This window comes from Anopheles coustani, chromosome 2 (assembly GCF_943734705.1).
Source record: "Anopheles coustani chromosome 2, idAnoCousDA_361_x.2, whole genome shotgun sequence".
Classification (NCBI taxonomy): domain Eukaryota; kingdom Metazoa; phylum Arthropoda; class Insecta; order Diptera; family Culicidae; genus Anopheles; species Anopheles coustani.
This window is the reverse complement of record NC_071289.1, coordinates 58,374,921-58,484,392: the sequence shown is the minus strand read 5'-3', so window position 1 is coordinate 58,484,392 and position 109,472 is coordinate 58,374,921. Positions and strand designations below refer to the sequence as shown.

General features: G+C 45.1%; 12 protein-coding genes across 15 annotated transcripts; 6 read left to right on the top strand and 6 right to left on the bottom strand.

Annotated features, from left to right (window-relative positions):
* Positions 1 to 5,413: 5,413 nt before the first annotated feature.
* LOC131264713 (nascent polypeptide-associated complex subunit alpha, muscle-specific form-like) lies at positions 5,414 to 10,278 on the top strand. Its single transcript, XM_058266983.1, has 5 exons — positions 5,414 to 5,434; positions 5,541 to 6,757; positions 7,389 to 8,524; positions 8,737 to 9,651; positions 9,722 to 10,278. The coding sequence occupies exons 1-5, from the start codon at positions 5,414 to 5,416 to the stop codon at positions 10,276 to 10,278; spliced, it is 3,846 nt and encodes a 1,281-aa protein (XP_058122966.1).
* A 946-nt stretch (positions 10,279 to 11,224) lies between these two features.
* Positions 11,225 to 17,304, top strand: LOC131263272 (calcium homeostasis endoplasmic reticulum protein). Of its 3 annotated transcripts, XM_058265446.1 has the most exons (11): positions 11,225 to 11,342; positions 11,464 to 11,634; positions 11,710 to 12,131; positions 12,203 to 12,365; positions 13,085 to 13,157; positions 13,717 to 13,791; positions 14,428 to 14,504; positions 14,596 to 14,797; positions 14,876 to 15,225; positions 15,307 to 15,976; positions 16,063 to 17,304. In XM_058265446.1, exons 1-11 carry the CDS (start codon positions 11,315 to 11,317, stop codon positions 16,976 to 16,978), a joined length of 3,147 nt encoding a protein of 1,048 aa, XP_058121429.1. In that variant the 5' UTR covers positions 11,225 to 11,314; the 3' UTR covers positions 16,979 to 17,304. The 3 variants fall into 3 exon arrangements, with proteins under 3 accessions (XP_058121429.1, XP_058121428.1, XP_058121427.1); XM_058265445.1 differs by having other exon boundaries at positions 14,599 to 14,797; positions 14,876 to 15,976; XM_058265444.1 differs by having other exon boundaries at positions 14,876 to 15,976.
* On the bottom strand, positions 17,238 to 19,772 carry LOC131263281 (ubiquitin-conjugating enzyme E2 J2). Its single transcript, XM_058265456.1, has 2 exons — positions 19,063 to 19,772; positions 17,238 to 19,001 (listed from the first exon to the last, which is right to left on the bottom strand). The coding sequence occupies exons 1-2, from the start codon at positions 19,130 to 19,132 to the stop codon at positions 18,337 to 18,339; spliced, it is 735 nt and encodes a 244-aa protein (XP_058121439.1). The 5' UTR covers positions 19,133 to 19,772; the 3' UTR covers positions 17,238 to 18,336.
* A 355-nt stretch (positions 19,773 to 20,127) lies between these two features.
* LOC131263279 (mitochondrial E3 ubiquitin protein ligase 1) lies at positions 20,128 to 21,491 on the top strand. The gene is made up of 3 exons (XM_058265453.1): positions 20,128 to 20,263; positions 20,350 to 20,519; positions 20,591 to 21,491. The coding sequence occupies exons 1-3, from the start codon at positions 20,159 to 20,161 to the stop codon at positions 21,333 to 21,335; spliced, it is 1,020 nt and encodes a 339-aa protein (XP_058121436.1). The 5' UTR covers positions 20,128 to 20,158; the 3' UTR covers positions 21,336 to 21,491.
* On the bottom strand, positions 21,256 to 23,601 carry LOC131263277 (FGGY carbohydrate kinase domain-containing protein). The gene is made up of 4 exons (XM_058265450.1): positions 23,413 to 23,601; positions 21,976 to 23,070; positions 21,685 to 21,903; positions 21,256 to 21,627 (listed from the first exon to the last, which is right to left on the bottom strand). The coding sequence occupies exons 1-4, from the start codon at positions 23,599 to 23,601 to the stop codon at positions 21,481 to 21,483; spliced, it is 1,650 nt and encodes a 549-aa protein (XP_058121433.1). The 3' UTR covers positions 21,256 to 21,480.
* A 581-nt stretch (positions 23,602 to 24,182) lies between these two features.
* LOC131263282 (ribonuclease P/MRP protein subunit POP5) lies at positions 24,183 to 24,985 on the top strand. The gene is made up of 3 exons (XM_058265457.1): positions 24,183 to 24,294; positions 24,360 to 24,600; positions 24,671 to 24,985. Exons 1-3 carry the CDS (start codon positions 24,275 to 24,277, stop codon positions 24,845 to 24,847), a joined length of 438 nt encoding a protein of 145 aa, XP_058121440.1. The 5' UTR covers positions 24,183 to 24,274; the 3' UTR covers positions 24,848 to 24,985.
* A 111-nt stretch (positions 24,986 to 25,096) lies between these two features.
* LOC131263278 (protein yellow-like) lies at positions 25,097 to 26,400 on the bottom strand. Its single transcript, XM_058265452.1, has 3 exons — positions 26,008 to 26,400; positions 25,735 to 25,931; positions 25,097 to 25,649 (listed from the first exon to the last, which is right to left on the bottom strand). Exons 1-3 carry the CDS (start codon positions 26,398 to 26,400, stop codon positions 25,097 to 25,099), a joined length of 1,143 nt encoding a protein of 380 aa, XP_058121435.1.
* Positions 26,401 to 28,330: 1,930 nt separating this feature from the next.
* Positions 28,331 to 29,894, top strand: LOC131264712 (protein yellow-like). Its single transcript, XM_058266982.1, has 2 exons — positions 28,331 to 29,186; positions 29,292 to 29,894. Exons 1-2 carry the CDS (start codon positions 28,331 to 28,333, stop codon positions 29,606 to 29,608), a joined length of 1,173 nt encoding a protein of 390 aa, XP_058122965.1. The 3' UTR covers positions 29,609 to 29,894.
* Positions 29,895 to 30,128: 234 nt separating this feature from the next.
* On the bottom strand, positions 30,129 to 107,648 carry LOC131263280 (large ribosomal subunit protein eL8). 2 transcript variants are annotated; one of them, XM_058265455.1, is made up of 2 exons: positions 107,643 to 107,648; positions 30,129 to 31,045 (listed from the first exon to the last, which is right to left on the bottom strand). In XM_058265455.1, the coding sequence occupies exon 2, from the start codon at positions 31,031 to 31,033 to the stop codon at positions 30,212 to 30,214; it is 822 nt and encodes a 273-aa protein (XP_058121438.1). In that variant the 5' UTR covers positions 31,034 to 31,045; positions 107,643 to 107,648; the 3' UTR covers positions 30,129 to 30,211. The 2 variants fall into 2 exon arrangements, with proteins under 2 accessions (XP_058121438.1, XP_058121437.1); XM_058265454.1 differs by lacking the exon at positions 107,643 to 107,648 and adding an exon at positions 31,112 to 31,148.
* On the top strand, positions 34,332 to 51,875 carry LOC131263276 (protein zer-1 homolog). Its single transcript, XM_058265449.1, has 11 exons — positions 34,332 to 34,461; positions 36,491 to 37,053; positions 45,699 to 46,299; positions 46,374 to 46,595; positions 46,681 to 46,883; positions 46,959 to 47,130; positions 48,811 to 48,972; positions 49,081 to 49,242; positions 49,368 to 49,517; positions 49,595 to 49,840; positions 49,915 to 51,875. The coding sequence occupies exons 2-11, from the start codon at positions 36,875 to 36,877 to the stop codon at positions 50,149 to 50,151; spliced, it is 2,334 nt and encodes a 777-aa protein (XP_058121432.1). The 5' UTR covers positions 34,332 to 34,461; positions 36,491 to 36,874; the 3' UTR covers positions 50,152 to 51,875.
* LOC131263275 (protein slit) lies at positions 52,146 to 66,689 on the bottom strand. Its single transcript, XM_058265448.1, has 4 exons — positions 66,388 to 66,689; positions 56,327 to 57,353; positions 56,055 to 56,253; positions 52,146 to 55,047 (listed from the first exon to the last, which is right to left on the bottom strand). The coding sequence occupies exons 1-4, from the start codon at positions 66,687 to 66,689 to the stop codon at positions 54,074 to 54,076; spliced, it is 2,502 nt and encodes an 833-aa protein (XP_058121431.1). The 3' UTR covers positions 52,146 to 54,073.
* Positions 73,911 to 85,623, bottom strand: LOC131264711 (serine-rich adhesin for platelets). Its single transcript, XM_058266981.1, has 11 exons — positions 85,156 to 85,623; positions 84,876 to 85,020; positions 84,420 to 84,803; positions 83,408 to 84,340; positions 81,999 to 82,344; positions 79,735 to 80,314; positions 78,868 to 79,190; positions 78,620 to 78,801; positions 77,977 to 78,549; positions 75,719 to 76,195; positions 73,911 to 75,644 (listed from the first exon to the last, which is right to left on the bottom strand). Exons 2-11 carry the CDS (start codon positions 84,936 to 84,938, stop codon positions 75,150 to 75,152), a joined length of 4,356 nt encoding a protein of 1,451 aa, XP_058122964.1. The 5' UTR covers positions 84,939 to 85,020; positions 85,156 to 85,623; the 3' UTR covers positions 73,911 to 75,149.
* Positions 107,649 to 109,472: the final 1,824 nt, after the last annotated feature.

Sequence of the window (109,472 nt, the reverse complement as noted above, 5' to 3'; positions counted from 1 at the left end):
CGCCTTCTCTCATGCATAATACTCGTGCAAGAAATAGTGTTCGCTAGTGAAGAATCTGGGGAAGCCTCCGGCAGAGCGCCGCGCCTGAATGTGTGAAACATTTGTCAAATAGGTTTTGGGTGTTGTTTTTCTTGTGCTCTGCCAAAACGCATCCCTCCCGCTATACGTATGGACATTATCCAACCCAAGTGTCGTCTCCCGCACGACCGTCACAAGCCACCAAAAGGTCGACCCACCCGGCGGGTGATGCTCGGATGCGAACAAGATGAAGATAAACCACCAGGGAGAGCACTGCGGTTCCGCAAGGATGGATGATTTAATGGCCGCCTGAGCGGTGTCTGTTTGCCCGATTATGACACCACACGGATATGTAGAACCATGATGCCATAATGACAAACATGCCAAAGCAGGCAAAGCGCGGGATGAGGGGGAGGGGGAGCACACAACACCGATGGCGAGGTGATTGATGCTGCTTGTCTTTATCGTGTTCATGATATTTGATTAACCAATTTTTTACCTTTTTCCAATATTTTTTTCCGTTGATTCGGTTGGTGGAGTTGTAAAGAGGCTATTTTTAGCATCAGCATGAAAAAAAATAATTTTAGAAGGGTTTCTTTAAGCAAACGGTTAATTAAAATCAGTAGACCCAATGTTGTTGTTCGAGAAACTAAGTTGATTTTCATTCTTAAAGCCCCTTTTCGATCTTATTTCTGTATTGAAGAAATCGGGACTGGCATTGAGACATTTGGAAATAAAAGATTCATGCTAATCGAATTTGGATCTGATTGCTAATAAATTGTTCTCTTCGCGAGCATTTGCAAAATCACTACACAACAAACAAATCCACAACAAAGCTTAACGAAAGAAATTGAAGGAATCAAGAAATGTATCTATTATTTGCATTCGTTAGACAATAAAAGCATTGTAGGAAAAAAAATCGTTCATACTCCACATTTCGATTGGTTTTGATTTATTCTCTTAACCCTACGACCTTCCTAGGGTTTGTTCAGCGTCTACCACTTGACTGACATAGAACAAACTCCTAATGCTACTTAGCTTCATCACTTTAAATCACTTAGCACATTTCAAGCATCTGAACATTTGTTCCTTCCCTTGGTCTTCTGCGCGTGAAGCCGTGGGTTTGGTGCCAAATCAACTCCACACCTCCGGTCGCAACCATAAAAAAGTAACTGGCACTCAACCTAACACACCTCACGTGGGCGTACGGAATACACCTTTCCTGCTGCTGCAGCGATGCTATTGCATCCGTCCGTCTGCAGCTCCCAACCGTTAAGTCTCGGACGGGTCCGCCGTTTAATGTTGAACGGCCAGCTTCTAATGCTCGTTCACCTCTCTCACCGGCGTCTAAAGACCACAGAGCAGAACGGTTAACCAGCGTCCAAACACTCCGAACCACCGCCAATAACCATAAACGGCCCCGAGTGATTAATGATGAGCTGAAAAGTTCACCCCGATTCCAACGTTTCGTTGAACCAAAACGGCGGTTCCATTGACGTTTGTTCTGGTTCTCGGCTCAAAGTAACGAATTCGCGCCAGCGAACAGTTTCGCTAAAGTTCATCGTGCCAATTCTATTTTTTATCGACCCACTTTGGGGCACTTTTGTTATCGGCAACAAATTGAATTTGATGTTTTTATGTCCCGTCCTGGTGACCGAGGGAACAAATATCAACACTCCCGAGCCGGCCGATCGCCAATTTCAGTTCAATGTGATCTCCACCCTCTTGCAGACCGCGCGACAAGCACCGTACTGCGAGCGAACACCGTACCGAACTTGAGCACCGAACAAACTTGTCCTTCGCGATGCCCGACGATGGGCTTTTAACATTGCAAAAGCCCCCTTTTTTCCAATTGCCACTCGATAATTGAATGTGCTAACCTATTTGTGAAAGGGAACCGTAACGGAGTAAGGTAAACACCGGGGGACAGGCGAGCCGGGGGGGGGGTAGAAAAAGATGTTTCCAAACTCCTGAAACTCCCTTTTCTTGCTCTCGAGCACGGCTGCTGGGACGTTAGGTTGGCCGCGACGAAGGAGAATTCGTCCGGGAGTCTCTGGGAGGAAGATGCACTTTCGATTTCAATTTCGCCGTGAGTCGTACGTCATTTTCCCGGTGAGGCAATGGATATAGGTCGTAAAAAGGGAGGCGTTTTCACGTCGAACGCTTGCAAGACGAGGAACCTGTCATGTCTCTTAGCGTTTCAAATAATGGACGCTACTAATAGTATTGAGAATGCCCTCAATTATGAGAAGTAAAAGATAAATTCAAAAACAACTACATTCGAAATAAATCAAAACAAAACAATCGGCTAGTTCAAAATCGTATTTTTGGTATTCACGGAAATCTTGACGACCTTTTTCCAAGGTTAATGATAGTCGTAACAGGAGCTAAACTTAACCAGAGGGCCATCTCCTTCGATCGATTACCTAACGGTCAGTAGTATGAAGATGTTCGTCGAGTGAACACACCTTGTCCCCATAAAACATGAAAAAATGAAACAAAGTTTGCCCACCAAAGGTCCATGCCCTCGGGCGAGTCGACAGAGATGAAGCAGTGACGGCGACCATTTCTTCTCCCTTTTCGATCGCGTGCGTGCGAAGATGATGATCTTCGACATTTAATTTCGCTTTTGAACGAAAACAAAACCAGCCAGCACACACCCAATTATTTCGTGGAACCAAAGAGGAAAGCAAAAGCTCCCGGGAACCACGAGAAAAATTAAAATCCAAAAATCAACAACACACATTTTAAAATAATCAAATTGGACCCATCGTAGGGCTGCCAAAAATAACCGGTCGTTGCTCATGGTTTCTGCTCTGGGCAACCGAAATTTCCGTACGTGGAGTGATAAATGGCTGCTGGCTGATCGTGGTTCAGCATATTTACCATAAGCTCCACCGGACGCCTGGAATGTCCGCGCATTCCCATGCGACCGTTGAGCAAGATCTGCTGATTTCAAGGTGAATTCATAAATGCTAATGTGAATGAATTATGAAATCCTTACCCAACCGGAGACGGGATCTGAAACGATACGGGGCTTCCGAAATCGCAGTCTTGCCCGAGGAAGGGAAGAAAAAATTGTATTCGTCCACTGTCAATGCTAATTTATGTTCGGCGAGAGGCAGCAAAACCTATTCCATGTGGAGTATGCAAATACCGCCACAATGTCAACGAAAGTTGCTGAATGGCAGATAAGATGAACGTCACAGCATTTCATCACGCGTTGCATCGGTGGACGTGCTTTTGGGTGCATAGATTTGTTTCGGCTTTCGATCATTTCGGATGCTGTTGTTTTTTGATAATATTGTTTAAAAAAACCAGTTAGGTTAGATGACTCGGAAGATTTACTATTTTTGTCGCTTACAAAACTGTCTCCTTTTATTACTCTGGCCCGTGCTGGGCGAAAGAGGTGTTTATTATTTAAACATTAAACATACTTCGCAACCACGCAACCGCCGTCCGGCCTGTGATGCTGACCCGCCGGGCAGTTCACGAACCCATGAAGTGTGTGGTGAACTATGAGGCCAGAGCGGCCCGCTGCAGCATCTTCGCTTTGCGTACCCTTTAGCATTTAACCGATAAAGTTATGTCATGCAGTTGCGATAAACCGCAACAATACAAAGCACCCGTGTATGCACTGCCGCTGCTCGTTGCAAACCGTCTCCACAATTCCCGCGCGGAACGGTACGGGAGGCGTATGTCGTCGATGGGCGCCACATGTCACCGCTTCGATGCTTTTCTCAAACATTGACAATTGCACACACACACACACACACTCACACACAAAAGCACAGATACAAATCGATGAGCTTATATGCAGCATCGATGCGATTTAACGAGATGAAAAAATGCCACAGCTAATAAGTCACCCGGTGGCATAAAGCGCTTCCATCCAGGTGCGAACCGTACGAAAGACTTCAACGGGCAGTGACGTGACGAACCCGGATGCAAGATGTTTAGAATAAAAAAAACCGACGAAAGCGATCAGGCCTCAATGATGCTTGGTAAAGAGTAGGATTTTTGCGCGACATTCAAAACGTCAAATAGCCAGGAAGGGGTGTAGGGGGCGGGGGGGTGGATTGCATGATTAAATAGCAATCAGATGAGAAAATGAGCTTTTCAGAAAGAACAGGTACCTACATCCACGCCTCGTAGTGCTATATAATTTTTATTTGCCTTCCGTTTCGCATATTCATAACACATGTGTGTGGCAGTATAGCGACCTCACTTCGTAAGCCAAATTTCGCAAAAATTGGCAGTACCGAAACCGAATCGCCGTAATGGAACACTTGACATTCAACGACAAATTAGTGGTGTCTCCCACCTCATCCACGCTCGATGTCATCTTTACTGCCGCACAACATCTTCATGAAGCGCCGTACAAAACTCGCCGAAAGTCGAAAAGAGGCCCTCCCAAAATCGCACAGCCTTCAGCTGTCAGCTGTGACGTAATTTCCCATACGAAAAAATGAGCATAATTTTGGACTGTACCTTCCCTAGAACGTGCAAGCCGTATAGCGGGTTGGATGAAATCGATCGTCAATTCCCGTAAAAGAAACAAAAAGTAACGCGCTGAAAGTAAAAGTTCCAAAAACCGTATACCCACGCATGGCATCAGCTGTTCTTTTTTCGCATTCGAAGTATTTGATTCGACCCGCGCGGGAAGTAGGTCGCGCAGTTTCAATAGGTTAGGGAGGCTAGAGCTTACAGCGACTCCTGCAAGTTCATTAACTGACCGGCAACGTACCCAGCCTTACCCGACTTTCCCATGGGGTTGCTCGTCACATCGGCCACGAAGGTCACCATAATCAATCTCTTTCCAATTACTGATCGAATCGGATTCGGGCCGCGGAGTCGTTGACGCGACGCGAGATATAAAGGCGCTCGTAATTGCGCCGGCAAGCACGTGGGGGAAACCCGGCCCATTCCATCGCCAACGCGCCAACAAAGGTTGTCCCTTGGTAGGTCGGGTGGATCTCATGGTGATCGTGTTAGACTGAACGATGTGCTGCCTTCAAAGCCGAGCGAAGGATTCTCCGGACCGTGTCATCCATCATGACACCTCATGGAGGTACCGGTTTCGAACGCCATTTCCTAACCCTACCTGCGTTCCGGGCTGGGTCAGTGAGTCAGTGAGACGCTGGCCGGAGGGACCACCTTAGTAGAACGCGTCTCGTAATGGGAAGATGAGTTATTTTAGCTGATCCAACGCGATCGGATATGGCACATTGTTCAAGGGATGCAATAACTCCTGTACGTGTATTGCAGTGGCCGGCAGACACCCGGCTTTCGACGTGTTGTGTACGCAATCCAAGGCGTTGCTGACACGTTAACACGTTTGATTTGTGGTCGAAGGCGCTGATGCATATAGCTGCATATACTGATCGCTCAAAAGATGGGTAGGGAGAACGATCAGGTGATCTTCATCACAGCTGCCAGCACAACAATGTTGCTGTGTTGGGTCGAGAAATGTCTTAAAGTTCTGTCCTAATGGCTGTCGGTGCTACTTTCATCTTTTGCAGCGATTCCTACTGCTGATCGGTTGCCTACTAGCGGCGTCCAGTAGCAATGCCGAGATCACGACCGTCCTGGGCCAGAACGGGTACGACTACACTCCACCGAAGGTTCCCTTTCCGCCACCACCCAGTTGTCCGGCCGGAGGCGTTCCTCCGTACTGTTGTACTAATGGCGGCCAAGGACCAAACTGTGTAGTTCCGACACCGCCACCACCACCAAGTTGCCCTTCTGGAGGTGTTCCACCGTACTGTTGCACCAACGGAGGAACCGGACCTAACTGCTACGTCCCTCCACCACCGACTCCTCCTCCAACGAGACCACCACCGCCGCCACCACCAAGCTGCCCAGCTGGAGGAGTCCCGCCGTACTGCTGTACCAACGGAGGATCTGGACCAAATTGTTATGTCCCTCCTCCGCCAACTCCTCCGCCAACTCGTCCTCCTCCACCACCACCACCAAGTTGTCCAGCAGGAGGAGTCCCACCGTACTGCTGTACTAATGGAGGATCTGGACCCAATTGTTATGTACCTCCGCCGCCAACTCCTCCTCCAACCCGACCACCACCGCCGAGTTGTCCTGCTGGAGGAGTCCCACCATACTGCTGTACCAACGGAGGATCTGGACCGAACTGCTATGTGCCACCACCGCCAACTCCTCCTCCGACAAGACCACCACCACCAAGCTGCCCAGCTGGAGGAGTCCCACCGTACTGCTGTACCAACGGAGGATCTGGACCGAACTGTTACGTACCTCCTCCACCAACTCCTCCTCCGACTCGACCTCCACCACCACCGACTCGTCCACCGAGCTGTCCGGCCGGAGGCGTCCCACCGTATTGCTGCACGAACGGAGGATCGGGACCGAACTGCTACGTTCCGCCTCCGCCAACTCCTCCACCGACACGACCACCACCTCCGAGTTGCCCTGCCGGAGGAGTTCCGCCGTATTGCTGCACCAACGGAGGATCCGGACCGAACTGCTACGTTCCTCCACCCCCAACTCCTCCACCAACACGTCCTCCTCCACCACCTCCAACCCGTCCACCTAGCTGCCCAGCTGGCGGTGTTCCACCGTACTGCTGTACGAATGGCGGCCAAGGACCGAACTGCGTCGTTCCCACACGCCCCCCGAAAGGTGACGAGTACCTACCGCCATGTCCGAACGGTGGCCAAGGGCCGAACTGTGTAGAACCTACGCGCCCGCCTGTAACTCCAGCTCCAAGGTAGGTTCACTAGTAAAGTGTGCTAAACGGTAGGGAAAACGAAACGTAATCGCTAGTACAGTCATGTAATTCCGCTACTCAGTCTGTCAAAAAGAATATCCTTTCATATCCTTTGAAAACCTACAAACCAGTACAAAACAAACAAACAAATGAGTCCTCGAATTGAATTATCGAATTTCTGTGGATATTTAGCGTTGTTTTTGTATTTTAGGAGCAACAAAATAATAGCCGTAGCTTCCAAAAAAAGTCTTTTTTCCAATTTTACTTCAACACACCGACCGCATCTTAAGCTTGGCTCGAACGACGATGATACAAGAGAGACCAGTATAATTCACGATTACACTGGCGACTAAGGATTAATCGTCTCCTTTTATTCAGTAGCGAAATGTGTGTGGAGTTTGGGCACAGTAAAAGTCAATAACTATCACCGTCCCATCGTCTAATTACTCATGTACGTTGCTCCTGCAATTCTGAAGTTCTAGGTCGTTGGCTTATTTTCAGAAAATTTCTAGTATTAAAAATGCGAGTCACCGTATACGACTTTGCTGGAACTTCGCATGATTAACCCTTTTAACATATGCTATTGTAGGAAAACGGTCTCTTAGCCTTGACTTCTAAATTACTTTTTCAGGCCACCATTTGGATGTCCTAATGGAGGAGTTCCACCAAACTGCTGCACCAACGGCGGACAAGGACCGAACTGTATGATTCCACGACCACCTCCGCCACCACCGAGCTGTCCTTCGGGCGGTGTTCCCCCGTACTGCTGTACTAACGGAGGTACTGGTCCCAACTGTTATGTCCCACCTCCTCCTACGCGTCCACCAACCCGTCCACCACCTCCGCCAACTCGTCCACCGAGCTGCCCAGCTGGAGGTGTCCCTCCGTACTGTTGTACCAACGGAGGATCTGGACCGAACTGTTATGTCCCTCCTCCACCAACTCCTCCGCCAACTCGTCCCCCACCTCCACCGACTCGTCCACCGAGCTGCCCGGCCGGAGGAGTTACGCCGTATTGCTGCACTAACGGAGGATCAGGCCCGAACTGCTATGTTCCGCCTCCCCCAACTCCTCCTCCAACTCGCCCACCCCCAACACGACCACCAAGCTGCCCGGCTGGAGGAGTTCCTCCATACTGCTGCACTAATGGCGGTTCTGGTCCCAACTGCTATGTGCCACCACCGCCAACTCCTCCACCAACTCGCCCACCACCACCGCCGACGCGCCCACCGAGCTGCCCAGCTGGCGGAGTCCCACCTTACTGCTGCACTAACGGAGGATCCGGTCCTAACTGTTACGTACCTCCGCCGCCAACACCTCCGCCAACACGGCCACCGCCACCACCGCCAACACGACCACCGAGCTGCCCTGCGGGAGGTGTCCCGCCGTATTGTTGTACGAATGGAGGATCTGGACCAAATTGTTATGTCCCTCCACCCCCAACTCCGCCACCTACCCGACCACCTCCGCCGCCGACGCGCCCGCCGACGCGCCCGCCGAGCTGCCCTGCAGGAGGCGTCCCACCGTATTGCTGTACCAACGGAGGATCCGGACCGAACTGTTACGTACCACCACCACCGACACCACCACCAACGAGACCACCACCACCTCCAACTCGTCCTCCAGCTTGCCCATCCGGTGGTGTTCCACCTTACTGCTGCACCAATGGAGGTTCTGGACCGAATTGCGTCGTGCCGACGAGGCCTCCTCCACCTCCACCGACGCAAGGCAATGAGTATCTTCCTCCGTGCCCTAACGGTGGTGTTGGTAAGTGGAACCTGGAAACAATAGGAATTTCCCAAATGTTGGACTCAAGATATTGTTTGCTCTACTACTTGCCGCATGCTCATAATGTGTGGCTCTAAAACTGTTGAGTTACAGCTAGTAGTTCTGCTAAATTTTTTTTTGTCATTCGACTTCATCTTAGACAAGGACAACTGCATACGGTATGGATAAAACATTATGTTTTCTTTCCTCAGGACCAAGCTGCCAAGTTCCGCCAACGCGTCCACCATCTTGTCCGTCCGGTGGAGTACCGCCTTACTGCTGTACTAATGGTGGAACAGGACCTAACTGCTACGTACCACCACCTCCTACTCGCCCGCCAACACGACCACCACCACCACCAACGCGCCCACCTAGCTGTCCATCAGGTGGAGTACCGCCGTATTGCTGCACTAATGGAGGATCTGGTCCTAACTGTTACGTACCCCCGCCGCCAACACCTCCTCCAACGCGACCACCACCGCCACCGCCACCAAGTTGTCCGGCAGGAGGAGTCCCACCGTACTGCTGTACTAATGGAGGATCTGGACCCAACTGTTACGTACCTCCGCCGCCAACTCCACCTCCTACTCGTCCTCCACCACCACCGACTCGTCCTCCAAGCTGCCCGGCCGGAGGCGTCCCACCGTATTGCTGCACCAACGGAGGATCCGGACCGAACTGCTACGTTCCTCCTCCGCCAACTCCTCCACCGACACGACCACCACCTCCGAGCTGCCCAGCGGGAGGTGTTCCACCATATTGTTGTACCAACGGAGGATCTGGACCGAACTGCTACGTCCCTCCGCCACCAACACCACCTCCTACTCGTCCTCCTCCACCCCCGACCCGTCCTCCATCTTGCCCAGCCGGTGGTGTTCCACCGTATTGTTGTACCAACGGAGGATCTGGACCGAACTGCTACGTCCCTCCGCCACCAACACCGCCTCCTACCCGTCCTCCTCCACCCCCGACCCGTCCACCATCTTGCCCAGCCGGAGGTGTCCCACCATACTGTTGCACAAATGGAGGAAGTGGCCCCAACTGCTATGTGCCTACTCGACCGCCGCCACCACCGCCAACTCCTGGAAAGGATGAATACCTGCCACCATGCACCAATGGGGGAGTCGGTAAGTAGACCAGCAGCCAACTGCAAACAAAAGACAAATCTACATTTTTTTATGTGCTACTCTTCCACAGGACCGAATTGTGTTATTCCTCCAATTCCTCGACCAACACCGCCTCCACCAAGCTGTCCATCAGGTGGAGTACCACCGTATTGCTGCACTAACGGAGGATCTGGTCCTAACTGTTACGTACCCCCGCCGCCAACTCCTCCTCCTACTCGTCCTCCACCACCAAGTTGTCCTGCAGGAGGAGTCCCACCATACTGTTGTACGAATGGTGGATCTGGACCGAACTGCTATGTGCCACCACCACCAACTCCTCCACCAACGCGTCCTCCACCACCACCTCCAACCCGTCCCCCAAGCTGCCCAGCTGGAGGAGTCCCGCCGTACTGCTGTACCAACGGAGGATCTGGACCGAACTGTTATGTCCCTCCTCCGCCAACTCCTCCCCCGACTCGACCTCCACCACCACCACCACCTACTCCAGCACCTGGTTGCACTAATGGTGGTGTGCTGCCTTTCTGCTGTACCAACGGTGGTCAGGGGCCGAAATGTGAAGTACCGTCGCACACGTTGGAAGAAGACGGATATCATTACAAACGACCTAATAAACCGTTCACATTCTAGTTTTAAATTTTGCCCAAGGGATCACCTTGGTATCTGTATTGTATGTCCATTGAAATTTTCTTAACTAATTGTTTAAGATCCGTTCATCTGTGAATAGCAATAAATACACACTAAACTCATGTAAATTTTAAACCTTGGTTTCGAGTTTTTTTTTACTGTTTGATTTAACTTTACGTAAATGGCATCGTATCACACTCTTTACGAACGCACATGGTGTTGGATACGGACAGAATCCGATCTGGTCCTGTAAATCAACAGCAACGATGTCAAACGAATCAACAGATCATTTTGAACCTATACTGGCAACACTGCTAGTTTTTCGTTGTGGAGGAGTGGTGGAGAAATCAAATCATTGCAGGGATTCGAATCTTTCGATTCAAATCGATTTTTAGATCCGGATCTTCAAATCCAATTCCCAGTCCGTCACATCGTGCGTGCACATCGAACTTGCCGATTTTGTCATATCGTTTGTAAAATTTTTGCAATTATTTACATAAATTTAACTCCAACACTTTAGCCCTTAGTGAGAAATATGCAAAGATTAATTGATTTACTCGATGTTATACAATAACGGCATTTATTTTGGTCCAAGAACAAATATGAGAGGATTACCATTAAAATTTTATCCATCGTGCAAAAACATTGAGCTTTATCCCAGAGCGAGCATGTATAATATTATGAGACATTTTACCGAAATCTGAATCAAATCAAGTCAGGATCGAGTTAAATCAAAACTGATTGGTATTTAACCATGTGAATCAAATCTGCTCCGAATCCGAAAAAATGGTATCCAATCCTGTAGATCTAGATCTACCAACACTATTGCGGAGCTGCCAAAGTTGTAAATGGCGTCTCTTTTCACGGTCTGCGATATTCGTCGTTCGAGGCAAATAAGCTAAAATTTTCCTGCTCCAAAGTGAGAGCTTCTTTAAAATTCATATCGGAAAAAGTCCGGCTCAATGAAAAGTGGCTGGTGCGGTAGTTAGGTTTTAGTTTTTTCTTTTGTTATCTTTTTTTGCCGGTTTTTTTTTAGACGATGGAAATACCACCTCTTGCACCAAATGGTAAGTGCGTAAAGTGATTTTGAGAGTTCACTTTGTTTTGCTGAAGAATGGTAGTAGTTTTACGTTCATATGTGTTTTTTTCAAATCATGTGTTTCCTTCGATTGGAAATCAATTTCACAGATATCGAACAGCGGAATATTATCGATAAGCTTGCCGACTTTGTGGCTCGCAATGGACCCGAGTTTGAATCGATGACCAAGTCCAAACAGCGAGGCAATCCAAAGTTTGAATTTCTCTACGGTGGCGAATTTTACAACTATTATCAGTACAAAGTGATTACAAAACAAGCCAGTAAGTGATCCACAAACCTTCGACACAAGTCGTACGAATCTAGAGCCTACATATATACTTTCGCTGGTTTTGTAGTGATGAAACAGCAGCAGCAGCAGCAACAACAACCGCAACCAAACATGTCCCTCCCTCCTTTAATGGGACAACACGGGATTCCATCATTACTTGCTGGATTTCCACAGCAACCACCGCCACAGACACAACTACCGCCCGGTGCTTTACAGCAGCAGCAACAGCAGCACCAATCGCAAGTGCAGCATCCATCACAACTAGCGCCACCATCCAACCCAAATGGAAGCGGATCCACCAACACAATGGCCCAAATCTGGTCCAATCCACCCCCGGTCAATTCTGGTCCGCCAAATCCGGCCTTGCCCCTTGGACCGAATAACCTGAACAGTCAGCTTACGGCACAACTTGAAGCACTCACAAAACAGCAACAAACGCTCAGCGAGCAAATACGCCAGTCGGAAATGAATCTCACAGCACAACATGGGGTATTTGTTATAATATAAGCCGCATCATAGCTTTCAATTCTACTGTTCCCATTTTACTTTCGCTCCCGTAGGTTCTGCTACAGCAGCAGCAAGTACAGATTGATGAATCCCTCACGAGGGCTCAGGAAGAAATGTTGCTCGCACAGGCGAAAGAAAACAATATTTCATTGCACGAATTTGACACTAAACTGCAGCCGATCATCGATTCCTGCACGAAAGACAGTATCTCCAATGGTAAGTTGGTCGTTCCCTATCCCGTTCTCGTTTTCCTTTCGGTTTACATTCGCAGAAAATGAAACAAACAACGAAAATTCCCTTTTGCCTTCATGCCTCTCTACTACGAGCTTGAACACTATCCGTATTGTCGTTGCGTAGATCCTTCGTCGCGCAAACCCTTCTTTGGTCATTAAACTTTTTCGATCCCTTTTCTGATTGCACATGTTATATTTGTTTCCATTTCTTCTGTTGATCTGCTACCTCGCGCTGGTTTCTATGAACACATTACAATTTTGATGTACTATCAAATCAGTTTAAGAACATTGATATCGAAGGTTATGATTATTGGTTGTTTCTTTGTTCATAGAATTTATCAAACAAGTTTTGTAAAGAGAAAAACTATCTGAGAATACCTTGCAAGTAATATATTTTTCTACTATTAAATAAAACGTTACAAATTTATAAAAAACATTTATGTCCAAACCGGCGCCTTTATCGAACCGAAACTTTAAACAGCACGTATCTGTTCCCTTCGCTCTGCTGAAAATGATATTGCGCGAATAGTTTATGTTTCCACTTCCCACTGCATTCCCACACATTTAAAAAATCCCTACCATTTTTACTAGATTATAAAACGTCCCAAAACAAAACACAATATTCATTACCAAAACTAACATCCCATGTTTCTAATGACAAATTTCAATCTACATATATTTTTTTGTTAATTACAATTTTAGGAAAAGGCTGGATTTTACAGCATTGTACCGATTCGGGAAAATGTCAAATTATTTCGCAGTATCTTTTGAGAAAGTAATCATCATATACCGTTTATTGCCCTTTATTAAATGTCCTTCGTTTTATTTCTATCTATATGTTTGTGTGATTTTGGAATTGTGCTCAAAATCTGTTCATCCGTTTCACACGCGGACTGAATTGGGTGTGCTTGTGTGTTCGAAAGGGGAATGACACAGACCGATCGACGTATGCTTGGGAACGAAGTATGCAATCAGATAAACAATACGACTAAAGCCTAAGGCATTCCAATGAGACTTCAATTTTCCAAGTAACACCGGTAGGACTAATGTGATCAAATGTTTGTATTTTTAACAGACAAACCTAAACGAAACGAAAAAAAAAAACAAAATTAGACGAATCAGGAACAAAATTGGACCAACAAAATATACACATATCGTGTACACAATCACCAACAATCGAACTTGATCCGTCAGGTTGCTTCTAAAGTTTCGGACCCAGTTCAACCCTTTCGAACCACGGCCCCAATATCGACGAAGAATTTTTGATAAAAGCAGGACAGCAAAAAGACTTTTGCGAACTTTCGTTTTTCCGATCTTTATCTATCTACTTATAGGGCGTTAATAGCTGGAGTTTTATTTACACAAAAATTGCACCTGATATATTTAGTAAATGATGTTATACATCATTGGTAAGTGCTCTTGCTTCCATTTTCTTTTAATTCCTTTTGCTCCCGTACGTATTACCACCCAGTGTTGTGTAATTGTTTTTTTTTTTTTTTTTGAGTGGTTTATGCATTAAAAACATATAGTAACCAATCGTTAGCCTTGCAGCCAAAAACTAATCGCATTGTTAACGCTTTTGATTTGCATCATATTTCCCCACGCTTTTTTCCAAGACCGATTAATAGAAACAAAATTAATTTTGTTTTTAAACATAAGATTCAAAACGGCAATTATTATTCAACTTTGGTGTTGTTTTTCAACTCTTTAAAAATCATTTTCGGTTGTCTTTGTTTTGTTGTTTTATCTACAACCTTTTTTGTTAATTTACGACATCCATTATCAGAAAATACTTAAAAATAGCATAGTTTTTGAAAAATAGTCAATTGGAATAATACAGATTTGAAACGGTCCAGACATAGCATCAGATGAATTAGAAGAATAAAAGTAAACATCGTAGAACGTAGTCGCGCGCACATTAACCCTTTTAACGCGTTATCCTCGGACCTAATGTTTACTCCTTCCACGTGATAATTGGCTTGCGATGCTTTTTTAGTGCAGTTTTTTTTAAACAAAGAACACATACTTAGTAACCACTCTTACAGCATCCGGAAAAACGCCGACGAGCTGAAAAAGTGTCTGGAGAGTGCGGTAATACCGATGTTCTGCAATGCAAAAATTAGTAAGTGCTTGCTTCCGTAGATTAGGGCAATAGCTTCTTATTTCTTATGCCAACTGTTTTGTTTTACTTATTTATTTGGTCCCTGTCCCAGCAGCCGCCAACGAGGAGCAAAGAGGAAAACTGTCCAAACTCCTTTCGCTTTGGGAATCGAAAGGCAATTTTTTCGACGCCTGTGTCATTTCCAAGCTGAAGTCTCCTCCGTCCTCGCTGCAGGAATATCAAACCAGTCTAATGACGCAGCACGCGAACGTTGTGGCAGCGATTCACCAAGCCACAAAAACCACCTTCGAAAAGTGGGTACAAATTTAGTCAACCCGCCAAATATTGTGGAAGAATAACGAATGTGTGTTCCTCTCTTTCACCGTTTCTAGTTATCAACAGCAGCATCAAGCATTCGTTCAGCATGCGACGCAACAGATCGCTCTACTGGAGAAACAAAAGCAGCAGCAGCTCGAGCAGCATGCCCGTAAGGCAGGCCTTTCACAAATACCGCCACCCCTCATGCCCGAACTCATGGCAGCCGTAGTCGGAGCCAACAATGGCAGCACAGCCAACGGACCACCCGGTGGTGCAATCGGAGGTCCACCGGTAGGAGTGTTGGTATCTTCTGCTTCGTCGGTACCCCAGCAACTGCCGGTCGGAGATCGAGGTGGAGTAGGAGTTGCTGCACCCGGCGGAGGACCGGGAGCTGGTGGTGGTGGTGTTGGTGGAGGAACAGGAGGTCAGATACCATCTCTTCTCGATCAAAACATAAACTTTGATCTGCTATCCGCGGCATTGCAAAAACTCAAAAATATTACAGACAACGGCCCTGTTTCTGGGGGCAATGGTGGTCCGGGGGGAATGGTACAGAGTGGTGCGAATAACATTTCACCTCTCCAACCTCCGCCATCGGGACGCGATGCTGATGGTGGTGGCGGCTCCGACTACACGCAGCCTCCGCCCAACTTCCCAATTCCGGATCTTTCGCGTCCACCGCCCAACTTTCAATACGGGCCTGCATCGAATCATCAAGCCGATGGGATGCACAACAGCAACAGCAATAGTAGTGGGGATCAGCACCATCAGCAGCATCATCACCCCGGGCTGGACGGAGATCACGACGAGCGACACGATCGACCGATGGGATCGTCAGGCTTGTTGATGCACGACGATCGCGACAGAGACGAGTTTGACCAGCATCATCACCATTCGGAACACCAGCCAGATCAGCAAAACGATCATCAGAAGCAAGCACTCGGTGAAGGTTCCGATGGAGACACGCCGGTCGCGGCCCCACAACCGGTGAAAATTCCTTACTTTGAACTACCGGCCGGATTGATGGTTCCACTGATTCGGCTGGAGGACTTCAACTACCATCCACTAGATCCGGACGAGATTCGTCTCCCACCGCCAACGCCCACGAACGATCGGCTGATGGGTGCCGTCGAAGCGTTCTACGCACCGCCGAGCCACGAGAGGCCACGTGATGGGTATGTGTGTGTTTCATTGTAAAACTTATTGTATATCATAATCAAATTAACACGTTCGTTCTCTCCACCGCAACACATTATTGTAGGGAAGGATGGGAGAAGCTTGCACTGTACGAATATTTCAAGGTAAAAAATGCTTCCCGCAAGCAGAAGGAGGATGAACTTGAGCGGGGTGTACGCGAACGATCACGCTCGCCCTCGCCAATCGATCCAGACTTGCTGAAGGCCACCAAGAAGCAGAAAAAGCGTACCTACCGCTCCAAGAGCCGCTCGCGATCGCGCTCCCGATCGCGTTCACCGTCCGACAGTGTGCCGGGAGGAGCTCTCCAGCACCATCAGCAGCAACTGCAGCAGCCAGCGATGCACGGTACCATCAGCGGAACCGTTCGCAATAACCAACGCCACCATCATCGTAACCGTCGCTCGGGTAGCCGATCTCGGTCCCGTTCGCGATCCCGTTCGCCCTCGCGACGTTCTCCATCGTCCGGTGCTTCAATTACGGGACGTAGAGGCCGCAGTCGGTCTCCAGTACGCCGCGGAGGATCCGGTACTGCTGGGGGTTCCGCAGGTGTGGATCGTGACCATCGTGATCGTGGTGGTCGGGAAGTAAGGCGATCGCCCACTCCGCCCAGCTTTGGTGGAGGCGGGTACATGAAGCCCAGTAATTTCCTTGAGGAAACCAGTAAACCCGGTGGTAGCGGTCACCCGGTGCATCATGTAATGAAGGGAGGAGGCATTGGTGGCGGTAATGGTGGTAGCGGTGGTGGCGGTGGTGTTGGTGGTGGTGTTGTTGGTGGTGGTGGAGGCGGCGGCGGCATGGGCTCAGTTGGGGCAGGTGGCTCGGGAGGCAGCATGGGTGGCGACCGGATAGGGCTCGGGGCAACGATTGAACCGTTCCGGCACGAGGCGCACAATCCAGCTGATCCGTACGAAAGTTTTCGTAAAAACAAGGGTGCAGCTTTCATCACGCGTATGAAGGCACGCGCTGACGAACGTAACTAAAACTTCGGGATGACGATTAGAAATGCGTGTTCCTGTTGCTCGGGATGTTCATCGTGTCGTGAAAGTCAAAATAGAAAAGAATAATTAGAAGTAGTACTATTTTAAGACCAGTGGCACCCAGCAAATAAAATCAATGAAATCCTCTGCAAATTGCCAACGGGTTTTGCTTTGTCCTCATCCAATGTTCATTGGAGTTCATGCAGTTCCATGCGAAAATCTTTCGTTAAGTTCTGATAAAAAGGACCAACCAATAGCGCCGTAATCGATCCGTATCGTCACTGGTAGTGTACCGGTTTATTTTCAATTTTCAAATAAATACTGTATAGCGACAAAATTTGTTGTTTCTTCTTACTTATTTACTACCGTTGTTTACTGTGCAACGGTAAAATTGTTTATGTTTGACTAATTTTATCTTCCACCTTAATTGCCTCCCGCGTCCACGTAAGCGATCAAACCATGCCCCGGAATTTTAGTCACGGAAGTTGTTTTCCGTCTTTCCTGTCATAAACATGATGATTATTTGCGCATCTAGTTTACCCCCACATATGAAGTACATGAGAATTTCTTCTCGTCAGTATCGACAAACTGATCGATAAACATGCTTTATTAGAACTTTCTTGTTAAAGAGCACAGCCACACCACGGAACAAAGAGTCGATCACTATGGCTTCACACTCCTGTCGTAATTAACACTTTTACCATCAGCTAGTTTGGATTTGGTTTTTTGGATTCTCTTAGCTCTTGTTTACCCCGGGTCGGTTTAATCCCGTGAATAGTTGGCGGATGGCTTCGTTCCGCTGAAGGTGCAAAATAACAGGTTAAAATATAATTATCTTACAACAGGTTTCCTCTCGGAACGATACAGTGACCATATAGGTATTTATATTTACTGCTTTCATTACCCCTTGCTCCAAACTCTTCTGACGAGTTGGTTCTTTCATATTAATCCACTTTACAGCGAAAGTTATGCAGACCCGCTACCATTGTTTTTCGTATTACACTCTGTCGGTTCTAGCAGTTCCGTGATTCTATTGCTAGCATTTTTGTTTGGTATTTGTAACGGATGAAAACGGTTGCCACGTGGAGTCCTAAACGATTTAGAAAGCCTGATAAACTAACATATAATTTATACCGCTTACCAAACGTTAAGAATTGTATCTGTATGTTCTACCTCTTGGAGGTCTGTTTGGTCAGAAGAATAAAAAGCTTTCACTAGTTTAAGGGTAGGCAACGGTCACGCTCTACGCGACACAGCAAGCACCGTGAGCGTGCTGAACCGGCAAAACCCCTGGCAAGGCGTAACCTCTTTTAGTCGACCAAACATATCCTACACCGCACCGCTTTTGTAAGGGCCCATTATTAAATGTTCATAGTTTTGATAACGTAATGTACTATAAACGCAAACACAACGAAGCCAACCAAAAGGATCAAATTCGTGTAGAGTGAATGCCAGATGTTGCTGTCGTCCGCACTGGACCGTCCGGGAACAAACAAGCCCCCATCGGCAGCCTCTCCACCTCCGGTGGCAGCCTCGGTACTACTGGACGCGCTTTCCCCCGCCGTGGCAGCCAGTTTTCTCTGTTCTTCGATCTTCTGCAACCGCTCGGTGATCTCTTCGCAAATCTCGGGGAACAGTTCCTGAAAGACTTCGTTCTTCATGTTGAACTCGAGCGACTGTTGCGCATAACGGCGCTTCTCGTAGGTCGTCGACTCGCATGAACCCATCGTCGGGGTCGTCTCGAGCATGAAGCTCAGCAGGCCCGTCAGAATGGTAGCGACGGACCAGGCCGGATTCCAAGTGTCCGGATGGAAGTCCGATATGCTCAAGCAAAGCCGTTTGTTAGTTTTGAATCGTCCGTTCGGTGTCGTCATGTAGATCGACGGTGGCTTGAAGGGGAATTCTTTCGTGAACAGCAGCGTCCCGTGGTAGTAGCCTCCGTGGTACGGTGAATCTTCTGGCCCTTTGATCACATAATGCCATTCCAGGATGTTAGAAGGCAGCGGTTCGGCTGTGATGTACGGCACTGTGGACGAGGATAGGTTAAATTATGCCAGGTTCATAATGGATTACCAGCAGAGCCTTACCTGGATCTCGCTTCAAGCGCATGTAGTCCTGTTTTAGCCGGCAAGTAGCAGTCGGTTTCTGGTTCGTCATTGTGGAGCACCGATATCCTGCGTCCTATCGCAGCGTGGTAGAGCAAACGGATCTGCTTCGAACCGAAAGAAAATAGAAAACTTCCGCTTCGATACTTTACTCAAGAGTGGTTCTAGACTGTTTAGTTCGCGAAAGCACAGTTGTTGTATTTGAGCGGCGTACAAAGTGTAGTTGCAAGCTTACGTTAGCAGTATATTACACTATTTCCAATATTGATGGCACAGAAAACGATAATAGAAGAATGTGTATTCTTCTCATGAGTACACTAGTTCCTTGATAAACAATATACACTGCCGTATTCTTTCAAGGATAGTGTTACGCTCAAAACCATAATACAGATGGACTGGGAAAGATTACAGGAGTCTCTATTTTGAGTTGTTTCCGATGGTTCTGACGCAAAAAAATAATCACTAGACACTGCTTTTGGCTACACGTCAGCGCTAACTAACCGTAAGCTCGCTTACGGAGTCGTGTGCACCTTCTTTCGTACGATATTTTTACAGGCTTCCAGAAGCGATAAAGTAAACAAAAAAGGTACGTATTACCACACACAACCAACAGACAGCACGGGAATACACAACCCACAAGTGCGCCCGACGAAAACGGCCAAGGTTTTTCCTAAATCACACGAAACGCTGGCTCGTTCGTCGATCGGTCACAAAAAATAACATCCAAACTACGACAGAAAAACATTCCACTTGACATTTCTGCCACACACAGCGACACAGGGCTACTGTTTTCTTTATCCAGGTAGTATTCCCGACAAATCATGACCTACCAGGGTAGTCCACCAATTGCTTTTTTATTCGAATAAAACAAGATTTATTCCAGCGTCCGGCATAGGCAAAGGGAACGCGAAGTAATTTTATTTTATGAGAAGCCAGTGTCATCCAAGCGACAACAATGTTGATGATTACTAATTTATTGTTGAATGCCCGAAAGTACAACCCTGCCGCCATGATGAAATGAAGTGTTTTGTTTTCGTCAGGCAAAATGAGCAATCCGTTCGAACGGCATCGGCGATAAATGGAATATATTCAGGAGGCGGTGCTGCTTGGCGTCGACCTTTTAGTGTTGGGGATATGCAGCAGTCAGTACTTTAAATTAAAGAAAAATTTACTTCTTCTCAAGGTAAGGCAATGTTCCAGTGGAACCTGTAAGTATTACAAACCTCAAAGTGACTGCATTATGTCATAACTTTCTGCTACCCCCTTCAGGATGCACCGCAATTACAAATCGATGGCCAGCTGACCGAGCGGTTAAAGAAGGAACCGGAGCGGAAGCTTGGTTATGTCGTTATCCGGGGGAGTGTTACGCCCATCGGGACGGCACTGCGAAGTGCTATGTCCCCGTCGGTTACCGGTGTGCTGCAAACGATGACACTTACGTGAGTAAACGACGAACGACGATTGACCATCGTTGACAGTATGCTAATAAATATTCTCTGGTATGTTTTAGCGAACACCGTGTGGCCCGTGCGATGTTCGGGTTTTGGCAACAGGAAAAGCAAATCATTCACGTGTCTGCCAATGAAATTCCGTTCAAGCTAGTCAACGGTAAGTACGGGGTCGAGATTGTGAATGGCCTATCTGCCGAGCTGCTCGATATGGACACGGTGTACGAGAATTACGAACCATCGTCGCTGAGCGTGTTCGATCATTTGTTCGGGTTATTTTCCGGAGTTCGACAGAAGGGCTTGCAAACGACGGAAGAGATGTTACGCGATGGAAGCTTCATTACGGCGGTTGGTGAGCTCGAATTCGACGACACCGGCATCCGGCTGCACCCGCCCTCCGACGGCTCGCCAATGTTTCTCACCACAGCTACTAAAAGTACGCTGCTGAAGCGTTTACAGGAAGCAAAATCATCCACACTGCTGAAGGTAATCTTGAGCGGCACCATATCGGTCGTATTAATTGGGTTAATTGCCAGGAAATTCTACAAACGAAAGAAACAAGAATGGGAAGAACAGAAGCTGCGCAAACAATTAGAAGCATCCCGTGCGGAGCGTCGTGCCCGTACGCGTCCGCCAGAGCTCAGCGAAGATCAGCTGTGCGTCGTATGTGTCGTAAACCCTAAAGAGGTGATTTGCTTACCCTGCGGCCACGTATGCTTATGTGAAAACTGTGCACAAAGAATCAACGACAATTGTCCGGTTTGCAGAGCAGTCATTGAAACGAAAGCGGCTGCATTTATTACTTAGGCTATCGCCTGATACACACCATCTCACATATAACAGTAGCGGAGCGAAATCCCTAACCGGTAATGGTAAGAATATTTTTAGAGAGGGTAGGAATGAATTCGCAAATAAAGTGTGCGCATCGAATTTGCATCCACATATGCTGTATTTAACCTTTCATTATGCGCTCGTAACCTCGCTGATCGAGGTACATCCGCTGGAATACACGATATTTCCGTTCGTGGTAATCACGATTGCTCTCACTTAAGTCCGGTTTCACGATCGTTGCACTACCGCCCATATTCGCTGAAGCCAACTGAAAAAGACGAGCAATAGGTATTAGAAACCATCTTAATGTTAATACTTTACTTACCTCTAAACTTGCGTATAATCCTGCGGCGTGCGCTCCCATTATAGCGGATCCTAACAGAACCGCTTCTGATTCCGTAGGAAGCAACACCGGGACCGAACAGATATCGGCATGAGCTTGTACAAATAGCGAGTTTTTGCTCAATCCACCACAAAGCAGTATACAGGTGATTGGTTTGCGGCCAGATGTTTCCAATACCTGCAGTATATGTCGCGTGCCATACTGTTAAGAGAAAAACGTCACAATTTCATGTTGACAGAAATGGAAATTTCAATTAAAATGAACTGTTCTTACCGCAAGTGCTTGAATTAGTGCGAGATAAAGCAGAGCCAAATTTTGAACGTCCTTAGTCATCGTTAGGCCGCATAACATGCCCTTAAGATTGGGATCCGCCAACGGAGATCGATTGCCGTGGAAGTCGGGCCAAATGTGTAAATCTAGCGTCAGGCGATGGACAGACGATTCACTACGATTTTTCGCCAGCTCGAGCAGGAATTCGTTGAGATAGGCATATATTTTACCGTTAGAACCATGCTCTGTCAGCAGCTCGCCATAGCAAGGATGGGTCTTGAGAATGTGATCAATTAATATTCCTGTGGCGCTCTGCCCTGCTTCGTTGAGATAAAGCCCCGGAATAATGGCATGCTTGTACGGTCCCCAAATTCCCGGGGCCAGTACTGGATCTTCCGTGAGGCTCATATGGCACGACGATGTTCCACAGATAATGGCCATTTTAGTCGTAAGTTTGCTTTCGTCTCCGGGACCGTGGCATCCTAGCAGCGCTAGTGCTCCAGCATGCGCATCAATCATCGAGCTGGCAACGGCCGTTCCTACACGCAACCCCAGCTCACGAGCAGCCACTTCCGAAAGGCCGCCCTCAATCGGCGTTCCTGGATTTAACACACGAGACCCGATTAACTTCCAACTGTTACCGCTCAGCTCTTCGGCTAGACCGATCGATTGCAGAAAATCCTCACACCAGGAACGACTCTCGGCGTCGTAGTTCCACTTGCAGACAGCGGAACAAATCGACCGTCCATCGGAACCAGTCGCCCGAAACGTAAGGTAATCTGGTAAGTCATAAAATGCACCCGCCTTAATCCACGCGTCATTGTACATGTGACGCTTCAGCCAGAGCAGCTTCGGTATCTCCATCTCGAGCGATATGGTGCCCCCGACGTAGTTAAGCATCTTGTGTCGCGTTGCGTTGATGAAACGTGCTTCCTCTTCCGCACGGTGGTCCATCCAGAGGATAATGTTCCGTTGATTATCCTTGGACGAAGGACTCACCGTTAACGGCTGCATATCTTTGTCCAAAACCACCAGCGAACAGGTGGCGTCGAAGCCAATGCCCTTAATCTTCTCTTTAGGAATTCTGGCGGTGACATTCTAAAATTCAATAAACGTTGTTAATACAAAAGAAATGTATATCCTATTTTTCAATAACTTAACTAGGGATGACCTATATTGTCAACTGTTCCTATTTTTACAACTTGCCTTCCTTTTTCGCATTCAAACACTCTTTTTATAATCCACTTGAGATATTTTCCCTTGTCTAGAGGTCAACCAATGTGAGCTTATCTCCTTAGCGTCCTTCCTATCTACACTCTCTGGTAATAAACTAATCTGACGCTTTTATGCCCTTCCTCAATATGACCGGAGAATAATGAACCAAGCGCGGCAATGAGTGGAATAGTGACTTTCATAGTTGCTACTAGCAGTTTGTTGTACCTTGACGCACTCGCAAACAGCCGTCCAAATATCCTCCGACGATTGCTCGTAGTAATTCGGCTGGCTGTTCCAGGTCTGGATGGATTTTACGCATGTTTCTAGCACTTGACCATTGGCGCTAACTAAAGCGGCTCGTGCACTGCCGGTGCCTACGTCAACGCCTACAAGGAACGCTCGATTATGCGCCATATCTGCTCTGCGTACAAACTTTCACCTTTCCTTTTATTTGCGTACACCCGTAGGGTAGTTGTGCACAACGCGCTCTCCGACAGAGAAAGGAACGCGATCTTTCCTTTACGAAAGTCTGAAGGAAAATGAAGCGTGTGCTAGCCTCAATTGACTTCAGGGTGCTCGTACGCGCGGGGCGTCCGTAAGTCCCAGCAGATTGTTATTATATTTGATAATAATCATTTCAATTCCTCAACAGGGTGATTCAAGCTCGTCAAAGATTATTTTCAAATTTATTACACTAGAATTTATTTTTAGCGAACAAAAAACATACAATTTGATGAAAATGTACGCGGTGTGGAAAACTAACATTTAAAAATTTAACTTTCCCGCCCAACTTTTTAACCCTCCAATCGAATGACGTGGTGCAAAGAATTACTGGATGCAGCTAGCTTTGCATTAAGAACCTTAGCAACTTCGTCATGTAGCCAATTGGTTCGTGTATCAGATAGGTAGCAAACTTGCTCGAACCTCGAACCACGTTCTTTTTTGAGCATTCGAGTTCTTTTGACAAAGCAAACACGTTTTGTTTTTTGTTGTGATTTGCTATCTGTGGCATAAACAAAACGTATTTTTGTAAAGCCTACAGCGAACTGAGCGAATATTCTGCTGTTAGAAGAAACAGTGCTCAAATATGGTGCGCGTTAAGCATAGGTAATTTCAAGAATTCATTAGGTAACTGTATTGCTGTTCGCACTTACCCTTTTTACTTTAACCAGGTACATTTTGGTGCAAATAAAATACGACAATCGACCGAAAGATGATGCTCCAAAAGTTACTTCAAAATCGCTTTCAGTATATCTGAGAAAACAAGTATCCAAATACTATGGAAATTATGGGGCCGCCACCGTGCAAAGGTTGCTTGTGATGTATTTTAATGCCAAAACTCACCTATGCATCATACGAACTCGTCACGGACCGCATCGTTTTGTGACCAGCGTACTTCCGTTGCTCACGCAGGTAAGTTTTAACCGGCCAGACCGTGGTGGGCAGCTGTTAACCCTACCATTTTTCTGTTCATGCTGTCCAGATGGATGAACATGTTTTCCGCTTCCGAACGCTCTACGTTGGTGCAACGGTTCAACAGTGCCAAAAATTTGTGGTTAAATATCAGCAACGATACATCAACCGAACGATCGGATACTATCAGGGAATGGAACAGAAGCAAAAAATGATAGAAAACGTAACCGCAATGGTCCGGCAGTAATGTATGTATTTAAAATCTGTTTTATTAGGCAAAAAAGGATTCTGGGCCCTATTCTCAAGTTGGCTAATAAATAATTGCAAATGGTTTGTTCCGGAGAGGTGGGGCGCGCACGTAAGGAAAAGAGCAGTCCTTCAGTCAGTTGATAGTCCAGTCGTCATATCACAGTGTTCGTTTGGTCGGGGTCTGGTGGTCGAAATTTAATCTTATCCTTCGCTTCGTCAGCTCAGCGGAATACAATTGCATTACGCATCAATAGCAATCGTCGTCACACTCTTTACAAACGTACTTCAGTCGCGATGAAGCTCCGCCAACTCCGCAGGTATTGTTCAAGAAATCTCCCAAATTCGACGACAAACTGAACAGATGTTCATTCTTGCCCACACAAACGTGCGTCGACAGTCGACACTCGTCCCCGTTCTGAATCAGCGCAAAGTTGCACTCCCGGTACGGTTGGTCCGTATCCCAAAGGAACAGCTCTGCCTCGCTGCGGTAGCGCAGCACCACACCGTTTCCGCCGTCGGTTCCGAGGAGCACGGAGTGCTTCCGCTTCGTGCCCATTTCGACGATCGCATTCGCACCCTTGCCGCTGCGTAGATGCTCCGATTTTATAGAGTACACTTTCTGCCCGCAAAGGTAGCTGAAGATCACCAAACTTTGGCCCTTCGGTTTACTGATCAGCAACAGATAAAGCACATCCGAGTCACCACATCCGGCCGAGATTGCACGTGGCAGCACCACCCGGAAGATTTTGTTGTTCTGCACATCGATCGAAATGAGGGCACCATCTGCGTCGGACACAAAGCTGCAAGTAAAAAGTGATAATAACAGATTAACCAATGTTCTTTTTTTTTTTAAAGAGATGCCACTGCAACTGACGAACTACTTACACGAACGGACGACCATTTTCATCATAGTCCGTTACCAAATATTGCAGACGCGTAGTGGATTTTACGACCTCCGACAGATCGATCGTTTTCAGCGTCTTGCCATTGTTTAAATTGAAAGCGTATACTTTCGGTGGGCAACGTTTGATGGGTTGCTGCAGGAAGTTTGTTATACCGGAATCCAAAACCCACAGAATTCCCTGAAAAGGATGAAACAAGTGTTGATATGTCGGCTTATATAATGGAAAGTTGCATTAAAAAAACAACATGACATACCTTTACATCCTTGAACAAATCAATGACCGATTGGAGTGAATTGCAGTTTCCCTCCTCCTGGTAGGCCCAGCACGGGAACGGCTTGATATGCGCATAGCAGTTCGGTTTGTTTAGGTCAATCTGACCGAGCGTGACCGGGACACCGGTCTTCAGCCGGGGCAGTGCCAGTATAACCCGTTCATGGTCATACTGGCAACGCACCGGTATCACATTCCTAGGAATGTAGCGCTGCGTCGAGCAGTAGATGTTCTTCGTCGATTCGCACGGAAAATCAATCGAATTGCCATTGACGCGGTACACTTTGTCACAGTACTCGTGCACCTCGTTGCTGGCAAAAGCCGACAGTAGAAAGCAGAGCACGGCCAGCGATAGCCCTATCGTACGATGGCCCATTCTGTGTCGATTTTGAAATTTCTCTAGCGACTAGGAACTGAGACTACGACTACGATCCTGGAAAATCCGCGACCCACTCGTAGCCAACACCAGTTCTCCGTTTGTCTGTACAAATGTAACTAATTGCTTGCATGGGACATGGGTGCCCATATATACACCTAGCCAGCGTAACACAACTAGCTTTTTCCAAGGCCAACACAACATACCCGGCTTCTACGTGCACGGATGGGCTGATGACATGGTCATGCCCTGCTGTGGACGTTGGACGTTGGAATGTGTGTTGTCTTCATCTACCGACGATCAACAGACATGTTAAACACATTTAATAGTTATGAAGTTTTGGATAACCACCAAGCACCGACCACTAATACAACCGTCGAATCCATCTGCGAAATTTTCAGTTTATCACTTACCAAAATACTCGTGCTTTCGAAGGCGCTCATTCCAAAAATGTGATTTCTTACCATCACGTTCCCTTAAAAGATTGTAAAAAAAAATGAAAAATAACGGTATTTTGTTTACACATTAAAACATACTCTATTAATTTTTTGCATTGTTTGTACGTGAAACGTTGAATGAATTTTAAAATTAAACAAAACTAACTTAATTTTTGAGATAGGTGTAATTTTGCGGGCATTTCTTATATCTGTGTAATGTTATCTGTCTTCAAGACAGGTAAAGAAATCATAGAACCAAGAAGTAAAGTACACTGGTTAAAACTGTGTTCTTTTCACTGATCTGAGATATTCTCAAGGCCTCTTTGGGGTGAGATGATGAATGAAGTTAAAGATTATACAAAAGAATCTTAAATATTAAAATAGGCGTATTATGAACTTTTTCTGCTATCTGTCTAATACAACTAAAAATAAACAAAATTTGTTTTAATCACTTTTCGATAATCTGAAAAAATCTCTGTTCAAATTAAACTAGATTTCACGTGCTCACTTTTTGCCACACTGAGTGTATCAATTTTAAATTTCATAATACGGTACTACATTCTTTATCAAGCATTTCGAACAGTGCCGTGAAAACCATTATTTTGTTATAATGAACATAAGATAAACAAAAAAAGGAGCATGGTTTTTATACGCATGCTGTAAAGAAAATATAGCCGGAAACGTTGGTTTGTTCTCCATTGCATTCCCATGCAAGAAACGTGCCTCGATCGCAAATCGAGGCTCGTCCTTGAACAAGTTCTTCCCGTGGAAGGCTGGGAAGCCACCGCGACGGTTATGCATGATCGTTATAGATTTCCTCACTTTCCGTATATACATAAATTTGGAATTTCTGTTCTGGAAATATTGAAGTTGAGTTTACATACACCACGTCGGTTGCTCGCGCAGTACGTGATAACCCGGCGATGGTTCGGTCCGCCAAAATTCTCAATTTTACCTAAGTGTACTTATTTCACACGTATTCTTTGGTGGAAGATAAACACTTAAACTGTACTCACTTGGCCACACTGCTCTCTTCGTGCCTTCCAGGAACACACCTCCGTGTCCATTTCTTCCGTTCCGTCCGTGCTCGGTCGCGGCACTTTCGTCAACAGGTGCGAATTTCTAAACATGAAAAAATAAACATCGCGCCACGGCAGAGCCACCGTGTACGCGACGACCCCAACTGTGCTTGGCTCTTGACATTGAGTGCGGACCAACGACCGTTGGTCGTATCGTCTGCCCTCGGCCCCTCTCTTCTGCCCGCGCAGATTTTCCGGCTGCTCCGGAGTTATGTGGCAGGGTTGAAGACAGTAGCCAAAATTGTGTCCAACGGCTAGCGGAAGCTATAAAACCATTCGTGTACGATCGTCGAGGGAACAGTCAGGTGGATAGTGTTGAAGACGGGTACACGCATAGGACGACAGACAGTAACAGACAGTTTAAGGTGGCTTTAGTTTCTTATAGACACAATTTAAGGATTGTCGATATCCGGTATGATGCGATCGATAGCAACGAGGTGCCGGTTTTTACCACTGGCTGTGGCTCTGTTTGGCTACGCCTTGACAGTAGTTAGCGCCGAGCGAGGATCGTGTACGGCGGAGAATTGTACACGCGCAATTTACACCTGGGAAGGTGGACGCATCGTTTGGCCCTGTCCGACCACGAAGCGGCTCATCACGAGTACAGGCAAGTACACGCCACGTGATCTGATTGCGATGCGATGTCAGCGCGCCGGTACAAACACTCTGTGCGCTTTCCCGCGATACAAGAGCAGCAACCCGATTACGCTGAGCAAGGTGTACGCCACCAAGAAGGGCTGCGACGTCAAGTTCGAGCCGTTCCCGTGCTGGTCCGAGCAGGAGGAAGGCAACTGCAATGCGCTCCAGTCCGTGACCGACCTGTACAGCGATGGCGATTACTTGTGGGTGTTGGACGTCGGAGTCACGCAGTCACTTCGAACGCCCGTCCAGCGCTGCCCACCGAAGGTCGTCGTGTACGACGTGAAGACGGGCAAGAAGTTAAAGACGATCAATCTGGCACGATTCGTGACGGAAAAATCGCGCTTGCAGTACCTTCAGGTCGAGTGTCTGAAGGGTGGCCGCTGCTACGTTTACGTGAGCGACGCGGGTAACAATGCGATCATCGTGTACGATGTGTACGGTGGCCGCGGATACCGGGTGGTACTGCCGAAAGCGGTCCATCTAGGTTGCCGTTACCGCGACGTGCTGTATGTGTTCCTCTCCAAGCACAAGGAAGGCACAAGGCTTTACTTTACCTACCTTGGTGGATCTCGGTTGTTCGCCATCAAAACGGAACACTTGCGGAAGGGTCACGGCGGTAACATTATAGGTAAGCATACATACTATACAAGCTGGTCATTAGAAGAAAACCAAGAGTATGAACGCATGTGGCTGTGGTGAAACTAACTAATTTAAATTCCCGAAATCCATACAGACATTGGCGAGAAAACGAACGTACCCGTTTTCCTTGGCACCGACGGGGGTCACGGTGTGTTCTTCCGGGAGGAAGGTGACTCGGACATCTACTACTGGGACACGAACACGTGTTGCAAAAAATCCAACTTCAAGCTGGTCTACAAGAGCGTACTTGGATTGTACGCTACCCACGCTTTTCCCGACCACAGACTGAACCGTATGCTGGTGCTGGAAAACGACTTCCCTAGCTACGTCAAGGATCATGCCGGCTGTGGCACGTTGCATCAGATTTCGATCTTGGACGGAAGTTGCAAGTGCGGTTCGGCATCCCTGTAATTACAGTAGGCTGGACGGTTTGAGCATAGCGCAATCTAGCAGCCTGGTGGTTTGGTGGTTTTTGGATGTCGATCGTTCCAATATATTTATGTAAACATGTGATAAGCAGTGGAGAGCTAGGAGGGATAGTCTTAACAATAAAGCCATGACTGATGAAATTCATTCGGGTCGATTGTTGAACACAGTTGATGTACGCATATTCGACTGAACCCTTCAAAAAAGTGAAGATGAACAGAAGCGAAATAGCAAATAAACTTTTTCTATCGAATGATTTTAATCTTTTAAACTGAAATTGACTGATTTTATCAACTGTAAGCAACAAAGTAACTCACATAGAAAAGTACATGGTTTATCGGCTCCATTAGTAAGTACAATCCTTTCACGAATAAGAGAGGTGGAACATAAAAGGGGAGGAAAACATTTCATTATTATTATCGCAACCCCTGTAGAATCAGCTAATAATACCTTACTATCAGTTGCTTCACGCCTATCCAGATGGAAAAAGGTAAACATTAGAGGATTTTCTCCGTTTTCAGAAACTTAATTTATTATCCATTCCAATGCAGACCATCACCTGCATCCACTCGATATAAATCGGACTGCTTAGACAGCCTTCTGCGTAACGGCTTCGCGGGCCTTTGCACGCTCAATCTTGGCAATGCGTGCCATACTCTTGGGTCCGAGCAGACCACCTCCCCAGTGACGGCGGATTTCATCGTAGCGATCGTTGAAGTTGGTCTTGATCGTCTCGACCAGCTTGGCCAGGTTGGCGCGGTCCGAGTTCTCCACCTGAGTCAGGGCAACGCAGGTGCACGTCTTGCGGTATACCAATGTTCCCAGACGAGACTTGCCCTTGATGACGCAGTACGGGACACCCATCTTGCGGCAGAGCGCGGGCAGGTAGACGACCAGCTCGATCGGGTCGACGTCGTGCGAAATCACCACCAGCTGGGCCTTCTTCTGCTCAACCAACTTCACCACGGTGTTGACGCCCTGGCGGAGGGTGTTTTGCTTCTTCGGCAGAGCAACATCCTCCTTGCCGGCAGCCTTCGCCTCAGCCTTTGCCTTCAGACGCTGTACCTTAGCGATCGGGTTCTCCGGGCGGTACTTCTCGAGCAGCTTCAGCAGCTGCTGAGCAGTGGGTTTATCCAGGGCCTGGGAGAACTGGTTAATCGGCGGTGGAATCTTCAGACGCTTCTGCAGGATAGCACGCTGGCGCTGAATGCGAATGTACTTCGGCCAGCGAACGAATCGGGACAGGTCACGCTTCGGCTGCACATTCTGACCGATGCCGAAGTTCTTAACACGTTTCTCGAACAACGGGTTGACCACCTTCTTAACCTCAACTTTTTTCGGGGCCAGCGGGGCGGCAGCAATCTTCTTGCCGGTCACAACCTTCTTCTTCGTGGGCTTCTTAGTAACCATGGTGGATGGATCCTGTTGTAAAATTGCACTAAATTAGTACTATTGCTGCAAAATCAACGGAGATTATTTTGATCGTACCTCAACTTCCACTAGCAGATATAGAAAGGAAGACTGTCATGTGGAGTGGTTGGCAGAATCGGGATGCGGAAGATTCGAAGATTCGATCCCTAGACGGATTCCAAAGATTCGAATCCATTGTGAAGTGAACTACATTCGGGTTCATACCAAGTCATGTTACTGCAAAAATAGGGATTTGCATCACATTTCGATGGATTCCTGTAACATAATAAGCAATAAGCATGCATGCTCTATCACACCGGAAAGTTTCGGGACAAAATATTCGAAATAAAAATGTGTTTTGTTCTCGGAACTAGTCGTTTTTGACAACCTTGTTAAAACTTATCGTTTTGAACAAATACACATTTCCGCATGGGTTCGTGGAACAGCAAAACGTCAAACTGATGTGGGAACTGTTTTTTGGAACTGATTGATCCAGTGATGTTTTTTCTGATAAAACATCCAATTTTATTTTAATTTCCGGTTTGCAAAAATGTGTAAACCGAATATGTATTTTTCTGCGCTTAGGTGCTGAGTATATTAATAAAAACATTTTTTTACTGAGCACATTTCAGTTCCGATTATGACAACCATTGATAGAATTATTAGGCCGTGTTCACACAACAGCGAACTATCGGTTGTAGTTTGTTCCGTTCAGGTGTCAAAATATTCCGTTACCCCGCGTCCACACGGCATAGTAGCGTAGCGATTTTGACACTCCGTCGTAGTGTAAATGTTCGTCGAGAGGCCTTAAGCAAGCCGTAGACGTTGCGAACTTGTACGCGCGAACAATTTGACAACCAGGCATTGCCTATGTTAAGGAAAGGAAAGGAAGATAGCCTCTTATATCTTCCTTTCTTTTCCTTAATATAGGCAATGCCTGGTTGTCAAATTGTTCGCGCGTACAAGTTCGCAACGTCTACGGCTTGCTTAAGGCCTCTCGACGAACATTTACACTACGACGGAGTGTCAAAATCGCCCGAGGGCCCCCCTTATTTCTCAAAATAATAACAAACTCTCTTTTTCGGTAGACCTAGCGTAGTCCGCTCGCTGCGCTCGCTGCGGGCGCGCCGCCGTTTCCGCGCGTTCTCACGGTCAGCACTGCAACCACCGTTTGAGGTTTGACCATCTAGGCGTAAAACGACTTCTGAAAAGAAGTGTAAAACAATTCTCTTTACACTTGCGGTACACCTCAAAAGAGAACGCTTTTGACGTGACTGTGCGTTTATAATACCTATTTCTGACTATACGCGCAAAAAACGTATACCCATTCGTAGTAGATTATATGAGTTGAGTTCAGGATATCTTTTCTTTCCCATAATAATTATTTTCATGCAGGAAAATATTTTTGTTTGTTTTATTATTATGGTTTACCGATATTAATAATAGATACATGTCGTCCGGTTCGGAAGGCGATCAGGCGAAACATCCAGAAAACGTCCGACCCTTCCTCTGGTTCGTGCTGGCAAACAGCGACCAAGGATCGTAGCAGGCTCCTTCGATGTACGATGTGCAGCACCACTCCGTGGCCAGTGAAAACACGTAGAACACGTTGATGTTCATTTTAAGTCGCTTCTTCCTCCTTGTCGAGACACTGAAATGTGTGAAAAGCGCGGAAAAATCATCATCAGTAAGAACTCTCCTGTGGGTTCTTACTCACGTACTTACTGTCTGGTGCGAGTTAACCCGGCCCCGGTTAACCACCCCGAGTCGATCGATCCAAGCGCTGCTATCGAACACTGGCCACCGATACTATGTTACACCCGGTAACAACGGCTATAAGAAAAATCTAACAACTAATGAAACAACGAATACGCTGGTAAAAACACGGTCGAATGCTTGCTAGTGGGCCATACTTGCACAGTAAACAGTAAACAGTAAACAAACAAAGGTTTGACAGCCAGTACCTCTTTCCACTGCGGTGCCTTCCAAAAAAAATATTGGTAGGTTATGATGAGTGCCATGCCTACCAAAAATACACTTGGCAAGGTTCTTTTTGGTAGGTGTAGTGGTTGGGGCGAAATAGGAAGAGATGCACCGAGTCAGAGAAAGAGATAGGAAGAGAAACGCGGGTGTTAGCCAAAAAACGGGCGAAATTGAGAGAGAAGGACCGAATAAGAGGAAGACAGGGGGACCGGCGTCGGCGAGCTGGTAAAGCGCGAGCTCGATTGCGGGTGGCAGTCTTGTGGTTGACTTTGAAGAGGACTTTGGAGAGTACAGTGGTGCGAAAATAAAAAAAGAAAAGAAAGTAATAAAAAAGATAAAAAAATAGAAGAAATAATGTCTGGCGATCACGACAGTAGGCATGTATACCGTTGGTAGGAAAGTGCAGCAAGGTTCTCCTTGGGTAGTTGTTAACATTCTATGCTGTTTATCAGCATGCTGTCAAAAGCCACGGTCGCCATTTTCTAAAAAAATACTTCTTAAAAAGTCACCTATTCAGTCTTGAATCATCTTGGTTTGCACACAGGAGGGGGTCCGCGACAGCCAAGCGGTAGCGCCGGTTAGAAAATCGGCCCATGAGCGCCGGAGCTCACCACCTCGACGGCGTGGGTTCGAATCCCAACCGAGAACGGACCCTCCCCTGTGTAGGGTATAGAAATGTTATTAAGGTAGAATAAAGTCGATTGATAGCTGTCATGCGAACGAGAGGATTGACTATTCACGTACAACAGGGAAACAAGTCTCGTAAGCCCTTAACGGGCAGGCATGACCAAGTGGTCGTTACGCCAAGAAGAAGAAGAAGAAGAAGAAGTTTGCACACAAAACCTCTCAGTCTCATTCGATTCAATTGAGTTAATCCGTTTGAAACGACCCGGTTGACAGAAATTTAAATTTTTGCTGCTATCATGTAGTTCCAGCAAGAGTCCCAGCAATCTGCCATGGAAAAACTTGCTGTAACTACATGACAGCTGGAAAACAAAATGAATTTTTGTTAACCGGGGAGCTATCAAATGTTCATACATATCATATCAAAGGAACCGAACCAAACAAATACTGTTGTTGAGGCTAATTTCTTATCCATTCTTTTCATTCAAGAAAAGTGTTTTTCTTTCAAACCAACCTTGTTTATTCCTGCTATTGATGTGTCCAGTTGTGCAAAGTCAATTCATTGAACATTACACTACCTGCGCATCTAATCGTATGGAATCGGCCAACGGATCGAGTTTTTGAATCTTTTGAATCCCGATTGTGCCAACACTACCTCTACACCATTCGAAAGTCGTCATCTGGTCGGACGGTCTTGTCGAGTCGTGTGAAGTTCTGCAAAAGTAAAAGATGTTGGCATTCGTCAACAATTGATCGGTTTTGCATGTGTTGCTAGCATAATTTAAACTGTTTCTACGAGGAGTCATCGGGAAAGGCAAAAAGTGCGTAGCGCACAGTAGCGAAAGACCCAGCTAGCTGCACCACGAATCTTCTCGATGCGGAAGTGGTGTAGAACCTTTTTTGCGTTGTGAAATCTTCAACATCTGACGTTCGGGGTGAAATGTGTGTTTGTGATATTTATTGTAGCACCTGCGAGGGGCAGGATTTTTTCCGTACATGTGTCGCCCCGTTCCGAAGACCACTACAAAAGGATGCATCCCTCCGACGTGCTACAGTGGCTATTTGCGTAGTACAGCAGCAAAACAACATGTGTTCTTATTGTTGACGTTCACAGCCACGGGCTGGTCCACTGTGTGCGGCCGAAGATGATAGGGAAAATGAAGAATTAGCTAAGACCAGCCTCTGTTTATCGCATTCGCGTGCAATCGAGATACCCCAAGGTCGTCCTCGGGCGGCAGAACGAGCCGCAACATTTCGTTCAGGCTAAGCGATAGTGTGCCCGAGCATGTGAGGTTGACATTTCCTGCTCGCATGCATAACCGAAACAGCTGGCGGTTACTGGTTCTAGATTAAAAAATACCACCGTCGTGGCACATGACGCACTCGGTGAAGTTCGAGGATGGAATTATTGTAGTGGCATTGAGATTATGTGAACCACCATCTGTGTATTTGTACATGCAGCCAGGCAATTTTCATTCTGTTTGAGCGTTGGTAAAAAGAAGAAGAAGAGTAGAAAGAATTGATTTATTTTTAGCTTTTGTAAATTCAAGTCGCTGTCTTCTTAGGCACCCTGTATCACCCGTTCCTTTCCGGGCCTTAGTCTGTTTTTTTCATCGCCCCATTTAATACCGCCTTGAAAAGTAGTTCGCATTCGTCTACCAAGGACGTACTTCTCCATGTGCGGTGACAAAGGCAACACACAGAACATCAACATGCTTCCCATTCATTCAACAATTTCTCGACTCGGGTGTGCGTTTCTGAAAATGGATTAAACTTTTCCATTGTGCCACTTTCAGGTGAGCCCGATCAGGTGATGCAAAGTTTAGGTTGATGTTTTGTTTTGAATGGCGCCAGCGTTCGCCCTCACTGTGTGTGTGATGCGCACTATCGAATATTGTTGCTAGCAATCGATTGCGTTGTTCATTGTAACAATAGTGGATTTGCATGTTGAATCAATTCCGGGCGATTCGAGAAATTTGAAGGTTACTTATAGTACGCTGATCGGCCGAATATGTAAACGTCACGAAAAGTGGATTCCACCCGTGCCGTCAGGCACCAGATGGGCTGACGGAACTAGCATTTGTCTAGGCATGACAGCCTGTGCGATGAGAGCGAGATCACTACACCAGCTGGGTCGTAACGGGACCAGCAGGTCTACCAGATGGAACCAGTCTATAGGCACTCGTGCGCGTTAGAAGGAGTGCAGGATAGCTTAGAGGAACGTGTTTGGAACGAATGCCCGCAAGCCCACGCGCTATCTCGCTTGCCCGTTCTTTGTGTTTTTGGTTTCACGGAACGACGAGAGCGGGTTTGTTTATGTTACGACGTCATATCACACACACATAGTTGGTGCAGCAGGGAAGGGAGGCACGGGTGGCACGGCGTTATGTCGGTCCTTTTCCCAGTGCTGAACTGCTAGTAGAGATGGTGTCGTAGTTGAAGTAGTTTGTGCAAAGTGCTGTGTCCCGATCGATGTGTCCTAAATACGTAGTTCTTTACCGTTTGCAGCGTCCTTTTTTGCATGCTTTGCGGTACAGCGAGCGGAAGGGGCATGCACACTTTTGGGTTCATCCTGCCCTGAGCAGCTACTAATGGTAAAAACGGCGGTCTAGGGGCAATTTGAACGTCCCCATCGTCTTTGTCGCGTCACGAGCAATCATTATCGTCCATTAGTGTGTCCGCAGTGCTTCTTTTCATACATCGTTATCGGAATGCTGCGGGTTTAGGAAAAAGCAGTATGAGTTTAGACTGCCCTAGGAAAACAACAGAACGTGCGTTAAGCTGTAATATGCCATCGGAAAACATATAATAATCAGTTGTCTGTTTGTTTCGTTAACCATGCACTGATAGAGCCGTGGAGTGGAGAGATAGCAGTGTCCAGTGAATTGTGCGTCGCAGTTGGCTTTGCTGGCTGTGTGGAAAAACAAAGGGTGCATTGCTGTTAAAATCGCGCATAGGAAAAGTGTGTGCATTGTGTGTGTGTGTCTGTGGTTACCCCTTCTGGCAAGGGCTGTCCCTGTGTGAAAAGATCGGTGCCGTGTTGGGAGTTAGTGTCCAGTTGTTGGTATACGCTGCCACAATCTGATCATATCGATTCTAGCTATCAACACTTGTTAGAGAGAACGGCTTTGCAGGCGATAAAGTCTTCAAAAGAAATTCGGTTGGTTTTTCTTCCTGTGTGCGCGGTGTGCAACGCAGTGAAAACGTCCGTGTTCGAGCAGCAGTAACAATACAATGCTGGGTCGTGTGAGACTCAAAGAAAACGGCATCATGGACGAGGAACTTCCAACGCTGCTGGAGACGACCATCCGCTTCTTGGCGAAAAATCTCGACGTCATGTGCAACACCGACCCGGTCACGCATCAGCTGGAACTGAAGGACGACGTTATCATACCGAACGAAATCTGCGATCGGTGAGTCACGCGGTGTGCTGTGTTAATGCGTGTGCTACCTTTGTCCCTCTGGCCTATTTTCTTTTCAACCCAACGCTCACCTGATGATTATAGACACTGGTTTTTATCGAACGGTCTTTGTTGACCGTCGTCCGGTGAAAGCTGCATTAGGCGTAAGGCGAACATTGCCCGAAGGGAGAATGACATTTGAAAGCATTGATTCTACTCCCTCTCCTTCTCTCTGTGTCTCTCTATCTTGCTTCAACGCATCTCATCAGATTCCTTCGTCCATCTCGGCTAAACACGTCGCTCTATAAAGCCTCAGCAACTCTCGCTCTTGACAAATGACGTGTGTTATCAGGCTAAAAGTGTACGTCGGAGTGCTTCTGGTCCCCGTTAATAACCTCTAGCGCAGGGCGGTAGGCCTATTGCGACGCACGACTAGGCGTGTTCCCCGCGTTCTTCACCTCTACCAGGCTTCCTCGGTAGCCAAAGGGCAATCTCGGAGTTGTATCCCGAACAAAGAGCGCCGAGGAAAAGCGTCGACGCCAACTTTCTTATGACGGCACGCCAACATATGTATGTGTATGCAAGGGTAGTGGAAGAGAGGAAGGGAGGGATGGGAATATACATTCTGTCCTCAACGATAGCCACACGATGGGGCACTTCCTCTCGAAACAACATTCGTTATATAATGCTATCTTGTTCTACCGCTTCGTTCTATGCAGTGCAACGCGAGTGGGTGTTTTTCGACAAAAAATCTACAATTGCAACCGCCTGCCTGCTCGACGCGTTGGACACAGCGATTGGATGCTAAAATCAGCTGTTTTTACAGCGGCGTTGTTTGCATGCATTTGTTTTACGCTCCGTACGCCCGCCGCCTGACCGACCGCTCGACCTTTCATTCTGACATCGTACTGCAACATTCTTGCGTGATAGATAGATGCGTTTTTGATAGCGCAGTCCGGCCGTATTTGTTGGTTGCTAGCCGTCGCGTTATCATTGTTTGTGCTACCGTTGTTGCGGCAAAGTACAATCGCGAGCACAACTCTCGGAAGTCGAACGGGCGATCTACGCAAAGACGCGGTCATTCAAGTGCCCACCACTGTACCAGTGCTTCCCACCCGAAGCCACCAAAACCAGGGCTGGGTGGTGAACAGGTTTTCTTTATCATATGATGCCCATGCCCTTCCCTCATCACCGAGAACACCCTTGCCCACCCCCCCTCGGGAGCCTACGGTCGACGCGAACGAGGGCATTCAATGTTGGGCACGTTCACTCGCTGATGCAAGGTTTTATTTTCCACATCACCGTGGATTACTCAGTAGAGTAAGGTGGGTTAATAGTGCGCATTGAGTATGCTTCAAGCACATTCATCAGTTTAGAATACAAAATCCTACAGCTGACATTGTCAGTTTCCGCGTAAGGCAATTGGAAAAACTGTGTGGAAAAACACATCCATTTCTTTGGATGTGAAATGATAAACGGTAAGATCTTGTAAAAATCTCTAACCTAAACACAATTGGTGGACATGGCTGTACGAAAAGAACTAGTAGTATCTACACATCTCGCTGTAGTTGGGTCCCTTTCTGTTCTTGATAGTGGCACCACATTATCAACCAATGGTAATTGGCGGTGTGAACTACAAACAGAGCAGAAATACCCTTTTACACTCCGGAAGGTGGTGCCTCGTTACCTTGGGGGACTCGGCGATTTGCCTTTCGAGGTGATTGCTCGGGACCGTTGTATGCAAGGAACAAGATCAGGTCCCTTAAGTAGTACTGGTGGGTTTCACCACACTATCAACCATTGATAGCTGGCGGTGTTAACCAAAACTGTGCGAAAAAACCTGCCCTACTCCGGAAAGTGGTCCCCTTTTGCTAGTTGGGAAATCTAAGATGTACCTCTTTGTGCAATTGATGGCGACCGTTGTATGAATGGAGCAGAGATGGATGCGATTGTTCTGGAGAGTAATGCCCCAATGCCCCCTCTCGTTTGATGATTTATATTCAATATCGCAAGATACTTTCGTCCCTCTCAAACCTATGTAGGGGTAAGCGGTGGGACTCATCATCATTAAAAAAAAAAAAAAAAAAAAAAAAAAAAAAAAAAAAAAAAAAAACTCCCTAAGATCCGTGCGATTTTTACCTTAGAGAATTTTACATGTTTTTGTTGAGAAAAGATTTGAACCAGCAACAACTATATCGATGAGAACCAGGAGTTGGCCGCAAAGGAATTATATTACAGTCGATGTTTACACTAAAATTCCCATTACTTGTCTGGTATTCTTTTTCTTGTATTCTTAGTACTCTAAGAAAATTTTTTTTAGGTTTTTTTAAGAAGATTATTGATTCCGTTTGGAAGGAGACATGACTAGCCCAGCGAGGCCTGGAAAATTTGATTCGCTGCAGGATAGTAAAATCACGCACAATCTTGTTTGTTGGCTTGTTATAAACATTGACGTATATTCAATGAGGTTACAAAGGATTTTGTGATTGTGAGCTATGATAGAAATGATTTTTTTTTATTAATGGAGGGTGAAAATAAGTTAAACAAAATGTTGCTTGCACTACAAACATTTTACGATAACAACAAAAATAGGAAATGTTGTCACATTTCTCCTATGACATATAGAAATGAGCGGCGTCTGTATGCAACATAAATATTTTGTTTTATCCTTACACTACAAACATTTTGTAGTGAAAACAACAGAAATAGGAAATTTTATTACACATTACATGTGATAAAGCAATGAGCGGCGCTTATATGCACCACTTTACACTACAAGTATACAACGTTAGCAACGCACACCTACGATTTCAGCTCAGCTGACATCCAAGAAGCTAGTTTAGCAGCTAGAGGTGGTGAAACTTGAAACTCGAAACGGCCTGCAAATTTTCTAGTTCTAACTTTATGGTTCTTTGTTATGGTAGGCCGATTTTTCAGGTGGCAGCGTAGTAGCTACATCGATTTCATCGGGAAAAACATTGTTGAACCGGTTTTAGTGGGGGATAATGCTTTCTGGAACGATCTTCTAGTATGTCTGCGGGTTTTCTCTTTGCCGTAACTAAGTTGTTACCATACCTTCTTGTATTTTAGGTAAAACATAACTGGATCAAAAATGTTCATGCAATCAAAGAAGGTTGTAATCAGGTTTTTCTGCAATTTACTTTTTGTTTCATTCTTATTCGAGTGCCCATTCAGATTATGCCAGGTCAGGGCAAACCACGCTTCTTACTGCCGATGTGTGCAATTCTGGTAAAAACTGCATTTGCATTCATGCGCTTCACGTGTACACACATACAGCGGTGGCCTACGGTTGCTACCAGCCTGAAGCAATTGCTTGAACCACGCAAAACCGAGGTGGAAGTTGTAGAGTTAATGTTGAATGCAATTTCAAATTGCTTCTGGTGGTTTCTATTGTGGCACGACGATATCGGGTTTCTTGGCGGTTAGCTTTTGTTGAGCATCACTCTTTTTACTCGCTGGCCTTTTTTGCAAATTTGTTATAATAACACTAGAAACACCGGACCAATCATTTTGACTGGTAAGGTACTTTTTCAATCACATTTATTTCTTAAGGCTGAACAATTCTACCAAATGTCAATGCATGAATTTCACACATCCAATGGAATCTTTATTTTTAAGTATTCGAAAGTAAAATTTTCTTTGTAATATTGAACAAAAATCGCGGTAAAGTTTCAAGCGTCAAAACCGCGGTAGTTCTAGTGTTAAATCGCTTTGATAACAAACAATGAGAGAATTTCTTGTAGCTTCATGCAATCTGCAATTTTTCCTGTTTTTTACTTTCCGTTTTTTTGTACTATATTTTTCGCCTAGACTTTGCACTTCATTAGCAAACTTCAGAGGAAAGTGAAAGCCGAAAAAAAAGTTTGATTATGAAACTTCTTTATTTGATTCAAATATTTAATTTGAGGATTGGAGGAAAAAATTACGCGAAATCTTTACCCTCACAGGCAAATCAGCGAAATCTTTACTGTTTCAATAAACAAATAACATATAAAAACTGTCATTCATCCCATACACATTGCAGAGTGCCAACTTTGGATCTAATTAGTTAAAGTAATTTTTGCGTGGAAAACATATCAGAAATATGCTACAGAGGCTTAAAGATTTGTTTTGATCATAAAAATTGATAGTTGGTTCCATTTCGGTGATTTATTCTACATTTCCCACCGTGTTCAAATCTGCTTCCAAAAGAAAAGGGTGTCATAAAGTGACATTGGAAGTATCATTTTATTTTCCTCAAATGATGTATGTTTAGATTACTATTATTCCATCGCTTTTCTCGCCCACCCCATGATAGTTACTTGTTCCATTCTTCTTCTTCTTCTTCTTCTTGGCGTAACGACCTCTTGGTCATGCCTGCCCGTTAAGGGCTTACGAGACTTGTTTCCCTGTTGTACGTGGATAGTCAGTCCTCTCGTATAGGGGAGGTGGTGAGCTCCGGCGCTCATGGGCCGATCTTCTAACCGGCGCTACAACTCGGCTGTCGCGGCCCCTTGTTTCATTACAAACCATTTATTCAGTTTGTTACTACACTATTGTATATTACTATAATATTTACTGATGGTTGACACAGTCAGTGAGTTTTTTAGAGAATTTTCTTCCTCCGCAACATAGGATTTGAAAATTACTAGAAACAGAAGCAGCAAACATCAAAGTCACAAGACATTCTTATCTTTGTTTATATTGTTGTATGTTTAAACCACTCTTTAGACAGCACCGCATCGAGCATTTGTTGATAAAGTCTATCAAAAGTCAAATTGCTTTAAACGTTGATGCGACACTGCACCAACCGGAAAGTGGACTTTCTAACCAGTGGCGGATTTAACGGTGCGCGGACTGATCGGCCGCGGGGGGCCCCGAACCTTCTGCGGCCAAATTTGTAAAATTTATACTTAAACAAATACTCGATAGAATTCATTAATTTGCTTTGTGCATTAAGTGCATTGTACTGTATCCTATAAAAGTTAATGCTAAGAACCATAATAAAATTAAGAAAGTTTGGTCCGGTATATAATCAGAGTTGAAGAGTAACAGAAGATACAATTTTTATAGTTTAATTATTGTAAAAAAGCATGTATTTGCATCAAAACAACAAAATTTTAGAATATATCAAATATATAATCAATATAAGAATAAAATAATGCGAATGAAAAACAATTTCAATGTAAGCAATGCGTTTGTTCTGCATACCATTTTTAATAAAAATTCTTTATTGCATAAGACTTGTTAAACAACATATAGATAGAACTTCGAGGAGTCAGCCAGAAAACTTTTTGATGATAAAATAATATCTAACATTGATTTTATTGAAAAGCATATAAACAAGACGAAAATCTGTTACTTTTTACGGTAGTGCGGGGGCCCCATTCATTTTACCGCTTAGGGCCCCATAGAGTGTAAATCCGCCACTGTTTCTAACTACTTTGATAAGCTATTTGAAACAATAATAAAGCCACTCCTCTTTGCGCAAGGTTCAGGGAGGAATCAACCTTCCAAAGTGAATGTACTATGCGCCTTGTCGTCCACCAATACTCTGTCAAAAACTGTCGTCGCACTTAAATGTAACAGCTGTGCGTCTGTAATCGCTGTGGTTCCCGACGATATGCTTGTTCCGAGTCATGTTGACACACTCGTTGTAGATGCCGCAGACATACAGAGAGCGTTTGACAGAGACTTTGTCGCTCGGTAAGATCAACCTTCAAAACGCGGATCGGCCGAGGATCAGCAAGGGACGGAGAAGCGAGCTAGCTGCCCACTTGGGGCCGTTAGTGTCGGGTTACGTGCGCAATGGATGCCGTCTGCCTTTTCTACCGTCGCGGTGGGCTTGAATGTCACGACATTGTCCTTTCCCATGTGTGCTCATTATTGAATTGCACTTGCCGCTTGCTGGCGTACGGTTTGCATGCGATATTTTTGGCCTTCAAAGGACAGATTTGTTGAATGTCATCTAGAGCCCTGCGATGGAAGGTTTTATGTGTATTTGTATGCTTGGGAAAAACGTTTTGTCCAGTGAAAATCTATCCTGTTTTTTAATGACTCATTCACTCACTTAACTGATACTACATCCGCTATTGGTGAAGAGAGGTTTTTGGATGGATCAAAATAATGCCATAATATTTTTTTATGTAGGTAATGTTTTACCCGACAATTGTAATAAAATTGTCTATCTGAATGGTGACATGTATCGCGATTTCGTCCATTTTGTTATTATTCTAAAAATATTTTTTTTAAATACGAACGTACTTTGCTTGCTTTATTTATCATATTATTGATGATTGAGCACTTGAAATCAATTTTTATAAAAATGCTATATACAGCAATATTCTTGAATAGATTTGAAGGTTTCCCATAGTTTGAGAAACACTTCTGAATGATTCTTTGTTGTTTATTTTGAGGTATGGAATATTTTTAGTTGGTAGCAGAATGTCATGCCACTACTTTCATTCTTCTTGTATAGATAAGAGATGTTCTCTACAATTCTTAATAATTTCAATTGTTGTCGTACTTATGAATATAGATGTCCACATACATTGCAAATATGTTCATCTCATTTACAAACTGCCATTGCTGGAGCGAGCTTGTTTTGCATTTTTAGATGCTGCTCCGCTTGGTATTGTTAGTAAAATGAAGTTTTCTTTAATTATTATTACGTAACACCTGCGAAGGAGCGCTAAAGAATATATCATTAATTAGAGTATTTTGAAGTCCCGAGATGGTAAGTCAAACATTTTCTTATCAATTTTCGATTCTGAGATAGGAGCGTCATACTTATCTCGCATGAGTAAGAGATAGTGAAAACCACCGTTATGATTCAATGGTTTTTGACTGGTTCGGCAGGTTTTCAGTGGTTTAACAATGATTTAAAAAAAACTATTATACTTATTCCTTTTTTTAATTTTTTGTTGTGGATCAATTCGAACACACAAGCCTGATTAAGATGTTTCTCTTTTCCCTTGCATCGCAAGCTCCTCGACTGAGAGCATGTCACACGTGGCATTGTCGGCATCGGTACAACGAAGCAGTTACATATACATGCGACGGTCACGTGTCGATTTAAGGCTTGTCTTTTGGTTTGGCAATTTGATTCATACTAGGCAATTCGCAGCCATTGAGACACGTTAAATAAGAAGAGATTAAAATTTCCTTCCTTTACAATTCGCCTGGTGGAATGTTTCACGGCGTCACTTGTGCCAACATTTTGGTAAAGACCGCAAGGCTCGCGGGACTCTGTTGAGAGAATGGCCTTCATTGAGCGCAAACGAAACGAACGTTTTATATGCCGAATGGCATTGACGGTGGAAATGGATGAGCAAAATCGCTGGTCTCCTTAAATTGGGCCATCTTCTATTTTATTTCACTTTGCCATCTTTAAGGGGCTGCTACAAAATGACTTGTGAAAGATTACTATTCCACGAGAAGGAGAGGAGAGGACGTGGACATCAGCTGAGCTTTTAGCCCTTTTCACAACGTTTACGGTTAGGATCAGAAGATGGTGATGACCGTCCGCTTAACGATTTAATTTAATTTCAATATCCCTCGGCTTGGCCATTGTCGGCTCGCCTGTTTTTTTTTTACCACTAATGGTGGCCAGACTACAAAATCCTACAGTTAACCACCATCATCATTGGTGTTTGGTTGGCCTCTGCCTGTTTTTCCAATCGGTCTTAATTACCACCATCAGCGAACGGGGAATGCCGAACTGTCGCCATGTACGCCTCTGATGAGCCATCATCGGAGAGCCACAGCTTGTCCCATTCCTACGTTGGCTTTCCTCTGTTTATTGCATTTTTCGTGGGCAAGGTCATGGGAAATGAATCATGATTATGGCGAAGTAAAGCTATGGCGGCCACTCGCTACCATACGCGCCCGTTTATATTTCCGTTCCGTTTCTTCGTTTGCCTTTTTTCCGCTGACTCCGGGTAAACGTCAAACTTAGAGCGAACGGAGACGATTTATGATTTGGTTTGTTTAACGATGCCTTGAACAATTTATAGCCCTTCAATGGCCGTGTGATTCGCACCGTTTCCGGCCCCAAAGAACCATCGCACCCGGGTGCAGTTTCGGTTGGGTGCGCGTTTTTTTGCATATTTGATAAGATAAAAAAAAAGATTCGATGCGCATATTACAAACATCAAATTGCTGGTTCTATTTCTAATTGAATGATCTTTTTCGTGAGCATTTTTGAAATTTGAATTTCATCCGATGTGTGCTATCTGGCGGAACAAAGTTTAAAGTTTAATTTGGCGAGCTGATCAGCCGGGAGGAAGACAAACAGGTATTGGTCGGGTGCCATTTGCCATGATTTTCGATGAGGTTGGCGAGATTTCCGTGTGGTGGTAAAACCGATTTGCGTCGTTATTTTAAAAATAAATGGCCGCTCCTTGGTAGCCGATGTTGGTGGAACTATTTTTACCCGTTCCCCGTTTTCTTATGCGCCGTGGAATCTGGAAAGCTTTGAGGGACGGCGGTTAAAATGCTGCTGGAAAAGAATCTAGTCCGTTTCGGTTGATGATTCAGTGGCATTCCGCAGCTGTTTGGGATCGAGTGTGGATGGGGGCCGGTTTGGAGAGTGAGAGCTGAATGAAAATGAACAGCGTACATACTAATGACATCGATGTTACTTTTTTCGTTCGCAGATTCCTACGCTACCAGCAGGACTGCGGGCAGGACATCAACGATCGCTTCATCCAAATATTCCGCGACACGGAGAAGACGCCCCTGCGTAATGTCAGCCTGCGCAACAGCACCATCACGAACGAGGGCATGCGGATCCTGCTGCGGCACCAGCTGAATTCGCTGTCCATGTGGTACTGCAACAAGATCACGACCGCCTCGTGGAACATCCTGATCGAGCACTGCCGGCAGTTGCGCTCGCTCGAGCTCGGCCGGTTCGTGGACATGCTGAAGCACAGCGAGCCGAACGAGAAGACGCCAATCAACTTCCAGCTGCAGCTCCCGCGCCTGCAGCGCCTTAAGCTGAACGGTGTCGTCCTGCAGCCGTCGATCCAGTTCGGGCACCTGACCGAGCTGCATCACCTCGACCTGACGGCCTGCATCTTCGCCGACTTCAGCCTGAAGGCTCTGCTGGAGTTGCCGAACCTGCGCACGCTGATCCTGTTCAACGTGTGGCCCCTGGAGCACGAGTTCCCGACGCTCTGCAAGCTGCAAAATCTCGAAACGCTCGATCTGTCCGTGTCGCGCGCGAACGTCGATGGCAACTATCTAACTCCTAACAAAGTAAGTGCTAACCTCAGCGAAGAGTGGAACTTTCGATCGCTAAAATAAACGTTCTTCTGCACTTTCGCACACAGTTACTAGCAAATTTAGTAGAAAACCTTACGAAATTGCGCCACTTGGACATCTCCGGCACGAATCTGGCCGGTGACGGGGTGGCCGAGAAGGCGGGCTCCAGCACCGGAAGCAGCTCAGACATCCCGGGGCTCGCCAGTCGCGTCGATCGGCCGCTGGACTTTCTCGGCATCTACTATACGTCGCACTCGGCCTGCAAATGGCACGACATTCCGGCGCTGCGGGTAAGTGAGGGTGGACAGGATTGGGAGGTGGGCCCTGCCGCGGTGGGCATTACACTCACGGTGGGCATTTCTTTGCACCCCACAGATTGCTGGAGAGGCCACGGAGGAGCAGATTTTGGTGGCCGCCGTTGCCTACCAGGATCGGCACGAGCTGCTGACGAAGGTGTTGAACGACCTGTACCATCTGCTGCGGTTCGAGACGTGCAAGCAGATCCATAAGGCGCTGGACGTCGTCCTGTCTGCGATGGACAAGCATATACGTGTCAAGAACATTCAAATCAGTGGCAGGTAAACACCATGGTGGACGCCGCAGTGGTTTCTCAAGTCCCTTCTCCTATGCTAACCATTACAATTTTCTCGTAGCGCCACGTTGTTCTACATTGTGAAAGGGCGAGAAAAGATGAAGTTCGGCGTGCCGCTGAAGAATCACATCATCCACACGCTGCTCAATGGCATGTCGACGCACCTGACGGACGATACGATGATGAGAAACGGTTGCTTAACCCTGTGCCAGTTCAACATACCGTTAGACGTGGTAAGTAACCAATATCAGATGTTTGGTAGGCTATAGCATAATAGTTGCTTTAGTAACTATGGATCACATGGATCACGACCAAGCGAACTGTGGAGCATTTTGAAGTACAACCGTAACCGGGTTGGCAGAGAAACTTGATGATTTGAAATAGCCGCCAATTTTCAAAATGTAGTCAGAATGTCAGTGGTCAGAATGTGCTGGAAATAGGCTTATTTAAAAGTTGAGTTGTCGAAATTTGGTTGTCACACAAACCACATGTCGGCTAGCGTTTGAAAAACGGGTAGACAGACGTTCGCTGTCAAGTATTCATATACACGATTGCTTTTTTTTCGTTGAGAAGTGATGTGCCGCGCTCCACCGATTTTGCTTCCTGTTACTTCTTCATGGTGTTATCTTTAATCTATCGTTTAAAAAGACTAACTTCGGCCCGTGGAAGAGCAGAGAACTAACATATGCAACGCCATTGATAATATCCTTGTGGATATATTCGGAATAGCGCAGAAAAATTTCAAAAATAGTTACAATCGTGTTTTTTCTGAGGGACATCATTTGCCCAATGTCGTTCATGAAATGATGTAAACTATCATTTCGTAGAGTGTACTACATAGAAAAAAATAGGAACTAATAAGCTTTGTTTGCAATTTTTCTGAAAATGACTTTACGAATCATTAAGTTTCCCTGCCCCACACTGTAGAACAGCAAATGTTAGCATGATCGTTCGTTCAGGAACATTTCACATGAGTGTTTATGAAGAGGGCAAGCCTAAAAGCAATTCGGTGCCCTTTAACTTACAAAACAACCCTGCAAAATGATCTTTCCTTCTCATTTACCAAGTGGATAAATGCACGCACCCTGTGAAGGCTTTCAAGGCTTTCGCATACTTACAATGGCAGTAACCCAACATGTTTTGCCGAATGTTGAGCTTCGAATTAAAAGTTATGTCAATATCCATAGGGTAACGGTACCAATAGTGGTGCACTTAGTAATGTAACTAACAATATGATGTAATTTTTTGAGCGTTAAGAACACAATATTTTACATATTTGTACCAATTATGATCGAAACACGACTTTTCTTCTAGGAAACATCTATTTCCATCTTAAAACATTTAAAATACATGAAAAAAAGCGTATATTTCTTCCGAGTTGGTTGCTCCTATAATGGTGGTATGGTTCCTATAGTGGTGGTAGTACTTGGCAATGACTGAATATATTTTGACTGTGACTTATTTTTGAAGCATATTTCAAACAGAATGGCAAAATTACTCATAAACCAATGCATTGTCTTGGTCATAGACCACTGCATTGGCCTCAAAGACCTCTCATAAACCAATGTATTTTGCAGTGATTTGTGGCCTTAAGGAAATCGTGGCATACTTGATAAATTCTAAAGAAATCCAGCATATTAGTACAATCTGTTCGGAAAATATTAATTTTGGAGCCTTAACTTATTACGGAATGAGACGGTTTATCTTTTAACCACTCCGCAGAAGATCAAAGAACATTTCATAGAAGAACAAATATCTCCATTGAATTTATTTCGTCGTAGAGCTAGAATTTCATTCCACTACATCCACTATTGGTACTAGAACCAGGAGCACTTACCCTACTCAACGTTTAATTTTTTTTATTTAGTTCATATAGTGTCCATATAATAGTATCCTACTTACTTCTTCACCAGATGTTCGAATACGAGCGGCTCGTCCAAATTTTGCTGCACGGTGTGTCGTACCGCGAGCAGGAAGGCTTCGTGCAGCGCATCGCGATCTACCTGCTGAACTCGCTCGCCTGCCAGGTGGACGGCAGCCAAAAGCTGTTCCTGGGTGATCTGGGTGCTATATCGGTAGGCAGGCAACAATGCGCCGGCGTGAGACGGTTATGAATCATCATTAGGAACTGACCTTCTCGGAATGTTACTTCCCTTCCCGCACTCTTTTTTTCTCCAATATAGACCATGCTGAACCTGATAAGCGATCGTCTGTCGAGGCGCATGTTCGATGACGTGATGGAGGTGGCCTGGTCGACGATGTGGAACGTGACGGATGAGACGGCAAAGAACTGCGAGCGATTCCTCGATGGTCGCGGGATGGAGTACTTCATCGGTTGCCTGAAGGTGAGCCAGAGAGCAAGGGGAAAGGATGGCGGTGGCAATATCACTCTCTCGTTCGACAGTGGCAGCTTATTGTGGACTTTCTTTCTATTTTCCGTACCCGATTCCGAACACTTTTGGCGTTGCAGCTATTTCCGGACCGGGACGACCTGCTGCGGAACATGATGGGTCTGCTCGGCAACGTGGCGGAGGTGAAGGAGCTTCGGCCTCGGCTTATGACGCCCGTCTTTATAACCGAGTTTTCTAACCTGCTAGACTCGTCCAGCGACGGCATTGAGGTAAACCATTCGATCAGCGTTTGATTGACCTGCTTTCCTGGGTGGAGTGTTCACGTTTCGATTTTCTCCGGTTTTAGGTGAGCTACAATGCAGCCGGTGTTCTGGCGCATATCGCCTCGGACGGTGAGGCCGCCTGGACGATTCCTAGCCCGACCCGGTACAGCGTGCTGGTGCGCATGGTCGAGGCGATCGAGCGGTGGGACCTTTCAGCCGAGCGCAACATAAACTATCGTAGCTTCGAGCCCATCCTCGGTCTGATCCGTTGCTACCACACGCCCCAGTGTCAGCATTGGGCCGTCTGGGCGTTAGCGAATTTAACCAAAGTGAGTGGATTGATCAAAGGAGGGGGACTGCCACTGCTAGTATATTAACTTACCTTCTTTTGCGTCATATTTAGGTCTACCCGACAAAGTACTGCCGGGTGGTTGAACAGGAACGTGGTGTCGAGTTGCTGCAGGAGCTAATCGAGCATCCGGCACCGTACCCGCGGCTCAAGGAGCTGGCCCAGATCGTGCTGACGCACTGTAGGAACCTTAGTGAACCGATGGGAGCTAGCGCGGGTGGTAGTGATGGTGCAGGTGGCGCCACGGACGGTTCGAACACGGATCCAACCGTCATGGAGCTGGATGGTTAGAGAGCGAAGACAAGTTAAAACGACGCTGCAGGAAAAAAAATAGTATAGAAAAGCGCAACGCACGCATCGTAGAGCATCGCAGTCAAAAAAGCCGCGAACTAAATCACATACACACTCACACAGCCAAACGATTCTTGTAAGTTGACGATTTTTGAAATTGTTTGCAAGACAAACTGGAGGTCGCCCCAATTTTTTCCCTTTTTCTTTAACTGCGTTCCGCTTTGGATCTTTGAAAGCTGAGCGGCGGCTTGTTAACAACGATTGATGTTGAACGTGGTCTGTTTGTGTGATATTTAAAGAAGAAAAAGTCATTGCTCGGCTTGCGACTGAGCCTACGTTTTGTGTTCTTTTGGCACGAGAAAAAAAAAACAAAACTGGACACAGTGGTATGGTTTTTGCACTTGGAGGATCTGCCGGTTGGTGGTATATTCTCGGTCCGTGGTCGTGGAAATCGAGAACAAGGATAAAAACGGGAGGAGGGAGGAGTTGTTGTGCGGTTATCTCGTTTAAGTTAATTTGTTTGATTGTTTGTTACCGAGTGCCCCCCCCCCCTTAATTGTACATAACACGTGTGATGAGTTGGTCGGGATTGGTGTACCACGTGGCATCAAAGTCGAATATTGTGAGGTTGCGTGTGCGTGTGTGTGTGTCTTTAGGCGTGCATTGTTAGCGGTATGTGTGCACACCAAGTGATAGACAAGCAAAGTGACTAAAAAAGTAGTGATTGTTCTAGAGAGCCACGCGAAAAACGAAACAAAGCCTTGTTACCCAATACGGTTTGATTTCGCGCTTTTGATCGTCAAATGACCTTTTCACTGTTCGTCTTTTCCATGCCCTTGTCGGCGCATGGAGCGAGTGTGCGTATCCGCGTTTCTTTGTTTGTTTTACACGCTCGCGAAAGATATTACAGGATCCGTCGAAAGTTAGTGTTAAAGTAGGCTACTGTGGTTTGATGATACCAGTGGATGGTGATGTACTCTGTGTAATGTTCATCTTCTACCGCTTTTGCTGGTCCGCCACCGACCCTTCACTGATTGCCCCAGGGTAGTTCTATTGTAAATGTCCATTTTCCGAACGATAAAAACAAAAGGTTTTGCAGGCTTCAGGATTTACCGTAGCGTTACTACATTGTAATATATATTCCCTGTTTGTTTAAAACTAATTTAATAACCACATCGGTTCTCCCTCCTCCCGCTCGCGGGCGCCCCTGGAAAACGATGGCGTTTGTAATATTTGTGTTAAAAAAATAAATGCTTCAATATTATACTGACAAAGTAAACCTCACGCGCACTTCACGCACATCACGAAACATCAGTGCACACAGCGATCATGTGCGATGCTTGCCGTTTTAAGGCTTCTGTTGTGGTTTCTTAATTTGTTTTCTTAATTTCATTATCAATTCTGCTCTGGGGTCGGGCTTTTTAAGGCAACCAAAATCGGACGCCGCCACATGTATCGAGCAGGCGTGTTTCTGCAGTTTGGTAGGGATATTATTGGCAGAAAAAACAAATGAAAATTTAAGCCTAAAGTGACGGTAGTTGGGATAACCGCGCCTTCCCAACGGTAGCACTCGGTGCCAAGGGAAACGCTGATTAAGACGGCAACTATCGTAAGCATAGGATGCCGCGTGCACGCTAGGTATCGTTTGTCAAAAAAGGCTAATAATAACGAAACACAAAAAAAACACAAAATGAAGCATAATAAATTGAAAGCAATTTTCGAAAGAACACATAAAAAAACGTTGTCTTGATTTTTCCTTAATCCGAATGCGATATTCAACAACTCACAATATGAAAGTGCCTAGTAATACAAGTGTGTAAGTGTGTCCCAACTTTTTGCCCGCCATCGCCGATTAGCGGTGACACGATCCTGTTGATAACTGCTCGAAACATTCGTACCGCTCGAATAAGATCAGTGCAAAGGATTTGTGTTCCAGGATCTATTTGCTCAGCTAGTGTACCAATGTTTTCAATTGACACACTGGTAAGTTGATTTTGTTTTTAGATTTATTTGCAATTCAATTTACTCTAATCGAAGAAGCAATACATATTGGAAAACCGCAGCCTTACAGTATTTTTTTTGTTTGGACGCTGATCGGTGGCACAAGCAACGAGTTTGATCCGTGTTATAATCTTGAATAATTCATCATTGTTTTGTTTTATCGTTGAATGTATGACATTAACATTACACTACACTACACTATTCAAACCATCTACTAAAGGCTTTCTGGCGTAACTTCCTTTTCTTTGCTACGCGAAAAAAAGATTCTAATGCTCAAACATACTGACTATTACTGTATTTCCTTGCTCCACCATTCGCCGCATATTTTGTTCGCCAAATTCCTATGCATTCTGATGGCGTGTGTTTGTAGTTCAGTTAGTTACGTTGGTTTGCATCATCTACAGCCTTTCCGCTTGCCTTAGATCCGGTTCAACCAAAACATACAATCACTTGGGTTGCTTTTGCTCCATATTTTTGTTGTTGTCCGTTTGTATTTTCAATCTTTCTGCTTACATTAAAGCTACTTCTAGTGTTGCTATTATCTGCACTACGTTTATCATTTATAAAACATGTTTATCTTCACCTATCATAGTCGCTAGAAGTCTACCAGAAGTATTATTAACATTACAAATGTTTAATATGTTCATTTGAAACTGGGGCTCTCAATGTCCGTTTTCCGATCCGAATTTGCGTGCATCTTACAAATCATTCTCTTCCAATCACATTGTTAATCGCATCATTCAATGTTTGTGCTCGCATTTTTTATTTAGCAGGAAAAAAAGCCGTAGTTAATGCCCTACTGTATGATCCAGGTGCTGCGCAGGTGATGTGGGAAGCTAATCCCTAATGATTCATTACTTCTGTTACTTGTTTGTTCGTTCGTTTCTTTTACTTCATGCTTTTTCTTGGGTTTTTAGGGTATTGTTTGGTTCGACTTATTGACTTTAATCATTTCGCTTGAGTGTTACATTTGCGATAGACTTTCGCATTCATTATTTCCCCGATCTCTAGCAAACGACAGGAAAAGGAGGACGCAGTTTATCTACGCACTAAAAAGTATGGCCTCGCGTCTTACATGGCAAGCACAAAGCAGTTGGAGAAAAGACGATCAAGCATGGCACTATCAGGGGAAGGGGGGAAGAAACCCGATCCGCCATGTATCCTAAATTTGGTATGCATACACGTGTGATAAGAAGAGACGATACTCAACCGTTACTCCTACAGTGACTGATTGGAGAAAGCATCTACTAAGCTAGGTGAATGCAACACAATCTGATAAAAACGCACCTTTGTGCTTCCTAGTGTTTTCCCTTTCCTGTACCTTCTCTAGTCAGATTCATCAAACACACACACGCACACGCTCACTCACTCACACACACACACACAGACACTCACAAGCACACACACGCTTACACAACCATACGTATTATTCTTCTTTCACACACATACGCACTGGTACACAAATGTACTAAAAAGCCAACAAAAGATGAACCCGGTTTTGTCGTTCGTAGTGTGAAATTCGGTCCTTTTTCGATAGGCAAGCCTTCCTGGATGAATGTTTCGACCAGCCCAAGAATTAGGGGATACATGGGTAGTGGCCAATGGTCCATTCCTTTCGTGACCCGTTTTGATCTCAACCTCTCCTTGTTCGACAAACACACACTTCTTGTTCAGAAAAAAAAAAACAGGATGAGGAGGACGGTAAACCACCAGAAACCACCATTCAGTCATGTGTTGTATCGTTTAATAAAAAAAAAATTCACCGTCCTCCCTTCCCCGTGGTATCCTCCCTTTTTGCTTCCCCCATCATGGCATATAAATAAACAATAAATTGCTGGAGCCCCCTTTAAACATCGGAAGCTTCTCCACTCCTCGTCAGCTGACGACATCTTCGGTTCCTTCACACCCTCCGAGCGGGTGTTCATTGCAACTCGTCCAGATCAATACTCTGGTCCTGCTGCGTTTCCGGTGGTTCCTCTTCGGGCTCCGTCGAAAGACCCTGCGCTTTGTCGAGCGGAAGTGGCAGAACCTCCGGTGGCAGCACCAGCATCGAGCCGCCGGTTGCAACGACACCACCGCCACCATAGCTGCTGTCGTGGATGAGGTTCTTGAACTCCAGTATCGTCTGCATGGTGGTGGTGCTGGTGGCACCGTCGACTCCGAGGTTCGACCGGGCCACGTCGTTGTTATCGTCCGACGCGTGACCTAGCAGCAGCGTCGGATGGTGCGTTGGTGGACTGGCTGGATCGCGTGGGTCCGGCTCCGGAGCCGCATCGTACTTCAGCTCGTCGTAGGGCTGCTGCTGCGGAATGGTGAGTACACTGACACCCATCTGCTGCTCATCGTCCGTATCGTTGAGCGTGTCGTCAGCGACCGGTTCGCTCGTCTGCGGGATGCTGTTCGGGAGGACGGGGCCACTTGCTTCTACCCCACCGGGTGGAAGAGGGGCCGCCGGCAGTGGCACGTGAGTTGTTTGCTCGAATAGGATCGGAATGGGAGCGATGGTTGCCAGTGCCAGTGGGAGTGCCGGAAGGATTGGAGCGATCGGGATGGTCGATGGGGCGGAAGCGGCCGGAAGCAGGACCGCTGGAGAGGGCGGGGATGAAGGTGATGGTGGTGCTACGGCTGAGGCGACCGGAGGCTGCATAACGAGCGTCGATGGTACGAGAATCTGCACGATCGAGGGCGGCTGGATCATGACGTTGGAGGGCACGAGCGGAGCGGGCGGTTTGAGTAGCGGCTGGAGCATCGCAATCGGTGGCTGGAGGAAGATTTGTGTCTCCACTGGCATCTGCTGGGGCACGATACAGTGTGCCACGCCGTTTAGACGCGTATGGTAGAACTCCATCTGGTTTATCAGCTCCGGGAGTGATTCATTGCACAGGACAGGGTTTTCTACAACGAAGAGAAGGGTGTATAAAAATATCGTCAGTAGGGTATATTGTTTAAAAAATAGTTAAATTAAGTGCAACATATCGCTAAAGCATCTTTATACGAATGTCAAACGTTTTAGTTCCAACAGGAAAGAACTAGCATTTGTGTATTATTCTCGTAAAAAATAATTGTTTGGAGTGTACATCTTACTCTAAAAAAATCTACGGATTTATATGATTTGTACGTTTGAAGTTCACCTGAAGATAATTTTTATATATGCTGTTGTCATACTTTAGAAAATTGCATGTTTGAACGAAATGTTAACCGTTAACCGCTTACCGCTTGATGAAAGTTGCTATCATTTAAAAATGGGCTTTCGATTAGTGTTGTACCTTACGAATCTTTAGGTGAGATTCATATAAATCTTGCACCTAAGATTCATTGTAGTTTTTTCAACATTGATGCATTTTTCACAACCTTAATGAATCTTCGCGAATCTTACATGAATTGTTTCGGTTTGTTTAATTATAAATTCAATATTTGTATAGTAAGGCCTTCCATGAGTTAGAAATAATAAATAAACTTTTCAATTTCAATCGTATTTTTTTTTTTTTTTTTTATGTGGCACGACATCCCCTAGTGGGACAAGGCCTCTCTCCGAAGAGAGTTTTTGTGTGACCGAAAGACGGTATATTATAGATCGGTGGTCAGCCGTTCGTAATACCGGGGGGTGCCAGACTCGAGATTCGATCCCACACCTGTGGTGTGGTGTTTCCTCGCGCTACCGCTGCGCCATGGGCACCCCCAATCGTATACAAGTTATGTTATTGTAATGATGATTTAATTGTTATTTAAGAAGGTTGAAATATTTCCAAAAAAACCTTGAAAAATCGTTGCTGAGGATAGCAACAAACCTCGCACAGAATTGGTAACTTAAGAACAGTTTTTTATAGCTATTTGTCTTTTGCTTCCTACATCAAGATTGAATTAGTTTTCAGATAGGTATAAAAAGAAAAAGAGAGTCTTACCATCGAGGAAGATCTCTAGTCGGTTCGGAACGCCATGATTACTGCAGCGCGTGTTCGACACCAGATCGATCGACAGCTCACGGATCATGTTCTTGGAAAGATCGGCCACGCAGAGAACCGGCAGCCCGTGGAAGTCCTTATGCATGGTCGTCAGTTGGTTGTAGGAAGCGTTCAGTGACTCTAACGATGGCAGGAACGTCTGTGAATTTACACAAAAAAAACATGTTTAGCATAAAAACCAGCATCAATCAACTGCTTCAGATTGCATTTACCTTGGAGAGTTCCTCCAGCGTTTTGAGCTGATTAAAGGATAGATCCAACCGCTCCAGCTCTTCCATGCCGATCAGATCGTTCGGTGTGATCGTCTGCAGCTGGTTGTGGGCCACGTTCAGCACGCGCAAGTTGTTCAACCCCATCAGCGCACCGTCGAGGGACTGCAGCCTGTTGTCATTCAGCCGCAGTTCGCTGATGATCAGGCCCGAATCGATCAGGTTCTCCATGCGACCGGTCAGCACCTCGATGCGATTGTGCGAGAGGTCAAACATGCGCAGCTTACGCAGTCCGGCGACCTCCTGCAGCGAAAATTCCTTAAGCCGATTGCCGCTAAAGTTCGCATTGATCAGTCCCTTGCAGCTCAGCAGCGAACCGTTCAGATGCGTCAGCCAGTTGCCGGCCAGGTTGATCTCCTCCAGGCGTTCCGCCTCAAGGAACTCTTCGCGACGCAACTCTTCGATCTGATTGTGTTGGGCGTTCAGCTTGGTAAGGTGCGTGGCACGTCCTAACAGACCATCGAGCGATCGCAGTCGGTTTCCGATCACGTTCAGGAAGTCCAGGTTCTTCAGATAGCGCACCTCAGACGGCAGATGCTCGAGCTGGTTATCCTCTACATTGATCATGATGAGGTTGGAGTTACCGTTCGGACCGCGCGGTAGCTCACCTTCGAGCGTTGTTATGTTGTTATTGCTTATGAGCAGCATCTTCAGCTCGTCCAAATGGCGGATGCTACCGTTCAACGAGCGCAGCTGGTTCATGCCGATCTGCAGATTCTGGATCGTCTTCGGCAGTGCATCCGAGTCGATACGCTGCAGATTATTCGTGGCCATGAACAGATGCCGCAAGTTCTGCAGATGCCGGAACGTATCGTTGGCGATGTACTTTATGCGACTGTTCGAAAGATCCAGCGTGCCCAGATTCGGCATGTGCTCGAACATGTCCGGCGGTATCTCCTCGAGCAGATTGTCCGCCGCGCTGAACAGGTCCAGTCGAGGCAGATTCTTGAACGTTGAAACCGGAAGCTGACTGCAATGTAAAAAGGGCAGGTAAGCGTTTTTAATCTGACAACATTGATAATCTGGTCTAAAGTATTGTTCAACTAGTAAACAGTATCCAGTATCAACTATTAAGTAATATTTATATTTCTTCTGTGCTACCTAAGAAGTGAACACGTGGTGAAAAACTTCAGCCTTTACACAAAAGGGGAATATTCATGGTAGTACCATCTGCCATCTGTGGCGGGGGCTCTGCCATCAATTGAACTTATGGTATCCAGAATTTTACCTTTCTTGGGAAAAAATACCTGAAACCAAACAATTCCAGTGACCAGACTTTGGCCAAATCCGACGAAATGCTCTATGTCGTGTTCGCGAGTAAGATCCTCAGGAGGATTTTTGGCCCCTTTAGGTAAGAAGGGACAATGGACGAACCGACACAACTGGGGGCTAACAATCCTTACGATACTATGCTGCAGATAATGGGACTCGCCTAGCTCTGGTGGGCTGGTCATGTGAAACGTAGGACAACGGCCTACCCAACCCGTAATGAGTTGACCAAGGATAGGACAAAACAGACCGTTTACTGGTATGCTGGGAAAAGCTCAGTAACAATATTCAAGGCAAAAGATACTGTACATACGACAATGTACAATGCTTCGCAAGAATGTATTTTAAAATTTTGGTTTAAAACATTTTTTCGAACTTTGTTTTGCTTAATAAAGCATTCAGAATGCCAGCCGATAACGAATTTTCTGTAGGAAGACGTTTGTTTTCAACAGATCTCGTAGCATTTACAAGTATGTTGTTGCAACCGTACAAGTATTAACGAGAGAAAAACCAAGATGATGGTGGCCTTGTCAACAATTCCTCAAAGCCTATGACGAAGAAATTCGCGCTAGGGAGCTAACCTGTTACAGCCTGAGAAAACTCTTCCACTCACGATACCTGTTAAGACAGTCGAAGCTGGGACTATACTGGACATAGTTCCAGTGCTCACATACGCCTCCGAAACATAGACTCTGTCTAAAGCTGACCGAACCTTCTTAGCCATGTTCGAGATGAAGATGCTGAGGAGGATGTTTGGCCCCGTTTGTGAGGAGGGACAATGGAGGAGCCGATATAATGACGAGCTCTATAAGGAGACCTCACTGACGTACAACGAATTGAGACTCTCCATGCTACGGTGTGCTGTTCATGTCATGTAGATTGAACCGGATTTCCTACTCCCTAAAGGCTTTCCCGATGGACAGAGGAGGCTTAGTAGGCTTAAATTGAGGTGCTCCCAGAGCAGCTGGGATACGGAATTGGCTCAGTTTGGCGAGCGACCGTGAGGAATTTCGGAGCCTCATAAGTAAGTAAGTTGCAACCACTTCTTTTTTCCTTTGAGGAATGTAAGATAATTTTTGGGGGATCTAGCGTCGAATAACAATGAAATTGCATCGATATTCTTTCGGGTTTGCATTTGTTCCGTACCGTCTCATCAACCTTTTTAAACAGCATTTGGGGCTCTGCTTTGTCGTTCACATTACACAACGAATGATATGGGATATTGCTCAGAACTTATAGCTCCTTGATCCAGATTTTCAAGAAATAAAAAAGATCTCTACTAGCAAAGGAAATGTGTGTCCAAAATGTTACTGGCAGGCTTTAACCTGTTGTAATTTGGCGCTACCGAGCCCCTCCCGCATTTGTATTCTGGATTGCAGAACGTTAGGCGGAACTATTCAAAGCGACATGTTTGGATGCCCTCGTAAGCCGTGTCGAACGAAAACACACAACAGTGGCGTATAACGTGGAGGATCATGAAACATCGAACGAGATTTGCGGAGTGAGATTATTCAATTTTGTCGTTCCATCAGGCGCCGGAAGCGCCTTGCTTGTTGTGCAAATGCAAACGGTGCAACACAAAACAAAAACCTCAACCAAACTGTCACTGGAGGTAGCCAAGATGGAGGCTTCTTAGTCAGCTTCCCACGCGGCGGAGGTTGACCTTCGGGGTGAGCAGAGGATCCCGTACCGGAGAGATGTGCATGAGCCCAAGCAATGCCCTTACCTTGCACACCGGCAACGTTGGTGTTCGTTGGTGGTGAGGGTGCGGTACAGGACAGGAGGAGTACCCCGAGAGTCATGAATGGATGTCGGTGCTGACCTGTCAGGTCAGCATAAATCAAGTCAGCTCCGATGCGTTTGGAAAACTGTTGCCACTAGCATCGCGTCAACGAGCACAGGCGTCATCGTTCGCCGTGGCCGCGTGTCAAACTCGGTGTTAAATGGCTTCATAAGTTCTGATTTAATTAATTAATATAGCGAAGTATGTTTGTCTACCCCGCTGCCACTACAACAACCGTCCCCCGTCCTCCCAGGCCAGCACAATTTGCTAAATGTGCAACAAACTCCCGCATCGGCCGGTTTGCAGCTGCATGCGACGATGGTGCATTCAAGGTGGTGAGGGCCCACACATTCGCATCCACATCCCTTCCGGTACTTCTGCTCCGGAGTGGAACAGTGGTAGTAGTGGTGGCAGTCTTGTCGCTCGGATCAGGCCACCAGGCCACGCAGCGGTGAATGGAGCGCACTGGAGAGCCCGGACCCGAGACCAGAAAGGTGGCCTGAACCAATTAACACGCTCGTAAATCAGTGCAGAAATTATTAAACATTATTGTTATTGCCATCGGCCATCCCGACGAGGCCCGCTCGAATTGATAACGCTCGATTTTTCCAGTTCTTTTTCTGCGAGCAAACCCGTACAGCGACGCCGAGTGGCGCGCACTCGATCAACCGATCAGGGTGGACGTTGTCGCCGATCGGATCGTAAAATTTGACGCCATTCAGAACGGGTGGTGGTTCTGGTTCCCTGCCCTGCCGTCACACTGCTCGCTCGCTCGACGAGATAACCGACAATTTTCCGCCCGCTTCCCGTCCATCCACAGCAGCATGCGTCATCTCGCCCATCCCAACATTGCAGTTCAGCGGAACCTTTTTTTTACGCTGGTGAATCCGCTTCGGGTGTTTGACTGCTTGCGGAATGATGGAATTTTGACGCCCGCTCCGAACCGATCCGAACCGGAGCAGCCAGCCAGAATTTCAAACCACGAGCGTGTAAAGGGCCATGCCGGGGACGCTACGGACAGCTGGCGCCAGTGATTTAACCCCGCGAAACTGAACCCAATTCTCGGTCCAAAGGGGTCAATCGGTTGAACCGACACGGTCGTATTTTAATCAGCCGCAGACTTCGACTCCGAATGGGCGCGCGGGGAGGTCGGCCCGGCTCGACTCGGGAAGGAACCGTCGTCTGCCGGTACTCTGTGTTCGAATGACCTGCTTGGTGAGCCAGCTTCTTTGACGCCTGCCGGTCAGTTGCATGTCGGAGCATGTGACCCGATCGTGGTGCATCAATCACTAACTGTCCGGTGGATTGTTAGAGTCTTCGTTTATTCCTCATGTCTTACTCTCAACGGTCTTGTAAGAATTGCCATGTGTAGCAATATATTTTAGGTAGTTGGGAGCTTGAAGCAAAATAGTGCCTCTATTGTACACATACGGACGTTTATTCGAACAAAAATAACATATTTAATTGATTCATTAGTACCTTTTTGTGTGCAGATACGATTTGTCCATCAATTAGCATCTGAAACTCATAAGTCACATTTCAGCCTGCTTCGATGCGTGACTTTGTTTAGGTTGAGCAGATAAATTTAGCTTGCTGGAATTTTCCCCTAAATATTCCACAAGACTGTGTCACTTACAAAAGTAGAAATGAGTCGCTATGGGCTAGTTCCTACATGAAAAAATCTACAAAAAGATCACGCAATACTGATCTCCTAAAATGAAATGTACTTGTTCTTACCCGGTAATGTTGAGCTTGGCTAAACATTTTGCAAAATGCTGAACACGTGAAATTCATTTCCTATTTAAATGATTATACAATGGGTGAGTGTTTCGAATAACCCTCGATATAATCGATCACACTGATTTTAATTCCCAGATTTTGTTTGTTAAATTATTTGAAAGACCCAACAAATATTTGATTAGCCAATGTTAGATAATATCCAACTGCAATGCAACTAGAAAACAATTAAATTATTTGTTCGAAATAGTTATATGAAACTTATTTTATCTATATATGAGCGGATCTTCTAAAACATGTAATCTTCTAAAACATGTAATGGTGGTGAGCTATATAATTTTTATTTATTCCTTTCGATGTTTGTTTACCTTTAAGTATATTTTTAAATTGGAATCTGCAACTTTTGAAATTTTTGAAAAGACCGATAATGAACTGTTTCTTTTAAAATATTCTAAACTGTTCGTTGTGCATAGCACATAATTTATCAAAAACTCCATGACTATCTCCAAAGATAGCCCGTAAAATATAGTTTACAGCGTACACTCATCTATGTCGAAGTCTGTAGACTTAAATTGCCTTAATCACCCAATTATTTCTTATTGACCTACCGATGAAATACATGGGCTTTCAAAATTTATTTAATATTATGTATGAGGGAATCATAAAACCTACTTGATATGTTCAAAGTTTAAGAAAAACATAAAAAGATAAATGGACAATAAATATTATTATCCACCTCGTTATATACCGAAACGTTCGAAAAACTTTAAAGACAATGTGATGTCAAGTTGATTCTCCGAGCTAGTCGAACAAATATGCAACCGAGGTTCGAGGTATTAAAAACGGAAATTGCGTAGAAAATGACCACTATCTGGAGGGTAGAGTAAAATTTATGTATTCTTTTTTGCGCCATGTTTTTGATTAACAAAAGCCACCTAAAGTGACCAGCCAAACATTTCAAACATTCCTTTCATTTCTAGCAACGTGAAAATGCTCGAGGCAGGAAAATTGCTTCCGTGCACCAAAAGTAGCAGATTGCCCACGAAGATTCAACACGTTCGCCACGAGGCGCGACAAGCCACAGAACGGGGCCGGCATCGTAAACCTCATCGTACTGTCCATCATCCAGCTGATCGTAAGACGCCGAAAGTTGATAAGTCACACCCGAGGGAACGGCAACTGCTAAGGGATCCTGGTCCTTCGTGTTGCTTCGTTTTATCCTTTTCTCTCCCCGAGTCACTAATGGCTCCCCCATGGAAAGTCCAGAGACCGGGAGTCTAGGTCGTGGACTAGGTAAACGCGGACACTTAAATTTGAATGACACGTTTCGTTTCCAGTCTCATCGGCGGGTGCGGGTGGAAACGCACGCCAGAGGGTGGTAGATCCGATCGATCGATAACTGCGGCTTGGTTCAGCCAGGACTCTTTCGGTCCATGCGTCAGCATTACGAAGCACTTGGATAAAACGCATTTCGGGCCGCCGAAGTCAGTGACAGAAACGATCATAGACCGCTACAGTCGCATTTGCCCAGATGGCCGGAGGTGTGGCGTCTAATTAGATGTCTATCTATTTCTATCAAGTAAAACTCGCTCGCCATTGACGTAAGCAATCGTAGGACAGTGGGCGATTTTTAAAACGTTCAAAATGGAAGCCAAATGTATCGTTGCTACCACGAAACGGTTTCAAATGTGTTCCTTTCTCGTTTTAAAAGTGGTCTATACTCGTCTATTATGATGATTTTTTACGCCAAAGTCACACCCGCCTAGAGTGCAAACTTTGCGTGGACATAAATATCAAGCAATTTGTCCAAACAATTTATTGCAAGTCTTTACCAGTACGGATTGGATGCTACCTTCTAGACGGTTGGTTTGCTGATCGATCGAGATCATAATTGCAGCCCTTATCCATCCATCATCTATGCAAACCCGCGGGCCCGGATTAGCTCGATTTAAACAAACAAAAACTGTCTTCCACTTCGAGGCATCATTAGTTGACTCGGATGCTCCGCGAACATCATCGATCGCTATCGCTTCGGCATTTCTGTTTTCCCATCTGGGCCAGCTCCAACGGCAAAATCCTCGTGTTGGTATCTACCCTCTCACACAAAACGGCTCTTTGTCGACGAACGCGAGTCGAGTAGAAATTCCTGGGAAATTCTGGACCTCTCCTTGGGTCTCGATCTCCCGAGTGGGTTGGGCACACGTTGGGTCAAATTAGAGGATATCATACAAGTACCGGCAGCGCCAGCCTCTGCTTCTTGGTCGATCGAAGATTGCAACGCCGCGTCGACATTCCCGTTCCATTTCCCGGCGGTTCAAGCCGTTGAATGAAAGACGATTGTTTCGCCGCTCGTGATTCTTCAATCCCGATTCTCGGCGTCGTCGTGGTAGGGGGCTGACCGTGGTCGGACACTGGGTGCCGGGCGAACCTTCGGACTTATGGCGGTGACTCTGGGGAACTCTGGGGCTTCGATATGATTTGATTGGAGTCGGTCGATAATTGAAATCAATCAATGATAATTCAATTAAACTCTGTCCCGCGCAGTGTCAACTCGGTTAGGAGCTCTCACCTAACTGCGCCAGAACCGATCGTAACCTAGGTTTGTGTGTGTGTATGTCTGTTTTCTTCACATCGTTTGAGCCAAAGGGTGTTTTTTCCATGGGAAAAACGGTGTCTAGGGGTTATTGAAATCTGTGTACATTTTAAAATACGATGAAGCTTAATGCAGGAACTAACAGTGTTTGACAGTTAATTTTTTGAGGATCATATTATCTTCTTTCCAACCAGCTCAAAAGCGGACGCCTGGTTGTCCGTAAAGCAAACTAGCACATGATTTACTGCGGACTAAAAATGTATCTATTCAAAACTTCATCAAGCTATGGGACGAGAATCATTATTCTTTATTTCAGAATTTTAAAAGAAATACGGTTCCAGATAGGTCTCTTGGGCTATGCGTCTGGCGTGTCCCTGCTTTGGTGTGCATAGGTTTCCACAAAAAGTCAAATTTCTGTTAATCACCAACATCCTCCGTCCTCCACATGGGTCGGAGACGAAATCAAGCTGTTGTTTATTTTGCACCCATTCCGGGAAAGTTGATTCTCAAATTTCCCCGGGCAGGTAATGGTACCCGGCGGTTGCGGGTGGCAGGGGATCGCAGGCGTTAAGTCCCATGCCAAGAGTCACCGAGGATATATGGTGGTGCCTGAGCGATACCATTCCTTTTCTAGTGGTTTTATCTGCCTTTGCCTGCACAGCTGAACAAACAAATGTGATTTTCTCCCTTGGTGGCGAAAAGCTGTACAAACTTAGGATAAGGTACACCGCACTCACATTCACACACGCGCACACACGCGACGTTCGAATGATGTGAGTCAACTGGTCCTGATGGGCCACCCGCAAGGATGAACCGAAAGGAGAAGGAAAAATATTGATGTACGGTAAGCCAACCGCTGGTCAACAATAGCTTAAGAAGCTGGCGTTTGTGCTTCGAAACGAGACGTTAAAAATTATGCCCTTATAACTCCTGCCCGAATGCTATTCCGGGGCATTTGCACAGGAAACAAATCCGACGTTCGGTTTTGTCCGGACCGGACGATGCCGGGTCATGCATGGAACGGCACTGATAAGCGCGCAAATTGGTACTTAATTAATTCAGTGTTTGACGTTTATTTACAAACTATAGTTTCGACCCCGCCGGCGTTCCGTATACGGTTCGTAAAAGCTTGGCCTAAGGGTTTGGATGTGATTTGTTGATGTTTTTTTTAGGAGTTTGTTTGAATGTTAGAATTGGGGTATTCCAGTGTTATTTCAGGGATGCGAGTGTTGTGCGAAGTGTTCAGAATTCCACCGCATTTAAAACATTGCTTACAGTGACATAACAGAAGGTTTGATATGCTGGTTTCCGCGTTGGATTAATTTGTTTTAATAATAACAACCGGTGAAAAGATAAGGAAACCATACGGAAATGTTGGAGTAATGCTGACACAAGAAATGTAATGTTCAATTGTTGTGGCGATCGATCGTTGTCGGGGATAAATCTTTAAGTCTTTTGCTAATAACATGGGCGATATAACCATTCTCGTGACAAGCGATTCGGTATGAAACACTTCTGCCACTTTAAACACGCGATTATTCATGGTTAGATTCCCCAGGTTGGAATGCAAAGGTCGCTTTTACAGCAGAATTCTAGTAAGTCCCCTTCCCGCAATACTCAGGACCACACTAATGCGACGCGTAGTACCAGCTTGCAAAAAGCTGGCTGGCTTCCCACGGAGCACATGAACTCCATTGGCTTGGGAGCTTGTACTCGGGAAAAAACGGCTTCCCTCCGGTCGTGTCGTGTTGTTTGTTATTGTTTACTTGCACCGCGATTAATCCACAGCTTCCACGTCGTCGACTAGCAGAAACGTTTATGACGGCGTTCGGCGCGTGTGTAGGTAGCTTCTCCTTTTCCTCCAATGGCATTACCAACACAAACACAAGATAATATACAAGACAACGAAAAATAACAATAATGGCATCGGAGGATCATCAATCGGGCAGCCACGACGCATTGACAACCTTTGCTACCCGCAATGGCGGCGACCGCCAGGACATCGGCTATCACCAAACGGGGGATTGTGCTTTCCTCGCGCTGACGAGTCAGGCCGACGCGGACGGGGGTTGGAGATAAGCTGTGCTAGACCGACCCTATCGTGGGCTAACCTCCACACACACACACTCGATGGCTCGATGGAGGAGCGGGTCTGCAAAATTGTCCCATGGCGGTCATGCGTGAGCGACGGGCGAAGTCGGGTCTCTTATCGATCCATTGGAATCGATGCGATCGAGTGACGTCGTAAGTTTAATTGGGAATTTTCGCAAAACAACTTGGAAGATCCATATACGAGCACATTCTAACATGGAAAATCCGTCATAAATGAGTGATTGAACGTGTGTGACAAATACGGGGAACTTGTGTCTACCCTTGAGTGAGGCATTTTTATACCAGTTCCAGAATTGCCGGAATGTGGGTTGATAATAACATTGCTGCCTCATACTTCCGGACCAGATATCCAGATCATATAAATCGAGATATAGCCAAGGTGCGGCCATTCGTTAGTCTATTAAAGATGTCATGGATATAGAAGAATTCGCATACAAAAAAGTAGCACAATTTAAGCTTGAACGGGATCTGAAGAACTAGAGAAACTACCCAACCCGTTGGATCACGTACCTCAGGTTGTCGTAGTTTATCCGAAGCGATTTGATGTTCATGTTCATCTCCCAGAACGACAGCGTGGCTAGATCGAGCAGCTGCGAGTGCGAAATCGTCAGCCAGATGTTGTGGTCCTCGGTGAAGCGGTCCTGCAGCGCGTTGACGACCTGCCCGAACGACTCCATCTGTTCGCACTTGACGTCGATGTTGTTCGCGAACAGGCGGGGTGAGCAGGTGCAGGGCGAGATCTCGCGCCGGACCGCGCAGTTCAGCGAGGCACTCGCCGTCATGCCGATGATCGTGTACAGTAGCGTGGCCATGATGGCGTCGCTACACGCTACACCCTAAAACAGCACTGACTGTTGTCACTTATAATCCACCGATGGATGCGCTTCCTTCGGAAGGATCGTTCACCTGTATAAGTCACGCTTTTACGGTCAGGAGTCACCGGGACGACCCTGTACGAATCTTTTTTGCTCACTTTTACTTTGTTTTCACTGTTATGTCAAAACCACTAGACTAGCACTGGGGAAAAACAGAATCACAAGAATTATAGCCTAAAACACTCTCAAATGGGACGGGGTATGTAATATCTCAGAAAGGATTTGTACTATAAGTTTCGCTACTGTTATTCCTCCACTCAATGCACTGATTCTACCGATTAAATCGACGCAAACATCTGTTTGCATTCTCAGCTGTTCTCAGGCTGCCGGAAGACGATACGGTGGAGGTCTTTCGCCGAGGAGGAATTCCACAGGAGTCCAGCACAAGGATCGCTTGTCTGTTCGTTCGACCGGGTCGCACGGCGCACGGATCGGGCTCGTTTGCCGTTCGTTCGTTCGATGATGACTCGCTCTGGCTCTGTCAATCAATGCGAGCCCACTAGCTTCATCAACGCGACGGCGGCGGCGGTGGCCCCTGGGCCGGTTCGGTTCGCACAATCTGTCTTTCCCGCGGAACGGCTTTCTTCCTCCGCCGTTTGGTCCGCCGTAGCGTCTCCTTCCATCGGGTCGAGTGTTTACGTTTCGTGCGCTACTTGCGATAATGCGAACGTAACAACGTTGCCGACAATCTAGCGCCACCGCCGCCGCGGAACATGAGGAAGACACCGCTAGCGCAAAGCGCCACGGTAGAACCTGCACCCGCCGGGGTGGGGCGGGTATGTTGTGAACAGTACCCACGACGCAAGGAATATTAAAGGCGTCAGGCAAGGGGCAGTGAGGCAGCAAGGGCAAGGGCAAGGGAAGTTGATGCTGTTTATTATGGGTATTTTACTCTCCTGCTCTTTCGTTAATACTCGTTTTTCGAATGTCGAATTTGCACGTTGAGTGTATTCGACTCCAGCCGTTCCAGCAGCGGTGGCGATTGGGGTGATCGCGATGCAAAGATCCCGTCGAAAACAAACACTCAAATCGACTGCGGCGAGACGGGCTTGTTTAAATTTGGTCAGCAAATTCAACCGAACCGGCCCCGCGACACCTGCCAAATGGCGCCATCCCCCAGGAGATGGTTCAAATTACGTCGATATAACAGAAATCTAACGCGCCTGAGCCCGATGATGCAACGGGAGGAGTGGACACTTTACGGTTTTCACCCAAACCACCACGGTCCAGAACGGAAAGGTTCGGCTACGAACCCAAACTCGAGCCACCGTGTACTCGCCTTACCCGTAAACAGTTCCCGCGTGGGACCAAACTCGAAACTAATGAGCATGAAGAACTGCAGGAGGAAATTCTAGAAACCGATCGACACCGGATCGCTGCGGATCGAAAATTGCTCTCCAAACTCAATATGTCACTGACGGCTGATAAGAATGCGAACGACCGAGACTTATTTTTTGAAATACACTGGCACCCGTCTCTGGGTTTGATTGGCTTGGCCCAGGGGCCCATGGGCACTGCATCTCGTTCGCTCACTCACTCACAGCAGCGCGATCGCTGCGTGTTGGGTGAGATGAGTGAAGAAAAATCCGGCCCCGTTCAGTCTTACCCAAGGCAAAATTCGGTCCGTTTCCGCACAGTTCCAGGTAAACCAGGGCAAACTTTTCACAGAGGCCGAACAAAGAAGAAAATTAACCAAATTCACTCCAGCGAATCTCGAACGAGGCTCCGGGAGCTCGGCAAGCTCCACGATCGACCGACCGATCCGTCTGATAAGACGCTGCGCGTACTAATGATGCCCGGTGAAGCGCAGGCAGGTCGTGGCTCGATCGTTCTCGCACGATCCTCACTCATCACTATCCGCTCACCGTACATTCCCGAAGTGCCTCCAGGGGACCAGAACCACAACCACCGTCCGCGGATCGAATACACACTCGACCCGGTACTCGCAGCCCCGGGAAATGTAACGTACCGTAACGCGGCTACTAATGCGGCACCGCACGACACTTGTACGATGGGTGATGCTGATGATGCTGTCGCTACTGTTGCTGCTGCTTTACCGACCGGACTGATGTGTTCATCCTACCACGGTCTCGCATCGACTGAGCGCGGAGCGTAACGGACAGTTTCCTTTTAATGAAAAGGTGGCAAAACAAACCCGCGCACACCCGCGCAGCCACACAGCCAAACGTCGGTGTCGGTGTATGTCCTGACGGCGACGGGACCAACGGTGTGTGTCACAGTCTGGACCAATCTTTGCGCCGGCAGCATCCACCGGCAGCCGATGCTCTCACGGCGAGCCGTGAGATGACGACGACAACGACGACGGCGGCGCCGATGATGATGGCCCTCGCTGCAAATCCGATCTCTCAAGCTCTCCGGTTTCTCATCCCAACCCTCTCTCCATGTGGTCACGTAAATCATGCCTTCTTGCTCTGGTTGCTTCTCCGTGTTGCTGGAACTATTCGACGTACATCATAGTGATTAGTAGTGGTCCCTTTTGGGATTGATTCCTTGATCCATTTATCCTCAAGCGCTACTTAATAGATGTTTAATTTACGAACGTTTCGGTGTAAATCTTGTATGAAACAGCTATATTTGCTCCACAATAATAAGTGGAACCATTTTTTCTCCATCACAAACTAACACAATGAGCCCACAAATAGGTACATCGTATTGTACAGTGTATCATTAAATTAGTAGAATTGATAGTTTAAAAAAATTGAACGCATTTGTGTTTCACAGGGAGTCAAACATGTTTCTGACGATCATTAAACTAACTCAGCGGTAATATATCAAAATGATACTTTTTGAGAGAACTCCTTATATTGATATTACTCTGTTTGATTTTTGTCAATGGTTGTCTAACGATGTTAAGCTATTGGAAATGGCATGTTTCAAGATGTTGCGCGGTGGTAATTTTGTTTAATTTTTAAGCTCTCAAATATTTCTGAGGTACGCTCTAGTTATCGCATACTGCATTCTAAATGGAATGCAACAGATGTGGAGCAATAAGTTACCTGTTGTAATAATGCATCTTTACATTTCTAAAATCTTTACCAAAAAGCACAATAGTGTTGAACTGCAACATATATTTAAAAAAAATTTTATTTGAATTCGTAATCTTTGGAAAACGATTGATTAAGAAACCTTCTCTATTAATAGAAGAAGTAATATAATGAAAGAAGTAATATAATGTAATAATAATATGAAAGTATAAAACATGATTGACTGTTAAGATAAAACCACACTGATATGAACATATTTTCATCAATCCAGTCAGTTATACGTTTTGCCTCGCAAACCTATTTTGGGAGGAAATACGGACCGCGAGGTTAAACGAGTTTACCATCACTGGCATAGTGTGTTTTTTTTACAATTGTTTAGATTATGTATAAATAACATAATTTTTGTATTATTTTAACCTTCATCTTTTTTCGCTGAAGGTTCCGGAGATTCCGGGTCGATTGAGATTCAAACCCAGCGCTAAAATGCCGAGTTCTAACCAACGTTACAAATATCAAAGCTTTGATGGTTTAATTAGTGGTTGTAAATATCATTTGGCTTTTGATCGAATTTATAAAGCATGGATAAATTTGCAGATTAAAATCTCAATAAAAATGTGTTTTAATGCTATTCTTTTCCAATCAATAACTCATGCAAGTAATAGAATTCTATTCTATTGTAAATTGCTTGCCCGAATACAACAGCATATACGGGTCGAAATGCAAAAAAAAAAACACCTGGACTCAAAATAAAAAGTGTTATAAGCAGCTAACGCGCGAAATTTCTTCAAAACCTGTCTGAATTGCCCTCCTACCGTGGCACCCTGTATGAGAAAAAAAAACCGAAACAACAAGCCGGAACAGTCATATAAATTCATCTTCTTTGGCAAAATACGGCAGCCCAGCGAAGATGGCGGATGGCGCCTGACCCGTGCGGTGCTTTCCTCTGCGGGGGCGAGATTATGTCGCGCTGAAAAATATTATAAAAAGAGAGCACATCATGTTGATCCGCATATTTGGCATAACTCGCATACCATCCCTCGGGCACGCGGACATACGGACTAAAAAGAACACATTCTCAATCGAGCGCCACGAAGCCGTACGGAAGCCGTCAGGGCGACCGTTGGCCCAAAAGCGTACCCCATCAGTGATCCTTTACGAGCGTTAAAGCACATTCTTTTTACACGATTTTGTGCAATTCTTGCTGCAAATCTGCCGCGGTTCGTTGGACGAAAAGTATGTGCGAATGTCTTGCGGGCCGAAAGGTGCCTATGTTTTTGCTTTTCGCTTCGCTTTGCGAGCTCCTTTAAAAATATAAAAAAAAAGGTTAGGCGCCAGAAGCCTAAAAGGAATGGTGGTTTCGTTCGGGCGCCATCACATCGCTATCGGTATGCAAATTAATTACCATGACGGTGGGGCTTATGATGGTTGCGATAAATAAAATTAATTCGATACCATCTCCAAATGGCGGGGTGCGGATGAGTAGGTGTCCTGGCTACTGTTGAGACGATCCCGCAAACGCGCCTTGGGAAAAGAACCCGGTCGTGTGGTTAATCTGGAGGCCTAAGCATGTCGGAGAAAACGGTAAGAAAAATCAGAGTTTACTAACTCTCGCTGTCATCTTCTTCTCTTGCCAGTCTGGGGTCACATAACGGATGCATTCCGCATCGGATGTGCAATTGGTGTCTGGCATTTGGACTATGATCCGCAACCATAAAGTGCCGCCGTGGATTAATCGTGTTTGAGCTTAGAAACGACATTGAACATTGCTAAGCGAATCCTGATTAAGACCTTAAAACAAACAAAATTTGCGTAAAAGGACGAGTAGCAAATTTCAGTCACAAGCGGAATGCGAAACCATTTTTTACCTTTAAGCGTTTGGATTACCGATCTTCATATCAGTGTAATCCCCTTCGATGTTTCTACCAATCGTTTGGTGGTAAGCGATCGATGTCGCTTACCAATATATTCTCATAAAATTTGAAACATCTTTTATTTCATAACACTAAATAAGATTTTCTTGGACTTTTCTTAATTGAAGCTCCTTTTTCAAACGCTTTTCAAAATCGTTTCTTGCGGCACACACGACTTCCATAGCTAATTTCACTCAAATTTGAATGATTGAACTGGGCCAAAGTGTACATATATGTTTCGCTTGTTTGTATTTCATAGTTTATATGGTCACGTAAAATAATATATTGGATTGAGATCTGACTTTTCGATTATGTTTCCTATTTTCTATTATGAATTTGTACTTTTATGAAAGGAATGAATGACCTTTTTCATTTCTTTTGTAAACACATTAGAATATTTAAAAAAAAATAGTAATACGCAAAGGGGTATTAGAATAAATGCTAACCTAAATTTGCAAAAATAAAAATAAAAGAACTTGAATTAAAACGAACCATAAGCTAAGTTGATATAACTACAATTGTCGATGGTAAAATTTCACTGCAATTTATTACTCTTCACACCACCTGGTGAGTGAGTAGTAATCCAAAAATGTGTGAATCATGCACCTTCCCATGTCCAGCGGGACGAGAAAAACAGGGGGAAGCATGTGTTGGAAATAGCATTTTATTTCCGAACAGAATGATAGTAACATAAAAAAACAACAAACATCGTCCCAAAATTATCCCATCGACATGAAGAAAATAAACTCGTAAACCTGTCATAACAAATGTTGTCGGTGGCGCCTATAGGATGTGGCGAGCGTAACTGCGGTCGAATCGAACCGGGCAGGACATGAACAGCCTGCACCCCGGTGGGGCCGGGTGGATCAATCGGCCAGAAGGAATATTTGACATTCTTCGCATTTCGCCGGCTGTGAGGTTCCAAATTTAAACCCACGCGTTGTCCATGGAGATATGAAGGTGTTGAGTTAATTTTAACCATGATTGTACCTTTTTCCGTAGCAAAAGAGGAGGACATGGATATTTTTATCCGTCTGATCGCTTTTTTATGCGCAAATTTAACTGCCACTTTGATAAACAGGTTAAAAATATCTGCTGTCCTCCACGCTGTGGCGAAATACGATCGCTCAATGGTTTTATATGGGGTGGACAGCCGAAGACGGGGGCGATCGACCGTGGATCCGTGGATTAGTTCGAGGAGACAAGCCGGAGACGGAGATGGCCGTAAAAAAATCCAATCACAATCACAAACACTACCTCATACAATCTCGTCGAACAATTGAAGTAGGATTTATAATATCGATCCACAAATGTGAATGCATGTTTGTTAATGGACGGGTTATTAAGTTTTGCGATCCCGCATTCCTTCACCATGGAAAAACAGTCCACTTACCTCCACTTGACACGCTTACCGGGGAACGTCATCGGCACCGAATTCGTTCCAAATCCAAAGTCACGGGGTTTTCTTTAGCCGAGGAACCGGGTGGAGCAGCACCTCAGCATTCTCAGCATTCAACAAGTCCGGTTCCGATGGATTCGATCGAAAACCGGCGACTTCAGCCGGTTCGGTTCCGCCAAAACGATCGCGGGCGGACACACCAATTAACATTCTTAGCATTCCATGGGGTGCTCCAGAATCGTCCTCTCGTCCCGCAGGCAGCTACGGTCCGCCCTCTCTACCACGATCGTATTGTATGCGATCACATGATCGTACCGGCCGACATGCCCCGTTCCCTTGCGAGTGATGAAGCGATTAGCAGCACCAAACTGTCGAGAAAGTATGAATGGAAACCGATTGAGTAAACTTTCCCCCGGGAGGATGGGCCGTCCAATGCCGTCACTGGAAGGAGTTTCTGCGATTCAGCGGACCGTGCATTACGTCATTATCGCCACTGACTATACACGAGTCTCGGGAGATGATCAATTTCGCAACACTGGTAGAAGGATTGATATCCCGTGCCAAACAACCCGGTGAACGTGTGAGATACGACTTTTCAAGTGGAATTCCTTCGGTTCCGGGTATGGCATTTTAATTGTTCACCTTCCATCTTCGGTGTACGGGGGTTAGTGCGTATTTCGAACGGTGAAATAATGGTTCCAAAATAGACAACCTGACGCCGACCGATTCCGATTCGTGTGTTGTTGCCAGGGAAAGATGAGTTTGTTGCCAACGTATGCCTTCGGTCATCGGTCAAATAAAACGGTTCCACACGGCGGTCCGCGTTCGTTCCCTTTAGGCTAGCTTGATTTATTTGTAACTTCCTAGTTATTTTGAGTAGATTATAAGATGTGTCCCTTTCATCTATGTTTTTTTTTGTATTTTTCTTCATCTTTTGTAGCACTTCGATACACTTTTCTGCCCGTTATGAGGTAACACTGAAACTGAACTGAAATCCAATGGAACAAAAGAAACCAAATAACAATCACCTTCCATTCCGGAGGCTACTGAGTACGAAATAGAAACTCGAAACAAACTATAGTGCGATTGCGTGTGTTTACGACACGTATTTTTGGGGATTTGAGGGCGAAAACATAGCGTAATAATGCTAGCATACACGCAAGCGATATGATGAAAGCGACATGAAAGTGAAAGAAAAAACAAAAATCTAACTCCACCTTTCATCTATTCCAAAAATGTTCCATTAATTCGTGAATTTTAAAGTGCCAACAGGGGAAGTCGATCATGTTCGTTAGTTCGCTTGTTTCGAAAACCACGCATTTGTTTAGAATAGAAATATGATTTAGATTTATCGTCGCTGGGCTCCATGCTGAAGCCTATTCTATGGATCAGCGTCCGGGGACCACGCGAAACAAGTGCATCAATCTAGGTTGGATAGGCTTAGTCCTGTGTTTCGTTCAAGCCTACAAAGTTTTACTCCTTGTGGCAACAAATATTCTATCCTTCTCTTTGCTCCAGTCTCTGCGTTTACTAAACTATACATTTGCCTTCTTCATCTACATGTGATCTCCGACGGCCTATACTCTATAATTCCGTTCTATGTTTTGTATCATTTTACAGAACTTGCACTCCTCAAGCGCTGGCAACGTCATTATCATCATCCGTGGGCTGCAGCAGCCCGTTAATCTGTACTTTAAATATTTACTGTTTCTCGTTCTCTTTTTATCTCTCCGCCTACTTCGTCTTTTTGCATTTTCCTCAGAAACAAAGGCATAGCGCATCGCATGCACTAACGTCATTAGTATCGGTGTGAGAATGTGTACAAGGGTAATGTAAAACAATAATAAAAAACACACGCACACATTGAACCGAAAGAAAAGCTACAGCTCTCTTAAGAATAAAGGTGAATCAACCGAAAAAAAAGATACCTTAAGTAAGTGCATCTTGACAAAACAAAAAAAATCCCGACTCTTCCGGTAATGATCAACGAAGATACGCTTTGGGTTGGAAAAAGAAATGCTGGCGGCGAGTGTGTTGGCGCGGCTGTGGCGGGGTTTAAGCTGATAATCGTTTGCTGGCCGCTCTACTGCTTCTCGAAAAACTTGGAACAGTTCGGGAACCGGGTGGCGTCGTAATCTGGATCCTTTGCCAGCCGTTCACGTATGCTGGCACGCATCGCTTCGCAGTAGGACATCTGCAGTGCTCCGTCGTTGGCGATACTGTTGGCCAGCTCATCCAGCGTGCGGAACCGGTTGCCGCTAGCATTACCAACGTTGGCCGGCGTTCCCCCGGCAGCAGCACGAATACTACCGCCATCTCCACCACTGCTGCTGCTTGCGGCCGCCATTGACGCGTTGGATGTGGAAGATGTGTCCGCAGTACGCAGGCGTCCACTGGCTCCACCGGTTGTGGATGAGCCCGTACAGGTCGGTGTGATGCCAGTGCCGAGGAAGGAGCGCCTAATGCCGTCCGATATTAGTGAGTGTACGTCGTTCGGGGGTTTCGATTCCGTTATCACCTTCCGACGCTTCGAGGACATGCTGGAGATGTAGGCGTCCGAGAAAGGTGCCTGAGGATTCTGTGGAAAACGGGATGGATGTAATGGTGATTCAGCTCAACCAGCGAGAGTCCGTGGTCTGTATTGAGACCTACCTGCCGCCGTTGTCTGCCGAGATCTCGTGAGATAACCGGTATCCAGTTGGATGGGAAATGCCGATGCCATGACTCGGCCCCAATATTAACGGTCGGCATCTCCTCGTCATCATCGGTCGGCCGTGGCGGTGGAACCGGGGGTTCCGCTAGTGATGCTGCACGGAGCGTCACGGCGGCGGTAGCGGCCGCCATCGTACCTAATGCCGGCTTTTCGCTTGCGTTGCTCGTTGCGGAAGCTGTAGTCTGGCCGTCACCCGACTGCTGTTGCTGCTGCTGCCGCTCGGGAGCATTTGCCGCCGAAGCGCTGACAGACGCGGAGGAACTGGAGGAGTCTACGGAAGGCGGACTAGTTGTGATCACTATAGCTGCACACTGGTCGACGTTCATGACGGGTGGCTCAATCGAAATCGAAATTTCCGCTATGTCCGACACCAGCTCGGGAGTGGACGTAGTCTCCATGTCATCGACGTCCATTGGCTGTAGAAACGAAAGTGAAAATTATATTGATATCTATCTCTAGTTCTTTTAACACTACAATAGATTGCATTGGAATCATGTCCGAATGCTTTTAAGCGGGCACTGATGATGCCAGTATGAAATGGGTGCGTATCATTTGGTATTTGGCAAACGATTGGAAAATTGTTTCTCTCCAACTTCAACCTATCAATAGAAGTTATGAACTACATTGGTATGACGGTATGACATTTTATTGTGCTACCACAACTTGTTGTCAAGGTGCGTGTGTTTTATTGTGCTACCACACATTGCTGTGCTGTGAGTGTGTCCCTTACTACGACCCAACACTAGCGGTCATTCGTGTGTAATACGATAAACTACTGTGCGGGAAATCAGGATGCGTAATCAAGGTCGTTGAAACATACTTCAAATTTGATTACAAAGGATACGGGATACGAAGCGTAATCGTTAGTGTAATTGTGAATTTCCATACTCGATCTGTCTTCTTCTTCTTTCTTTATGGGAGTCGGGGTATAACCTCCTACGCTAAGTCGAACAATTTGTTCCCTTACTCGTAATCAGAGTACCGACTCTGTCCGAACTCCTATGAAGGGGCTCGTCCTTTAGGACCGGCTATAATAGCCATATGTCCACCCGCCGTCCACGGGAGGGATAATTCCTTCCGTTGTCAGGACACAAAAACTCGTGGTCCGCTTGATTGACTGAAACTGACCTGAGCTCCAGCTCGGCGTTACCACGCGGTCGTGCCGTAAGCTAACCTTACTTTTCTGCTAACTACTTCAGGAAACTTGTGCACTGCTAACATCCGCTCTGATGCACTACCGAACTGGAACTGTACTCGATCTGTCTTAATCAGTTTTGGCTTTCATACTCTATAATCGCATGCGTAATCTTTTCTAAAAACGTAAACAAATGAACCAGTACTTCATTCGATCGCTCGATAATCAGTTCCAGTTCGGCAGCGCAAATGGAATGGGCAATATCCAACTCGAAATGTAGCAGAGGTTTGCTGTACAAAACAAGTTTGTATCATTACTTTCAAAAATTCTGAAAATGAAATCACACTGACTATTCAACCTCAGTCACAGTTTAACAGCGCACTAGTGCGGCTAGCAGTGCACGGTTGTCCTGAAATAGGGTAACGAGAAGTAGGGCAAACCGGACCGTTGCAGAAACCTGTAACTCAAAACCTACGGCCGAAACCCACAAACCCAAAACTAAGTCAGATAAAACCCAGGCGTCATACAACCGTGGTGTTTGATCCGATCAAGCTGACCGTGTGGTTTTGTGATCTGACAAACGGAAGGAAACATCCTTCCCGTGGATGGCTGCCCGACAAACAAAATTGCTCTGATCAGAGCTCTGATCATGGTATGAACAGATATCTGATGGAACCCATGACGAAGCATTTTCCATAGCCCGTAACATACATAGTATTGGTGAAAAGATTAAACCGGCGATAATTCCCATACACGTACACTCTGCACTCGCAGATAGCAGCGCAACGCGGACCTTTTGCACGCGATTTTATGCACTGTTCATCATGGTTCCATCAGATTGATCATCAGAGCTCTGTTCATGGAATTTCTGTTCGCTGGGTGGTGGACATAGAAGTTCGGACAGAGTCGATATGCATTTGAATAAGTATAAGGGAACAAATTACTCGATTTAGCGTAGAAGGATACACCCCGGCTAGCATAATGAAGAAGCAGAAGACTATCCAACCCAAGAGGTATTTGTAAACCATGCTTTCTCCATACAGCTTAAAAAAAGCTACTCACACTAGACTCCCGCTGGCCGGTTCCGGTGCTCGACGACATGCTGGACGAACGACTGCCGCCTTCGCCAGCTGCATCTACCAGCGGGCAGATTTGGAATTCCGGCACAACAACATCCGCTGCGGCAGGTGTCAGTTCGGACACGGCAGCATCGCCCGCCGACGGTGGTCCCGGAAGACGAATGACCAGAAATGAATCGATCTCTACGATGTGCCCCCGGCTGGCACCGTCCAAATAGCGGTCTATCGTCGGCTGCAGCAGCATGGCAAAGTCAGAATCGGAAAGCTGACTTTGCTGCAGCGTGTTGCGCAGCAGGTCCGTGACGATGGTGCGCGCATTGGTGCGGCCCACTCCAACGACCAGGATCATGAAGAACCGACGCACGACCTCCGCAAGGAAGCGTGCCAGCTGCACGCCGTAGTAGGGTGTCCGGGTTTGGCGGATCATCGTGAGGCAGGTCGGGAAGGCATTGCGTACGAGGTTGGCCAGCGAGGCACGCGTGTCGTACTGCGTGCGATCGTGCTGCGTCACTTGGGCCAGCACGGGCAGCATTCGTTCGATGATTTCGTTGGTCACCTAGGTCAGGGGATATAAAATGGCACATATTATTGCTGCTATTCGCTCGAGGACTATCGGACAAACCTACCTCCCGTATTGATGCTTGGTCGTCCCATGGGCGCCCGCTAAAGAGCGTCTGACTGACGTACGTCTGCAGTGAGTCGCGTACGCGATTGAACGTGTTCGCAGACGGTACAAGATTGAAGAAATCGGACAGGTCGAAATGGCTTCCGAGCAGGGTGACAGGCGATGGACCGAACATCTCACGGGCTGTCGAAAAATGAAGCGAAAGACACATCAATAAGAGTGTTAATCTCATTATCGTCCTTCACCTACCAAATGCCATATCGAAATCTTCTGGGGATTCCGGTGCTGATGGAGCCGTTGCGCCAGCTGCAGCCGAATTTCCCTCGGAAGCTTGTTCATTGCTAGCCAAGGATGGCGTGGCGGAGGTAGCAGCAGCAGCAGCGGTTGCACCGGTACCACTGTTTTGTCTGGTTCTATCACCAGCAGTTGCGCGTACACCTTGTTGGGATCTTTCGGCTGCAGCACTGTTTCGCTGGGGCCTATCGGTGCTCTCGGCTCTGTTGGCGGGTCCATCGCCGGGCCGATCCGTGCTGCTAGTTTCTCGTATGTGATGGCTATTGCACGGTAGAAATCTACAAAGATTAAGAAAACAAATACGACGTGTCAGCAGTGCGTTGAACAAGACAGCCGATTCTGTGGTAGATAGGGTATGTTATTTGGACGTTTGCCTTCCTTAAAAGAAAGTGCTTATCGCACTTATTTGTATCAAGAAGCAGTTGCTTATTGAATGGCAAAGCTACGTTTATATTGAAAGATGGTTTACTTTTACCACCCACAATCGCTTTGGTACAGCGGCAATGTCGAAAAAACGGTCCATCAAATATTAAACTTTCAGTGTAGATTTTTCGAAGTACAGTAATTTTGTTTTTTTATAACACCAACTTTTTTGTCCACCGCAGGGGGTGGTGTTATACAAATAAGTTTCAATGCGAATGTTTGCATCAAGTTTATTTTGTTCTGAAATCAAATCAGTTAGGCTGTGTCAATGCTCCGTCTCTTGCCATAATGGAGAAAGAATTTAAACCCATTCTAAAGTTACTATGAATCAGCTGTTTTTTCAGGAAACAGTAAAAACTACCATAAGATGAGCGTGAGATGAGGAACATAAAATCTTACCGATCAAACGTGGACAGTATATTGGTCGGCACGGGACGAAGATTACGAATGTGTGATGCCGCCGGTGGTGGTATGCTGTGCACGTGCGGACGGGACGTGGAACGTGTCTGGGTCGAGGTGGTTGGCAGTGTAACGGTGGCGAAGCGGGGTACAAAGGCCAAACCAGCAGCTTCCATTACTGTCGGACCAGCCCCACCACCACCACCACCAGCTGCAGCACCCGCAGTGGCCGTTCCTCCGTTGCTATTGGTATTGGTGGTGGTCGTATTGGTCGGATTGCCACCTTGCGGTGGTGCGCTAGCACCGGTAGTCGGTGCTTCTGGCGGTGTTCTGCCGATCGGATTAGAACCAGCACCACCTTGATTACCACCCGGCCCGCCGGTCGTGTTGATCTGCACGTGAATATCCGAGAGGATGGGGGCAGCATTGACGACCGCCTGTATCAGGCGAGCAACCTGCATGTGCGTGTTGTTGTTCTGAAACTGCGCTGCATTAGCGGCATTGCCAGCGGATGCTCCGGTGCTATTGTTATTGGCTGGAGCCCTTCCAGTTGTTGCTGCTGCTCCGGCCGCTGCTGCTGCTGGAAGAATGAAATTCGATGGTAAATCAAATATGTAGTTACATCTGCGGTGATAAATTCATTCATCTGTTTCTGTAAACTCCTAATGTAAAGATTTTCAGTACCGAGAAAGGAGCTCTTTTGACTTCAAACAGTAGTAGGTACAGAAAACCTTAGCCAACCTCTCTCTTACTAGCGAAAACGTATACGCAAGTTAAAACAATCAATAAGCATCAATTAACACTTGAACTCGGCCGACCGTAAAATTCAATCAATGTGAAAGCCAAACGAATTGATGTTCATCGGAACACTCCATCATCACACGGGGTAGCAACTTTCTTGTCTATAGGGCAAACACACACAAATTGTACTTTTGTTCCCAATCAATAACATGACTAGTTACTTAACTGACAAAATTATTTAAAAAGAAAAGAAATAACACATTCGAACTTAAAAAACAAATACAATAACTAGTCTTCATCCCGGACGGATTCTTTTTATGCCAACCGGGGATGGCCTGAGTTCGTCTAGACCACCTGAGCAACACAGTGTTTTACAGTGTTTTAGTAAATCAATATTCAAGTTCAGGAAATGTCTGCGTCAGCTAGCTCTCAAACACAAAAAAAAAAAAATATGAAACGTGAGAAAAAAGCCGTATAAAGATTATCTATTTGCTTTCGATCCCTCCGTCAGCATTTGTTGAAATATACCATCCCAACCAAGATACGGTGTTATGCCGGATAGCAAACCAACTTCATCTTTTCTGTTATCATCGAGCATATTATGACATAAGAAGAAGTTTGCCCGACTCAAATGTAGATTTTTAAAACGGTGGAATGCGTAAAGCATACAAATACTAACTTAGTGGGGATACAATCAGAACATCTTAAACATTCGAGGGTTACGTTAAATTGAAATCGGAAAGATTAGCCTCGAAAAAACAAATTTTAAAAAGACCATGAAACAAAAATCACTAAACATTGGTGGGAAGGAAGAAAAACTGGAAATGGAACGTACAGTTAATGTTGGCCGTGGGTTGATTACGTGTTTGCGGGTTGTTGGCGCCCGCACCGGACGATGGCGGTTGCAATCGGCCATCGGCAGACGCTGTCCGTGGGGCCCTCGGCAGCAGCAGGTCGCGGACAAGCACCACGGGATTGTCTCTTCTCCCTAGAAGAGCGTTAGAATGAGGTAGGAACGTTGTGTGTATGTAAGTAAAGTGTATAGTGAAGTGGCACAAGCCTGTAGTCGAACGTAGCATCGCATGTTAGTCAACGTGGAAGCCGCCTTTGAGCCACATCACACATTGTGCACCAGCGCCGTTATTCGTATTATCGCGAGAACGTTAGGAATAACACACGTTCATTTGAAAATGAACAGGTTAACAATAGTAGCCAAGCAAAGGTAATGCAATCCACCTGAACACCAATCGGGCGGGGGAAGCTAACACACGGAACGAAATTTGATAGAGCGGGCGCCTTAAAGTAGCAAGGAGATTAGATTGCTGCTTCTTGCGCACAACCACCCACACACACACACATTCGCTATGATTGCTAACCTGCCGCTGGTGGAGGCATCTCGCCGAGGATGTTCTGCACCGCTCGGACACTGTCCATGTCGTACAGCGGGATGTACACAGAGGTAACAATGTCGTCATCGCGACTGCCACCATGTGGCCTTGATGGTGTTGGTGTTGTAGACTGACCTATTGTTGGAGCCTGCTGATGCTGCTGCTGCTGCTGGGACTGAGAAGCACTACTGGTGGTAGTGGTCGTCCCTGGCCCTCCTGGTGCCGCCGTAGCGTTACCTCCTCCTCCTCCTCCTCCCCCTCCCCCTACGGCAGCACTCGATGGTGGACGCATTGACGTTGCTGGCGATCCTCCGCCACTTGAAACTCCCGTAAAGAATGCCGGTTGCGGTGTTATGCCTATGTTGATGACCGGCGTGCTGACGTTGTTGTTTCCCACCTCAGGATTATTATTATTATTGGTGTTGTTGTTGTTGTTGTTGTTCATGTTATTGCGCAACAAACTTGCCAAATTTATGTTGTGCTGGGGGCGATCGAGAAAAAAAGTTACATTGAAATAATTAGAAATGATATTCAACTTCTACACATGCGTGGTAAACGCATGGCAGCATGGATAAGCCAGTTCTATATTTTTCAAGAATATCAACAAAAACCGTAAGAATGAGCCCTTGACAAAAATGTTAGCATTGATAGCATTGTTTACCAGTGGAAAAAAAGAGTAATGTGAATTGCAATTGGGTGAGCTACTGAGAGTTACGACCCACACACCCTTTTGAGAGATGGTGCAATAGTTTTTACTTTTTTTCTATTGCTTTTTGTGTAATTATAACCAAATTTCGTAAATTTGATATTAATAATATATAATTTTCTTTAAACGTGCGATGTTAACCAAAAAGAAAAAAACCATGAACGACCGAGGACAATTGTGAGTATATTGTAGTGTAAAAGAATGTTGTGTGAGTATAACAAAGAAAAGCAGGAAAAATTAATTTTCCCCGAAGTTGCCATAAGATATAGGCTACGTGATATCACTATATATGTGTTTAAATCGTCCACGCACAAGTTCAAACGAAACAAATGGTTTAGAGAGGAACTTCTAATCATAAATATTAAAAAATAAAATGACGAAAATGATCCAGCTTCTTTCACTAAATGGGACTATCCACAAACGAACACGCAACTGCGCGTCTGTTCGCAACTTTAGAGTTTGTCGTGAACAGATTAATTTCTGGCATTCAGGTGCGACCCAATCACTTTGATTTTCTGATAAATGAAACCAAACAGCATTTAGAAGAATACCGACATATGGAATACTATTTCCACCAATGCCTGATGAGTTTCCAAAAGATGTACCATAATTTAATTCCAAGATTCCACAATTAGTGTGTATTACATTTACGCTATTGATGGTAGGAGATTAAGAGGAAGGATCTTGTTTTGGTTTACGGGGACCACCCTAGTATAACAAGTTCTAATATTGTTTGATTATACGTGACGGTTATCACTTTTTCGTTTCAGTTGTTTATAAAATCATCACTTTACTCCTCAATGAGAAATAACACGGATCTAGGCATGAAAATACTTACCGGCACAGCAGCCATTCCGGAGCTAACGTACGCGTTCTGTTCCACTAAAATCGGTCGACAGCAGAGATGACGTGGGGTGGCCATTTGCAGGTCCAGCATGAGGTCGCTAATGGCATGCTGGGCATGTGACATGTAGTGCATCGCTTCCGAAACCCGATCGAACACACGCTGTGCGTTTTCGCGCCCCACCGTATCGGACTCTTCGAACGGTGGATCATCCTGCAGGATATCCAGGTACTGCTGCATGAATGGTTCCATTCGGCGTTGTACGTTCCTCATATGCTGCACGACTTCGCCAAGCGTCTGCGTGCTGGTCGTTTGATTGTTGGACGGACCTGGGCGAGCTTGACGTCGACTTTCAGCGCTCGACTCCGACGACGACGTGCTCGAGGAGGTACTGGAGCTGCTGCTGGAGCTTCCACCGGTTCCGGCTCGGCTGCTGCTACTGCTGCTGCTGCTACTGCTGGCGTTGCTGCTGCTTCTGCTGCTGCTCGACGCCGACGACGTGCCGGATCCTTCGTGGGCTGGTGTCGCCGTGGCACTCGTGTTGGGTGGCGTTAGCACGGCAAAGTCCGGCACCGTACCGAACACCTGCACCGACCCGTTCAACCCGTCCGGCTGCTGTACGGTCACGTTCGACATACCGTTCTGGCGAAAGGCCGCACTGACCGCACCCTGGAACGCGTTCACAAAATTCTGCATCTGGCTGTGCGGTACCTCCATATCGCCGACGGCAGAGATGCCCACCTCGAACACGGTCGATTCCATCGTCTGCTGAGAGAGGTAGTCCATCGCGCTGTAATTCAGACCCAGGGACGGATTTTCCAGGTAGCTCAGAATGCTGTCGGCACAGTCGAGCATATGACGCGCCACGGTGATCCGGTTGTTGCATAGCGTCGATGAAGAGCTAACCGAGGGAATCTGTGTGACGTTCTGTTACGGAAACATAGGGGGAACAATTAATTTTCAACAACGACGTGACAGCGGAAGCCCATAATAGTCCCCAACTTACCGTTGCACTCACGTTCAGCGGTATCGACGTCATCGAACCGAAGTACATCGTATCGAGGCCGTCAAAACCACGGAACAGGTTGCCCTGTCCCTCGAAACCACGGAACCCGGCGTTACGTGATGCGTTGTCACTGCTTCGGGAGCGACGCGAAGCACGCGTAGCTTCATCAGAACCACGTCCACCCGCATCAGCACCACCGCTCAAGCTGGTGCCACGGGCCGAGGGCGGTGCCCTCTGCACCAGATGTACGACCTTCCCGTTCACATCGTAGTCCTTGAGCGCTCTATCGTCCGCCAGTACCCGACCACAGTAGATGAGCCGCTGGAGCTCCACGGAAACATTGATCCTTTGAGCGATCTGTTCCTTAAACTGGCGGACGGTGATCTGCGAGGAATGAAATGAAGCAAGTTTTAACGAGGGATGTAAACATCATAACGGAGTGCATGTAGTATTTACCTCATCATCTACTGCAAAATCGTGATTCTGTGAGTCTAAAGTTTTCACTTTCAAGTTAATCATCTTTTAGGAGTGACGTGTGATGTAGATTTCTTTTAAACCTCCAGCTTGGCTGCCTGCTTCCGATGTCACCTTGCACACGCAACTGAAACGAACCAATAAAACGATTAAAAAAGATTCATTCCAGAGATACTCGAACGGAAAATAGACAACGCGGGTGTCAAAAGGGAAAAAATCGACTTGGGCCACCTCCTCTGGGTTCGGCATAAGTTTTGCATACCTTTTCCTGCTGGTGTTTTGCAACTATGCTATTGACGGGCGAGGAACTTCCTCTCTAGTCGGCTGCGAGATGCGCACAAGCTGCGAACAACAGACGTCCGTCCCCTTCTCTCGCACTCGATAACTGGATGATAAATATAATCACAGTCACATAGGAAGGAAGCACACGGGTACGGCGGCCCCACCGGAAAAGAACACTTGCAACCGCTTTCGTTGGTGACTAAGCCACTACATTCGTTGTTGGTGGCGGAAACGGAAAATATCGATCAGGTAGCGCAATCGACAGGCTGCCCGAACCAGCATTCCAAAGTAGCTCCCTTTTGGTGATCGCGACGTTTGCTACGTCGACTATGTTGCGAGTGTGTCGCTCGCAATCACATGCAATTTCTGCTAGCACTGTCGATGGATTACACGCAATTACATCACAATTGAGGAAATTCACAGAGCAAAGAGTTAGCAGAACGTAATAAAAATCGGTCTTGCGGACCGCGGTCCAGAATGTTCCGATATTCCTGCGACTTTAGTTCTTAACCGCACGACGTTTCGTTTCGCAGAGGTAGGGTGGATGGCGTTGGTCATTTACAGAAAGATTCTTATTCCGATCCGATCCAAAAATTATCTGTATGAAAATATCTTTATTTAAAAAAATGGTCCCCTAAGTAAGCCTGGTGCGTAACCGCCGACAACAATTACATTAAATATTTCCATGGTAAGATCAAAACTCTAAAGCACTGAAATATGAACAAAAAAACAATGAAGTACCATGGTTGCTAATTAGCTCCGAATCTGAGCTACTTAAACTGATTCATTAGAAAATGTCGCACCTTAATGCGTATCCCACCACTAACCATTTATTGAGTTCAAGATATATATAGAAGGTGATTTATCCTAAAAGAAATTCAATTTATTTTTCAAAACAAATTATTTTAAATGTTAAACGATCTTGTGGATTCAGATCCTAGCCAAAATATCAAACTACAAGAGTTCTATTCTAAGCATAGCGTAAATTCAACGATTGATCCTAAATAGGCAATTGCCGCGTGGTCAAGGTTACTGGAAAAGAAATACTTTCTAGCATTGCTTCACTCTAATAACCTTGCTTCTGATTTAGGTCGTTTTGCGCCAAATTTTCAAACATCGACTAAAACAGATGTATCCCGCTAGACATTTTCTAATTTTGTTTCAGCCCTTCTCGATTCATACCAAAAGGAGGGAAGTTTTGTTCGCACTGAAGAGCCCAGTCTCCCGAACACGTGCTTTTTCGATAAGCTTGTCGGCCGGGTTTCATTAAAAACTCGGCGGCCGAAAAAACCAGCGTAGGCGGCCGAGAAAGGTGTCGGTTTTCAAACGCTTCGGCGTGTCCATTTAAAAAAGTTCTTATTAGAAGCCAAAAAATTGATTCTCTTTAGGTACGGTCACACGAGACGAACCCTGCTCGAATTTGGACGCTCGGCGAACCTTTTCTTGAATGTGTTAGTGAATCGAGCAGAGTTCGCGAACCTTTTTCGAGCAGAAAAGGTTCACCGATTTTGGTGGATAGCACGAACCTTTGCCGCGAACCTTTTTGACGTTCCGTTCGATTTCCCCATTTGTTTACAATGCTTACTTTGATTTATTCTTACCAACTATCAATGAAACTACATCAACGATTCGTTACGTGTGAACGCTAAAAGGTTCGGCGAACCTTTTTTTGGCATTCGTTTGTAATAGTGTGTGAAAGCTTCGCCATCAAAGGTTCGTCTCGAGTGACCGTACCTATTGACATGTTTTCTCTCATTTCCAGGGCCGGGGACCGTCGCTCGAAGACGTCAAAGAAGAAGATGAAACTGAGTTGGTTTTCCAAGATCTCCTAGATGAGCTGGAAGATAAAAAGGATACCGGAATCGTCGCCCCACAGAAAAAAAACATATCATGGATTGGTTTTTGGGAGTTTTACATATTTTATTTTTTTGTAGCTAGATGTAGTTTCATTTATTATTGTTTTTGTACTTTGTATTTGTATATTTTGTAAAAATGTAACAATTTTGTAATTGAAACAATGACTAACATGAGTTGATGTTTTTAAACAAATCAAATTAAATAAACATTTAAATCGCTGCACAAAAGGTGTTTATATTACCCGTAATCAATATCATTACATTAAAGAAGAATAGGTCAAAGTCTTTAAAATAAAAAAAAATTATATTAAAGGAACTACGAAATTTGGGAGTTTTGTTAAGTAAGAGAAAAATATGAAACCTCACATATAAATATACTCATCAGTGTGCAGACAGAGATCAAAACAGAAATTACGGAAATTTTAAATCAAACCGTTTGCACGTAGACTATGAACTGTGGAGAGATAGTGGAGAGTTTGGGTTTGTTTTGAAACATGTTTCAAAACGCACTCTTCAAGAAATAAAAACGGTGCCTACGTACGGTGTTGTTCCTGAACTGCGTTACGCGGTCAATTTCAACATTGCGCACGATACCGTTTAGATACAGCCCTGCGGTGCCTGCCCGCAGGGTGAAGCAAGTTGTATGAGGTGTGCAATTGGAACTGCTTTCCGTAGCTGCATTTTACATCAAAAAGGCCGGTACCGTACTTTAGTCGCTTTAGCATTCGAGGCATCACCAACAGCATTTTAGACAATCGTGTTCACGGCTAAACACGATTTCGGACGATAGGGGTTCAATTCGCGTCGATGGAGAAACAACATTTTCACCCATTTTGCCAAATTCTTGAAATGTCGTCTAACATATTTCAGTACACTAGAGCAGATGGAAGATCAGAAGGAAATCTTGGACGAAGAGGAGGAATTTCTGGTGGAGCAGGACGAAATTTTGGAGGAAGAGGAGGATTTTCTGGTAGAGCAGGAGGAAAATGTAATAGAAGAGCAGGAAGATGTAGAAGGTAGATTTTAAACAATCAGGAATTGAGACAATTTAAAATTTCAGACAACTGAGATCTAAATAGAATCTGTAAAATTTTTAAATCATATCGATTGAATCTAGTTGACTATGAAAAGCAATTTGCTGTCTTCAAAACAGTCTATAAATCAATCGCAGCATACATATGTTGTTATTTGAGCTTGTGTAACGATTAGATACAGAGGTTCAAAAATAACGTAATGGGTTTAATCAAGTTTTTCCGTTGTTTCAGGTGTTTCAGGTGCCGAAAAGAGCAGGAAGAGGAGGAGGATGCAATAGAAATGCAAGACGATGTACAACCAGAACAGGAGGAACTTCTGGAAGATCAGGACGAAATTTTGGAAGAAGAGGAAGAGGAATTTATGGAAGAGCACGAGGAAGTTTTGGAAGAAGACGAGGAATTTCTGGTAGAGCAGGAGGAAGAGGAGGACGAATTACTGGTAGAGCAGATGGAAGATCAGAAGGAAATCTTGGACGAAGAGGAGGAATTTCTGGTGGAGCAGGACGAAATTTTGGAGGAAGAGGAGGATTTTCTGGTAGAGCAGGAGGAAAATGTTATAGAAGAGCAGGAAGATGTAGAAGGTAGAAAAAAATTGCGAGTAATGGTACGGTTTTATTGTTTCTCTTACTTACCATTACTCGCAATTTTTTTCTACCTTCTACATCTTCCTGCTCTTCTATAACATTTTCCTCCTGCTCTACCAGAAAATCCTCCTCTTCCTCCAAAATTTCGTCCTGCTCCACCAGAAATTCCTCCTCTTCGTCCAAGATTTCCTTCTGATCTTCCATCTGCTCTACCAGCAATTCGTCCTCCTCTTCCTCCTCCTCTACCAGAAATTCCTCGTTTTCTTCCAAAACTTCCTCGTGCCCGTCGGCATCAAGCTGCGCTTTGTTGGTATTAGGCAGTCAATTGCACGCGCACGACTTTTGTTTGGTTTCGTTGGGAAGCACTTTGGGCTTGTTAAGTTTAACTTTGGCGTTATCGATAGCAACATTGGCGCGACGAGAAAAGGTCGCGAGTTAACTCTTCTCAAATATGGCACCCCTTCCAAAGTGACATAAAGTCACCTTCTATATTTATACACCTTGATTTTGACCCATATTTTGAAAACGCTATAACTTCACTATTTTTGAAGATTTTTTATGGCCTTATCACACTGGTCACCAAAGGTGGCATGGAAAAAGCACTGGATTGTCAAACGACCATCGAAACCGAATGACATTGGAGTGACACGCTTTCTAGACTGCACCGTCGCGTAACGCGACGTCGCCTGACAGGCGCTGAACTCCATGCAAAAAAAAACCTAGCGCGATTCGCGCGACATCGCGCAAGGTTTTTTTTACATGGAGTTCAGCTGCTGTCAGGCGACGTCGCGCTGTAGTGTGGACCCCGAGTGACTGGGGTCGGTTGGTGAATGAGCTTACGCGTATCACCGAGCTGTCATTGTGTGGAGTTTGGTGTATCTGGCATGTTAAGCTTGATTTGAAAGTGATTCATGTTTTTTAATTTTAATAATAATTAATTATAAGCATGATAAGATTATTGAATTTCGGTATTTTGATCTTAAACTACCAAAAACCGCATGAACCGAAAGTGAATTATATAAACTCCCACTCCCAGGTGGCCTGCCTTATCACACTACCAAGAGGCACCATTATGTCAAACTGGATGCCAAAACCAAATTTTGACAGTTCGGTGGCTTTGCAAAGCCACCATTGGTGACCAGTGTGATAAGGCCATTAACACTAGAATACATTGCTTTGGAAACTTGCCCGAATGCTTTTTAGGGGTCATTTTGACCCCTATTTTGAAAATGCTATAACTTCACTATTTTTGAAGATTTTTCAAATCCGTAAACTGTTACGTTTTAGTATATTTATTGACTATCTTTTGGCGATTTTAATTTTTTGATATACCTCTTCACCATTTCGCTAGCTCGGTGTATAGCAAAAAAGATCGATATGAGTCGAATTTTAATCCTTTTCAACTTTTATTCTTTGAAAACGTATCATGTAAATTAAAAAAAAAAGTGTGCGCTATGATGTTGATATATTACGCCACCTTTGAAAAATAACTTCATATTTTTAACTTAACAAATAACGCCACAAATTGATCTTGAAGATGTGGATTTTAACATTTTCCATAGGAAGTTTCCGTTCTGCGCTTTGTTCTGTTATTCCGTACGCGAGCGTTTCGAAGCGTTATGCACGATGCGTTACTATGGGAATTGGCGTTATTTTTAATCTTTGAGGCCAATTGATGGAGTCATTTGTAATGGCAAAAATATGACTTTATTTTTGAAATGTTGCTCAACATACTAACTTTTTAGCGCACACTTTTTTTCTAGGTTTACATCAAAGATTTTGAATGAATAAAAGTTGAAAAAAAAAACGCAATTTCGACCTTTTTTGCTATACACCGAGCTAGCGGAATTATGAAGAAATTCATCGTAAAAGCAAAAACGTCAAAAGATAGTTAACAAATATACTAAAAAGTACCAGTTTACGGATTTGAAAAATTTTCAAAAATAGTGAAGTTATAGCGTTTTACAAGTAGGGGTCAAAATGACCCCTAAAAAGCATTCTAGGTATAGTCACGTTGGTTCTCGGAACTGGTCAAACAGAAAAATCTGAAATTTTTGTTTTAGATATAGCTTTGGATTTTAAGAAAAGCCTTATTTTTTTTTGTAAAAATATTCAGTCGTTTTCGAGATATTAAAATCGAAAACTGCGTTGGGGTCAAAATGACCCCAGTTTGGATTCTAGTGTTAAATCCGTAAACTGTCACGGTTTAGTATACTTATTGACTATCTTTTGGCGTTTTTAATTTTTTGATGTACCACTTCACCATTCCGCTAGCTCGGTGCATAGCAAAAAAGGATCGATATGAGTCGAAATTTAATCCTTTTCAACTTTTATTCTTTCAAAATGTATCATGTAACTTCGGAAAAAAGAGTACGCTATGATTTTGATATATTAGGCCACCTTTGAAAAATAATTTCATATTTTTAAATTATAAAATAACGCCACAAATTGATCTTAAAGATGTGGATTTTAACATTTTCCATAGGTAGTTTCCGTTCTGCGCTTTGTTCTGTTATTCCGTACGCGAGCGTTTCGAAGCGTTATGCACGATGCGTTACTATGGGAATTGGCGTTATTTTTAATCGTTGAGGCCAATTGATGGAGTCATATGTAATGGCAAAAATATGACTTTATTTTTGAAATGTTGCTCAACATACTAACTTTCTAGCGCACACTTTTTTTCTAGGTTTACATCAAAGATTTTGAATGAATAAATGGTGAAAAAAACGCAGTTTCGACCGTTTTTGCTATACACCGAGCTAGCGGAATTATGAAGAAATGCATCGAAAAACCAAAAACGCAAAAAGATAGTCAACTAATATACTAAAAAGTAACAGTTTACGGATTTGAAAAATCTTCAAAAATAGTGAAGTTATAGCGTTTTACAAGTAGGGGTCAAAATGACCCCTAAAAAGCATTCTAGGTATAGTCAAGTTGGTTCTCGGAACTGGTCGAACAGAAAAATCTGAAATTTTTGTTTTAGATATAGCTTTGGATTTTAAGAAAAGCCTTATTTTTTCTTGTAAAAATATTCTGCCGTTTTCGGGATATTAAAATCGAAAACTGCGTTGGGTTCAAAATGACCCCAATTTGGATTCTAGTGTTAAAAAGTTTGGAGAACCCTGATCTAGAGCAATCGAAATTTCTGGAGGGCCCCGATTATCCCATCGCTTGGGGCTCCGGAATGGATTGATCCGCTTTTGGATACAGCTTTCGTTAGTGTTGGTTGTTTGTCTTCGTTTGGCGACGTAGCTTACTTTGTTTTAACAGCCAGTACTAGTCCATGAAACCATGCCTTGTTTTTCAAATGACGTGCTTTGCTTACGGTTGGTTACCTACGAAAACACCTACGTGGGTTGGCCTTGGTGATAAGGTAACCTAGTTGGTTTTTATCCGTTTTCACTCACTGCCATATCCGAAAGTTCGAAACGATCAACTCTCCCCATCTGTTGCATAGGCCTCCGTCATAAGCTTGAGGCAACTAGCTTGATGATAATAGAGAGTCAGAGACTTTGACAATTAGCCGGCAGAAACTTAACTTCCCGTTGCACACCGATAACCAAGCAAGGAGGTCTTCCTTCGCGGGATCTACTTGGTTAGACGTGCCGTAACAGTCGGGTAGAGCACGGACTACGATCGGATACAATCCGTTCGACGGTCGGTGAAAAATGAACTCTGTGCGTTTATACCTTATATGTTCAAAGGATCCTTTGAAGCCTCCAGCTTCGTTTATACCTAAGGCGCTCAAGTGTTTCCGTGAAGTGGATGATCATTTCTTTTCAAACGAAGTCGTTGGTAATCGAGGCCGGCTGAAACAAAATGGTGCCTGGTTTTTTCGTTTTAGTTTTTTTTGTTTCTTTTACAACCTAAAGGTAAAGAACAAAGGTGTAAAGTTTCGTGTCGCTAGCTGCTTCGAAGAACAAGATAACTTAACTCAAAGTTAAACGATTGTTCGATTTTCGAGCGTCAACTTTGAAATGTCTGGTACTGTAATTTAAAAAACCAGTCTTGAACTTAAAAATCAACAATTTCAAACACAGAAAGAAGTTTGTTCGAAAACTTGATACATTCTCTATGCTAAACCCGTTTGCTTTGTACCTTAAAGAGTCTTCTATAAACTGTCATCAATAGAAGTACGATAGGTTAGTAAAAGACATCCACAATTTACTTTCTTCTTTTATTCCATGCCGCAAATTTACTCGTTTCCATAATTTTCTGCATCGATTTTTCTTTTGACTTAAAAGCTAGATGTGAGTGTGTTCTGTTTTTCTCCAATTTTTTTTCGTTTCTCTTAGAAGCTAAAGTGTTTTCTTCATTCATTTTCCATTTTCAACACCATCTTAGAGCTACAACGTTTCAATCTGCATTTTGTTCTACTTCTTTTTCTTGTCTCATGTAAGTGTGTGAGTGTGTTTTGTGGCATTTTCTTTACCCCTTTTTTGTTTAATGCTACACCCTGCTTACTGCAACAGTTTATGAATTTATCCGTTTCCATCCATTTCGAGATGACACTGAGTGGGATGGGTGGTTTCCTCCTTGTTCACCACCCGAGCGTAAGTTGGTGATATTTTCTTCATTTTTTTGTTTTTTTTTTAATTTTTATTTTTTTTAGAGTGTTGGGTTCATCCTTTGTTTTTTTTTTGTGTTCATCGATCAAGGGAGTTTTTCCTTTTAATGTCACCTTCTTTTATCATTCATCATTCGTAATCATCTTCTCGCCCTCGACTAGTTCTTGTAAATCAGTTTCAAGCGTGAATCCTCTTATTCGCATCATTTTAGCCGTATGATGGCGAGTTTTTTTATTCATTTATTTCATTCTAACGATTCCACATAATACATTCTACCACATGCTCTCCAGTGTCCTTTTTTGCGGGTCTCTTTCACCCTTGCTAGTTCTACTGTTTTTTTGTTGTTTTTTTTTCTCCAACATTATCCCCATGTTTCAGGAGAAAATGTGGTCGGTTTTTATTTGCTTTGTTCGTTTTTATCGCTACTTTCATTTAACATCCTTAATACTAGGCGATCGAAAATAAGACCAAAAATAAGTTTTCTGTCCATTTCCCAGCAACACTGGATTCCTACTGTGGCGCAACATTTAGCATTTTCTTATTCCGGAACTCGCACCTACCGTCCTGCCCAGCTCTCGGCGTTCTTCCCGCTTCCCGGCAACAGCACCGGAAGTACATGTACATCGCGGTCGCAAAGCACGATTAGTAAGTGTGGTGTAAAAGTGAGAAAAAACTAAAAACCAACAACCTAAAGAAACGTTTTCGAGCACATCTTCGGCTACACTTCGGCCACGCTCCCTTTGCATCCCTTACACTGTCCAACCGGCACGGAAACGGTCTGGTTCGAGAACACTTTTAACCCATTTTTGACACAAGTGTTGCTTTCATTTCTCAGCAAAATCGAAAAGAACAGCGGGAAAACCCTCCTTTAAATCCAGTAGTTTCCGAAGAGGGGGTATATGCCTGACCGGCCCCAATGGGTCCCAAGGTTTGCCCGGCCGTGCCATCCCGCATCTTTAGCGTAAGTTTTATTTTTTAATCGTTTGTTTCCTCTTGTAATAAAACAGAACCGAAGGTGGAAGCCCCATTCGCGTTTAATTTCGTTCTAGTATGGTAATGGTGATTTGTTTTATTGGTAGCATTCTTTTTCGGTTGTTTATTTTTTTGTTTTTACATTATATTCTCTCTCTCTCTCTCTATCTCCTGTCCAGTCCTTCAAGCGTTTGGATGATTGGTGGATGGCTGGTGAACGGCAGAGAGATGGAAGCGTGAGTTCTGCACCATTTATCAATCTCCATTCCTTTGCGTCTTGCAATATTATCCCCATTTTATTATTTTACAATGGGAAGTAATGGGAAACGTAGGAGTTTTGTTGTGTTTGTGGCCTCCGAAACGTTCTTTGAAACGTTTGTGTAGGCAAAATTTGTGATTTTATTCCGTTTTGTTTTTTGATCAATTAAACATAGTTTTCTGTTAGCCGCAGGAATATAAAAAGGACGCAGGACAAAAGAAGGTCTCTTTCGGTTTGATTTCTTTTTGCTTGCAATTTTCCTGTTCCTATAATTTTCAATCAGCTTTTCCGAGAAGATATAATTTTTTCTATTCATCCATTTGTTTTAAACATTTAATTTCAGCAACTTACATAAAAGGACCAAAAACTTAAGTGGGTACCTTCAGTAAACTCAGTGGTTCGTGTTTCGTTTTGCATTTGATATTTTTCTCCTCTATTTTCGAATGGTTGCACCAAGATTGCTAACACGTGCTAAAAACATATTCAACCGGAATGGTACTAGAAAAAGCGTGTGTTATAATAAATAAATTCAACAAATTTTATCATCTCTCAACTACGGTTCACCTGGGTCGTTCGTTTCGCGGGGATAGATTTTAGGATGCGAAAATTTGCGGAAAACCTTGCGTGAGCTCTTCCAAGCTTTGTTTGTTTGTTTATTTTTGTTTACGTCTTCCGCTTTCCCAGTACATTCGCTTTTGCTTTTCACCTTTCCCCTATTCCATTCGATTTTTTTTGTTTTTGTTGTGTGTAACTCTAAACAATTTTTTATCCTAAATATTTTCTTACGTACTAGCAAAAATTTCATTCAATTTCTTATTCCCTAAGCCATTCATCCTAAGCGCGGTGTGTCGCTGGCCATTCCTGACTGCATGACGCTTCGGCCGAACCATTGCCGTATTCGTTCGTCCCCATCCTCCAACACCATCAACTCGCCTCGCGCGGTTGGAACCGTCGATCGCCATGTTTTGTTTTCTCGTTTCCTTCCCATGCGCTCAATTAATCATTATTCATCAAGCCATTCTGAGTGAGTTGCAGTGTTACATTTGCCTTTTTTTCCTCCAAATCTACCTTAAATTTATAACCTATATAAATACGCCTAAGAGTTTCTGCTGTTTTCTCTTAACTCTAGTAAAACTACTACACGCTTTCATCATTTCATTTTCATTTCAGCTACTTAATCCTGTTGTATCCCCAACCACATGCATTGGAAAGGGACTAGGGGACGAGTCCGGGCGGCTGACTGGCCTCGGTACCCTCGGAATCGCTCCGTTCTTCCCTATCCGTCCCCCTCCCATCCTCTCGTCTTCTCGCTTTCTACTCCACTACCCCTTTCGGTTGTGCTTTCCTATTCTACAAGAGCGTCAACATTTAATTCGCCACGGCACCCATCGATTAATTTCCTACTTTTAAATGAACTTGGCTTTACCAGTCCTCGAAGGAGATGCTGCTCTTCGCGCCACGTTCTTTATGTATCGATTCTCGTGTCTACACTGTGTCGTTTCAATCGGTCAAGCAATAATAAAAGAAAAACTATTTCTTTTGTTTTTTGCTTAATTTTATTACCTTCACCCCCAAAACAGCGCCTTCCGGTAGGGAAATATTCTAAAATTATTCACCGACGCAGGGTTTGCTGCTGTCAAGCTGTGGGTGTTCATTTAATTTTCACCTTTCGCACCTTTGCAGGTCAAATTGAACCACTGCGTAAGTGCAGTGTCACAAAAACAGGGTTCTGATCGCATGAAAGCAGAATTACATCTTGCTGACCGCTTGTTTTTTTGGCGGCCTAGCCTAGCATCTTTCTTCCCTCTAACCAAGGACACACAAACAGCTAGGCTATGCCGGAGAGGAGTACTCTCATAAACGGCCCTCTTAAAGAGTGGATACTGGGGAGAAAACATAAATCTAATTCTTGGAAATGCAATCCCTTTTTTGCCACGCGACTCTCTACACACTACCCACCACTCACCCACCCGCATACACTCGTACACAGACACACTCGCTTTGGATCAATAACAACAACTTGCGCTAGTCGCAATACCTTACTAAAGACCCCGACTAGTGTGTGTGTGTGTGTGTGTTTTAGTCAAAATCGTGTCTAGTACAACTATACCAAGATGGCCAATGGGCTAGAAAAAAAAGTCAGACTAACGTCGTCCTGATAAGTGTTTCAACTTACACCGTTCCTGCCGTCCCGGCTCGGGGTTACCAGCATACGCTCCGATCTCTGTCCACGGCTGGAATGGAAGATGGAGGACACGTGGGTTCGCGTAATACTACTGCCCCAACTGTGCGCCTACACTGCGACTACTGGCGACTATTCTTACTACTATTACTACTTCTACTACACCCTACCCTACTACCACTACTGCCTGCTACTGCTGCCGCGAAATGTGCCGACTATGCTGACCTGACTGAGTATCTACTACCGACGACTGCACGGTATGGGTTTCATCATTTGGCTCTTCCAATGTCCACCCGAATGTGGGTGTCCTAATAAAAGTTCAAAAAACCACAAAAAACCTAACGTGTGTGCGTCTGCCTGCCTACCAACCCGATCTCTGCCCTCTTTGCCTTGGGGAGTCTTTTTCGAAATTTGTAACCCGGTGTGTTTATACGGTCGCCAAATATATTTATATCGTTCCTTCTGCTATCCCCAAGTCGGTAGTCATCCCCTTCTGGGCTGCAGATAATCTCTCTATCTCTCTATCTGTCTCTCTCCCCCCGGCACGCTGCAAGTGAGTTGATGATTATGACCAAGGATTCACAGAAGCATTCGCGCCGAACCGGATGTCCGACGATGACGACGACGACAACACTTTCTCCCCTAGGTAAAGGTAAAAATGGCTCGAAAAAATCACCGTGCAAGAAACCGTGCCACTGCTGTAATGTATTACATCATTTGTATGTTTTTTTTTTGTTTTGTTTCATGTTCTCTTCTTTTCGTTCATCTTTGTATGTACGTTTGTTGCGTTGCGTGTCTTTAATTTAATGTTTCTTATCTTCGCTTTACCCGATCCCCGAATAGATCACCGACACGCTGTTTCTTCAGCTGCTGGCAGCAGCTATAGCGTAGCAGCAAATACACAGCCCCAACAGTAACGCTGCCGTTGGTTCGAATCGATCATACAGCTCAGCTCGCAAGTTCCAGCGGCGTGCATGAAGGTGTGAGGTCCGTGCGATTCTGTCTCCAACCTTTCTATAGGCTTTCTATTCTTCCTTCACAGTTCCATCTGGAACAAATCTACGGCTTGTACAATTCGAATATTACATCGGCAGGGTTTGTGTTTCTATCCATTTTTTGTAGTAAACGTCATCTACTTATCCCTTGAAACTACTATTTCCTACTGGCAATAGTGGCCAGCTTTCAAACAGTTATAATCAGAGTGTTACACCAACCTTGGAACGTGACTTGTCTGGAAGACAGAAGACATCTACACCTTCCGCAGGACATTTATCTAGTACTCGTTTTTTTAATGTATCGCAACAAACCGAAAACGATCATGAAAAGGGACAGGACTATAAACTAGTCACACCTTGCTACTCAGCCTGTCTAGCTAACAGCGATCCTACTCGTGAATCATCGCACTGAACCTCTCTGAAGGTTTGATCTGATGTGTTTTTCGTGTTTCGAACACTCTGCTTTCTATTTCTGTGCATAAACGTTCACCTCATCTTTTTCATGATATTTTTTTATGATCTCCCCCATTTTATTGTTTAGATGTTTTTATTTACTTATGTGTGTTTGTTTTGTATGCTTGTTTCATATCTTCTCTGACTGGCTTGTTTGATTTGTAACATTCTGTTTTCTTTTGTTTGCATTGGGCACCCACGAGTGTATCGATGCTTTATTTGTTTGTTGTTTTGCATTTAAATGTTGTATTGTGTGTATGATTTAAAGTTAATTAGATGAATTTTTATATCATACATTTCTTTTCCTCATGTATAAGTGTAAAATTGAAAATGAATGGAATAACAAAAAAAAACGTACTTGAAAGCAGTAGGAGATCGGAATTTTTGTCTTATTGTTGGCACCGAAATGATGTACTCAAACGATCCTCATGCACAAATTCTTTGCAATCGATGGCAACAGAGATCGGTGACCGCAAAAAGTCGTCGGAAAAAAGCGCAATAAAAAAAAAGTTTTCTACAAATATGTGGAAAATATCATCATCTATGCTGTGAGTGTGCTAATGTTTTTATTTTATTTTTCCCAACCCCCCTTTCCTCAAACTCGTCCACTCCGATACATCGTGGACGCTGGCCGGTAAAATATTACGCGCCTATAGACTTTGTACAGTAGCTGTTCCATATATTCGGTATACGTGTAGTGTGTTTTAATTTTGCCAATCTCTGTGTGGCGCTGTTCCAAATCGAGATGGCTCGCGAAAAGTTTATAAAATAATTTGCTTCTACTCCACCCTATCTATTGCCTTCCGGCACTCCGGAGCCCGCTCAACGGGGGCCAGGTAGGTGTGATTTTTACGAGGTGTTGCTCAGCGGACACAGCTGTTTCCACAACATCATCTGTTTCCCATCGTCGTCATCGTAGAAACACCACAGACCGAAGGGAGGCCTCAATTGGCAGCGCCGTGCAAAAGGGAATCAGTCTTTCCGTACGTACGACAGCGTTTAACTAGTTTGATCATGAATATCTATTAGAGCGTTTGTGATGAATAAGAAACACAAAATTTGGAGGAGAGAAAAAAAAGCACACACACTCTTCCGACTGAGTGTTGCCAACTTAAATCGGCACGAGGTCGAGCCCAACAAGGAAAGCCACTTTACAGTGCGTAGTAAAAACATAACTTATCTAAAAGGTAAACTATACGATTTGGAATTCAAAGTATGCCCCAGTCGATAAATAATGTCGATAGCAGCAAACAAGAGAGACTATTACTCTGTATCACAGCATGAAACATATTATCACATAGCTTATTTGCACTGGCAGTGTCCGGCCGTACTGGTTATAATGCTCCGGTACTCTGGCCAGGCAATCGGCAGGCAAAGTGTCTATTCCTGTTCTAAACAATAAGCACAATCTCCCACATCCCATTCCCTCACCTTTTTGCTTGGCTATGTATTGCTTACGAGTCACTCCCCTGTGTGCCACCCCTCTCCTTCGTGACGCCCCAAATACGATTTGATCCGAGCCCATTATTCTATACGGGATAACATTGTATATATGAGTTTATGTGATTATAAGTGTCATTACCGTTCGAAATTACACGCGATCACCGATGTTATTTGCACCGGAAAAAATGTTCCAGACCTGAAGTACATGCGGTGTTTGGTACAATCATTTCGGTACAGAAAGAAATGCAATAAGAAGCGATCAAGTCAAAAGTAGCAAGAGAACCGTATTCCGTTTACAGCATTTTAATTAGAACAGGGAAAGGTATCGACGTAAGAACGTAAGAATAAATTTAAAATAGATGATACAGTTCTGTCTTACCACTTTACTACATGTGTATCTGTGTTGTGTTTTCACGTGATTGTTACACTTTTAAAATAAATTTCCACAATTCAACAGAAGGTAAACGTGATTGCTTTTTAAAGTGTAGCGATGCAGCCTCACAGGCTATCATAAAGAGTGTTGTAGACGCGGGTCCATGATGGGCGATTGGTTGTCTCGTTATAATAACTCCATTTCCATAAATCACTATATATGATTATTGTGTTGTTTGTGTGCCAACAAAAAAAAACAATCCCCTACACCCTTGACAGGCCAGTAGATCTTAGTTTTCGCATTTTCCTGCTCTCGTATATCAAACCGTTGCCTCGTGCCTCCCGTTAGTGCTATTCAATGCAAATTCAACAACTGGAAAAGGGATTTTCAAAAATATTTGTGTAGAAAAGTTATTATTTATATGGTTGCCCGTACGTACTTGCTCACTTTGCTTCATTTGTCGTTTGTCTTCTTACAGTGTTCAGTTTTTCTTATTCCTGACCGCATGCTCAATGGCGAATAGTCGTCATCAAGTGTTATCGTCTTTGTAATTATTGGTATGCTATATATGCATCCGTGTTGCTTTAGTTTGTTGAATGATTTGCGACTCAATTTTTATTTTCTTATGTTGCACCTTTTGCTTGCCTACTATCTTTTTTTCCTTACTTTCAAGTGTTTGCTTTTCCGTTTTCCTCCTACCACAAGCTGGTGGACGCGCATTCTTTCCCTCATCGTCTCATCGTGGCAAGAGATAGCGATGAATAATGTTGGCCTGGCCAAGGATCTACCTTACGGAACCGTTAACACACGTGGCGCGCGCGTCGTAGGAAAAGAATGAAAACAAAAATTGTGGGAAAAGGCACAATTTCTTCTATTTGTGTTTTGCCAATTTGCCAAGCATCAGGTCACGCGCAATCCATCAGTCGATATTGCTACAATATGAATCAACAAAAAAACACACAACCACAAGATTTGAAGCAATCTGTTAACGCACTGAAAACGAAAGAAAATATTAGAATATTAGAAGTACATGAACTAAACGATACAAATGAGAAAATCAGTGTGAGGTATGTTTCTAGATAAAGAAAACAAGAATAAATAGTATGTTTCTCACATGAGCCATTCTATCTTTGCCTCTGTGAACGAGATGACAACGAAATTACCACTAGAAAAATTGAGAAGATAACACAAATCAATCAACCAAAACTCACCAAAAAAACAAAAAAAGAAAACACATGTTGCGTGTAACATTGCTCAACATTTCTCACTGATACCATGATACCATAAACTGGCAGGATGCCAACCGGGGACAACTTTGGTCTCGTTCTACTCATGATCGTTTATTTCCGCATTTCGTAACGCCCCCAACCGGCGCGGTTTTTTTCTTGCTCGCCGATTTATGCGCCCCTTTTCCGTTCACAACAAATAAAAATTCACAGTTCTGGGAGATGATCTTACTCTACATTCGAACGAGGTGTTGATAGCCTTTCAACATGGAGAGCGCAACGTGTAAAAATTAAAGTAAAAAAAAAACTTAAAGGAAAATAAATCCTTCATTAGCACGAGACATAAAGCAGGTGAATGTTCAATTTCAGATTGCAGTAGATCGAAGTAGCAGTAGCAGAACTAGCAGTTGTAGTAGTAGTGGTAGCAGTATGAGAAGACGTAGTAGCTCTAGTTGTGGAAAAAGAAGCTTAAAAAGATAAATTGGGAATTTGTATGGAAGTTTTCATCATGATTCACATTTTCATGCACAGTTCGCTCACTAATTTAAACCAGCCGGTTCCGTTACACGTGCTTTTCGATTCGTTCCTATATCATTTCTCCATGGTTTTTTCTCTTTCTCTTTTTCTCTCTCCTTTCTATGCTTTGTTTACTATTTCTCTCTAGTTTTCCTTGCTTCATTTAATCGTCGCCACCAATGCACTATCACAATCACACCAAAGGTAAAGGGAAAACAAAGTTTCAACGGAGAAGGAAAACAAACAAGTATAGCATAGGTGGAAGGTTAAATGGTGATTGCTTACATATATGCAGCATCGCTTAGCCCTTCGCAAGGAAAGTCAAGTAACGAGAACAATCGTTCGAAAAGTCGAACGAAACGGAATATAAATAAAAAACAAAATAGGAGGACATAAACAAAACGAGAGTACAATTAAAAAATTAGAACGCGAGCGGAAAAAGTCCTTCGAAAAAAATCCTACTTAATGTATTAAACACTCTAAAAACTAGTCTTATAGTGCTAGGATGATCGGCGCGCTTCTAGTTTCGAGTTCCAATTTCTTTCGCATCTGCTTCAAATCTCTCAACCTCTTTACCAGAAAGCATTGTAGCGTATCTACTGGCTTAATCCATTGCGAAAGAGTTTCCACACCGACAACGTTCACAAACGTTTTTTGCTCTCTATCTCCTTTTCATCCTTTTAATTCTTTCGCATTCTTTTGCATCTGTGTGTTTTTTTTTCTCATTTCTGGGATTCTGCAAGAAAACTAATCTTTCTAAGGGACTAAACCTATCAACTAGCATTTTCCACTTTCGCAGCTTCTCACGTCTCGCGTCAATCCTGCTGCCCTCTCTTCCGCCATTTACGTCATCCGGTACTCCCCTCCCCCAGGTTCCGGGTCAAAACGAGTTTTCGATAGACCCATTCCAACTACGAACTGTCTCTGGCGAATCCCTAATTGTCCTACTCTACGGCACACGCTAACGCGATGTACCAGGTTTAAATTAACAAAGACAAAGGAAGAAGAACGTTATTTTAGTGGGAGGAATGGGAAAAACAAAGGAAACAATAAATTAAAATTAACTCTACTAAAAAAAACTGAGCAACACATCGGAGAGGGAAAGAAACAGACCCGCAAACATGGGTGCAACAAGTGTCGTGCGGAATAAGGTGGCGGGAAAGTAAACAAAGGTTTTCCGGAGGGAAATAATTTATAATAAAATAAAAAAAAGACAAACGAAAATGAAAAACAACATGTTGTGTATGTTCCTCTAATTCTCCTAATCACGCTCAATTTTCGATCGACAGTTTTCTGCTGTTGCGTTGACGGAATTCTTTTCAAGTAGTGGCCAAATACTGTGCGAGAGACTGACGCCGAAGAAACGGTTCTACTATTTCATTAAAACAGCCAAGTTCCAACAATTGGTGCTGCAGCATTAGCGTAGCTTTCCTTCTGCTCTTTGGATGATCTGAAACGATTCCCCTATCAAGGTACTATCGATGTCATTCCGTCGCGATCTTCAGTCACATGTTTTTTTTATCCGTAGTGTAATCATGCAACAATCCCTTCCCGGCCAATCGTGCCTATTAAATCGATTTTGTCCATTGGCTTAATATGATCAAAATGGTACATTTAATTCCAACAACTTTCAATTGTTCCATGCAAGACTAGGGCATCCCGTAAAATACTTGGACACCAAGAATGATAAAAATGTCAGTCCAAATTTTGATGGAATTTGTTAAAACATCTTTGAATAGAAGGAAAAAGATAAAAGAACATCGAGCATTCATTCAAAGGCTCAGCAACTGCTGAAACTGTCGCTTACGTTCAATGCATTGTGTATTTTAGTTTCGCTACCACACGAATCCAAAATACATCATTCGTTCGTTTCGGTTATAGCCGATAACGAACGGAGGTTGCCATTGCTTCTGTTTATTTAGCACTTCTTTGAGATGCATTTTCGTCAAACGGAGGCCAAATTTCTTCCACCTACTCTCTTGCTTAGCTCGTTTTTTTATGTTTATGTTTTTTGTTTGTCGTTCGAAATGTTTCTCCTTCTTTATCTTTGATCGTGCTTAGCCCATTGCCCGGTTTTGACATTCGCTTTTCGCAATTACGATCATGTAGCATCCAATCGATGCCAGCAATCGAATAACTTCCGTTTGAGGTACGAGGGCTGACAATAAAGTAAGGTCTCCAATTTTTTTTTCATAGAAAATGACATTTTTTTACAAAAAGCGATACACCGTTGGAAAGGCCAAGGTCTTGGCTACTTTTCTACATAATCGCCATTTTTTTTCCAACACCTTGCGCATCCGCACGATGAACTTGTCTATGCTGGCAGAATACCACTCTCCGTCCGCCTCGCGCAGCCAGCGCGTTCGGAGCTTCGGTCAGCTGTTACGGCACCCATCGGGCAGAAACTTTGTGATACTGCAAGTTGTTCACAAGGATATGACGGATACAAAAATACGTATACAAAAAACGGATCTTAGGAAAATATGAATTGTATAATTTGAAGGTCCTTATTGTGGATGCAAAGTAAACATATTCTTTTGCCGCCGGATTGTTTACGAGTTTCACGCAGCTGTGAATTTTTAAAACGATCAAGAGTAAAATGTGATCGAGAAAGTCTAATAACAATCTATGAATATGTCGCCTGGTATTGAACACCTCATACAATAGTTTCAACGCCAACTCGATCGAATTGTTCTTTTGCATGTTTTTTTTACATGTTTTTTTTCTCCGAAAATTTTCTTACTTGCCAGATCAGTTGGTTGTCCGGATTTGACCGTACTATGCAGACTCCTACTTTAGTGGGGGCGAAGAGAGTTACTGTGATCAAAAGAAGGTATATTATAGATTGCTGGTCATCCGTTCGTAGTACCGGAGGGTGCCAGACTCGAGGTTTGGTTAGATCTAATAAAAATTGTCGATAGCTGGGTAAACATATTTCCATACTGAGCGTTTCCAATCGCTTTTCCAATAATAAGTGAATGTATTAACGAATACGAATTGAATATTAAAAGATGTGCAGACTTATTATGACATTTATTCGACAAAACATCACATTGATGTAGTGTTCCAATTCTGATTTGATTTGGATCAATCATAAAACATGGAAGCAGACTAAATATGCTTAGTTTAGGTTTGCTTAAAAAGTTCTTAAAGGAAGTAGTTTTTAATGTTGTTAAACAGTGTGAAGATCTTTTGCAAGTAAACTTATTTTGTTTAAAAATCGAACATACATAAATGTATAATAATTTATGTTTATGTATCTATATTGTCGGTAGCTTAGAAGAATGCGATTAGAAGCAGAATGTTTGATAGCTTCAAAATTATGATAGGTTCTTCCAGTCGGGTTTCAAATGAATGTGATCCAAACTTGAAACAACATTTATGCCATGCCATACTATGTTCGGATGAGCATTGCGCATTGGATTCTTTTCACCCACTTACTTGCAAGGATCATAGATTGCGGTAAAGTTTGCTTCAATCTAAATAGTAATACTGAGACAAAACAAAATCAAAAACGAACAGTTTTGTGCAACGGTTCGGTTCCAACCCCATATTGGAGCACCTAAGATCCAGAGCACACATAAAACATGTTTTTTTTTTATATGATCTTCATTCGTGTCTGCGGTGCTCTCCTCCAAGCACACCGTATCCCCTAAACAACCGTTCTCGTTCCATCGAGAACTTATCCTCCAGCTCATGTTTTTTATGCAGGAAATCTAAGTCCCGCCTTAAAGCGTCCTGCAGTGTAGGTGGAATCGAATATGGCGGCAAGGGAGTGGTGTGGGTGAACGGAGCGCGCTCTCTCGTTTGCTGTGCAATCCAGCTGATCGATGCATCAGCGTCGCGTGTGCAGTATGTAACGGCCAGTGTAGTGTCCTTACGGAGTGCAAGACATTTCTATCACTGAACGTGAAGGCTCGATGGGCCATCGTGACCAATCGAAAGGCGTGTTCACAGTGTCTAAGGTGGCATCGAAGCACTTGCCGAGTCTCCAACGTGTGCGGACAAGGAGGCTGCACGCAGAAACACCACACACTACTACACAGCGAGAAAGTCGGTAACCGGCCGGTTTCGACAACGACGGTGGCAACGGCGGAGTGCAACGTCCATGTGAACGCAGCGGGCGGGGTCTTACTACGGTACGTGCCGATCGTCCTTCACGGCAAGGGAAGGACGGTAAAGACCTATGCCTTGCTGGACGACGGATCATCATCCACCTTCATCGAGCACGACCTGGTCGCAGAACTGGGGTTAAGTGGAGCTCCGCAGCCGCTGTGCATCAACTGGACCGGTAATCAGAAACGCGAGGAGGCCGGGTCAGTTCGATTAGCGATCACACTTTCTGGCGCCTTTGACGGTAGCAAGCGGCATAAAATGTCGAAGGTGCACACGCAGGAGCAACTTGCGCTACCAGAACAGCCGCTAGACACGGAAGCACTGTCCAAGCAATATAAGTACCTCATGGGAGCGCAAGCCGAATCTTACGCTGATGTCAAACCCCGGGTGCTAATCGGAGCAGACAATTGCAGGTTGGGGCAAGCGATGGTGACTTTAGAGGGCAAGGCTAACCAACCTATTGCTACAAAGACGAGACTGGGGTGGATTGTTTATGGGCCGTGTGCTTCGTTTCATCCGACCGTCGAGAAAACCGTTCTGCACCATAGCATTAACATCTGTCCATGCGCTGACCAAAGTGACGACAAACTGCATAGCGCGGTGAAGGAATTCTTCGCGATCGAGTCACTTGGAATTTCAAGCACCACAAGGGCACTACACTCGAAGGATGACGAACGGGCACTCGAGATCCTTAAACGAGAAACAAGGATTGAAGGAAGCCGTTTTGAGACCGGTCTCTTGTGGCGATGCGACAACATTCGACTTCCCTGTAACAAAGACATGGCGATGAAGCGGTACGAGTGTCTCAAGAAAAGAATGCTTAAAGACCCTGAGCTAGCAAAGGCGATCACGCAAAAAATGACGGAATACGAGGCAAAGGGTTACATACGATGTTTGACCGAATCGGAAAAACTCCAAAAACACCCTAGGGACTGGTACCTGCCGATTTTCCCAGTCACCAACCCGAACAAACCAGGGAAGCTGAGGATGGTGTTCGACGCAGCTGCCAAAGTCAGGGGTGTGAGTTTGAACACCCATCTCGTCACCGGGCCGGACCAGCTCACTAGTCTTCTCTCGGTGTTGTTTAAGTTTAGGGAATACCACATTGCTGTAGCCGGTGACATTAGAGAAATGGTCTTTCAAGCTAAAATGAAGAAAGAAGATCAACGAAGCCAAATGTTTCTCTGGGGTGACCAAGGCAACAACGCTGAGCCGGCGACGTATGCCGTAGCGGTCATGACATTCGGCGCAGCATGCTCACCAAGCAGCGCTCAATATGTAAAAAACATCAATGCTGAACGGTTCGAAGAGCAATTCCCACGCGCAGTCAGCTGTATTAAGAACGAGCACTATGTGGATGACATGCTCACTAGTGTTGAAACCGAAGAAGAGGCGATAGAACTAGCCGAGCAAGTCCGTCTTATCCACGCCCAAGGTGGTTTCGAAATCCGAAATTGGGGTTTTAACTCGTTTAATGTGGCCGCGCACCTACGAAAGGAACAACCCTGTGACCTCAGCCTAAATATGTGTTCTGAAACCCTCAAGGAAAAAGTGTTGGGAATGTGGTGGGATATAGCAACGGATTCGTTCACATTCCGTCTCTCACTCAAACACGATAAGCAGCTACTCTCAGGCGAAAGATTTCACACCAAACGAGAAGTCCTGAGAACACTCATGATGATATATGACCCAATGGGCCTGATCGGATGTTTCCTCATCTTCGTAAAGATTCTCTTACAGGAAATATGGCGAGCAGGACTCGGATGGGACCAAGAGATCATCGGGACCATTTCTGAAAAGTGGTCCATGTGGGTAACGTATCTGCCGGAAGCTTTAAAGGTGAGCATACCCCGGTGCTACCGAAATACCACGTCAGCCAGTGTACAACACGTCCAGTTGCACGTATTCTGCGATGCGAGTGAGTATGCGATGGCTACCGTGGCATACTTTCGTTTCAAGGAGGGCGACACCATAGAGTGTGCGCTAATCGGGTCGAAAACACGCGTAGCACCCATAAAGTTTGCCTCGATTCCCCGACTCGAACTACAAGCAGCGCTAATTGGATCAAGATTTTCCGCTACGATCCTGCAGGAGCATCGAATCAATATCGCCAAGTGTGTTTACTGGACGGACTCCGAAAACCAGTTTCAGTTCGGCAGTGAATCAGAGCGGAGGTTAGCAGTGCAGTTCCTGAAAGGGTTAGCGGAAAAGTAAGGTTACGGCACGACCGCGTGGTCACGCCGAGCTGGAGCTCAGGTCAGAAAAATCCTAGCTGCCGCACATCTCGTTCTGTTTGAGTCAATCAAGCGGACCACGAGTTCTTGTGTCCTGACAACGGAAGGAATTATCCCTCCCGTGGCCGGCGGGTGGACATATGGCTATTATTAGCCGGTCCTAAAGGACGAGCCCCTTCATAGGAGTTCGGACAGAGTCGGTACGCCTCTGATTACGAGTAAGGGAACAAACGTTCGACTTAGCGTAGGAGGATATACCCCGACTCGCATAGCGAAAGAAGAAGAAGAAGACTCCGAAAACGTCGCTCCGCTCCGATCACCGACGGTACAGTCAGTTTGTCGCTTTCCGTGTAGGGGAAATCTTGGAACATACAGAAGTGACGGATTGGCGGTGGCTTCCGACGAAGATGAACGTGGCGGATGAAGGGACCAAGTGGCAACGTTTCCCAGACCTGGGTCCATCAAGCAGGTGGTTCCGAGGACCCGACTTCCTTCGTGAACCAGAACAGCAGTGGCCAGGAGCCCAGGCATCCATTGAAGAAACCGCAGAGGAATTGAGGCCGACGCTGCTGCATCACTCAGTCACTGAGCCCTTAATCCTTTTCGATCGTTTTTCCAGGTGGAAAAGGCTACTAAGATCGATCGCATACGTTCTCCGATTTGCAAACAACCCTCGGAAGCAATCCAAGCGGGAGCCAATCGCCACGGGACCGCTCAACTCGAAAGAGCTAGAGCAGGCCGAGCGGGCAATATTCATCACCGCTCAACGAGACGCCTTCCCCGAGGAGATACAACGCCTAAGCGATGCTGACCACGGACACCAGCCGACGAGAAGTGTCCTCAACAAAGACAGCACGCTGTTCCGATTATCCCCGGAAATCGACGATCACGGAGTGCTGAGATCGCGAAGCCGCTTGATTAACTGCCCTTGGATCGATGACTACGTAAAGCGTCCCATAATCTTGCCCAGGAATCACCGCGCAACGGCCCTCCTGCTAGCGGATTTCCACGAGAGGTATATGCACATTAACCACCAAACGGCTATTAACCAGGTCCGAGAGAAGTTCCACATACCGCGGATAAACTCCGAATTTAACCGTGTACGTCGAAGCTGCCAATATTGCAAGGTTCACCGCGCCAACCCGGATCCCCCGCTGATGGGAAACCTTCCCATGGAACGGTTGGCAGCTTTCCAACAACCGTTCACCTACACGGGAGTTGATTACTTCGGGCCCATGCACGTAGCAGTTGGCCGACGATCGGAGAAGCGGTGGGGAGTAATTTTCACGTGCCTCACTACACGGGGAATACACTTGGAAGTCGCCCACACGCTAAACACTTCATCCTGCATTCTCGCGCTCCGGCGGTTCATTGCGCGAAAGGGAATGCCGGTGGAAATACGAAGCGACTGCGGAACCAACTTCGTTGGGGCCTCCCGTGAGCTGAAGGAGGTTCTGCAAAACATTGATCGTGACAAGCTGATGGA

Coding starts and splice junctions, on each gene's coding strand:
- LOC131263275 (XM_058265448.1), bottom strand. CDS start 66,689: ATGGCCACGCTACTGTACACGATCATCGGCATGACGGCGAGTGCCTCG. Junction 57,354..66,387: donor ATAAACTACGACAACCTGAG/GTACGTGATCCA, acceptor TTTACATTGCAG/TCAGCTTCCGGTTTCAACGT. Junction 55,048..56,054: donor ACTAGAGATCTTCCTCGATG/GTAAGACTCTCT, acceptor TCTTCGTTGTAG/AAAACCCTGTCCTGTGCAAT.
- LOC131263281 (XM_058265456.1), bottom strand. CDS start 19,132: ATGACGAACCAGAAACCGACTGCTACTTGCCGGCTAAAACAGGACTAC. Junction 19,002..19,062: donor GCGCTTGAAGCGAGATCCAG/GTAAGGCTCTGC, acceptor CCTCGTCCACAG/TGCCGTACATCACAGCCGAA.
- LOC131264712 (XM_058266982.1), top strand. CDS start 28,331: ATGATGCGATCGATAGCAACGAGGTGCCGGTTTTTACCACTGGCTGTG. Junction 29,187..29,291: donor TCACGGCGGTAACATTATAG/GTAAGCATACAT, acceptor AAATCCATACAG/ACATTGGCGAGAAAACGAAC.
- LOC131264711 (XM_058266981.1), bottom strand. CDS start 84,938: ATGATTAACTTGAAAGTGAAAACTTTAGACTCACAGAATCACGATTTT. Junction 80,315..81,998: donor TCAGCAGGCTCCAACAATAG/GTCAGTCTACAA, acceptor TCATTCTTCCAG/CAGCAGCAGCGGCCGGAGCA. Junction 78,802..78,867: donor AGATTTCGATATGGCATTTG/GTAGGTGAAGGA, acceptor ATTTTTCGACAG/CCCGTGAGATGTTCGGTCCA.
- LOC131263280 (XM_058265455.1), bottom strand. CDS start 31,033: ATGGTTACTAAGAAGCCCACGAAGAAGAAGGTTGTGACCGGCAAGAAG.
- LOC131263276 (XM_058265449.1), top strand. CDS start 36,875: ATGCTGGGTCGTGTGAGACTCAAAGAAAACGGCATCATGGACGAGGAA. Junction 46,884..46,958: donor AACATTCAAATCAGTGGCAG/GTAAACACCATG, acceptor ATTTTCTCGTAG/CGCCACGTTGTTCTACATTG. Junction 49,243..49,367: donor ACTTCATCGGTTGCCTGAAG/GTGAGCCAGAGA, acceptor TTGGCGTTGCAG/CTATTTCCGGACCGGGACGA.
- LOC131263278 (XM_058265452.1), bottom strand. CDS start 26,400: ATGGGCCATCGTACGATAGGGCTATCGCTGGCCGTGCTCTGCTTTCTA. Junction 25,932..26,007: donor ATTTGTTCAAGGATGTAAAG/GTATGTCATGTT, acceptor CATCCTTTTCAG/GGAATTCTGTGGGTTTTGGA. Junction 25,650..25,734: donor GAAAATGGTCGTCCGTTCGT/GTAAGTAGTTCG, acceptor TTTTACTTGCAG/CTTTGTGTCCGACGCAGATG.
- LOC131263272 (XM_058265444.1), top strand. CDS start 11,315: ATGGAAATACCACCTCTTGCACCAAATG. Junction 12,366..13,084: donor GAAAGACAGTATCTCCAATG/GTAAGTTGGTCG, acceptor TTACAATTTTAG/GAAAAGGCTGGATTTTACAG. Junction 14,505..14,595: donor GTTCTGCAATGCAAAAATTA/GTAAGTGCTTGC, acceptor TCCCTGTCCCAG/CAGCCGCCAACGAGGAGCAA.
- LOC131263282 (XM_058265457.1), top strand. CDS start 24,275: ATGGTGCGCGTTAAGCATAG. Junction 24,295..24,359: donor ATGGTGCGCGTTAAGCATAG/GTAATTTCAAGA, acceptor TACTTTAACCAG/GTACATTTTGGTGCAAATAA. Junction 24,601..24,670: donor TACTTCCGTTGCTCACGCAG/GTAAGTTTTAAC, acceptor CATGCTGTCCAG/ATGGATGAACATGTTTTCCG.
- LOC131263279 (XM_058265453.1), top strand. CDS start 20,159: ATGGAATATATTCAGGAGGCGGTGCTGCTTGGCGTCGACCTTTTAGTG. Junction 20,264..20,349: donor AAAATTTACTTCTTCTCAAG/GTAAGGCAATGT, acceptor TACCCCCTTCAG/GATGCACCGCAATTACAAAT. Junction 20,520..20,590: donor CTGCAAACGATGACACTTAC/GTGAGTAAACGA, acceptor GGTATGTTTTAG/CGAACACCGTGTGGCCCGTG.
- LOC131264713 (XM_058266983.1), top strand. CDS start 5,414: ATGGGTAGGGAGAACGATCAG. Junction 6,758..7,388: donor CCTGTAACTCCAGCTCCAAG/GTAGGTTCACTA, acceptor TTACTTTTTCAG/GCCACCATTTGGATGTCCTA. Junction 9,652..9,721: donor ATGCACCAATGGGGGAGTCG/GTAAGTAGACCA, acceptor ACTCTTCCACAG/GACCGAATTGTGTTATTCCT.
- LOC131263277 (XM_058265450.1), bottom strand. CDS start 23,601: ATGGCGCATAATCGAGCGTTCCTTGTAGGCGTTGACGTAGGCACCGGC. Junction 23,071..23,412: donor CTGTTTGCGAGTGCGTCAAG/GTACAACAAACT, acceptor ATTGAATTTTAG/AATGTCACCGCCAGAATTCC. Junction 21,904..21,975: donor CACTAATTCAAGCACTTGCG/GTAAGAACAGTT, acceptor TTCTCTTAACAG/TATGGCACGCGACATATACT.